At 58.6% G+C, this 110,731-nt stretch overlaps 9 protein-coding genes and 1 long non-coding RNA gene across 44 annotated transcripts; 3 read left to right on the forward strand and 7 right to left on the reverse strand.

Moving 5' to 3' along the window:
- Positions 1-2,908: 2,908 nt before the first annotated feature.
- Positions 2,909-3,904, reverse strand: LOC103567337 (mas-related G-protein coupled receptor member X4-like). The gene has a single exon (XM_008543977.2). It carries the CDS (start codon positions 3,902-3,904, stop codon positions 2,909-2,911), a length of 996 nt encoding a protein of 331 aa, XP_008542199.2.
- A 16,863-nt stretch (positions 3,905-20,767) lies between these two features.
- On the reverse strand, positions 20,768-25,422 carry HRAS (HRas proto-oncogene, GTPase). 4 transcript variants are annotated; one of them, XM_070565822.1, is made up of 6 exons: positions 25,289-25,422; positions 22,427-22,588; positions 22,058-22,236; positions 21,792-21,951; positions 21,599-21,686; positions 20,768-21,201 (listed from the first exon to the last, which is right to left on the reverse strand). In XM_070565822.1, exons 2-5 carry the CDS (start codon positions 22,535-22,537, stop codon positions 21,618-21,620), a joined length of 519 nt encoding a protein of 172 aa, XP_070421923.1. In that variant the 5' UTR covers positions 22,538-22,588; positions 25,289-25,422; the 3' UTR covers positions 20,768-21,201; positions 21,599-21,617. The 4 variants fall into 4 exon arrangements, with proteins under 4 accessions (XP_070421923.1, XP_070421922.1, XP_070421920.1 ...); XM_070565821.1 differs by lacking the exon at positions 25,289-25,422 and adding an exon at positions 23,795-23,966; XM_070565819.1 differs by lacking the exon at positions 21,599-21,686.
- Positions 25,423-25,830: 408 nt separating this feature from the next.
- On the forward strand, positions 25,831-42,914 carry LRRC56 (leucine rich repeat containing 56). Of its 3 annotated transcripts, XM_070565815.1 has the most exons (13): positions 25,831-26,077; positions 27,948-28,021; positions 28,438-28,625; positions 29,367-29,454; positions 30,177-30,237; positions 37,853-37,949; positions 38,022-38,222; positions 39,073-39,256; positions 39,692-39,868; positions 39,948-40,012; positions 40,253-40,395; positions 40,644-40,762; positions 41,981-42,914. In XM_070565815.1, the coding sequence occupies exons 3-13, from the start codon at positions 28,443-28,445 to the stop codon at positions 42,304-42,306; spliced, it is 1,644 nt and encodes a 547-aa protein (XP_070421916.1). In that variant the 5' UTR covers positions 25,831-26,077; positions 27,948-28,021; positions 28,438-28,442; the 3' UTR covers positions 42,307-42,914. The 3 variants fall into 3 exon arrangements, with proteins under 3 accessions (XP_070421916.1, XP_070421917.1, XP_070421918.1); XM_070565816.1 differs by lacking the exon at positions 39,692-39,868; XM_070565817.1 differs by lacking the exon at positions 28,438-28,625 and having other exon boundaries at positions 25,942-26,077.
- On the reverse strand, positions 42,841-48,201 carry LMNTD2 (lamin tail domain containing 2). 4 transcript variants are annotated; one of them, XM_070565812.1, is made up of 15 exons: positions 48,084-48,201; positions 47,468-47,674; positions 47,244-47,396; positions 46,732-46,819; positions 46,449-46,604; positions 46,083-46,154; positions 45,912-46,000; positions 45,231-45,567; positions 44,719-44,984; positions 44,416-44,605; positions 44,219-44,338; positions 43,939-44,135; positions 43,588-43,703; positions 43,447-43,499; positions 42,841-43,249 (listed from the first exon to the last, which is right to left on the reverse strand). In XM_070565812.1, exons 2-15 carry the CDS (start codon positions 47,653-47,655, stop codon positions 43,118-43,120), a joined length of 2,157 nt encoding a protein of 718 aa, XP_070421913.1. In that variant the 5' UTR covers positions 47,656-47,674; positions 48,084-48,201; the 3' UTR covers positions 42,841-43,117. The 4 variants fall into 4 exon arrangements, with proteins under 4 accessions (XP_070421913.1, XP_070421915.1, XP_070421914.1 ...); XM_070565814.1 differs by having other exon boundaries at positions 42,856-43,249; positions 45,279-45,567; XM_070565813.1 differs by having other exon boundaries at positions 42,856-43,249; positions 45,279-45,570.
- Positions 48,202-49,511: 1,310 nt separating this feature from the next.
- On the forward strand, positions 49,512-52,282 carry RASSF7 (Ras association domain family member 7). Its single transcript, XM_070565823.1, has 6 exons — positions 49,512-49,681; positions 50,251-50,381; positions 50,566-51,278; positions 51,416-51,544; positions 51,621-51,702; positions 51,785-52,282. Exons 2-6 carry the CDS (start codon positions 50,258-50,260, stop codon positions 51,814-51,816), a joined length of 1,080 nt encoding a protein of 359 aa, XP_070421924.1. The 5' UTR covers positions 49,512-49,681; positions 50,251-50,257; the 3' UTR covers positions 51,817-52,282.
- Positions 52,283-54,079: 1,797 nt separating this feature from the next.
- On the reverse strand, positions 54,080-55,587 carry LOC139074541 (uncharacterized). Its single transcript, XR_011524225.1, has 2 exons — positions 55,472-55,587; positions 54,080-55,004 (listed from the first exon to the last, which is right to left on the reverse strand). It is a non-coding gene; the product is annotated as an uncharacterized lncRNA (long non-coding RNA).
- A 4,196-nt stretch (positions 55,588-59,783) lies between these two features.
- On the forward strand, positions 59,784-91,848 carry PHRF1 (PHD and ring finger domains 1). 13 transcript variants are annotated; one of them, XR_011524227.1, is made up of 18 exons: positions 59,798-59,916; positions 63,928-64,043; positions 64,464-64,571; positions 68,535-68,749; positions 71,431-71,514; positions 73,603-73,721; positions 78,226-78,323; positions 78,603-78,778; positions 79,807-79,936; positions 83,514-83,644; positions 84,940-85,121; positions 85,566-85,685; positions 86,343-86,497; positions 87,176-89,830; positions 90,098-90,255; positions 90,534-90,622; positions 90,741-90,869; positions 91,430-91,848. XR_011524227.1 is itself a non-coding variant. In XM_070565824.1 (18 exons), the coding sequence occupies exons 2-18, from the start codon at positions 63,950-63,952 to the stop codon at positions 91,571-91,573; spliced, it is 4,953 nt and encodes a 1,650-aa protein (XP_070421925.1). In that variant the 5' UTR covers positions 59,798-59,916; positions 63,928-63,949; the 3' UTR covers positions 91,574-91,848. The 13 variants fall into 13 exon arrangements, 8 of the variants coding, with proteins under 8 accessions (XP_070421929.1, XP_070421925.1, XP_070421926.1 ...); XM_070565824.1 differs by having other exon boundaries at positions 90,368-90,622; XR_011524228.1 differs by having other exon boundaries at positions 59,804-60,207; positions 64,467-64,571.
- Positions 91,849-92,392: 544 nt separating this feature from the next.
- IRF7 (interferon regulatory factor 7) lies at positions 92,393-95,838 on the reverse strand. 8 transcript variants are annotated; one of them, XM_070565836.1, is made up of 10 exons: positions 95,446-95,838; positions 94,872-95,179; positions 94,624-94,786; positions 94,322-94,529; positions 93,979-94,034; positions 93,669-93,885; positions 93,477-93,533; positions 92,874-93,398; positions 92,681-92,799; positions 92,393-92,609 (listed from the first exon to the last, which is right to left on the reverse strand). In XM_070565836.1, exons 2-10 carry the CDS (start codon positions 94,889-94,891, stop codon positions 92,442-92,444), a joined length of 1,533 nt encoding a protein of 510 aa, XP_070421937.1. In that variant the 5' UTR covers positions 94,892-95,179; positions 95,446-95,838; the 3' UTR covers positions 92,393-92,441. The 8 variants fall into 8 exon arrangements, with proteins under 8 accessions (XP_070421937.1, XP_070421942.1, XP_070421941.1 ...); XM_070565841.1 differs by having other exon boundaries at positions 92,874-93,263; positions 95,446-95,810; XM_070565840.1 differs by having other exon boundaries at positions 92,874-93,263; positions 93,979-94,052; positions 95,446-95,810.
- An 870-nt stretch (positions 95,839-96,708) lies between these two features.
- On the reverse strand, positions 96,709-103,546 carry CDHR5 (cadherin related family member 5). 8 transcript variants are annotated; one of them, XM_070564528.1, is made up of 15 exons: positions 103,361-103,546; positions 103,109-103,284; positions 102,660-102,710; positions 101,305-101,397; positions 101,051-101,152; positions 100,836-100,946; positions 100,560-100,730; positions 99,842-99,932; positions 99,565-99,659; positions 99,262-99,462; positions 99,056-99,169; positions 98,894-98,978; positions 98,478-98,795; positions 97,692-97,891; positions 96,709-97,247 (listed from the first exon to the last, which is right to left on the reverse strand). In XM_070564528.1, the coding sequence occupies exons 1-15, from the start codon at positions 103,425-103,427 to the stop codon at positions 96,810-96,812; spliced, it is 2,313 nt and encodes a 770-aa protein (XP_070420629.1). In that variant the 5' UTR covers positions 103,428-103,546; the 3' UTR covers positions 96,709-96,809. The 8 variants fall into 8 exon arrangements, with proteins under 8 accessions (XP_070420629.1, XP_070420623.1, XP_070420626.1 ...); XM_070564522.1 differs by having other exon boundaries at positions 98,478-98,768; positions 103,361-103,542; XM_070564525.1 differs by having other exon boundaries at positions 98,478-98,567; positions 103,367-103,541.
- An 845-nt stretch (positions 103,547-104,391) lies between these two features.
- Positions 104,392-105,494, reverse strand: SCT (secretin). Its single transcript, XM_070564529.1, has 4 exons — positions 105,317-105,494; positions 105,093-105,194; positions 104,849-104,941; positions 104,392-104,624 (listed from the first exon to the last, which is right to left on the reverse strand). Exons 1-4 carry the CDS (start codon positions 105,382-105,384, stop codon positions 104,501-104,503), a joined length of 387 nt encoding a protein of 128 aa, XP_070420630.1. The 5' UTR covers positions 105,385-105,494; the 3' UTR covers positions 104,392-104,500.
- Positions 105,495-110,731: the final 5,237 nt, after the last annotated feature.

The raw sequence follows: 110,731 nt of genomic DNA on the forward strand, positions 1-110,731 counted from the left end.
GCCTTATTGGTTTAGGGCAAATGAGGATATAATTACTTGACAACACACAATGTCAACATATACAGTCCTGGGAGTAATGATGAGCCCATCAGTTATGAGATGGAGGACAAGATGCACAAACCAGAAGACTGAGGCTATTGGTTTGGTCATAAGAGTTGGCTCTTTGCTGGGCAGGTATGCTTGCAAGCAGAGTTTACACATTTCTTTTTCCCCATGTCTCCTCTATTGATGATTTATCAAGTATTCTCATCCCATAAATATAAACCAATTACCATCCATATGTTCCTAGAAACACGCTCTCCTCTCCTGTCATAAGTATCCCGACTCATGAACTCAGGGAGCAGAACTGGTGGGTAAATTATGTGTTATTCCTCACATCACTCCTCCTTGTTCATTCCCGGTCATGCCAGGCCATCTGCAGATAGTTTAATTGCCTCTCTGGTCTACTTAATAACACCCTGAGTTTTTGCATGATGGAGACATAAACCTATTCCTTCCAAGACTGCTGCTCTCCCCTGAAATATCCGGGACACACCAGGTTGTGGGGTGCTCTGGAAGCACAGGAGAGCCTTGACGTGGGTACCTGAAGGATGACCTCCCTCTCCATGCTTATTGTGTAAGTTGATGGTGGGCCCATTCTGGTACTTTCCAAACATCTGGAGTAGCTTCTCTTTCTATGTTCTTGTTCCTTCTGACAAATGATGCTTTTTCTTCACCTTTGGAAATATCATATATCATCAGTCTCACACCCTCCCTCCATTCTTTAGTTCAGTGCGAGTTATGAGCCCATGCGTGCTAACAGGGGCAAGACCGCTCACCTGCAGTGCCAACAGCTGATTTCCGATCACCAGTCATCGCAGAATCCACAGTCACTCCAAAGTCAGTGCCCAGGTGAGGGGGTCCAGGCCGAGGTCTGTGGGACCTCAGAGTTTCGGGACGAGGGAGTAACCAGGAAGAGTCTGTGCCGCCTTCCCTCTCCCCTCACAAACTCAGAACTCACTTCGACAACTCCGACCTCAGGGATGCACAGAGGAATCCATCTTTCCAGGGATTATGGAGCTAAAAATAGTAATAACTCTAATGTACTGCTTCATTCGTTATCTATTTAATACAACTCTCTCTGCTGTTGGGCCCAGTCTCAGGGACGCCAGCGATCATGCTGCAGCACTCACGAGGGACTCACTTCTTATCAGCTGTGACGAAGGCGACAGAACGGCAATCACCCCCAGCAGCAACATTTCACATGATTTACAGTGTTTTGTGCACGTGAAGGATGCTGATGCCCCTAATACTCAGAGCAGCACTGTGGGGCAGTGACTCTTGTTAGGAGCTCTTTGTCGAAGTGGAATTGTAAGGATTAGAGAGATTACGTGACTTTCTCAGAGTCGCCGCCTAACACGGGGTGTCTGGGGTCTGAAGGGAGTGCGGGCAGTCTGACTCCCGTCCACGCATCACCTTCACACTTAGTACCGTAAGCTGGAAAATGATACATTCCCTACACTGTATATGTACACACGCACACACACGCACACATACACACACACGCTAACACACCACATGGAGACAAAATTTACTTTCTTAGGTAAATGAAATACTTCATACTACTATGAAATAGAAAATAAAAGTACTATGAAATAGAAAATAAAAGCAGTCGTTGAAGAAGGAGCAGGAACTTCACCTTGTAAAAAACACAGCCGTACAGAAGTAGGAGGATGAAATTAGAAGAGAATTATCAATAAAAACACAGCCTGCATGCGATGCTCTGTGTAAAGGAAAAGGCTAAGGGTGGCATTCCGTTAGTGTTTGCACACTTGGAACACACGCAGGAAATCAGGACGAGGGACAGATGGGGGAGACATGGGTTTCGGGACCTTGTGTGCCAGGCCCCCTTAGCGAGCTCACGGTTCCAGCAAAGGGCGCCGACCCTGCCCTGTCCAGGTGGGCGCTGGGGGAGGGGCTCCACAGCACGTGCCCTGTGGGCGGCTCTCCAGGGGCCACACACAGGAGGGCAGGTCAGAGACCCAGGGAGGGTCGAGATCAGCCAAAGGAACAGCCAGATGCATTAGTGCTGGGGTGAGGACATCCCTTGCACATGGGCCTTGTGCCCATCTGTGACCAGGGAACCAGGCAAAGAAAGGGTTATGGAGGATCCAGCTAACAACTAAAGTGATCTGTCTGGGGTTTTTCAGACAAAAAGAAACTATGTAGTCTGTTTTGCAGAGAAATCACGTGTTTACAGAAAGACCTCTGCAAATTGTTCCAGCATCAGATATCCTAAAGTTTCCTTAACTCATTAGCATCTTAAATTTCCCTCCTCTGGGGAGGTCCAAACAGCCATTTTTAGATCATGTGATGTATGTAATAACATGTATACACGCTATACATGCGCCTTAATGAACACACTTGTTACAAATAAACCCTGACCTTCCGCCCTCCTGTGTATAACGTCTCCATGAGCACTGAGCTCGGGGAGACCCTGCTCTGGGAGTTGTCCCCGCTGTTCTCCATCGCTTGTGCAAGCAATAAACCTTTCTTCCCCTGCTTCTGCCTTGGTTATGCTTTTCGGCTCTGCAGTCACCAAGACATGAACCCATTGAGTTCGGTTCACAGCCTCTCCCTAGGAGCAGAGGGCTGTGGGAAGCCTGGATAAGCAAAACTAGCAGAGGAGACTTCCAGAAGGAAGATACAAGGAGGAAAAAAACAGACCTAACAGGCACTTGCTTGTAAATCTCAATGCAAAGCATGGAGGCCAATCAACTCGAACACGATTATTTCTCATAACGAATTTGTGTAAGAGATGGGGTGGCTGTGCCGGCCTTTAAAGTAGATGTGGGATGGGCGGCCCCTCATGCAGGGTCGGATCTTGAGGCTCCAGCAGAGCTGCCCTCTCCCTGGGCTCAGGGGGACATCAGGTGTCGTCTGGGGACGGCGGCTCTTCTGTGCTCAGCTCCACGTCCTCCGTCAGCGCGCTCTGGAGCACTTCCCTGAGAGGCTTCCGGCCCCGCTGTTGCCTCTGCCTTCCCATGAAGAAGTAAATGAGGGGGTTGACCCCGCTGTTCAGGGTGGAGAGGAGGTGGAGGATGGGCAGCAGGATGTCAAAATAGGGGAAGGAGGGGGAGAGCCTGTGGGCCAGCAAGCCTGCGCCGAGAGGCAGACCGAGCACCAGGAAGGCCAGGACCGTGAGAAGGACGATCCTGGAGAGCCTGGCGGGCTGTCTCCGCATGGAGAAGCACTGCACCCTGATGAGCAGAACCAGGCTGGACACACAGAGCACCAGAAAGGTAAGCAAGAACATCCCATAATAGACCAAGTTTACTACATCACACGAGAAGGCCACAAAGTGGACACACAAGAGCACAGAGATCCCCGGACACAATGACAGCCCCCAAATCAGAGCGCACGCGATGGCCGAGAGCTGCGCCGGGCGGCGGCATCTGTACCAGATGGGGAAGAGCACGGACAGACAGCGCTCGACGCTGACAGCCATCAGCAGACTCAGACCCCCCAGGTAAGAAGAGAAGGTGACCCCTCGTATGAGCAGATTGAGCGCAGCTACGGAGCGATTTAAAACCAAAAGTAGGAACCTGACGCTTTTGCAGAAGAGGAAGGCGAAGTCGGCACCGGCCAAGGTGAGGATGTAGACGGAAAAGGGGTTCCTCTTGATGCGGAACCCGAGCAGCCAGATGACCATGCCGTTCCCCACCAACCCACAGAGGCTCACGAGCACAATCCCAAGGAAGAGAGTGTTCTCGTAAGCGGAAAAGGCGTGGGCCCCATCCACACTCGTGCCGTGTGCTGTTGCGTTCGCCGCCGTTGGTAACTCAGACCCGTTGTTCGGGTGTGACGGCCAGGGCTGCGGTCTGGGAGAGACGCCCGTGGGGTCATTTCGGGGCTCGTGAGCCATCTGCTCGCCCTGCTGCAGGGGTCACCCCTGTGAAGATGGAGATGGGGGAGGGGCCTGGACCCTGAGTTTGGGGATGATCCCGTTCACTCCACCAGCCTCCAGCTTCAGACCCTCCCCCGAGCCCGGGAGCAAGGACAAAGCGTGTGAGCTGCGGAGGGTCCTCCCAGAACTCTGCTCCTGGCAGCCACGATGCTGGCACGTGCAGGTGACCACCTTGCCTGGTCCCAGGGCCAGTCCCTCTCCCTGGAAGCTCCTGAAGAAATCCTAGACTTGCATGTCCCCCAGAGCCCAGGCCGGAGCCTGAGAGCCCGTCCCTCTAACCTGCTGGAGGGACCTCGCTGGGGCGACTGCTCCCGCCTCGCATTGCAAATCTGCAACTCGTCTCTCTTTTCACCATCGGCTTCTTTTCTTGACTACATTCTGTAAGTTTGCAAATCAATAGAATCATCAGAAAAGAGAAGTATGTTTACATAAGAATGAATATTAATAAAATTGTATAAATTGAACACCAGTAATATACAAAAATGTATTTGTCCATTTGCTTTCAGCTATTATCGTGCACAAAATACACAACAGTAGTGTTGGCTCCGACTCAGTGGCATTTCCATCATGACTCATTCACACACACGTGCACACACACACACACGATGACTTCTGAATGCACGAAAAACTGCTTTGAGCGTGTCACAGGAAAGATGTGCAGTGTCACTGTCTTACTGAACGCTTTAGAATTGGTTTGAAGGCAGAACCACTTCTTTATGACCCTATTTATTAGCATTTATTTGTGCATCCTCTTCCTTCCGTTGAACGGCTGTGCTTGTATTGAAGAATTCCATTAATAACTGACGTGCAATTCGATTCCATGTTCTACCACATAAAACCCCTCGCAGAAGGCCGTGTGCTCAGAGACGGTTCTGCATTGAATGGTGTCCCCGGGACGGCTGCTTGTGAGCATCTGGCCTTTCGGGTGCTCTTTGTGGTTGACAGGTGGCATCCCCACGTTCCAGGCTGTGTTCTAGGCACTCAGCTCGCGGCTGGGCTTGTGTGAGGCCGGCACGGCTGCACTGGCATCAGGAAGACGGCATCATCCTGTGCCAGCTCCCATTTGTGCTCCTGGTGTCCCCTATCGGAGGTGACAGCTCAGGGGGAAGTCCTTCACCCTGTGTCCTACACAACGCCTGGTGCCCCTCCCAGCAAATTGTATTTATGGGCTTTTCTCTCTGCTCTGCTCTAATCTCTTCAGTGGCAGCACTGAATGGAACCAAGGAGACATTTATTAACAAATCTTTACCAAGTAGTTATTTTCTTAAGTCAATTCTGTCCCTTTAATTGGAATTTTAATTATGATTTCACTTTGTGAATGTTGATAATGCACGTAACAAAGAATTAGAATTTCTAGTAAATTCTCAAATCTTAGAGCCTCAAATCTTAGGCTACTATTTGGTACAAGATCTGATAAGTAATCTATTTGATTTATAATACATTTAATACTCATTAATTCAAATTTACAAATTAACTTACAAAGTTATGTCCAAAGGGAGACTACTTAAGCATTGAAATTCACACCCACATTTGTTTCCCTCATGACTTAACAATATCCCAAACTAGAAGAATACACAAATCTCGTTCACCAGTGGCACAAAGAGACTCATGTGAGAAACTGGAAGAAATAGCTGCTTAGAGTTCGCGTGAAGGGCTCCCTCAACACCAAACCAGACCGAGCCAACTGCCAGGCTCACGGAGCGCTCCAAACACGCTCCCTGGAGAAAACATCTCATCAAGCGCCAGGGGACATAGTTCGTCTTCCTGCCAATATCCCCACTGAGACCACTTTCAACTTTAAGGTAAAAAACTTAGCTATCTTTTTCACAAGACAACAAGACAGTGACCGGCCTATCGATGATGCGGGAATGTTTGTTGACCGGATGAAAAAGTTAACGTCACAGTTAGGTTCTAAGAGAGACATCCGTTTTTCCGCGCCCGAGCAGCTGGCTGGGACGGGCCCTGTTCCCCGTTTCTTCCCACTCCTTTCTCCTGCTGCATCTCGTCACCTGGCTGTTTTTCTTTAACTGCACAGATGGCAGACACCCAGGGAACACTTCGTCACCGGATAACCCCGGCGGCTCCTTATCCATGGCTCTTTGGACGCTTGCTATTCAATTTCATTTCTGTTTGCAAACGAGAGAGTGATTTCAACGAGCTCCTCTCTGCTCTGTAACGTCTTCAGAGGAGAAAAGAAAATCCTCACACCTCCTACCCCGCTTCCCCCCTCCCCTCGCTCCCCAACAGGCTCAGGCTTCGACGGAACTGCGTCCGCCTTCTAAGTCCTGGGAGGCAACTGCTTCATCAAATGCGTTACAACCGCATAGCATCAGTCCCACGTTCACCGCCTGCCGTAGGAGTGTCTTCACCGCTTGGCACTTGAGCTTTAAGTAAAGGCTGACGATTAATTTTTCTGTTATGAGAAATCCGCCCCACAGCTATAAAAGATAAAAGGGCTGTAAGAAGCAAAAGGGCTTAAGTGCGATAGAAGTTTGTTTCTCACTCACCTACGCGCCAAACTGCTGCTCCTGATGAGCGGGTGGCAAGTGTGTGTCCCCTCCTCTATGCGGAGCGGCAGGAACACGGGCTCTGCCCATTCACTGGCTCCAGCATCTTCAGCACGAGTCTCCAGGTGTCTCTGGGACGCGCTCACCCACCAGGAAGGAGGATGGACAGCACATGTGAGCACGTGACATGGGAAGTCCTCGCAGGCTCGCGTAGAGGCGGCTCACAACTCTCCTCCTTCGTTCAAGCAGCCAGAACTCCGCCACACGGGTCCTGCTGACCAGAAGGGGGTCTGGCAAACGAGGTCCAAACTGGGAGCAAAAGGACGGTATGAAACACAGCCAGTCAGCTCTAGAGGGTTCAGAGAAAAAGAGAAGGAACATATATAATATGTATTTATGTAGTGTTATATTATTATTTATTATATATATTATATGATATATAACTTTCTTGAAAATAAATGACTATTTACTTTACCAGATTAAAATACAGCAAATTAAAAGAAATGGACACAAATCAATGTAACTCATCATAGTAACAGACTGAATAAGAAAAAGCACATGATTATGTCACCAGACGCAGAAAAGCATTTCACGAAATTCAACACCCATTCGTGATAAAGTCTCTCAAAATATGAACAATCGAAGGGAACTTCCTGACCCCGTAAAGGGTTCACATGAAAGACCCACAGCCAACATCACACTCGTCGGTGAGAGGCTGACACCTTGCGCTCTGAGAGTGGGAACGGGGCAAGGACATCCTCTGTCACCACTCGCCTTCTGTCCTACGGAGTGCAATTAGATCAGAAGAAGAAATAAGTGGCACGTGATTGGAAAGGACGAGATAAAACTGTCTTTGTTCACAGACGACACCCAGCAGCGGAGGTGTGTCTAGAGAGAGAGGTGACTTCAAGGGTTGACTTACGCAGTTGTGGGGGCTGGTCCCGGCCACACCTGCAGGGTGGGCGGGCAAACTGGAGACCCAGGGGAGCGCCGACGGTGCAGCCTGGAGCCCCAGGGCCGCCCGGAGGAGAATCCCTCCGCTGGGGATGGTCAGTCCTTTCCATCAAGGTCTTCACCTGACTGGATGAAGTCCACGCATCAGTAATCTGATTACAGAGGCTGATGGGCTCTACTCAAAGGCTGCTGACTCAAACGTTAATCTGCCTAAAGAATATCTTCACAGAAAAGGGAACGCTTGTGCGCTGCTGGTGGGAATATAAATTGGTACAGTCATTATGGGAAGTAGTTTAGAGGTTACTCAAAAAATTAAAAATAGAACTACGATAGGATCGAGCATTCCCACTTCTGGGTATATATTCAAGGGAATGGAAACCCTCTCACAGAGAGACCTGTGTGCCAGGTTCACTGAGCCTTATTCACAGCAGCAAAGACAGGGAAACAGCCGGAATGTCCATCACAGATGAATGCACATACGTATACGTATCTCATTTTCTTAATTTTTCAACAAAAAAAAGAAGGAAATCCTGCCATTCACAACAACATGGATGGGCCTGGAGGACACTACGCTGAGTGAAATAAGTCAGACACAGAAAGACAAACAGTGCATCATCTCACTTATATGTGGGTCTGAAAAGATGGAACCAGGAGTAGAATGGGGTTTGTCAGGGGCTGCAGGTGGAGAGACGGGAGAAGCTGGTCAAGGGTACAAGCTTCCAGTCACAAGGTAAGTTCTGGGACTCTAACGGACAGCAGTATGACGATATTTAACAATATGGTATCGTATACTTGAAATTTGCTAAGAGGGTAGACCTTAAATGTTCTCACCACATACAAAAAAAAAAAGAGAGAAAAGAAAAGAAAAAGCAATGGTAACTATGTGAGATGATGGATATGTTAATTAGCCTGACTGCGGTGACTACTTCAGGGTATAAGTACATCAAAACATCAGGTGGTGTGCCTTAAATAAACACAATTTTTAATTATCAATAATACCTCGATAAAGCTGGAAGAAGAAAGAAATGGAACAAAAACACCTTCACGGAAACATCTAGAACAGTGTTTGATCACATATCTGGGTACCATGGCCTGGCCAAGCTGACACATACAGCTGACCGTCACACGGACTTCTGGCATCATAAACGCAGTGCACACATTAGGGGAAAGGGGTGGAATCCAGCTTCTTTTCTCTCTCTGTACCCCTAGAGCTAAAGCCAGGGACATCTGTGAAGGAACAGACAGGACGAGGGGCAGCCACAGTGCAGCCTCGTGGCTTTGCTGCATCCTGGGACCCAGAGATGCGGCTCCGCAGCTCGCAGGCCCGTGACTGCTCGTGCTCGGTGAGAACAATGGACTCCTGAGGCCGGAAGGGGATGCGTGTTTGAAGAGACAACGCGCGTGAGTTCAGGCTGAGGCCTGCAGGGAAGCCGTGCAGAGTCCACAGCGAGAGAGAGGCCCACGTCCACCAACACGGCGGGTCTGCAACCCAGACACCGGGTCCTGGTGCCGCCTCGCTCCTCAGCACCAGGGACGGGAGGCAGAGCCACCCTCCTCATGAGATCTTGGGATTTCTCAGGATCTCAGCCCTGTCCTGCCTTTGTGATCGTCAACAGGTGAGATGAATCAGACCAGTGGATCTGGTGGTGTGATGGCTGCTTCCAAACGTCAGACTGATGCTCTCGAGACGCACGTGCACAGCAGGCTGCGCTCCCCCCCGGCCCCCCCCCCCGGGGCAGACCCTCCCGCCTTCGGACCAGGGAGCGTCTTGTCGGAAAGGCGAAAGCTGAGAGGCGCCACGCTGACTCTGAGCCCCTCTCTCAGAGACGTCCCTTCGGGATGACGTGGTTTGAGCAGGTGTGGTGCGCACGGAGCCAGGTTACCACGGTCCCGGCAGGTGCGGGCCCCACTCCCTGTCCCAGCTCGCTCTTCTCTCCCGTTAGGATCTAACGTGTGCTGGTTTTAGGGTGTCACTTTCGGAGATCGGTGTCATTTTCTTTAGTCCCAAGACTTGTGCTTTCAATTTTCCTTTGGGGAAGCTGCCCGCAGGAAGCCCACGTTTCAAGCCTCTCCTACTTACTGGCTATTCCAGCACCGCTTGCTCTCAGGAGGTTTAAGAAGCAAATGAAGGAAACAGCTGGAGCCAAGTGCTCAGGGGTTGGCCCCTCCGAGGCTCTTGGCGTCCCTGCCTCTGTCTCCTGAACCCTCCTTTGCGTTCTCCAGGGGGACAAGCAGACCCAGCCCAGCCTGCCCCCCAGACCCTGGAGGTAGCCACAGCAGGGGCGAGCCGGTGGGAAGCATGTCCCATGTCCCAGACAGCCCCGCAGAGCAAGGAACAGAGACGCCGAGAGCGCTCGAGGAGGACAGAGCGGGTCAAGGTCAGAGGACGGAGGACAGACATTTGTTCTCACCTGCATCTTCTCGCAGAGGCTGGGGCGTCCTGATGCTCGGGGGCCACTGGAGGGTCTCGGTGGCTGGCGGAGGCCTGAGGTTCTCCCCACAGCACAGGCTCAGAGCGAGCTCCCTCAAGCGCACTGTGCTCAGACGCTGCCTGCAGGCTGAGGACCAGGGTCTGCGGCTGGTCCCAGTGACTCCCTCCTGCACTTTACACTCCTGCCGTCACGTGGGTCTCACTCGGATGACACCCTCGGAGCCTATGGGCGCTGTGAGGCATCATCACTGATTTTCTAGAAGCAATCTCAATGGAGAGTGCTCATTCCATGCACTGTAATTGCAAATACTCAGAACACAGCTCACGTACTCTAGGAAGATGAGGCTCCATTTATTTCTAAACAACCATTTCAATATATTATTAAGAGAAAATATTGACTCAGCCACAGACTTGCTGAAATATCTGGTCATCTCCACTCTTCTTCATCGATGGAAGTTAACAGTTAATTCTGATTATCAAAGTAGAAGCCAGTGACCTCAGGATGAGCAAGGTCCCATCGAAGCAGCCCCAGACTGCTCACTGCTCTCCTGTTCGCTCTGCTTGGGCCACAGTGGCCCCCAGAGCTCCCGCCTCTACCTGCCTCAGGGCCTTTGCACTTGCTGAGGATTTTTATGTGAGCTGTCCCACCACTGTCAGCACAGAAAATGGGCGCTGATGTCCGCTGAGTGAATTAATAAGCACGTTTCTTTCTGGAATCAGTGACCACTCTGCAGTGCTTACCTTACATATGGTATCTTTGTCAGAAAACATCCTCATCCATGCTGTTTAGATTAATTTGGTGGTTGGGGAAAAGAACCTAACATACAGCAGTCTTCACAAAAGCCACGTCCTTACAGCGGCAGAGAGAGACCCACTTAAACGTTCTATTGTCTCTATTTTGGCTGCCGTGGAACAAGAGGCAGGCGTGTGAGATACAGACCTCTCCATGGGTTCGGTGGTATGACCACTGTCCTTGAACCCAGACCAGAGGGGGCTGCCACAGAGTAATTGACGGGCCTTGTTTTCCCTCCCTAGACACTGTCCCTGGGTCACAGGTCACACAAAGACCAGCTGTGTGGCTCCACTGGTCACTGGTCCTTCCCACGGGGCAGCTGAAGCCTTGAGGACAATTTCCACTGGAAAGGGAATGTGGGATGAGGAGCTGCCCGAGGACCCAGACCGGGGAGGGGATGCAGAGGGAAAGGACTGCCGGCGTCCTCTCGTTTCAGGTCCAGGTTCCCGAAGTCTGGTCCGTGGAGGGAAACGTGTGTGGAATGAACCCTCTGCGGGTCTCCAATCTGGCTGCTTTCCAGGGCCTTGTGGGGACAAGCCTGGCACCAGTGCAAAGGCAGAGCCCCGACAGCCCCCTTTTGGGACCTGGTTCCTCCGAGGTCCTGCATCTGCGCCAGTGGCGAGGTAGCATTTTGACGGGAAACAGAGCGCTCGTTCCCTGTGCCTTGAAACGCTGCAGGAGAGCGGGGAAAGCCCTGCCTCCACCTCACCCCCGATGCTCAGCGCTGCCAGAAAGACCCTCGCCTCTCGCCCCTCTGTCCTCTGCCCCCCGAGTCACCCCCAGGCCTCTCCTGTTCCCTCGCTCTCTGAGTGCTCCCTTTAAGGAGGACTCTGCAAGGCGAACTCGGCCACGTGCCCACCTTGACCTGCTCTGAGCTGGGATGCGTTGGGAAACTAAGAAAGAAAAGGGAAAACCCAGGGCAGAGGGGGCCTGGTGCCTCCTCACTCTCGCAGTGGGGCCACTGTCATTGAAAAATTGCCCGGATGCTGGTTCACTGAACTCAGCTGTTTCACCAAATGCTACGTCATAAACACGGTTCCATGTCCCTCCAGCAGCAGCGTCACCGTCAGCCTTAAATGCCGCAGATAGTCCTGCATCAACTCATGTGCGCTATACGAAACTTAAAATAGCACAGCGTTTCAGAACCACCGCCTCATGAAGACTCTTACGCTGAGAACATGTTTACAAACACACTTCCCAACGTCTCTGCAGGAGTCTGCGCAGGACGCGCACAGTTCTAAAGCTGGGGACGTTGTCACCACCCGCCCTTCCGAGTAGAGGCAGCAGTCTGCAGGATCCACAGGTCACATGAGGGCACCCAGGCCCTGACCCCCTGCTGCAGCGAGGCCATGCCAGTCGCTGATTTCACTCTGATTCTACTTCTTAGAGTCTTGCGATATAATTATATTTTCTCTCCATTTGAGTTTTACTTCCCTAAATAAACATTTGATTTTGAGACAACTGTACGATCACATGTAATTGTCAGAAATAACCCAGAGCGATTCCAGGTACCTCGTACCCTCCTCCCCCCATGGCAGCATCTTACAAAACTCTAGCTCCAACATCGCCCCAGGATGTGCGGTCGACACAGTCAAGACTCAGAACACTTTCATGCCCACGGGGTCCCATGATAGCCACACCCATTTTGAATCAGCCCTCAACCCCGGCAACCACCAGTCTAGTCTCCACTTCTACCTTTTGTCACTTCAAAGTATTAAATCAATGAACTCATGCCGTCGAGCAGGTGGCATCCGTGGCCGGTCACCAGTAGAGATCTGAGTGCTTCTGCCCCCTGCCTCTCAGCACCTGAGACACCAGGAAACCGGTACCTCAGTATCTCGCCGAGGAAAACACAAGGCAGCCAAGAGTAGGTGGAACAAGCCTTCCTCACAGACAAGAGACAGAGCAAGCTCAGACTCAGGAGGGGGCGCTGGTCCCCAAGGCCAGCAGGTCCCTCCTGGCAGCTGACGCAGGGCCATTGGCCTGCACACACCCCTCTTGTGCCACAAGAGGACCCATATTTTCCTCCATCTGCCCTGCAGGGGACACAGACAGGAGTGGGGTGGGCCAGGCGCCATATGACGCACCTGCTTTATCAGAACAAAGGAGCATTCGTGGAGTCTGAAACAGGAAAGACATTCCCACGCAAGGTGACAGGTCCAGCACAGCTGGGAGGCCCCTCGTGTCTCAGGGAGGAAGTGCTCCAGGCTCAGGGCCCATCCCCGCGTGGCCGAGGAGGGGTCTAAAGGCAGCGTGCAGGAGACCGCTCTCCCCAACACTCGCTCTACGTGACCTTCAGAAATTGACTTTTCTTCACTCCGCGTAATTTCTTGTAGATTCATCCAGGTTGTTCTATGAATCAACAGTTCCTTCCTTTTTAGTGCTGCGCAGTCTTCCACGGAACAGATGTCACCCGGCTTTTTACCGTTTGATCCACTGAAGGACATCTGGGTTGTTTCCAGTTTTTGACCATCGTGAATAAAGCTGCTGTAAACATTCACGCACATGGTTTTGTGGGAACAAAAGTCTTCAATTCTCTGAGACAAAATTTAGGGGTGCAATTGCTGGGTCGAGTGGTAGTTGCAGATTTGGGTTTTAAAGAAACCGCCAACATCTTTTCCAGGGAGGCTGGTCCGTTTTCCATCCAACCAGCCATGTGGGAGGGATCCAGTTTGTCTGCATCCTGGCCAGCGTTTGGTGTGTTTGCTATTTTCATGTCGCCATTCTGACAGGTGAGAGGAGAAATCTCATGTGGTTGCAACTTGCACCCCCTGGTGGCCACAGACACTGACCATATTTTCATTGGCTCATTGCCACCTGTGCGTCCTTCTCGGTGGGGACATCTCTCCACGTCTTTCCCAGGACTCGTCGGATTGTCGGCTCTTCTTGCGTTGAGTTCTGAGAGCTCTTTCTGTCTTCCAGACACGAGTCCTGGTTGGACACACGATGTGCAAACATTTTCTCCGTCTGTGTAACTTGCCTCGTCATCCTCTCAACAGGATCTTTCTCAGGGAAAAACCTTTTCATTTTAATGAGCTGCAACTTAATTTTTCCTTTTATAAATTCTGCTTTTGATGTCGAGTCTAAGAAATCTTCGCCTAACCCTAGATCCTGAAGATTTTCTCCTCTGCTTTTTTCTAGAAGTTTGACAAGTTTACATCTTACATTTAAGTCTGATCCTCTGAGCGAGTTCCTACACATGGTCTGAGGTCTGGGACAAGGGCAATTTCTTCACCTGTGTTCGTCCGATTCTTCCAGCGACCTTTTTTTACGAAAGCTCTGTTTCCTCCACCGAATTGCTTTTGCGCGTTTGTAGCAAATCAGCTGAGCAGATTTGGGGGTGGTTATTTCTGGGTTCTCCATTCTGGTCATTGAATTATGTGCTATCCCTCCACCAAGACAGTGCAGTCTTGATTATGGGGCTATAAAATCTGTCTTGAGGGACCCGCCCCGTGGCCAAGTGGTTAGGTTCGCTTGCTCTGTTTCGGCGGCCTGGGGTTTCGCCGGTTTGAGTCTTGCGTGCAGACCCAGCACTGCTCATCAGGCCGTGCTGAGGCGGTGTCCCACACAGCAGAGCCACAAGGACCTACAACTAGAATATACAACTACTTACTGGGCGGCCTTGGGGGAGAAGAATAAAAAAAAAAAAAAGAAGAAGATTGGCAACAGGTGTTAGCTCAGGTGCCAATCTTTTTAAAGAAAGAAGAAAAATCCACCTTGAAATCAGACAGACTGATCTCCCACTTTATTCTGTCTTTTTCAAGGTTATTTTAGCTTTTCTAGTTCTTTTGCCTTTCCACATACATTTTAGAATAATTTTATCTCTATCTACAAAAGAGGGTGCAGGACTTTTGATAGGATCTGCATAACATCTGTACGTCGGCTGGGGGTGAATCAACACCATGACTATGCTGAGTCTTCTGACCTGTGAACACGGGGTGTCTGTCCATGTATGTAGGTCTGGGATTCCCTGAACAGCATGGTATATTTTCAGTACACAAGCTCTGTATGTGATTTCTTATATTTACACTCAACTTTTTCATTTTTTTTGAACGATTATAAATGGTACGGTATTTTAGATTTTAGGGTCGACATGCTCATTCCTGGTATATAGAAATACATCTGATTCTTGGGCATGTTTCGCAATTGCAAGATCAGAAACAACCCTTGTGCCCACGTAGGGGGTTCTGGTAGAAATCACGTGGATACGTAAAGAGGCATATTATGCAGCCATTAAAAAGACCAGGCACCTCTGCAGATACTGGTAAAGATTTCTAAAACACTGTGAAGTGAAAAACCACACTGTGAACCCAGAGAAGAAGAAACAAAATGACCTTCGCTTGCAGGTGATCTGATCACAGACAGAAACTCAAGACATTCTGCAGACGCCTACGAGTCAGAATGAGTGATGTAGAAAGTCTGCGGGTCCAGGGGGAGATGCAGAGGCCAAGTGTTCCCTCCACTTGAGCACAAGGAGCTTTAAAGTGGGAAACACGCGGCTCAGGGAGGCCTGCATGGAACCCCAAGGATGCTTCTCTGCCTCCATAGCCTGGGGGCCGAAAGTGGGGGTGTCAGGGCCATGGGGCTCCACGCGCCCCCTGGGCGGTTCTAAGATCAGGGCAATGGGCGTAGGTGCCACAGACAGTCGCCCAGCGCCCTGGGGGGGCGGCCAGGTGGGCTGGTGCTAGACCCCTGCATGGTGAACAAAATGAGCGAGCAGGTGAAGGTGGAGGGTGTGCTCGCCTCGTCTCACTGTCCGGCTGCAGGACTCAGGCGGGCGTCAGGGAGCCCAGGTCGAGCTGCCCTCCCGCCTCCCAAGGGCCCTGAGCGGCCAGCGCCCTGGGGCAGGTTCCAGGGAGCTGCCTCCCAGAGGCGAGCTCAGAGCCCAGGGGGATGCTGCCACCCTGGACGGGCCCCCGTGCAGGGCAGGGAGGAGCAGTCAGGGGCCTGGACCTGCCTATTTGACGGATGGGGGTCTGGGCTTGGAGGAGCCCACAGGCTGACCACCAAGGTTCTGTCCCCAGGGCTGCTGGGCATGACGTGGGCATCGCGGGCGTGGTGGGCAGTTGGGACCCTCCCTGGCTTCAGAGATGAGCAAAAGAATGAGGTTCCTGTGGAAAACTCAGGTTCCAGCCAGGAGCGCTCACTCTGCTCAGGGTGCAGTTGGCAGCAGGTAGTGTTTCGTGTCTCTGATGCCGGCTCCTCCTGGTTCCCCCACAGAGAATGAAGGAGCAGGCCAGGCTGTTTTCTCAGGACATCAAACAGATCGACCAGGATGTGAACCAAACATTCTGAAACCATATTATGTTCTGGGACCATGATGGCATCAAGTGAGGCCACTGGGCAGGCAGGGTCCCCAGGGTGACATGGGGAATCCCAGGCGAGATGGGGATCCCAGAAGAGATGCAGGGGTCCTGTGGGGGATGCAGGTCCTGGGGGGATGCAGGGGTTCTGGAAGAACGCGAGGGTCCCGAGGAGAGGGGAGGTGAAAAGAGCAAACAAAATAATGTTGCATGGTGAAAGACGGAACTTTGACATACACAAACTAAAAAATCAAGAATGAAGATAAAAACTCATCAGACTGTCCCCCTGAGGTATCTGCATTTCATCGCGTGTAGACTTCACCCCAAAATGTTGTTAAACACTGAGGCACCCTGAAGACGTCAGCTTCTTGGCTGACTTCTTAACCACACCTGTTCTGTTGTCGGTGTTTGTCACAGAAAGAACCCGATGGCATCAGCACCGCCCCCTGTCGTCCTTGCCTAGGCAGCAAGCCCTGTTCTATGTACTCACGGCCTATTCTGTTTACAACACCGTGAGTATCCCGCCCCCAGGCCCAGGGTCCCACACTGTCCTTGCCTCTTAAAATCGAGTGTCCGTGACCAGACAGGAGGCACGCGTCAGGCCTCCACTCACAGGGTCACAGAGACGCAGCAAGGGGCTCTCTCCCCTGACGCTGAGGCGGAGGGGGTGGATGCAGACTCCACTTCCAGGACCAGAAGGGGGCCCTCACCCCCGGCGCTGCCCGGCCCACGAGCTCAGTGGGGCTGCTGGACGCCCGTCTCGGCGGGGCTGTGTCACCAGTCAGTGCGGGGCCTCAGGGAGATCGCTGTTGTCGTCACACTTGACTTTTGATCCTGAAGCCACCACATTATTCACCAGAAACCAGCAGGGAGGAAGGTCCCCATCAACCCGACTCCCTAAGAGTGAGGCAGATAGGGAGGCGGCTCCCGGGGCGGCTGCTCCCCTTTCCAGAACTTTCCCTCAAGCACCACCAGCTCAGCCGATTCCACGGGTGGCCCACAGCGGGGTCTGGCCCAGCCGCCATCCTGCGCCCGGTCAGGCTCCAGCCGGCAGTCATGGCGGGGTCTCCAGATCTTGCGGGTCCCTGTCACCCTGGTGGGCCTCACGGAGGCGCCTCTCCCTCGTCTGAGAAAGGGGACCCCAGGGGGACACCCCAGAGCTCGGGCACGGGGCTGCCGTGGTGCTGGCGCCGGAGCTGCTGCAGCGGCTCTCCCCGCCAACATCTCGGGGGCTCCACGCGAGCCTCCCCTCCCCTCTGGGCCCTGAGAGCCTGGGCCGGGCAGGGGTCTGTCCAGGGGCTCCTAGACGCTGAGATGGGAGCACAGGGCAGGGAGGCGGGCTCGGGTCATCCTGCCGTGCGGTCTGGCTCTTGTAGGAGGTGGGCTACTGCCAGGGCATGAGCGAGGTCGCGGCCGTCCTGCTAATGTTCCTGGGCGAGGAGGACGCCTTCTGGGCGCTGGCCCAGCTCATGGTCAGCGAGAGGCACGCCATGCATGGTAGGTGGGCGCTGCGGACCGCTGGACGTGACTTAGCGCCCAGGAGGGTCTGCCTGCACAGCCCCCCAGCAGCAAGGCTGCCTGGGGACCCCCACCCCATCCACGTCCCCTCAGGGAGGGCACTGCAGCCCCATGCTGCCCTCTCGGTCCTGTAGCCACGGCCCCCGGCTCTGTCCTCGTCAGACGATTCTTACATCTCTGCTGGTCCTTCCTCACATCTGCCCCCTGGCCCAGCTGCCCTCCCGGCCCATGGCCAGACGAAGCCCAGATGGTAGCGTCTCCCCCCCCTGCAGACCCCCAGCCTGACTCCCAAGCCCAGGAGATGTCCGTGCACGCCCCATCACCCACCACATGGGACCCCCATGCCCCCGCTGTGGCCACTGTAGGGAGTGGGGAGCTGAGGGGGTGTCAGGGTAGGGATATCTGCCTGACCCCCAGCACAGGACACCAGCCAAGGAGAGCCTCCATGAGGGGGTCCTGTCCCTGGCCACCCCGGGCCTCAGGGCATCCTGCTATCTGGTAGAGGGTGTCCAGCCAAGGCTGGGGAGGCCATGGGCGCACGTGGGGTCACTGCGGGCGAGAGGAGGCCTTGGGCTCAGTGGGGGCAGCTGCCAGCGCCCAACCCCGCTGGGATCCGGCTCTGATTGGCGGGGCCGGGGGCTTCTCAGGCTGCTTCGTTCCGGGGTTCCCGAAACTGCTCAGGTTCCAGGCCCACCATGAGCAGGTCCTCACCAAAGGGCTCCCGAAGCTAAAGCAGCACCTGGTGAGTAGGAGCGTCCCGCCTCGTCCCGGGCGCTGGCCCAGAGTAGGGACAGGGGAGGGGCCGGGCCCCTGCTGCCTAGAGAGTTTGGACTCATCCTGCTCGTCCGGTGGCCAGGGGCAGCCGGGGCTGAGCGGGGCTTCGGGAGGAGCATCCACTCAGCCCCCGGGAGCAGCTGCAAAGGCCCCGCATAGGGAGGTTTGCGCGCCAGGAGGGCCCTGAGCCCTCTGCCCTCCCTTAGGACGAGGAGCACATGTGCACCGGCATCTACACCGCCAAGTGCTTCCTGCAATGCTTCATAGACCGGGTGAGGCTGCCAGGGGCCCGTCCCGGGATGCTCCCTGCCCCCGGCGTCGGGGAGGGCTGAGCTCAGCCCAGACAGGCCAGGCCCTGCCGAGTGGCAGAATGGGGCCAGGACCCCTCCTGGGGAGCCCAGAGCCTGCTCCAGGATGGACACCTCCGGGCCCCGGGGCCGGGCTGTTTCCACCTGGGCTCTGGAGGGAAGGCCGGGTCAGCCCAGGGTGTGGACGAGCCTCTGGGCCCACATTGCAGACGGAGTGTTGTTCCTTCGTGGTGTGTTCCCTTGGGTGGGGGGCCATCCCTGTTGCCCCCCAGGTCAGCAGTCGTGCAGGCCAGCCCCTTAGGTCCCTGAAAGGCCTGGCGGGGAGCACCTTCGTCCAGCAGCCATGTCCCCACCGGGATGAGTCCGCCCAGATGAGGAGCTGCGGGACCTAGTCAGACATGGGGACCAGAGGCACAAGGGGTTCTCACCCCATGCTGGGACCCCAGTGGCTCTGCTAAAGCTGTGCCCTCATGCCTGCTGTCCCCACAGACCCCCTTCTCCCTCACCCTGAAGCTCTGGGATGCCCACATCTTGGAGGGTGAGCGCGTGCTCACGGCCATGGCCTACACCGTGCTCAAGGTGCACAGGACTAAGTGAGCCCGTGAAGCCTGAGTGTGCCCGGGGGTGGTGGCCCCTGCTCTGGCCCGGCCAGGGCAGGGCACCCTCTGAGAAGTGGCGGGAATGGGGCGGGGCCTTTGCTGGCCTCTCTTCGCCTCTCCCACCTTTGAGAACCTCCGCATGAGGCCGTGCTGGCCCTCTCCCACCTACCTGTCCAGCACAAGCGGCCAAGACCCTCACCCACCCAGGCTGTCCCCAAGGCGAAGGAGCCAGAGCACGAGGGGGCCTCCGCAGGGCCCACGGCTGCTCACACATTTCTGGGGGCCTCGGAGGTTCCGGGTCTGCCCTGCCTGTCCCCGGCCCAGGACAGCTCTCAGAATCAGCTGCAGCCACAGCATTTCAGCTCCCTGCCAAACCTCGCAGGGAATCATGAAGCTGCAGACAGGTGGCCCCCAGCCGTGGGCTCTGAGCTGGAATGCTGGGTCTCTCCCTTTACCACCCGCCTGGGCCACCCCCAGGGCCACAGGACAGGCCCAGCCCTGCATCCCCACTGGGGCCCCAGCAAAAGGTCCCGTCCAGCCTGACGAGGACCAAGCCACAGGGCCCAGAACACCCCTCCTGCCCTGTGGCACCTGCAGCCAATGCCCCTCTCAGGGTGGTGACAGGCACAACGGATATGAAGCCCTGGCAGGGCCCGGCGAGCTGCCCTGAGGCCCCGACTGTTCCCTCCAGCCCCTGACCTCCGTGTCTGCAGGGAAGCTGGAGGCTTGGGGTCCTCTGGAGGAGAGCATGATGGAGAGGGCAGTGGCTCCGAAGCCCTGGGCAGTCAGCAGCAGCGTGCCCCGGGTCCTCATGCTGGCCTTCCTGCAGAACGGTGCCCCCTCCCACAGCACAAGTCCCTGATCCAGAGGGGCCTGGCCTGAACCTGGGCCCTGGGAGGACAGGAGCACCATGAGCGCTCCCCCAGCCAGGATGAAGATAGCGGCGACTGAGCCACCCGTGTCCCTGGCCAGTCCTGGACTCTGGCCCTAAGCAGGGCCATGTCTCTCTGAGCAGTGTGTGGCCAGTCCCACCCTCCCGCCCCAGAGGTGGCAGGAACGGCCATACCCCGGGCCCTGAGTGGCCACCTGGCAGTGATGGGGCAGAGCCCCAAGGCCGAGCTGACGGCGCTGGGCCTGTTCCAAGAACCCGAGCGCTGCTGCTCCAGGCGGGCTGGAGGACGCTGTGGGAGGCCGGGTCACTCACTCTGCTGTCATCAGCAACAGCCTTTCAGGGTCCCCAAAGTCGGGAAACACAACCCCACGTGGAGTTACAACGAGGCTCCAAGGTGCGGATACCAGCCCCCGAGTCTGGTTTCAGCGTTCCCTAAGAAAGCCTCCCTCCCAGGGGGAAGGGACGTGCCTGTGGCCTCCATATCTCCCCTACTGATTAAAGGTCAATACAGTGTTTTCAGAGTTAAAATGCTAACCTGGCCTGTCCTTGCATCCCGCAGGGTTCTCTGCAGGAAGTGCTGGGCACCCACAAGGAGGCAGAAGGCAGCACGGCCCAAGCCCCCTGACCAGCCTTCACCAGCTGTCCCCACAGAGGCCGTGGGCCAGATGGAGCTGAGGTTCCCACCGTGCCTGGTGCGAGGCCACACACACCGCAGCCTCCCAGCCTCGGACAGATGCCAGGGTCAAGACCATCAAATAATTTACTGCAACGACCTGTGCCCACCGGGCCAGGAGGGGGCGGGAGGAGAGCACAGCAGGGGTGCAGGGGAGTCAGTTCAAGACAGTCTGTGCAAAACGTCCTGGGAGGTCTGCGGTCACTCTGTCCACCGACCCTGGGCTGGCCGGGCTCCAGCAGCACTTCCTTCCTTCCTTCCTTCCCCCCTCCTTCCTCCATCTGCACCTCCTCCCCACATCCGGCACCTCTGGGCCCTGCATCTGTGCCGGGTGGGCACAAAGGACCAGCAGGGACGTCCAAGTGGACGCAGCGGCATCGCCGTCAGGAGAGCAGGCACTTGCAGCTCATGCAGCCCGGGCCGCCCTCGTCGGGGGGGCTCAGCTTGCGCACCTTGTGCTGCCGGATCTCTCGCACCAGGGTGTAAAAGGCATCCTCCACGCCCTGGGAAGAAGGGGCCAGGTCAGAGGGGGACCCGACCTCAGGGCCCAGCCGGGGAGGAGACCCAGGGACCCCTGCGGCGGGCTCAAGCAGAATCCCAGTCCTTTCCCTTAGCAGCTCCCCAACAGGGCAGGGCAGCCCCCAGGTCTGGCTCTGAGCTTGACCACCTTGTGTCCAGGTCCTGTCTGAACTACTGCCTTTGTCCCCAACAGCCCACTAAGGGGTCAGGGCCAACAAGGGCCCACAGGGCGCTCTGGGGAAAGGGGACGGGGCCCCAGGGTCACCGCTCCGGCCTGGCTCAGGGCAGCTCTCTCCAGGGACCTCCACTCCCCCTGGAGCTGCATCAGCCCACACCCTGGCCCTGGCCTCCCTCACTGCCCTGCCATCCGGGGAGACTTACAGCGGGAGGGGCTGGTGGGTCACGGGGGTCCCGGAGGGTCCCAGAGGGTCCCGGAGCTGAAGCCGGAGCCAGAGCCAGAGCGGCTGCCCTGTGTTGAGGGAGAGGGGGCAGTGAGCGCTGCTCCCTGGCGGGGGCGGGGTATGGCTGGGTGGGGCGGGTCCCCGGCTAACTGTGGGGTGGAGAACCGGCTCACCTGGCGCGTCTTGGCCGACGTCTCGATGTATGGGATGCCATAGCTGCGGGCAAGGTCCTGCGCCTGCCGAGACTCCACAGTGCGTGCCGCCAGGTCACACTTGTTCCCTACCAGCACCATGGGCACGTCATCTGAGTCCTTCACCCGCTTGATCTGCTCCCTGCAAGGAGAAAGGTGTGAATCAGCCAGCAGGCTGCAGGTTCGGCTGCATCCAGGAGATGCAGATGGAGGACAGGGAGGCCCCTGAGGGCCCACGGGCAGCTCACCTGTACTGGTGGATGTCCTCGAAGGACTTGGTGTTGTTGATGGCAAATACACAAAGGAAGCCCTCCCCAGTGCGCATGTACTGGTCCCGCATAGCACTGTACTCCTCCTGGCCTGCTGTGTCCAGTATGTCCAGCAGGCACGTCTCCCCATCAATGACCACTTGCTTCCGGTATGAGTCCTACGAGAGGACACTGCTCAGGGACCCCCATCCCTGCTTGGATGGGGCGTTCACACTACCAGCCTCTCCTCTGCACCTCTCGTGCCCCTCCACCCCAGGTACTATGACAGGGGGACCCCCTCCTATGGAGCAGACAGAAGACATGCCCACATCAGGATTCAGGGCTGGGAACAGGGCCATCCCAGCTCACCTCAATGGTGGGGTCATACTCATCCACAAAGTGGTTCTGGATGAGCTGGATGGTCAAGGCACTCTTCCCCACGCCTCCAGCACCCACCACCACGAGCTTATATTCCGTCATCGCTCCTCAAGGGGCTGCGGCAGGAGGCACTTCAGTGGTCTCCTGTCCCACCTGCTGAGAAAGTCACATCAGCCATGGCCAGGCCCTGCAGGGCAGGCCCACTGATCTCCCTGGGCCAGCATGCTCAGGCCTGGCCTGATCTCTGGGGCTGCACATCCAGGGAACAGGGGTGGCAGCCAGAAGGGTGGCCCAGCCACTCACCTGTGGCACCTCCAGCCCAGGGATGGGAGAGGGTCCCGCCTCCAGCTGCCCTTCCTGACTATGTGGGAGAGGCAGGGAGCTGGCCCCCAAAGGCAGAGTGACAGCCGAGAGCGTCTCCCAACCACGCACCCAAATTAGAAGTTGCTGGGTAGGCAGGAAGCCTGAGTGGAGGCGCCCGCGGCTGAGGTTACCAATCCCCCCCCCCACAGGAACAGGTCTTGCCATGGTGGAGCACATAGCGTGCCCAGGCAAGCCAGTGCCAGTCGACAACCGGCTCCAGGCCCCATCGGACATGTTGGTGCATTCAACAAGTCTTTACTGGGCACCTACTGCATGCCAGGTGCTGTTCCAGGCACAGGGTGACAGGCAGAGAAGGAACCCCTGCCCTCATGGGCTCAGTCTATGCTCCAGGGAGGAGGAGATCTGCACACCTTAAAATGAAGGGAACCCCAGGGTGCCCTGTGGCAATAAGAACTTTGGAGAAAATAAGGCAGCTGAGGAGGCCAGGCGGGGGCCAGGGTTCCCATAAGCAGAAGCTGACCAACAGGAAAAGACCGACAGCAGGTGTGGGAGCAGGGGAACCGGGCGGAAGGAAAAAAGACCTGGGACTTAGGCCCCCAGCTGCAGTGTCCTCAATTTGTGATGCTTAATAAGAGGGTGCCCTTGAGGGAACAGTAGGCAGTGATTTCCTAAACCCCAGACTTTCCTTGTGTGTGTGATGGCTGCAGGGTACTCGAGGTCTTCTGAGGGGTCCCGAGGACTCTGGCAAGCGGGAGACCCCGCCTAGCGCCATGGCCCCAAGTCGGCCTAGGCTCAGACCCCCCCCCCCCCCATCCCGAGGGGCCTCAAAGAGGACAGGGCCGGGGACACGGTGCCCAGGAGCTGGTCTGGGCGAGGCAGGGGGACTCGCCGCCCGCACGCCCAGCGCCCCCGCCGCCGCGGCCCACCTGCGCCCCCGCGCGCCCAGCGAGGACAGCGGGCTCCCCGCCCCGCCCGGCTCCCCGCCGCAACTCCAGCGGCCAGCACCGCAGCCCCGCCGCCCCCCGCCGCACTCACCGCTCACGGGCGCGACTGCCCCTGAGGCCAGGGCAGGGGCGGGGGCGCGGGCCGGGGCCGGGGGGTGCCGCTCGCCCGGCGCATGGGCTCCGTCCGCGGCGGGTGCGGCTCGGGCTGCGGGCGGCGGACGCTCGGCCGGGCCAGCGCACGCCCCGCCCCGCGCCCGTCCGTCAGCCCAGCGCCGCCTGCCATTGGACGCATGCGGCTGTCCGCGCCCCAGACTCGCCCCGCCCCGCCGCGCTCCGCTCCGGTTGGCCGAGCGGCCCGCCCGTCAAGGGCCGCAGATGGGGGGCTTCCGGGAGCGGCGGTGAGGGCGGTGCCCGGCTGGGTGGCCCTCGTGGGCCGGGGCCTTGGGGGCTGGCTCGCTTGGCGCCGGATGAGAGTGAGAGGGTCGGGGTCGCGGGGCCGGGGGCGACGTCTTCTTCGGGGAAGGCCTGGACTCTCTTGAGAGCAGGCTGGACTCACGGAGAGATAGAGACCCCGCGAGGATGCGGGTCCGCGGCCGGGTGTGGACTCGCTGGGGTCGCCGGGGTCGGGCTCGAGCCCCTGCGCTGCTAGGGGAGCCCCGCGCCGGGCTCCTCGGCATCTCCCTGACGCGCAGGCGCGCCCGCGCCCCCCGAGGCCTTCCCAGCTCAGAGCCCCGCAGCCCACCCACGGGGCCCCGGGACGGGAGGGACAGCCTGGGGCCGAGCCCCAGGGCGGGCGGAGCCCCCAGGACCAGCACCACGGACGCCCCCCGGGCTTGGAGTAGAGAGAGGCAGGGGGCCGCAGGGCCGAGGGTCTGGCGCCAGGAGCAGGCCGGGGCCGCGCCGGAAGCCTGGGACCCCTATTGGCCCGGGACCTGGCTGCCCTGCGCCCTCTTCCCCGCAGGTGGCTCCGAGATGGGCGCCCCCCACAAGACGCCTGGCAGCCTCGGGAAGGGGGGGGGTCCTTCAGCGCGGCCCAGCCGGGGCGCCGCGGCTGGGCGGGTGCGTCTGACCCGCGGAGCAGCAAGTCCGGCTCCATCTTCTTACTCCGTTCCGGGGTCTTGCTTCCCACTTACCCAGCGCGCAGCCCCACCCGGGGCTCCGAGGAAGGCCACTCTCCAGCACCCCCTCACCGCCAGCCTCCCCCAACTTGGACAGGCCCTGCAGACAACCGGCCCACCCAGCTCCCCCAAACCCGGAGGTTCCAACCCTGCAGAAGCTCACCATGTGGCCCAATTAACTAGCGGTACCCAGCAAATCCAACGCAAAAGTCGCCGGAGGGAGGATAACCTGAAGTCTCCCCCGACCCCAAGCACAAATATGCACATTCTGTCTCCTTTCAAGACTCTCAAAAAGATATGTTTTTAACATTTTTAAAAATTTCAAAGTAACGCATAAACACACCCTCGTTATTTACAAGAAAGAATGGTGCAGTACACATGAGGCTGAACCTCCCTGTGCTCAGCCGGCACCCCCTCCCATCCTTATCCCCTCCCCCGCCGGCTCGGTGCTATCCCCTGGAGCTCACCCCACTGCAGGCCGTGACCTTGGCGGGCCCCCTGTGGGGCCGCCCCCGTTCCCACGACGGCGCCGACCCCACAGGCCGTGGCTGTGTCCGCTGGCCGTCCCGCGCAGTGCACCGCGGCTACAACAGAGCCCGGCTCGCGGCCGACGTGCGTAGACACGAAGTAAAGGCGGATGAATGAAAGCGGGTAGTGGCGTCCCTTGTGGGCGCGGACACTCAAGACTCCTCTCCAGGTGTCCAGCTCCGCACTCCCCTCGTCCTCAGGGGGGTCCTCTCTAACAGCGCTTCCTCTTATCGTGGCATCGACCAACTTGCAAGTGGAGTCAAATCGCACAGGGCCTAGGCCTCCGGAACGACCCTCACACGGGTGCTTCCCACCTGGGACAGGTGGGCGCGCGTCTCCACCCCAGACCGCCTTTGCAGGGGGCTGACACCTGTCCTGTCTGCGCCCCCGGCTTGGTGGCGTGTCACCTCCGCCCCAGCTTGCCTCCCAGCCCGAGGGGCGCCCACGCGCGTCCCTGGAGGTACCAGCCGGAGCCCCCAGCTGGGTTGGCTGCTGCCCCGCCCCCGCCGCCCTGCCCTAGCAACTGTTGCTAAGGGGCGTGGCTTGGCCCGGTGGCGCCTGAGACGTTCCCGCGGCTCATGAATATTTGAGTATTCAAATGAGGCTCTGCCTCCGTTGCCACGGCGCCCAGGCCCCGCAACCCCGCGGCCGGAAGAACACCCGGAGTTGGAGAGCGCCAGCCGGCGGCGGAGGGCGCCCAGGACTGGGCACCGGGGCCCACCCCTCAGGTGAGAGCCCAGGGTACCTTGGGGTTCGGGCCGTAGGCCTCGCTATCTCCCCGGTGCCGGAGGGGAAACTGAGCGCAGGGGTCGGGCGCGGGGATGAAGCAGCAAAGCCAGTGGGGACTCGGTGATGCCCCCCAATGTCAAATCTGGTCCCCCAGGGACCCTAACTACACCACTTCACGGGGACAGGAGGAGCCCCAAGCCCTGCCTCTGGGGGAGAGAGAGGCAAGGACCCAGACTCTGCTCTGGGGTCTCCCCGATGAGGACCTAGGAGGGGAGCCAGCCTTCCTCGTGTGATGAAGGGATGGAGGGACAGAGCGGACACAGAAAGCCTATGAGCCAGACAGGGGCTGTAGGGAAACAGAGGCCCCAGGTTTCCAGCTGGGGGGCCTTGGGAGGTCCATGGAGCAGCAGGGCAGGGTGGGAGCAGGGCCATGAAGAGAGTGGACAGGTTCCACCCAGTGCATGAATGTGAAGGGACAGTGCCCAGATGGGAGCCACAGCCTCCAACCCAGGCCCTGCTCCTTGGACCCCAAGACCTTCACGCTTGCCTGGGCCGGTATTCTGGGCCCAGTCATGGGCAGGACCTCGGGTCAACTGCTCTCAGGCACAGAAGGAAGAAGACGGCAAGCTCGGTCCTTATGCTGCCACAGGTGTCCCAGGGCAGCAGCCTGGCTGGCCCACACCCTATCCATAGTCCCAGGCTGGCAGGCCTGGGGTGGGGGTGGGCAACATCTTCCCAGGGGGCACAGCAGTGGGGTCCTCCTGGGAGGCTTGGGGCCTTTCACCAATTGGAGAAAGGGAGTCAGCAGAGGGAACTTTTGGAAAGAAATCCTGCTGGAAACTCCATGAGGCTCTATGCTGGGGCCCACCTCATGGCCTTCACCTTACTGGATCCTCGGTGTATGGGTCACTCTCCAGACAAGGCCACTAAGGCACACAAAGCCTGGGCAGCTTGTCCCAGGGCCCAGCAACCCCTCCCACCACCTCTGTCAAAACCCAGCTGACCACTCCGCCAGCCGTTCGGGGGAGGGTCTCTAGACCTGATGGAGAGGATGAATCATGAATGTCCACAGGGGGTGAGAGATGAGAGTGGTGGTCAGAATTTGCACCTGCCACCTTCACGGATTCCTCTGGTGAATATTTCAGAGCCTCTCTTCTGCCCACTGTGGACACAGCAGGCAAGCGTCCTGCCTGCGAGCCCAATTGTCTTCGGGCGAGGTGCTCACTCAGCTGAATGTGTCGTAAAACACGAGGGTTGTAGAAGCGGTCAGTCTTAGCAGGAAAGTAAATCTGGGAAGGGCAGGAGAGAGTGCAGGAGTGGGGGTCAGCAAGGCCTTGACCCAAGATGGAGGGAGGTGGCCAGGATGTTCTGGGCAGACTTCTGGCTCTGCCCCCGGAGATGATTCCAGGATTGAGGGCCAGATACAGGCATCTGCATCTTTAAGGAGCAATGCCAGAGGAGCCTGGTGCAGGTGGTCTGGGGACACACTAGACAACCTTCCCTGGGGTCTAGGTTCAGGGGGCTCAGGCAGGACAGGATGCCAGGGAGGCCAGACCATGGAAGACAGTCCAGAGCAGCAGACCCAGGACCCCTTTTGGAGAGAGGGTGGAGTCAGGGATGGAGGGAAGCAGGGATTTGAATGAGGACCATTTGCACTGGACAGACCCAGAGGGACTCCAGCATCAGTCACCCACCCAGCTGTCTTCCTTGTCAGCTGGGCCCGATACCCCATCAGGATGGTGGGAAGGACCTGAGCCCTTACCACCTCCACACCCGCTCCCTTCTGGGTCCTGTGACCTCAGCTCAGCCTGTCCCAGGTCCCCTGGGCATGGTAACCTGGCCAGGAGGCCAACCCAATCTCTCTTGCAGGTGCCACCTGAGGCCACATGCCGCCCCCTTGCCCGGATGTTTGACCCACAGTGGGAAAAGGCAGCTCCCTCCAGGTGAGGGGGCTCAATGGGCACGGGGTGGGGAGGGTATGCCTGAGACCCTAGTCCTGGGCCAGCCAGGCTCAGAGACCATCACAGCACAGGGCCTGAGGCAGCAGCTTGCCGCTGGTCACAGCAAGCCTCCAAGCAAACAGAGCTGCAGCCAGCACCCCTGGCATGGACCCTGAAGGATGGGCAGCAACACAGGGAGGGTGACTCGCCCAGGCAGGGGGTGTGAGCCAAGGCTCAGGGAGGGGACTGCGAGACCCCCAGGCTGGCAGAGAATAAGTGGGTGAGGGCACCGTGAGAGCCTTCTCCAGGCCCACGGTGGGTTCCGGGGGCTTGCTGTGTGCGGGGACATGTCGAGGACTGTGTGGGGGTCAGAGGAAGAGCAAAGGCTTAGCTGCCTTGCCCTCTGCCTATCCCGGCAGGTCGGATGTGCATGGACCAGGCCTGGGACAGAGCCCACAGGCCTCGGCCGAGCACAGCCAGTGTCCAAGTGCAAGAGCTGAGCTGGCAGGGCCTGCACAACCCCTGCCCGCAGAGCAAGGACCCAGGCAGCCATCCGGGCAGCCACAGCAAGCAGCTGGTGGAAGAGTATCTGTCACCCGCCCGACTGGTGAGTGCTGGGGGCTGGGAGGCTCGGGCCGCAGGGCCTGCATGGGGTGATGTTCTGGGACCAGCACCCAGCTTGCCCTCTGTCCCCAGCCCTCCTAGCCTTGCCTGGTTGACAGATGCCCTCAGTCCCCACTGTGTCCCCCATACCTGCTCCACCTTTCAGGGCCAACCCTAGGGGCTTGGTAACACAGATGTCCCCCAGGCATTCGGGTCACAGAAGGGACTGAGCCAGGCAGGAACTCCACAAGTGTTTGCTGAGCACCCACTGTGTGCTGGGCTCCGGGGACCACTCAGTGAACCACTTCGTGAACCAGAGAGGAGGCCCCTGGTTCAAGCAGCTGAGGTTCTGGTGGGAGACAGCCCAACAGCTCCTCAACAGCCCACTGCCACCATCCTAGGGGACAAAGACAGGCTCACGGCTGTGTGCCACCTCCAGGCCCACCAGCTCTAGGGGCTTGCGTTGGGTCTGTTCTTGGGTTTCATCTGGAGATGAGCACCTTGCCCCCGCCAGGGCAGGGCCTTCTCTGGCAATGGCCACACAGCCAAGCACAGTTACAACGTCTGCTCGTGTCACATCCGCTCATACTCTACCAGCCAAATCCATCCATGGCCACAGTCAAGAAGGATGAGGCAGGGAAGCATCTGCCACCTGCTCTAGTCCCACTGCCAAAGGCAGGGATGTCACTGGGAGGGAGTGACCACTGTCCGGTTCCCAGGGCTGACTCCATATCAATTTCTGCAGAAGGCCCTGGCCCGGGTGGATGACCTCCGACTGGTGAGCGTGCTGGAGATGCGTGTGGATACTCACGAGAACAGCCTGGGGAACTTTGGTAAGAGCCCCTCCCTGTCCACATGGCTGCCACTGTCAAGACCAGGCCTCTCTTTGAGGGTCTGCTCACTTGTACCTTGCCCACCAGGCTCTGGTTTTGGAACACTGCACCCCACAGGCCTGCCCTGCGCCCCACAGACTGCCCTGCACCCCAAGAACCCACCCTGCACCTACAAGGCCGCCATGTACCCCATGGGCCTGCCCTGTACCACCTCTTTCCAGGGATTGGGGACTCTGTCTTATAGGGTCAGTGCCCTCTTCTTTGAAGGAGTCAATAACTCAGAACTCTTTCCCAGGGGCTTTGGGTTGCAAAAGGACATGGGCTGGGGGTTCCTGTGCTCTGGCACCCAGTTCTGCAATCTGAGGGAGGCTATGGTCTGGGTGCCTGTGAGTGGGCCATGGGAGATGGCTTGGGGGTGGGACCCAAGCTGCAGCAGCCCCACCCACGCCAGCCAGGCTCCTCTCCTCCAAGCCGAGTCCTGGAGTCCAGTGGCCTCAAGGCCTTCCTCATGGCCCTGTCCACTCCAGTGCACCTTCTGCACCCTGCCCTGTGAGCCTGCTTCATTTGGGCCGGCCCACAGATGGAAGCATGCAGCCCTGAGATTGCCCTGGGCCTCAGAGCAGCCAGCAGGCCGCAGGAGCCAAGGGGCGCTGATGCCCCTGGAGGGCCAGGGCAAGGGGGCAGGGCCCTGCCACCAACCTCTCCTTCCTGTGGCCCCATAGGGCTACACCTGCCCAACCTCAGCCAATTGAAGTTGAATGGCAGCCGCCTGGGCTCTGTGAGGTGAGTGCCCCTCCTGGGGACCACGGTGTGGGGAGGGGGGCTTTCCTCCCTGGGGGTGGGGTCCTGCAGGGGCTGAGGCGAGAGCTCACTTGGGGTGGGGTCTCTCCTGGGTGGATCCCCGTGAAGGATGGATGTCCTGCCATCTCTGGCTCCCAGCCCTAATGCCTGCCCCTCGAGCCTGACTCTGGCACATGTAGCTCGTGTCACCCACGCCCGGTAGGTTGGAGGCACCTGCTGAGGGTGACATGTGTCACCCAGAGCCATGGTCAGGGTCAGGCCAGTCATGCCAGGTCGGGTGGCTGTAAGGTCTGCAAGGACCCACACTTGGGTGCCCAGAAGGCACCCACTGACTTTCAGCAAAGGGTCCTCAACCAGCCAAGGGTCTCTGGTGGGCACCCCAACACCAACCAGGGCTTTGGGGCTTTGGGCACCCCTGCACTTTTCACTGCAACCCTGGGTGGTGTCCCTCAGCCAGCAGGGCCAGGAGCTTGCGGGTAGCACTGGTACCCATCACCCTCACACCCTGCGAGAAGAGCAGGTGGGCACGGCCTCTGCTGAACAGAGGCCAGACCACAGACCCCACGGAAGAGATGACAGCACTTTAATAATTAACCTAAAAGACAACATTCAAAACTGAGGACAGGTGAATGGTTTTGTTTATCTCATTGGCCTGGAAAGAACAAAGCTGAAGAAATATCAGACTTTATTTTTGATGTTTGAGCAAAATAGGTTTCATGAAAACATTGCTGGTTTTATGTAGCCAGGGCCAGCCAGCATAAGGCAGGGGGATTCCAGTGAAAATTCTAGAAAATTCTCCAGATGTTTTAAGTGGGCACTAAGTGCCCAGTCATTTCCAGGTGAGGCGATAAAGGTCTTTGTTAAGCAAATTTGCTTTAAATGTCTTCATTATTTATACTGATGTTTATCAAAAGACATCAAAGAAAGTTTTGATGAAACACTTGAAGACTTGGAAACAGAAGTTAAGAAAATTGGAAGACTCTCTAGTCCTCCGGCCCTCTGTGGGCAGCCCACAGCAGAAGCAGTGGGCGGACTCACGGCCCGAGTGGCTCCCACATGACACCACGTCCGAGTAAGGATCCAGAAAACGGGTTTTCAGAAAGGCATCTTTATTACATGATTCAGCAATATCCTGACAGAGGTACCAATAATTCCTTTAGCTTAACAAAAACAAAAAATCATATTTATTCCTTCCTTGTTAAGGTTTACAAATTAGCTCAAAGAACCACAAAAGTACATAAAAATCATATGAAATAAAGGATGAAAACTATAAACAGAAGGGGAAGGTATTATAAAGTTGAGAAATATGATATACCGTTTGTGACAAAACAAAATGCTCAATTCCAAGAAAACAAACAAAAAAAGTAATTCCAAGAAAAATGATTAGATCATAAATTTTATGAAAACGTGTTCTGTTCCTTGATAACAACAGTGAAAAATGCGATGGATCTTGAAGTTCTTTTGCCGACTGAATCCTAAAACTTGGCCAAGTGACGTTTGCAAACCTCCATGGGTTGACAGTGAACAAAAATTTGTAAAAGGAAACTATCTAATTAAATATGACAGTCCAATAACGTAGTATTGTAACTTAGCTGGAAATAAAGATGTTAAAGACACTAAAATCCGCAGCAGCATTTTAAGGGCTGGAAAAGATTTAATTTATTGGCTGTCGGTGCATCTGAAGCTGAGGGAATAGCCAGCACCTAAAGAGATGGCGGGTGTGAGGACAAGCTCCCCACACGCAGGGCTGGCTTCCTGACAGCCCTCAGTGCAGGGGAAAGGCATTGACGAGCCTGGCGTGCTTCTCCACGTCAGTCAGACACGGGCACCTGTTCCTTAGTACCGCTTGCATGGGTAAAACCACACTAGCAATCTCTAAAACTCAACAACTAGTTTGGAAATTATTAAAATAATTGAATGGACAGTTTTCACTATGACAATGGCGGGCGTTCCCTCCTGTGACTAAGGCATCACGCCTCACCTGGTGCACCTGTGCTAATTTCTCAGGTGGGTTCTGCCCTTTTCTTGTTGACTTCTGGCAGGTCTTTGTGTAGCCTGAGCGTGTTCTGGACTTTGCAAGACTCTTCGCCCTACCTCTTCCCGTTGACTCTGACGATGGCAGCCTTTGCTTACACAGAAACCCTTCATGTTGATTTGCTCCAAGCCCTAGGTTCTGCTTGGTGCTTTGGGTGTTATTTAGGAGGCTGGTTCCCACCCTCAAGGTCATAGAGACATTCTACTTTTTCCTCTGTTCACTTTATGGTCTCGCTTTTTACTTTCAGGTCTTTAATCCAACTTATCTGCGAGGTCACCTTCAATTGTGGCATAAAGTTGGGACCCAGGTTTATTTTCCCCCATACAGTGAGTGACTTCCCAACACCATCCACCCAGCAGTCCGTTACTTTCCTACTGATCATGGTACCATCTCTGCCGTTGATCAAGTCCACGTGTGTGTGGAGATATGTCTATGAGCTCTCTGTTTCATCCATTGGTCTGTTAGCATCTGATACCTTCTCTCGGTTTTCCTTTTGCCAAGTTGACCTATTCTTGAACACTTATTCTTGCATTGGAATTTTGCAATCAGTTTGTTGGGTTTCACACATACTAATCTTTCTGGGATTTTTTTAAAATTAAAAATGATTCACCTGCTAATTTGGGTTTATACATTAAGTTCTATTCCTCCATGAATATGGTATAGCTGTCTATTCATGTATTCTGTTATATTTTCAGTAGAGTCTTTAAACTTCCTCTGTAAAGTTTATTATCAGTTGGAATGCTTTCAGCTGCAAGTTACAGAAACCTGTATCCAACTGGCCTAAACAATGAGAAATTATTTATTCCTTCAGTGCGTACTATGGGCCAAAATGTTGTAAGCACTGAAGATACATCAGTGAACAGCACAGATAAGAATCTCAGTGTCCCACGGAGCAGACGAGAAGGCCAGCTTTGGCTCTTCCAGGGTGGGTTAATTCAGTACAGGACCCTCTGTCCTCATGTGTGTCCCCTCACAATGCACAGTGGCTTCTGCAGCCACAGGGATCCTTAACATTGATGGGCTGAGGGAGTGTGTTAATTCTCTAGGGCTGCTGAATGAAGCACCATGAACTGGGCAGCTAGAACAGCAGAAGTTTATTCTCTCCCAGTCCTGGAGGCCAGAAGTCAAGATCAAGGTGTTAGCAGCGTTGGTTCCTTCCTAGGACTGTGAGGGAGAACCCATCGCCTTCCTTTCTCTGGTGGTTTGCTACTATCTTTGGCATTCCTTGGCTTATAGACACATCACCCCAATCTCTGCCTTCATGGTCACATGGCATTCTCCCTGTGTCTGTGTCTGTGTTCAAATTCATCTTTTTATAAGGGCACCAGTCACATTGGATTAGGGCCCACTCTACTCCAGCATGACCTCATCTTAACTAATTCCATCTGCAATGACCCTATTTCCAAATAAGGTCACATTCTGCAGTACCTGGGGGGTTAGGACTTCAACTTGTGAATTTGAGGTGGGGGCTGGTCACAATTCATCCCATAACAGGCAATCTGCCCTCCTGTGTCCATTAGTAAGAACAAGGGAAGTTCCCCAGCATCCTTCATGTGTTTCTTTGGCTAGAACTGCATCACATATACCCTTTCCTATACCAACTACTAGCAAGGGGATGGAATTATGATTGGCACGGGCTTACAGGACCCACCTGCCCTGTCCAACTTGGGACAGGGCAGGACACCAGCCTCCTTTGGAGCCAGGGCTCCCTGAAACCAGGACTAAATTAATGCCCACATATGTATAGTATGTTTACAATCATGAATGACGTCCTGTTTCTATTGTATTTTCTGGTTGATTATTGCAAATATAGAGAAACACTATGTTGGTTTAAAATAGATTTTAAAAATCAATACAAAAGTATTGATTTTTATAAATGGATCTATTATATCTGGCAATATTGTATCTTTACTTTGTACTGGGCAATATTGCCAAACTCTCACATTAATTCAAATAATTTGTTAATTCAGTTGGGGTTTCTGTACTGATGTCATGTTATCGGCAAGTTCTGAGTGTTGTCTTTCACTCTCAATCTTCATGCTTCTTTTTCTTGTCTTACAGCCTTGGCCAGGACCTGTTAACCAGCATGGTCTTGCACAGACAGATAGACAGATAACGCGTATATAGCAGCAGTGATGGCAGCAGGCATTCTGGGTTTGTTCCTGATCTTAATGAGTCTGTGTCTAAGTTCCTCTGCGTCTGTTTACATGATCATAGAATGATATTTCTCCTTTAGTCTATTAAGGTACTGAACTCCACTGACAGACTGTGATGGTCGCTCATCCTTGAATTATTTTAAAATCTGTTTTCATGAGTGACAGCCTTTGAATTCCCTCGTATTGTACTCCTCCAGTTCCAGAATCAAGGACATCCTCATAAGGTGGCCTCTCCCTTTCGTTGTTCTTTTCGACTGCTCTATTTTTTAAACTTCCTGTATAAGAAATTGTAGAAGACAGAGATTGTCTATTCCGTGATAGTTCATTAGAACTTAATTTTAAAACTGGTCCAGACCTGGGGACTTAGGGGGGTGGGGAGGGTTTAATCACCATTTAATTTCTTAAATGGCTATTAGTCTAGTCAAGTTTTCTATTTCTTTCGGCGCCAGCTTTGACTAGGTTTTCAAAAATGTTGGTATATACTTTGTTCATAATGGTCTTTCATTGTTTTAAGTTGCTGCATGGCTGTAACTATTCCTGTTTTTAAGTTCCCTACATTTACTTGCATTGTCTCTCTCTTTACCCTCGGTCAGTCTTACCAGAGGATTGTCTGTTAATTTTTTCAAGAATCAGCTCTGGGCTCTGTTAATCTTCTCTACAATTGTTCTGGGTGTTACTAGTTTTATCCTAATTTATTACATCTTTCCTTCTTGTTATTTTTCTTATTTGCTGCTTTTCTTTTTCTAGCTCTTTGAGCTGAATGCTCAGCTTAATTATTCTAATCCTTCCGATTTTTTGATAAATATATTTAAATATCTAAGTCTCTCTTTATGTGTGGCTTTCGGCAGGGTTCCACACATTCTGTACACTTTGCTTTTTGTCGTTAGTTCTAAGTATTTGGTAATCTTCCTATTTAATCTGAGATGAGGCAAAATCTACTAGTAATTCCCCAGTCCTTATTCTTCTAGAATAACAGGATCCCCCATATCTCGCGGGGCACGTAGCCACCCCAAAGAAAATCCTGGTGTTTCCCAGTCTCCCTTGCAGCTGGGCCGGGCTGTGTATCTGGGGTCTGAACCATAGGTCACGAGCAGAAGATGTGTGCTGACTCTGAAAAGAAACAGACTACAGCAAGAATGCCATCACAGAAACAAAGACAGACTTGAAAGAAATACTGTACCACAGGAAACGCATACCAGACAGTGTATGGAAGACAGGACAGAGTCCTGGAGATGGAGGGCAGACAGAGGAGGTCTGAGATGGACATAATTGAAATCTCTGCAGAAGGAAACTGAAACAATAGAACAGAACAAATATTTAAAGATTAAAGAAAACTTGTCGGACATAAAAGAAGACTTTCATCAACAGATTGAAAGAAAAAAGTGAAACTGGCTTGCCACACTGAAACATACCCTAATAAAGATATAGATAAAATTTGGGGGCAGCCAAGAAAAGAGATCAAGTCTTCCTTTAAGAAGGAAAAAAAATGCAGTTTTCCTCAGACTTTTCCATAGAAATACTTGAAGCCAGAAGGCAGTAGAAGGATGCCAACACAGCCCAGCTGAAAGATAATGTGAACCGAGAATTTCACACCCAGCCAACATTTGGAATGAGTGAGAATCAGGGGAAGTAGTTTGATCAGCCCCCCTTGGGGAGATTACTAGACACAAGTTTCAGCCAATTAAGAGATGACTGGAAAACCCATTTAAGGCAATAGACAGGATAAATATGGAGTTTCCGTAACTGCAGGACACAGACGACAGCTCCTGTGGAGATGAGGGTGACAGAAGAAAACTCAAAGACTCAACGGACGGGCTAGACGGTGGCTGAGTCATGAGCGAAGGGGATTTGTGACCTGGAAGATGGGTCTGGAGAAATTACCCAGCCAGCAGAAACACGAGGCTGGTCAGGGAACGCCTCCGAGATAAGGCACCGTGTCCACATGGGCGAGGTGAGGAGACAGCCTTTAAGCAGAGGAGGGAGTCCTCAGGCGTGAGAACGAGGACAGGCTCCAGTGACACAGGGAACCGGCACAGCTCGAGTGGGACAGCCCCCAGGGAGACGCGGCAGCCGCCCTGAGCCATCAGGGGAGTCACGCATGGGGCCACTGCCACCTCCAGCAACTGGTCCCCACCAAAGAAGCCACCTCATCACCTCGTCACCCAACAGGGAAGCCCCCCCACATCAGTGTCCCCAGTGGTGGCTCGGCACCTCCAAGGAGCATTTCAGACCCTCACTCCCCATCTGAATGCCCAAGGAGCTATTACTACTGTAATTAGAAACATTACAATCCCTGCAGTGTGAATGGGAAAGGTCAAAACAGAGGATCCCCAAGGAAGCAGAGACGGTGCAAGGAGGGGAGTAAAACTTCCCAGACCCTCCAACTGTTATTCTGAGAGGCACAGAAGAAGATGCGGCTTCTCTGCCTCTTCGAAACAAGAAAAACACGCTGCAAGAGAAGACCAGAGGACAACGAAGAGCACTGGCAACGAAACACGTGGTGGCCAGCACAAAATGTTAATAGCAGCATGGGAAGACGAGGAAACCTCCCAGAAAGCAGAAGGAAAGGCACAGAGATGGAAACGGGAGAGAGGAGGAGAGAGAACAAGACTCAGGCTCAGAGGACGGACGAGGGGCAGAGCTCCCCGACGGAAGACCAGAGAACATGGAGGAGAGAAAATAACAAGAAATCACATCGAGAACATCCCAGAAGCCAATGGAAAGGAGATGCAGCAGTGGGCCCTGCCCTGGCAGGAGACGTGGGACACCCCGGCCGAGAGGACCCCGCAGGCAGAGGTGGGGCCCAGAGAGGCCGGGGGCAGAAGGTCTGCCTCCCGCAGTTGTTCTAAGAGGGGAGAGCCCTGGCCTGCCCATCTGCAGGGGAGGGTGGCAGGGGCGAGTCCAGGGCATGGGCAGGGGACTGGCCCCAGGGAAGGGGTGTGCGAGCTCTTGCAGGCACATCTGGGCTGAGGAGGGCTGCAAGCTGAGGAAGTCATCCACAAGAGAGGCCGAGGGAGAGAGGACAGGAGAGCCCCCCAGGCCGATCCCCCCGGGGAAGGGGCTGTCTCGCCTACCCCATTAGAGCAGGCAGCAGGTGCGGCTGGGCTGAGCTGTCCAGCACCAGGGCAGCTCCCCGCGGCCAAGCCCAGGCCCTCCAGGGGTCACATTCTGCCCGTGCCCGAGACTAGAAGGCTGCAGCAAGGAGGCAAGGCAGGGAGCTAGGGGGCTCTGGATCCCCTTCCTCAGCCTAGAGGCTGCCAAGAGCCACAGTCACAACGGCCCCTGCACCTGGAAATAGCCAGCCGTGAGTGGTGGCTGGCACGAGGCATGGCACAGAGGCTTCGTGGCCACAGACAGGGCCCTCGACCCCAGGACAGCACTGACCAGCCAACCCTGCCCTCTACAGAGACCTGGGCACCTCCCTAGGCTGCCTGCAGGTGCTGTGGCTGGCTCGCTGTGGCTTGACCGACCTGGATGGCATCGGCTCCTTCCCGGCCCTCAAGGTGGGTGTGGTCACCCTGGGCTGGGGAGAGGGCACCAGGCCAGGCCCTGGCTGAGACCCCCTGCTGCCCCAGGAACTCTATATCTCCTACAACAACATCTCGGACCTGAGCCCACTGTGCCTGCTCGAGCAGCTGGAGGTGCTAGACCTGGAGGGCAACAGCGTGGAGGACCTGGGGCAGGTGCGGTACCTGCAGCTGTGTCCGCAGCTGGCCACACTCACCCTGGAGGGCAACCTGGTGTGCCTGCGGCCAAGCTCTGGCCCCTCCAACAAGGTGCGTGTTGTGGCCGCCCAGTCAGCTGAGTGCACGGGAGGGGGAGGCGCTCTGTGGCTCTGGCCCCCTGGCCCTCCCACAGCCCGGGGACTCCTCGCCCACCTGAATGCTGGCCATGCCCAGGCCAGGCAGCAGGAGCATCCAGGGCACATCCACCAGGCACAGGCCACCTGTACCCTGTGGCTTGTTCACCGTGAGCTCATTCTCCTGTGTCGCTGGAGGCCTGGCAGCCACCAACGCATCCTCATGGGCCAGGACGAGACCCCACGGGGCCATATGCATACATGCCATGCCCCTTGGCCCACGCATGCACCCTGTGAGGTTGTCTGTGCACATGCCACGTGGAACCACGCACGTTCTGTACAGCCTCCATGTAGAATCACGTACACGCAAACGTGCACACACACACACACCCTGCCCAGAGCACCCCCATCCCCTGCAGGCTTGTGCACTCCCTACATGGAATGCACTCAAATATCACAGGCCTGTGCACACCTCACACAGCTGCACACGCCCCTGCACTGCCCGTGCACACCCAGAGCTCACGCTGCCTGCCCTGCTACCTGCTGCTCAGTGGTGCCAGTACACAGTGGCCGAAACTAGGCCAGGGCTCTGAGCTCAGGGCAGCTCCATAGGCCAGAGGGCACCACTGGACCCTGGCTGTGAACCTGGAGCGTGAGAGCACATACAGGTGAGAGCCCAGGGCCCCCGCAGTCCCGGGTGTCCAAGAGTGACCAAGGCCAGCCCTGGCTCCCCCCGCAGGTCTGGGGGAAGCAGCCACACAATAAAGCTGGGCTGAAGGGCGCACTGGACCCAGGCCTGCCACTGCCCCCACCCCCCAACCCTGCAGGTGCCCCCAGGCTACAACTACCGGGTGGAGGTGAGGAAGCTCATCCCCCAGCTGCAGGTCCTGGATGAGGCTCCAGCCACGCACACAGGCCTGCCGGCCTCATGGAAGCTGGACCGGGACTGGCACATGGTGAAGGAGGCCATCAAGGAGGGCGGTGTCCTGGACGGCCTGCTCCCCAGGCTGGGTATGGCAGCCATCTACCCAGCCTCTGCCAAGGGCTGCCCCACCCGGCCCGGAGACCTCGCCCCCTGAGCCCCGGGAGAGGTCTCCACCCCCATCCACCCCCAGGAGGAGAGGTCTCCACTTCCATCTCCCCTCTGCAGGCCTCTCAGAGATGGAAAGTCGCATCTTGTATCCCTCCTCAGCCCTAATCTCTCGTCCCCAGAGCCCTGCACACCTGCCCCCAGGCCAGGACACCCTCCCTGTGAGCAGCACCCGGTGGGACCTCCCCACCAATCCACAGAGGGAGCAAAGGGCCAAAACCTGCCACCCCATGGCACTGGCCCTCAGGACACACAGATGGCGGGTGGCGGGGGTTTGTGGACAGAATCTGGGGGGAGCTCTTGGGCTGGCCAGCTGGCATGGGCCTTGGTAACCACTGATTTGGAATCTCGGACAGATCATCCCCATGGAGCCCCCATTCGGAGACTCAGCCCCGAGCTGTCCTTGTCCGAGACCCAGCCCCAGGCCCCTAGGTTCTGGCCCCTGTCCCCGCTGGTCCCTGGGGGACCGCTGTCTGAAGGCCTGCTTCCCAAGGACCCAGCCCCAGAAGGCGATGCCAGCAACCTCACCCACGGTAACTGACCCGCCTCAGCGTGAAGCCGCCCCGCAGCCCCTGAGCCGGGAACCAGGCGCAGACACACCCTCTTCCTCAGGCGCTGGCCGAGTCCTCTGCGGGAACCCCACCAAAGGCCTGCGGGAACGTCGGCACCAGAGCCAGGTACACCCTGCCCCCACAAGTGGGCCAGGACTCCAGCACTCTGGCAGTGGACCAGCCTCTTGGCTCTCTGGAGGAGAGTGGCCCAGCGTACTGGCCTGGCAGTACCCTGCCCTAAAGCCTTTCCAGGGGCCCCCAGCTCTCCTGCACCCTCCCCAGCTGACTCAGTCCTTCTGCCCCCAGGCTACTGCCCACCTAGCCCCCTCAAAGGCCATGCCCCCAGCCAGCCCTTTCCCTCCTCAGGCCTGGGCACCCCCAGAGCAGCTGCCCCCACGCAGGCCAGAAGACCTGGCGGCCAGTGCCTCCACTCCAGAGCCTGACCCTTTGGATGACCATGACCTCCTGTCTTGGGCTGGGCTTCGGGCCTGGAGGGAGCTGAGCCTGAGGTGGGTGCCCCTCCCCCACCAAGCCCTACTGCCTTGTGTGTCCCCCATCTGGTGGGGGCTCACAGCCGGGGGCTGCCTTGGCCAAGCAGTCACTGGTTCCAGGATGGTCAGAGGAGCTGGTCATGGGAGCCTAGGGCTGGGGGTCATCCCAGAGTCATACTCATTTGGGATTGGCTCCGGGGGGGGGCGGGGAAGGGGCAGGGCTGCAGCCTCTCCCTCTCTCCCCACCCCAATCCCCTCCCATGTAGGTGCCTGGAGTCCCAGCAGGAAGGGGCCACAACCCCCCAGTGCCCACGGAGAGGCCCTGAAGAGCAAAAGGACCAGGCTGGGCCCAAGACGTCCCCCAGCCCCCTGAGCCCCACCCCAGGTACTGAGAGTGACCCCACACACCACCCCACGATGGGGTCTCACCTCGGACCAGCCCCCTCTTCAGCCAGGCTCTGAGAGAGGCTGTGACACGGAGGTCACAGCCTGGGAGTGGAGGGCTCACAACCAAGGGGTTCCCATGCCAAGTCACCCTCCCCTAAGCCCATGGGACCATGAGGCCACTGGGGCTGGACGCAAGAGAGCGAGAAGGTGCCCCAGCAAAGGGCCCAGCCTGAAAGACCGAGCAGCCCCAGGGAGGGCGGCAGGCCACCAGCTGGTCCAGGAGGCCAGGCAGAGAGGGGTGCCGCCCTCACTCTCAGACAGGGCCTGTGCTGGGCTGGAGACACAGAATTAAGGCAGGGAGGCCCCCACCCCGACGGACACTGGCTTCACAGTGACCCCGGCTGAGCGGAGAAGATGCAGGGGCTGCAAAGCAGAGAGACCCCTCACCCAGGAGCACCCAGGAAGGCTACCTGGAAGAAGGGTCAGAGCAGACTGGTGGAAGAGCTGGGTGGGCGAGCCTGAGGAAGGGGCACTGGAAGCAGGGGGCAGCAGGAGCACAGGCTCAAGGTTGTCCAAATGACACTCTGGGGGGCTGGGGTCGAGGGGACAGCAAAGGGGCCAGAATGGAGCAGGGACAGGGCAGGCCAAGCCTCTGCTCTTCCAGGTGCTGGCTGGCGCCTAGGGGGAGGTGCCCTGAGACCCGCTAGTCAGGAGGAGTCCACAGCTAGCTACCTAGTGGAAGGGTGCAGGGAGAGCAGGAGAGGAGTGGCTGGAGTGGGGACTTAGGGACAAAGGGTGGCCAAGGCCTCCCACTCCAGGCCAGGTCCAGGTGGGCACTGGGTGACCACGGACACACCCTCCCAGTCTGCCCTGCCGGGGCCTCCCTCCATAGTGGAGATTCAGGAACTGGCCCAGGGCCACCAGCTGGTGAGTGGTTCCTTGGGGATGGGACCCAGGGACCCAAAGTCAGAGCCCAGGCCTTATGGCCTCTGCCTCCCCAGAGGTGGGTCCAGCCCAAGCAACAGCCAGAGGTCACGGGGCTGAGAAGCCATAGCTTCCTTGAGGAGCACAGGAAGTGGGGCAGAGGGGTGCTGCCTTGGGGGTCAAAGGCTAAGAGAGGAGCTACCGTGTACGCTGCAGCGTGTCTGTGCTGACTCCCCAGGTGCCGATTCCTTAGAGGGCCCCTTGTCTGACACGTTGTCTCCTCGTTTTCCAGAGCCTTCCAGGCCCTCAGGCTGGAACCTGATCCCCTCTCCCCCCAAGGTCCCCATGCCACCTGATTCAGGCAGCACCTCCTGGGGGTCCGCAGACCTGCGGTTCCGGCGGCGGCGGCTCAGAGCCCTAGGCAGCGTGGGGCCTGGCCTGGGTCAGGGGCTGGCTGCAGTCACCACTCTGAGAGCCCTAGAGATGGCCTCAGGCTCGAGCCCTCAAGCCCAAGGATGTCTAGGCCCAAAGCCAGTACCAGATCCAGCAGCCAGACCTCCAGGCCTCCGGTGCATGCCACACCTGAACCCCATCACCCCAGCCCAATCCCACCTGTAATGTAAACCCCCCTCCACTGCCAAGCTGGTCTGGACTTCGGCTGAAGGACCTCACTGTGGTCGTGTGAGCACCATGTGAACTCTGGCCTCATAGAACCCAGAGCATCTGGGCGGGTATATTATGCAGTGCGAAGCGGGCCTGGCACAGGAGAGGCCCCTCTTGGTGAAGAGGAGTAGGGTTTGGGACCACCAGGGGTGAGCACAGGCCAGAGCCCAGGATAGGATGGCCAGCTTCCCACTGCTGGCCCAGCTGCCCACTCCTGCCATGGGGCCTGGCTTCCCCAGGGTTGGTCAGAGGGGCTGGCCTGGAAGATCCCTGGTTGGGCCCAACCCGGTGGCTGGAGCTGGGCCCCATCCACTCCCTGGGAGGCACTCCAGCTGCCCCAGGGCTCTGAGCCCACCCTGGGCTGCTGTGGTCCCAGGTGGAGGCACTGGCCCTAGACCAGCCACGGTGTGGCCAGGACTCCCACCCCTGGTGGACCTGTGGGGTTCTCTCTCGGGGCAGGATATCCAGACACAGAAACCAAGCAAATCATTTTCGACTCTCAGGTGTACAGAATGCGGTTTACTTTGTAGGTGAAGTTGGTTGAATAAATTATGCAGCTGGCACTGCCTGCCTCCCACGACTTCCTCCCCGCTCTTCCGTCATCCCCGGGCGTCCCCCACCCCGGGCTGTCCCCTCCGTCCCTTGGTGTCCCGCATCCCTCGCTGTCCCCTCCGTCCCAGGCGCCCCACATCCCGCGCTCTCCGCCAGCGCAGTCACGGAGACGGCCAGGCGAGCGCAGGAGCCTGTATTGCCCGTCGGCGCCGCCCTACACCCACCCGCACCCGTCCGTGGTGATGGGCGGGCAGGGGAGGAAGCGGAAGCCGAATCTGCTCTCGGCCGTGCTCTGCACAGACAGCGCCACCATCGGGCAGCTCCGGTCCACGGTCTTCCGGCACACCTGCGGGGCGCCGGGTCTGAGAGTTGCGCGGGCGGGGGCGGGGGCGGGGGCGGGGGCGGGGGCGGGACCCGGCAGGGCGAAGAGGGGCGGGGCGGGGAGAGGTGGGGAGGGACGGAGAGAGGAGAGGCGGGGCAGGGAGAGAAGGACTGGGGCCGGGCGGGGAGGGCTGCCCCGGACACCAGTACGCGCGCACTCACCCGGACCTTGGGCTCCTTCCTAGCCTGGCTGATCTCGAGACCCACCCCGGCCTCTGCGTGGGAGAATGATGGGGTGGGGTAGGGCCGGCCGCCCTCTCCCTGCTGGTCCGCCCCTGCCTCCGCGTCCCCGCGCGCGCTCACCCGGGAGGGCGGGCAGGAGCTCTGGCGTGTGGGTCTCGGTGCGCTCCGGGCGCGCAGGCACAGCCCGCGGGCGGAAGAGCTTGCCGCTGCTTAGGCGCGGCAAGGGGACCCGCGTCCTAGTGGGGCGAGGGTGTCGTGAGGGTCCGAGCCCGCCCGCGGAAGGAGTGGTCCTGACGGGGCCTGGGGAGGTGGGGACCTGGCAAGGGCGGGACCTGGGTACGTGGGTGGGGGTCCTGGCGGGGACCTGGCCTGGGGAGGTAGGGGGCGGTCCTAGCAGGGAGTGTGGGGGATAGGTTTTGCAGGAGAGGGGCCTGGGGAGGAGGCGAAGACCGAGGGACCTGCTGTCCCTACCCGGGCCTCCTGCGCCCTGCCCGGGCCTCCCGCACCCGGCCTTTGCGCGGGGGTTGAGGCCGGCGCGGCTGCTCCCCCTGGTCGGCCCCGCGCCCGGCCTCTGAGAGCGGGAAGCAGTCGATGGACAAGTCGGTGTTATCAGTGAAGACCCTCGAGTGGGGGGTCACGCAGTGCGGGGGCTGGTACTCGGTGAGGACCTGTGGGGCCAGGAGGGCGCGGCTGTCACCCTCACCCCGCGAGGTCCGCTGGCACCCCAGCCCCCGCTGGGACCCGCACTGACCTCGCCCTTGGGGTTCAGGAGGAGAGTAACGCAGCTTCGGCTGGAGTGGAAGTGGACGGGCTCCCCACCCAAGAAAGAGGACGGCTGCTTCTTAGTGGTGGGGGGCCCCTCACCCCACACCTGCGGACGGCAGGGCGGCGGGTGAGGGGCGGCGGGGCGGGGCCGGGGGCCGCACGGGCAGCGGGAGCGGGGCGCACCGTGATGTGGTGCCGCGGCGCCAGCAGCATGCCGGCCGGGAAGCGGTAGGTGGCCACGGGGAAGTCGCGCACCAGCTGCTGCAGCATGCAGCCGCCCAGGTCGGCCGTCTCCTCTAGCGACTGGTTGAGGATGCGGACGAACCTCTCGTGGCGGCTCACGGCCACGATCTTCAGGCAGCAGCCCGACGCGCTGGGGCGGGCCAGGGAGGGAACGGGCGCTGTGCAGAGACACTTGGGCCCAGCCCACCCAGCCCCTTTAGGAGACCAGCTCCTGGCCGTGCGCCCCAAGCTGTCACCCCTCACCTCCAACGGTGCCCGGGATGCCCAGAGTCGGGACCTGCAAAGGACTCCGGCACGACGACGACAGTCTTTCCCTGCCAGTCCCCGGCGGTTTTCTGGAGACCCAGGGAGAGGACGCCTGTCCCGGAGTGGGACCCCCATGTAGAGCGCCCACTGGGGATATCTCTTGTGAGGCTGGACCTGGCTTGCAGCGCCCTAAAGGTCCTCGTAGGAGACGAGCAGTGCCCGGGGTCAGAGCTGGGGTAGGAGGGATGGCTGGACCCCAGGACCTGAGAGGAGCAGAGGAGTAGTTGGCAATACTTGTTGAGGGGATGGGAATTCGAGCCAGAACAGGGTGGCACGGGCAGGAGACCCCCAAAGACAACCGTAACCCCTACGGATGAGGCTGGAGAGGCCCCAGTGGCCTTGCTCTGGGCTACTCTAAAGGCCAGACAGTTGGGGACATAGTTTAGGGCTTTGGACCGAGATCACAGTCCTGCAGGGGCAGGAAAGGGCAGTAACCAGGGGAGACTCACCCCACCACCTTCAGGCTCTGCCTGGTAGTCCCTGCTGCAGCTCCTCACCTGCGCCACAGGCTGCTCAGAAGCATGACCTAGTGCCTGGGGCAGGGGCCTTGTCACCTTCTGCTTGAGATGATGCTTGGCCTTGAGATGATGCTTGGCCTTGAGATGATGCTGGGAACTGCTGGATTCAGAGATGGAGCCCCCCGAGCTGCTGGTGCCCACCAAGGGCAAGGCGCTCCACTCCACGCTCTTGAGACGATGCTCTGCACCGTGCTTGCGCGGCTCTGAGCCCCACTCCTCAGGTGTTGAGGCTGGTGAGAGCTGGGGGGGCGGTGGGGGCCGGGCGTGCCTGCTGACCACGATCTGCTCACTGCCTGCTGGACTTTGGCTCCTCGACCCCAGCCCTGCCCCCATCCAGCCTCCTCAAAGTGGGAGGGGCACCCCAAGTGGTGGTCCTAGTCCCTAGGACCCAGCCTGGAAAAAGGGCTCATGGGAGGCCAGAGATGGTCCAGGAGCCTTTTCCCTTCATCCCTAATCCCATCCTACAGATCTGAGAACTGATTCTTGGGAGGTCTAAGTGACTTGTCCAGGATCGCTAAAGGGTGGAGCTTGGACCTTGGTCCACGTCTGCTAAGGCAAGCCCTCCCCTCCCCTGGCCCCTGGCCCCTGGGGAGTCCCGCCAAGCGCAGTTACTTTTGATCTAAGTTGGACTCCATGCTGGTGAAGAGGTTGGGGTACCGGTGGGCAATGCTGTTCCAGTCCACATCCTCCAGCCGGAAACCCTGAGCAGGAAGCAACAGGCATGTGACCCTCCCCTCCTGCAGGGCTGCAGAGGCATGAACACATGTGAGGGGTCTTGCTCACCTCCCCAGAAGCGGAGATGTTCCCGTTCTCAGAGAAGTCACTGAAGTCCATTAGGGTCTCCGCGGTCACCACCTGCAAGAGGGGACAGGAGGCCAGCGGGCAGGGGTTTGGGGCAGGGCACCCTTCCCCCGATGGCACCTGTCCCCTTTGACCTCACCAGCCCCTGAGGCACACAGGTGGTTGGGACCACAGGGTTCGTGGTTTCTCCCTCTCCCATCCATGGGCCCAGAGGCAGCCCGAGGGGGACAGGCTTCCCAGGCAGGCCAGAGCCCCAGCAGAAGCACCAGTGGAGGGGGCACGCTGGCTGTCACGGGAGGTCCAAGGAAGGCTGTCAAGTGGGGCAGGGCCCCACTAGCACAGGCTTACCTCTACACTGCCAGTGGAAGACCGCAGCACGCGGCCCACCCAGGAGGACTGGGCCAGTTGCAGGAGGCAGGACTTCTGGAAGCCCTGCAGCTCAGCCTCCATCTGCTGCAATGTGTTCATGGTCTGCAGCAGCTGCTCCTCCAGTTGAGCCTTCTCCTGCTCCAGGAGGGCCCATAGGTGGAGCAGGGCCTTCTCCAGACCCGGCCTCCAAGGCTGCCCCCACCCCCGACCTTCACCCCAGCTTGGGTCTCCCGGCCCACTCCCTGATCCCACCACCCCTCACCAGCTGGGCCTGTTCCTTCTGCTCTTTCAACTCGAGAGTCAGCTTCTGGACCTGGTTCTGCAGGAACTTCTGCTGCCTGCACAAACTCCTGGGGGAAGGGGCAACCTCAGCAGCCCCCACCTCTGGGTCAGCAGCCAAGGAGGGGAGAAGGAGGAGCTCCACTTCACTGCCACTAGGGCCCCAAGGGCACAGAGTGTGGCTGGGTCAGGCCACGGTAGGCTCTGAGAAGTCTGGGTCAGAGGTGGGGTCGAGGTTGGGTTCGGGCCCCATCAACATGTTCAAGGTTAGGGGCTGGGCAGGGTCACAGTATGTTAACTTTTCCAAGGTTAGGTTGGGGATCTGGGACAGGTAAAGGCTAGGACCAGAGGCAAAGGTCAGGGTAAGGGTCAGGACGGGGGTCATGTTGGACTCTTGGTCAGGCTCAATGGTTGGGGTTGGAGTCAGACAAAAGCCAGGACTTAGAGCCAGGAAGGGGCTGGGTTGGGCTGGGGGATGAGTGCTTTACTGCTGACCTCTCAGGTGGAAGCCCGGCCACCTCCTGCAGGATGCGGCAGTGCTGGGGGCCCCAGCTGTTCTGGATGGCCCACCTCAGGGCCTGGATCTCCAGTTCCTGCTGCCCCCACAGCAGCCGCAGGGTGCGGGGGTCCAGGGACTCGGGGGCCAACCTGCAATGTCAGTGCCCCAGCCGCTTGATCAGGCCCTGCCAAGTGGCCAGCCACCCCTTCCCCCCACTTACTTCGGGTTGGTAGAAGAGACCATCCGTGTGGAGTTTGGCTTGGTGTCCTGTGGGCACGTGGGGGCCACTGGGCCTGCTGGTGTGCTGGCTGCAGGCCCCAGGTGGCCACTGACCAGCTCTTGGTCTCCCTGGAATGGGAGAGCCTCTTCCTTGGCTTCTTCAGTCTCCTGGTGAGACTCAGGGGCCATTCTTGATGTTCTTGGGGGGCTGAAAGGGGTAATGGGGCTGTCTGCCCTGTGTCCTGTGTGTGGGCACCCCTACAGGGCTCTCCTTACATGATCACATGCACACGTGAGTGTCTGACAACCCCAGACAGCAGCACTGGTTCACAGAGTGTCAGTCTCCAAGGAGGCCCTTGTGTGTATGTGTGTGTCTCTCCCACAGGACACCAGACCACCGGTCCCGTGGGTGGCCACACCCATATGTTTCTGACCAGGCCAGGGCAGCAGGTCACCTGGTATTCACACATTCCCTGTTGTCTCCTCCCTGTCTCTCTTACCCTCCAGGACCCGAGGTCATGCCCCTCAGCCTAAAGCAGAGGGTCCCCAGAGGTGCTGGTCCTTCACCCGGGACACCCATGTTCCCCCAGACCCAGGGCCCTACCCCCAACACTCACCTGAAGCCTGAAGTCCAAGCAGGCCTAGGAGGAGAAAGGCTTTATAGCGTTGCCATGGATACCAGCACCCAGAAGGGGAGGGGCTGTTTGTTGCCAGGAGCCTCCAGGCAGACCCCTGGAGACCCCAGACCAGGGCCCTGAGTGCACCCTCCTGGTCTAGCCTGAAGGAGAAGCTGTAAGAGCCTGAGCTGCTGCCCAGCTAACCTCAGCAGGCCCAGAGACCACAGAGTGACCAGCCTGGCCTCCCATGGTCACCCACTCAGCCCTGGGGAAGGCTCCCACAGTCCCTCCCACAGGCTCTTTGCCCTCAGTGGCTGATGCCCACCTACCTAACCCCCAGCCAGAAGCCTCTCATCCTGCCCAGCTCCATCTCCACCACCTGGGCCACTGAAGGGAGCCCTGGGGACAGCCCCATAACCATGACCCTCTGCCCCAGGACAAAAGTGAGGTCCCAGACTTGCCCCACAAGACCTGTGCCCTCCAGCCTTCGGCCCACCCCACCCCACCTTCATTCATCTATCATTCATTCATTCAGACTTTCAACTTTAGCTCAAGTAGGGCCTCCCGTGTGCCCGGCAGGATGCAGGCAGGCAGGCAGGAGGACCTCCCACTGACCTCCCAGTCCGGTCAGGGCAGAGCAGGCTCTGAATGCCCTCGCTACTGGTCCACACAGACAGCACAGAGGCTGTGAGGGGTTCCTGGTGCTGAGCTGGCTTGAGTTCTCAGCTCAAGCAGGGACAGGGGGCAAGACAGCATGACTGGCCAGGCAGAGGTGTCCGCAGCTCGGGAGGGCTCTGAGCCCCACGAAGGGGTGGAGGGAAGCAACCTCAGGGCCCTTTGTCCCTGGCACCCTCAGGGCGGGCCCCCTCCCCACCGGGACTGTCAGCCCGGCTGCAGCGAGAGAGAACCCGGCCCACTGGCTGCAGCCCACACTCTGCCTCCATCCCGCGGGGCTCAAAGACCACCCCCTCGACCCCTGTGCGTTCCCACGACGGCGCCACGGGCCCTGGAGGGGCGGGGCCGGCGGGGCCCTGGCCCTGGGGGCCCATGAGCCCTGGAGGGGCGGCTCTGGCCCCGCTGCCCCTCTGAGCAAAGGCTGGACTGCAAGGAGGGCGGGAGGAGGCTCCCAGGCCGGCGCCCCTTCGCTGGGCGGGGGACTCGTCAGACCGGGCGGCCGCCGAGGCAGTCGGCCTAGGAGCGGGGCCAGACACCTGCCCCACGCGCCGCCCGCGGGCCAGACGCGCTTCCGCGTTGTTCGCGGGCCTGGGGCGTGCGTGGACCTGGGCTCGGCCCGGCCACCGCTTCGCCGGGCCCCGCCCACACCTGGGCGCCGCCAGGGGCGGGGCGGGCAGCGAGCCAATGGGGAGGGGAGGGGCGGGACACAGAGGAGGCAGCCAATGGGCGTCAGCGCGGGGCGGGCGAGGCGCGCCGTGGGGCCAATGGGACGCGCGGGGCGGGGCGCGCGGGCTGCTGGCCAATGGCCTGGCGGGCCGGGCGCGCCCGCTGCGCTGGAGGCGGCAGGTTGCGGCGGCGCCGGGCGCCGGCCGCCTGGCAGGAGCCGGTTCGAGGCCGGGTCCCGGAGGCCAGCGAACACCCAGGTGAGCCGCGCGGGGTCCCGGAGCCTCTCGAGTGCGAGTTGGGGCCTGGGAGCAACTCCGGCGGAGCGGCGCGAGCCGGGCCTCCTTGGGGGCCGCGCCGCACCTGCACCCGCCCCGCGCGGCGACGGCGGCCTCGGGGGCGGGGGCAGCTACTGGCGGGAGCGGAGAAGGGGCTGCCCGCGCCGGCGGGGCCGAGGGCCGAGTGCGGGGGGTCGTGTTTGCGTGGGGCGGCGCCCCGCGGGAGGGGCAGTGCCCTCGCGCCAGGTGACCGGGGGCAGGAAGTCCTGCATCTGGTTAATGATTCGCCTTGTTCCGGGAGCGGGGCGGGGCGAGAGGCGGCTGGAGTGGGAGCCTGGAAGAGCTCCGGGAGGGCGGACTGGGAACCCTTGGGGGGCTGGTCTTGACGACCCCCACCCCAGGAATGCGTGGCCTGCGGGTGGGGCTCGGCTAGGCTAGCAGAGCTGAATCAGCTCTGGGGGTGAGGGCCGGCCCAGAGGAGAAAAAGGGGAGGGCCAGGCCGTGGTGGGGCCAGGCAGGGCCTGACCCTGTGGCCTTTACCCTCCCTGCAGGACAGGGATGCTCTCAGGGCTGGCAGCCATGGAGCTGAAGGTGTGGGTGGACGGCATCCAGCGTGTGGTCTGTGGGGTCTCAGAACAGACCACCTGTCAGGAAGTGGTCATCGCACTAGCCCAAGCAATAGGTGAGTCCTCTTAGGCAGGGACAGGCCTAGCAGGTGCACCTGGGGTGGGGCCCGGCCCTCTGGCCCCTTCTTCCCCCAAGGAGGGTGGGACTGGTTGCTGATCTCTCTTGCCCTCCCCCAACCCCTCAAGCCAGGTGGACAGAGAGTGGGGGGATATAGGCTGACCTCTCTCCCCCTACCCTAGGCCAGACGGGCCGCTTTGTGCTCGTGCAGCGTCTTAGGGAGAAGGAACGGCAGCTGCTGCCCCAGGAGTGTCCAGTGGGTGCCCAGGCTACCTGTGGACAGTTTGCCAGCGATGTCCAATTTGTCCTGAGGCGGACAGGGCCCACCCTTGCTGGGAGGCCCTCCTCGGACAGCTGCCCACCCCCTGAGCGCTGCCCCATCCGCGCCAGCCTCCCCCCGAAGCCGCGACCAGCGCTGGGCCGTGAGCCCCACAAAACACTGACCTTCAGCCTGGGGTGCCCTGCGCTGGCCCCTGGCCCTGCACCACGGGAGCCTGTGGCCCCTGTGGCACCAATGCCAGGCTGCTGCACAGACCTGCAGGGCCTGGAGCGCAGGGTGCAGAGGAATGCCGCGGAGCTGGGCCAGGAGGCTTTCTGGGAGCAGGAGCTGCGGCGGGAGCAGGCTCGGGAGCGTGAGGGGCAGGCACGCCTGCAGGCGCTGAGTGCGGCCACTGCCGAGCATGCTGCCCGGCTGCGGGCCCTGGACGCCCAGGCCCGCACCCTGGAGGCCGAGCTACATCTGGCCGCAGAGGCCCCTGGGGCTCCCTCGCCCACAGCATCAGCCACGGAACGCCTGCGCCAGGACCTGGCTGCCCAGGAGCGGCAGAGCGCGGAGGTGCAGGGCAGCCTGGCCCTGGTGAGCAGGGCTCTGGAGGCAGCCGAGCACGCCCTGCAGGTGAGCCCGCAGGACCCTGCACTCCTGCTGGTTTCCCCGACACGGCTGGATTGGGGTTTGGTCTCAGGGTCAGACTAGGGAGAGCACGAGGTGTGGAGCCTCATGGCTGTGCCCCCTGAGGGTCCCGTGTGCCCCAGGCCCAGGCCCAGGAGCTCGAGGAGCTGAACCGGGAGCTGCGTCAGTGTAACCTGCAGCAATTCATCCAGCAGACTGGGGCTGCACTGCAGCCGCCCCCACGGCCGGAGAGGGCTGCCCCCGGCACACAGGTCAGAGCGCTTCTGGAGGGAGGCCAGGTCGGTGGGGGGCCTGGCCCAGCCCCAAGCTGACCTGCTCTCCCCATAGGATCTTCTGCCTCCAGCCAGAGAAGGGCCCCTCACAGGAGCCCCCCGGAGTCCTGCCCTAGTGTCCAGCCTGAGTCCAGAGAGTATGTCTGTCTCTCCCACTCTGGGTGGGACAAGGGCCTCCTATGGTCCCCTCAGCCCCTTCAGCCTGTGTCCTCTCCACAGTTGCCCCTATGAGGCAGAACTCCTGGAGGTAGCAGCTCTCACCCCAGAGTGGACATCCACTGCCTGCCCAGCCCTGGGCTCTGATGGCACGAGCGAGGGCAGCCAAGGCCAGCCCAGCCTGGACGACAGAAGAAGAGTCGGTGGTCACAGAGGACTCCTTCCCTCATGCAGTGGGAAGCTCTGGTGCCCTGAGCCCGAGACAGAACACCTCAGAGCCATGGGGTTTCTGCTGAGGGAGGCTGCGGGAGGCTGAGGACTCTCGCTCTAGTCCTTGCCAAATCTGCCAAGCCCCCTGGAGAAGCATGGGGCATGCCCAGCTCAGAACTCTCTAGTTCCCAAAGGCCATGGCTCCTTGTTGGGGACGGGAGATGCATGGACACTGTGTTCAACCCCTGAGTGTGTGCTTGCACGTGGGAGGTATCCTTCACTGTGTATGTGTGTGTGCTGCCTCCCCTACCCCTACCCACCACTGAAACCTCAATAAATTGCTCAAAGTGGCTTAAGTGTGTCCTGAGGTTGCACTGGGCGGGGTCTGTGGGGTCTAGACCTTGAGGCTCCACCCAGAGTCACGGGAGAATATCCAGAGCTGACCACAGCCAGGGCTTCTGAGAAGGGGGTCTCCCAGGGGCCGGCAGTCACTTGGGTCCAGGGCTGGGGCTCTCGGGGCCTCACATTTCAGGCTGCTGTGCACACCCACCCCAGGGCTCTCCTTGGCAGCCCGAGCCTGGGGTTGGAGTTGGAGGATCTGGGGCCTGAAGGTGCCTCAGCCCTGGCCTGGGTTTCTGTCCAGACCCCTCTCCTGCCTGGTCTCTTCCTCCCCAGCAGCAGGAACTGCCACCCCCTCTGGAGTGGCTCCTGGACTTGAAGACTCAAGGACGTGCCAGACCCGCCTGTCAAGTTTACTGAGTCTGAGAGTTCGCGGGGGCGGGTCCCCGGACTCCTGGGTTGGCAAGGCTGAGGGAGCTTTCCCAGAGGAGCTTTGTAGGCCCCATGAGGGTGTGGCCACCCTGCCTCCCAACACCCCCCTCTGCTCCCCAGGTGGGTGTGAGGCCTCTGCTGCGTGCCTGCAGCCTTGAAGTTGGGGCAGGGCGATGTCCAAACACTGGCCTGGTCCTGGGGTGGGCCGCAGGCTCCCAGCTCCGAGGGCTGTGGCTGAGATTGGAGAACTTTGTGATGGCCAGAAGCCGGGGGCTCCGAGGCTCGGGTACAGCCATGGGTATTAGAGAATAGGGAATGGGGACATCCTAGATCATGTGGGTCTTTGTGCTGAGTTTGGGAGCTGGAAACTTTGGGGTGGATTCAGCCTTCTCCTGGGGTGGCCCCTGAGCTAGGCCTGGCGTTCCCTACTTCCTTTGGGGCAGACCATAGGGGACATGAAGTTCTGAGCTTGAGGAGCAAGGAGGACACCAAGGGGCAAGGCCACCAAGAGCACAGCTTGTGGGGAGTAAGCAGATCTGGGTACTTGCTGCCTGAGATGGAACAGGAACAGGGACAGGGAGTGGACAGACAGGACAGGCAGGAGTAGGCGGCTTCTGAACCCAGTGTCAGAGGAACCCAGCCCAGGCTCTGTGGAGCCCCTAACCCAACCCCACTCCTGTCTACACTCCACTCCCACCCGAGTCCACTGGCCCACTCGCAGCAGCCTGTTCCTGGGGGACTGGACTGGCCTGACTATGGCCTTAGACACGGCCAAGCCCAGGGTCACATGGGGTGCAGCCTGGAGTGCAAAGGCTGATGGGGCCATGCCCTGGGTGGGAGGGCTGGAGGCTGTGGGCCATCACCGCCAGGTCCAAGGGGCCTGCTCCCCTCACCCACAGCCCACCTGTGCTCAGGAGAGTCGGATGTACCTCTGGGCACTAGCCCTGAGCCCCAGCATGCGGTCATCTGCCAAACTGAGCACACAGGCCAGCAGGGTCGAAGCCAGGTGCCACCCAGGGACCACCCTACACACACAGGGCATGGGGCAGCATTAGCCTACACCCTCCCGCTGTCATGCGCCTCCCCACCCGACAAAGGGAAGCAGGCACAGAGCTGCCAGATCTCGCACACCGCGGTCTCCTGTGTCTGTTTTCAGGGAACACCTGTTCCTTCTGAAGCCACCTGTCCCTGGTCTGCTGCTGGCTCTGAGGAAGCTCGTGAGCCCTCTTCTCCACCTCGGAGGGGTCCTCAGGCAGCCACTGCTCTCTGGGGTGAGCAAGGGGGTAAAACCTTCCTCCTCTCTGGCTGTTCCAGGTGGACAAAATCTCAAACCCCCAAAAAGTTCCCAAAAGTGCTTCAGATCACTAAGCAAACCTCTGAGTTGGTGAAAAGTTTACTTGAGTTTTAAGCTCATTGAAAACGACGACATGAGATGTGCGGAGGTGCGGAAAGGCCCAGCTCCCCGCAGACGTCCAGTCCACGGCAGGGCAGGACCGAGCCAGGCCAGGCCAGCTCCCCACATGAGCTGAGGCCGGACCCTGCCTGGTGTAAGTACGGGCGGAGGCAGCATCGTCATTGTCGCTCTGCAGGGCCAGGCTGTGATGGGGGAGGACGCTGGAGCCCCTACTGACCTCAGAGTTCCTGCTGGCCCCCAGCGCAGAATGCCCTCCATGGCTGGCTGAGGACACCAGGGTCCACTGAGGGTCGCCCACAGTAAGTTGTTGCCCCATGGCAGCAAATCAGCTCGGCTGGTTCTCAAGCCCAAGACCACCCACAGCCACCCCGTCACCTGCAGCCCCTGGCCTGGCCAAGCCTCCTGGGTGTGACACAATACGCCACCCTGACTGTTAGGACAGGGTCCCTCCAAAGGCAAATCCAAGTCCAGGCAAGGCCCTGACTAAGCTGCCTCTCTCAGCTCCAGCTGTCAACCCCCGCTGCCCAGGATGGGGACGGGGCCTGCCCCAGGCGTCCTGGCGCCCACAGGCCTTGAGGCTGTTCTAACACCCAGCAGTCAAGGCAGGCCTGGCAGATAGGCAGGTGCAGGTCACTGGACACCACAAATGGTCCTCGGCATCCTGACTCCCTTAGTGGCCTCGCTGAAGGGACAGGAATGCACAGAAAAGCCAAGTCTGTCACTCTCTTCCTTAAGAAAGTTCCCAGAGATGCCCCTCAGGAGGCTGGCCCTGGAGGCTCCAGTGAGAATGGCCGAGGGTCTGGCCACAACACCCGTGCCTGCCCAGGGCTGCCCTCAGCTTGGCGACATCCAGAAGTCTGTCCGAGGAACTCTGCACAGCCTGGCACCCTGAGACACACAAGGAAAAGAAAGTTCCCTCCAAGAGGGCATCTGGCCCAACCGAACCCCCTCGTGCCGAGGGAAGCGAAGCCCCCCGAATGTACCCCCTTTCGCCCCCGCCCCCCGCTGCTGCTGGACGCAGACAGGCAGATCCCGTCCATAGGGGCGCCCTCGCCCCTCCCACCCCCCCACCCCCGCCTTGTCGCACGCCCTCCGACCCGGTGTGGCCGCCCCCTGCCCGAAAGAGCAGGGTCACAGAGGGGCCGGGACGGTCGCGCTGCCCAGGGACAGATCAGCCGCTGTCACACGCACAGTGGGTCCGGAGCAGCGCAGTGTGCGGTGGGCAGTGGCTACCCTGCGCCTGGAGGGACCGCTGGACGGGCAGAGGGGTCCGTCCCCCACCCCCGACCCCTCCCTCCCCTCCAACTTGGGCGTCCCAGCCCCCGCCCGCCGGCCTGGGCCCCCTCGCGCGTCACCTGCGACCCCGGCACGGGGCCGTGGCCGGCTCTCGGCCCAACTTCGGCTGCGGCCGCGGCCCCCTCGCGCCCCCGCCGGCCCCGAGCCCCGCGCCCGGCCCGTATGTAAATACGCGGGCCCCGCAGCCAATGGCCGGCCGGCCCGGGCCCGCCCTGCCGCGCCGCAGCCAGTGGGCGCGAGGGGGGGGCGTGCGCCACGCCCACCGCCGCGCGGCCCCTCGCGGGCGCGGCCGGCGCGTTCCTTTCCGCACGTCGGCCTCGGGGCGGGGCCGCCACCTGCCGGGCGGGGCCTGCGGGCGCCGGGCCGCGGCGCGGGGCGGCGCCCCCGCGGCCAGGCGGTGGTACGGCCCGAGGCGCTCCCCCGCTGGCCGCCGCGGGTGGTACGGCCCCGCCCGGGATCCCGCAGGCTCCGGCGCACGTCGCCCGGGCGCGCCCTCGGGACGCACGTACCGCCCGCGCCCTCCCCGGGCTGCCGGCCTGGTTTGCCCCGCGCCCCCGCCCCCGCCCCCAGCGGGCCGGCCCTGGGGACCTGGTCCCTCCTGAGGGACGTGTCGCTCTGGAAGCTCGGAGTCCAAGTCAGCCCGGGCACAGGGCGCAGCGCCCTGAAAGGGTGGAAGTCCCGGGAAGGGGCCGTGTCAGAGCGGAGTTATCGACCCCTGGGGGCCAGCCCCAAGAAGGGAGCTTGGGCTCCGGCCCCTCCTCTTCACACTCCCCTCCCTGCCTCCCCGCCGAGGGCACCCCTGAGGCAGAATCAGGGGTGATGGGGACCCCTGGTCGGGCAGAGAGGTGCCTGCTCCCCTTTCGCTCCTGACACAGGGGTCCTCATAGCCTTTTGTGCCCCCTCTAAGGTAAGCAAGAACGCCCCTCGTCCCCCACCTCCCTCTGGCACCTGCCTCCGAGCCTGGCCCTCCCTAGAGGACCCCACTCCCCTGGCTCCAGGCAGCTCCAAAGGGCCCCTCTGCCCCCTCCTCCCCCACGCTGCCACCCTGGTCCTTGGCCCAGGGGCCGTGCCCCCTCAGCCACCCTGGCCCCCTGGCTGCTCTCCTGCAGCCCTCCTACGCTGGGACTCACCACCCGGCTCCTCGTCCTCCCTGACCCGGATGAATTCCCCACATCCCACCTGAGCCTGGGCTGGAGCCCCCCAGCTGCCACAAACCCAGCGCAGCCCCTCCTGCACCCTTCCCACCGTCATGGCCACTCCATTTCTTCCTTCAAAGCCACCCCCTGGGTGACTAAGTCCTGGGGCTCCAGGGGGCATCTGATCCTGCCTAGGACCCCAGGAACCGGAAGCCTGGGGACAGCGATTCAAGTGCACGGTGTTGTGGCATGTGTCCACCTGTGGGTGGAGAAGGGCACAGGGGGGGCAAGGAGCCAGCTCAGTTCTCTTAGGGGTCAGCGAGGCCTGGATGGTGTGGGTATGGAAGGAACCTGTGCGATCCCTCAGGCGGCCCACACCTTCAGGACAGGGCATGACTGGGGGTGGGCAGACAGGGCAGAGGTTTGCAGGGGAGAAGTCTGAGATTAGGAACAGGGAGAAGCCAGAAGGGAGGGTGACTCCGAGCTCCTGTCTTGCCCTGCTGGTATGACCCTCAGCTGTGCCCCCCTGGTCCTACTAGTCCCAAATACATCCCTTATCACCTCTGTAGTGGGTTGAATGGTGGCTCCTCAAAGCTGTATGCCCCTATCCTAATGCCTAGACCCTGTGAATGTTACCTTATTTGGGAAAAAGGGTCTTTGCAGCTATAATTAAGGATCTTGAGATGAGATCATCCTGGATTACCTGGGTGGGCCCTAAAGCCAATGACAAGTATACTTATAAGAGATGGGGGGAGATACAGACATACAGGGAGGAAGACCAGGCGAGGACGGAGACAGAGATTGGGGCAATGCTGCCACAAGCCAAGGAAGCCTGGAGCACTGAAAACGGGAAGGGGCGGGAAAGGACTCTCCTGCAGATCTCAGAAGGAGCACGGCTGCAAACCTGGATTTTGGACTTGTGGCCTCCAGGACTATGAAAGAATACATGTCTGTTGTTTTAAGCCACGTGTCTGGCGTCATTTGTTATGGCTGCCCCAGGACACTGATACACCCGCCTTCCTAAATCAGGGACCACTGTCCTGCCTGTCTCCACTCCTGCCTCTGGTTCTGTGTGTGCCTCCAGGCCTCATGGCAGGGGAAGGGGCTCGATGGAACTGAAGAGAGCTCCAGCCCAGCTCCACCCTCCTGTACACACGAGGAGAGGAGCGTGCACGCCATGCCTGTGCCTGCCTGTGCCTGCCAGGGGCAGGAGCAGGGTGTGCCAGCCCACACCAGGCACCCAGCAAGGGCTTCAGGGTGCAGGTCTGTGAGGGGCGTGTGGGCACACATGTATGTCCTTGCTTGGCACTAGCTTGTGAGAGGTGGCAGGTAGGTGTCTGGCCAGTGTGCACCAGAGGTAACAGTAGTGATGGGGGGTATATATGGAAGGTGTTCACATGTGTGTGGGAGGGTAAGTTTTTTGTGTCAGCTTGTGGGGGGGACATCAGTGGGTGGGAGATACAGACATGTGCCTATGCTCTCAAGAGTTACCACCTATGCTCAGTGTGGGCGCAGACCAGTGGCTCTGGACAGTACCCTGGGGACACATCTCACATCTGAGCATAGGTGAGCAGGGCTGGGTAGTTGGGCACTGCCCAAGGCTACCTGCTGAGGGAGTGTTCTTCACATCTCATCGTGGGTGCGGGTGTTTACTGTGACAATCTTCCAGCAGCCCCCAGGAGCAGCTGTAGATAAAGGTGGGAGGGGCTGGCCCCTCTCCAGGGGGGCTCCAAGTTGGCCATAAGCTGTTGTCCAACTCCTTCCCAGGAGCTTCAGTGAGGTGCCCCCACGCCCCCATTTGGGACCCTCGGTAGGCTAGTGGTCTTTGCCAGGGAGGCATGTGTGCGTAGAAGGGCCAGCACAAGCTAGCTCCATGCCAGGAGGGAGGGGGAGGTGCCTGGTGCAGGGTATTTACCACGCTGGACCCGGCCCCAAGCACTGACCCTGTACTCACCCATCCAGCTCTCAACATTCCTATATTATGGCCAAGGACGCTAAGGCACAGGGAGGTCAAGAAACTCTCCCAAGGTCACTCAGTTGATATGCTGGGAGCCCAAGTGCCTGGGTTCAGGTACCTCGCTGGGTGACACCCAAGAGGCACCTCCCTCCAGATCCCACTCCTCTGGCCCACGAAAAGAAATTGCTCCAGAGTCTCCCATCTCTCTAGCACCATCCATTCTTCCTTTTGGCAAAGTTCTTTCCAGAGCCTGTAAGCATGCTATTATCGTCATCCTCAATAGAACAAAACAAAAACAACCTCTCTTGGCTGGCTACTTCTCTTCCTCCCTCTGCAGCAGAACCACTGGAAAGAGTCGTCGGTGCTGCTGTCTGATTACTCTCCTCACACTCTCCTTCAACTCCCCCAGCCCCCAGTGCCACTGGCCTCAGGGTCACCAGTGACCCCCACCTCGCTCCACCCAGGTCCCCTCCTTGATGCGCCTTCTCCTGGCTTCCTGAAGCCCCTCTCCTGGTTTCCCCTCCTTTTTACCTTGCACCTCACATCCAATCCCTCAGCAAATCCCGTCAGTTCTGTCCTTAAAGTCTACCGGGAGCCGATCCCTCCCACACCTGGCCTGCCCCTCAACCCGAGCGTGGGCCCCAGCGGTCCCTGAGCAGGTCCTGAGCAGGGGTCACTAAAGGGGCCTCCTGACTGGCGCCCCAAGTCCGCCCTGGCTGCTCTAGGCTGTTCCTACCCAGCTGCCCCTGGGATCCCGTAAGCCAGCGCATGTCATCCTGCTCAACACCCGCGGGTGCCCCCAGAGTCTCTGGCCCTGCCTGGCCGGTGGCTTCTGGCCACTCCCCGCTCTGGGCCAAGCCACGGGCCTCCTTTCTGTGGTCCAGGCTGCTTCTCTGCGCTCTCGTCTTTCCCGGGTCCATCCTAATCAACGCTGACCAGTCCTCCCAGGCTCCTACCCCTCTCTATCCTCCCATCATAGCAGAGTCAGCTTCTCGCACACCACGCGGTGTAGGGATTCAGTGTCCTCTGTGTACTGTGTGTCTGCACCGACGCGACACGGGGCTGGGGTCTCGTCCTCGCTGCTCCCAGCACCCGGAGGAGACCGCACATAGGTGAGGGGAGACGGACGGCGCAGAGCTGCTCGTCCCAGAAGCCCACGCGGCCGCCCTCCGCAGTCCTCCGCGGCCGCCGGTGGGCTCCGAGCCGCTCGCGAGATGGGGGCTGGAGGGGCGGGGCGTGGCCACAGCGTGGGGCGTGGCCGTGGGTGTGGCCACAAGCGTGGGGGCGGGGCCAGGGCTGTGGGCGGGGCCCAGGTGAGCCGGGAGGCCGCGGACCGAGGGTGGACTGTACCAGCTCCCCGGCGGGGGAGGACGGCCGGAGCAGCCTACTGGCGGGGGCTTAGGTACTACAGGTGCGTCCAGGGAAGTGGTCTTCCTGGGCGGCGGTCCAGCATTAAACAGTGTTCCCGACGCGGAGAGCGGCGCCGTCCTCCACTTCAGGCCTTTCTTCCCCGTCCTGGTCCCGTGGTTCTCGCCAATGGGCGGGGCGGGAGGGCCCCGGAAACCGGCTCGTGCACTTCCGGGTCGGCGAGCGCGCGGCGGCGGCGGCGGCGGCAGCGACGGCTGGGCCTAGTCGTGGCTCTCGTTCGTGCGGCGGCGGTGGCCAGCGCCCGGGAGCGGTCGGCTGGGCGCCAAGTTCCCGGGTACGTGCTGGGGCCGCGCCCGCCCCGCGGTGCCCGCCGCACTCCGGCCTGGGGCCGCCCCGGGCGCCGCGCGCTTTGTCTGCGGCCTGCCCCGCGGTGCGAGGCCTGCCCGCACCCGCCCCGGGCAGGAGCGGCGGGGACGCCGGGCGGCGGGCGGGCGCGGAGAGCGGCCCAGGCGGCGGGCGGGGAGCGGCGGGGACCCGGGGCCGGCGCGGGGAGTCCTCGCACGAGGCTGGGAGGCCTGCAGGCAGGTTTCCGGGGTGGCTGCCTTCCTGTCCCCGGCGCCTCGTCCCGTGACACCGCGCCCCCTGTGCTGTCCCCGTCCCCTCTCTGCGAGCGAGGTGGGACCTTTTGCTAACTGTCCAGCTCCTGGCCGTCGTCGCTTTCATCTGTTTGCCTGTGTCTTGGCAGCCCCGTGAGGTTGACCGGCTGGTATCCTCTTCCTTAACTGATGTAGTCTTCGCAGCGAGCTCTGGGGAGGAGGTACCGTCCTTCCTGTTTTACAGATGAACCGCTTGGAGCCCAGAGAGCTTAAGTAGCTTGCCAATGTCACACAGCAGCTGAGTGTAGAGCCAGGGCACTGTGTTAACCAGGCCCTGATTCCTGGTCTACACTCTTTTTTGACAAGGCTCGTGTCACAGCATTGTGAGCTTTGGAGTTTATCTACCCTTCTTGTCTCTGCAACATTAGAGCGGTAATCTGCCTGGTGAGCCAAATTCTGGAGAGAACCTGAGGCTGAGGTGAGGTTAGACTTGGGTCCTGGCACACCTTCCCTCTCTCTGGACCACTTGGGTTTTTTTCTTATGGAAAGAACGTTGAGTCAGAATAACAGTAGCTGCACCTTCCAGTGCGATCTTTGCACCAGACCCATGGCAAGGTCCTGGCAGGGCGAGCCTGGCTTTCGTCCTCTCAGCAGCCCCCCGGCATGGACTCTTGGTGGCCTCTCAAAGGCCACTTTACAAAGACCTTTATCAGCTCTAGCTTTTTGGCTTCCCTTGCAGTTTACAGTTTCAAGGTCTCGTCACCTCTGTGGCAGATGATGAATAAAGAGTGACAGCACTGGCCCGGTGTGAGACGGTGGACCCGGCACCTTGCCCAGGGCCTGGCGATGAGCGCGCAGGTTCTGGTCCTGGCACAGTGGCCAGTTACCACACAAAAGACTCTTTTGGTTTAAGTTCCCCCCTAATCCCTCCAAATCTGGGGCTGAGCAGGAGAGCCGCAGACCACCGTCAGCACTGCCAAAGGCAGCCGGCAGCCTGGGGTGGGGACACACGTGTGGGCTTTCCTGCAGAAATGGCTTCCTGGCCTGTGATCTGGAACATTTGGGTGGAGAGGGAGATAGTGAATCCGGGCAGGCATGTCTGAGCTGGGGCTGCAGGTGGGGCCAGGAGGTCCCAAACTAGAGTCCCCATTAACACCGTGTTCTGACCACCTTGTTCATGAAAGGGAACGGTAGTGCTGGGGGTCCCTAGTGTGGTCTTGGTGTTTGCATAGCTGCCTGCTCTGGAAGACACCTTTGGTAGGGTTCTTTTCCTCGGGTGCTGCCAGCAGTGACTGTTGAGGGATGAGGCAGGGAGGGATGTGGCTCAGCCTCACATAATTGGGACTCTCCCGCCACCCTGGTGGAGGGGTGTAAGGAGGCTTTGGTACTCCCCAGCAAGGACCAGGCCCTCGGGACCTAACCCCACAGGTCTAGGCACTCACGGATTTCAGCTTCATTCCTGAGCTGGTATTTCTGGCAAGCCCCCAGGTGCCGTACCCCATCATGGCCTCACTGACCTCTTTGGGCAACTGTGAGGCAGGCCCTGCCACTGCCCCTTGCGTGCGGACCAAGGGAGAAACCAGGAGCTCTTTGTTCATGCTTTTGACCGTGCACATGTGACACTTGTCCTCAGGGTGAGGATGTGTGCCCAAGAACTGCCCCAGCTGTGCTCTCTTAGCTCCTAGGCGGCCTCGGAGGTTTACATCTTCTGGTGTCTGCAGTGTTCCCTGGCAGGTTCACATGTGTATTTGCTGCCGTGATGGGCCGTGTTTCCCCGGGACAGGAACTGTGCTGCATCCAGTAGGGGCAGGGGAGGTGTTGGAGCAGGCGTCCCAGGATCACCTGTGGAGTCCAGGGGACCGTCACAGGTCCTCTTACCTGAGTGCTGCAGCCACGGGAGAGGCGTCATCCTCCTGGACAGCTGTGGCACTGTCACCTCCGTCGGTCTGTGTGTCTTCAGGAGTCAAGGCCAGGACTTGGGTGCAGGAAAGGCAGGGTCCCTGCTCCATTGCTGAGTCACCAAGCAGTGGGGGTGCAGACTCTGAGTTGAGTGAGACTGTGGCTGATTTTCTTAACCTTGGGGCACTAGGTGGAAGAAAGGCAGTAGCCTTAAGGGGTTAATGATTCTACAGAGGCACCTCTCCATTTACTATGTCCAGGAAGAAGCAGCTTACGGCAGTTGACAATTTCGTCAAATTAACGTGCCCTTGCCATTTTAGAAAACATCATCCTGGAATCTGGGGTTTTGTGTGGGAAGCAAGGCACTCTGGGGTCTGAATCCTCCCCTAGCCCACTCAGGGGATTGGCTCTGAGAGCATGTGTACCACGGCCTTGGTGACAGCCCCTCCTGCGGCTGGCGTGATGTGTGTGAAGCTCGCAGTGCGAGGCACACAGCCTGTGGGAGAGGAGCCTGCGGGTGCAATCCAGAACTGAGAGCCTCGCCTGTCTCCTGGGCATGCCGCTGGCAGCCTGACCCGCCTTCCCCAGTTCTGCTTCGCCTCTCTGCCTTCTGGTCTCCCGTTGACCTCTTCCCTCCGACCATGGAGACTGGACTTGGTCACAAGCACGCTGTGCCTCTGAGCTACTCAGGGACTGACTCCCTGTGAGAGCTGTTTCCTCTAGGGGTCACCTGGGAAGGGAGAGGAGTAGCAGTGCTGAGAAAGAAACCCCTCTCTGGGGACCCAAGTGGGAGGCCCTGGTGGAGGGGGACTGTGTCTCCCTACATTCCTGAGGTCGTTTGTGTAGATCTGCCTTGTCCTTGCAGAGTAGGCAGGACAGGTGTCTTCACCTGGAGATAAGGAGCCCAAGAGTGGGTGGACATGGCAGCTGAAAGACAGAACCCCACCTCTGCTCCTCGCAGCCCCGTGCTGCTCCTGGGCAGTCAGAGCAACTCAGCCACGCCCCGTGGACACTTCCAGGGTGAGGTCAGAGAGGCTCAGGGCTCAGGTAGTGCTCACGGCCTCCCAGTGAGGGTCAGGTGAGCAGAGGCCAGGCTGGCCAGGCTTGGCTGAGAGTGACGTGTCGGGGGAGTGTAGGGAGAGGGCCCTGCTTGTCACTTAGGCCCTTCTGGCAACTACCCCATTGAAAGCCCAGCTTTCCCCGAGTGCATGATAAGCCAGTTTCATTCATGGGGGCATTGGGATTCCTTGGGAGTGTTGAGGTGTCACAGGTGCCTAATGAGCAAAAATGTCACTGGTCTGAGACTTAGGTTCATTGTAAGTTGAGATCTCACTTTGAATGTAGTTCTATAGGTGGGAATCGGTGTGTTTTCTTGTGTGTATGCACAGCTTTGTGACTGAGGTTGCTTCGAGTGTGTTATATCTCACAGCTTGGCCTCCTTGTCCTACAGATGGACGCTTAGCACCAGGGATATGATGTGTAGGGACTGACTGTCACTCTTTCAGACGGGAGCTTTGCAGCCTGGCACAGTTGGGAGTTACTTGACTGGTTTCTTTCAGAGCTGAACTCCAATGTCCAGCAATGGATGACGACAGCCTGGACGAGCTTGTGGACCGCAGCCCAGGGCCAGGTGGACACCCAGGACTCAGCTCTGCTGCCCTGGCCGGTGATACTGGTGAGCCGACCTCCTGCCCCTTCCACCCCGAGCTAGGGGGCAAGTGTTCCTTGCTTACGCCTCTCAGGAGCAGCGGGGGCCGCCTGTTGTCTGGGTTGTTGGCTCTTGGAAGCTGAGTTCTCTTTTGGGGCTTCTCTCCATGTGTTGCTTTTCAACTTTCCATCTTTTTAAAAGAATTATTCTTTGCTTTTAAATTGCAAAAGTAGTTCGTTCTTTTGTCTGATGTTTAAGACGAGCGATACCAAATGTAAGTAGAGCAAAAGGATGCTGCATTTCCCCAGCCCATCCAACCCCACCGCCGCTGGGAGCCCCTTTGGCAGGTGCCTTCTGAACACCTCTGTGCGTCCGCAGACCAACCCTCACTCTGCTGCCACGGCTCTGACGCTACCCTGGGCCTGTGTTTTCACCCTGTCGGTCTAGCAGACAGCAGTGACGGTAACAGTGAGGGCTTCGAGGATGACACGGGCAGTGAGCACAGCGATGGCACCGATGGAGAAGATGAGGAGGGGGACCTGGAAGACGGATCTGGTGAGAACATGTGCATTTGAGCGGCTTCTTTGCGTCTCCTCTCGCTGTGACAGTGACAGCTGTTTATAAAACGTCCTTGGTGAAATTTGTGGCCTGCCGAGGGGTGGGAAAAGTTGGGGAGAAAGCCTTTGCACAGTGGGCCTCGTCCAGCAGTCCCCTGCAGCAAGTCCTCATCTCCAGCCGGCACGATGGCTCACTTTTGTTGTAACTCTTCCTTTCCGAGTTCAGTTTGACAGCACGACTCGATAGTCTCTTCTCTGGTGACACAGGAGATTAAAATGTCTTAGAGCATGGAGCAGCACGGGCTGAGGTGTTTCCAGACTGGACTTCCTGGCAGAATGAGCAGAGGGTCTTGGTGAGCCCCTGCCCCAACGCCCCCCAGGTCCAGGACAGGCTTAGCATGATGCAGGGTCTGCCATGGCCAGAACCACCTGACCAGAACTCTGGGCAGGCAGGCAGCTCCATCCTGTGGCTCGTTCTCGCTCCTCTGACTGAAAGCCTTGAGAGAATTGGCAGATGCATGAAATGACTTCATTGAGAAATCCCAGCATGTTTGCTGGTCCTCGCTGGTGCCATTGAACTTCTATGCAGGGAACGGTGCTTCAAAGGGCAGGCAGTGCCGCCCGAGGGCCTTGCTGTTCCGCTCTGGGTGCACTCGCACTGCCTCCTTCCCTGTCCCTTCTGGCCACCCTGGCTGGTGTGAGGCCTGCAGGGTCCCCAGGCTGGACTGCCCTGTCCCAGCCCAGCTCTGGTCAGCTTCCTCAGAGGCCCTCTACCGATAGGGTGCAGACTTTGGAAGTTTGGCTCATCACTGCTTTCTTTCTGATGTAGTTGTCGGGCCAGCAGATGCGTGGTCCTGAAGCATCTGCCGTGGTCTATTTGTTGGTCTTTCAAGCTCTCTAGTTACCAACATTAGAATGTTCCAGAAAGGTAACCCCTCATATTTGGGACACTGCTCATGAAGGAACAAGATTGATACAACGTGAGTAGTGTGAGTTTGCAGCTTTGTGTGTGTTGGCGACATATTCTTCCAGAGTTAGATTTTGAATGCTGAACAGGGGCATGAGATTCTGTCTTGAGTTTGCAGGTCACAAATATGGCTCTTCTGCTGTTTCCCAGGATGGAGCTGGGCGGTAGGCTAACCTGCACTTGGCGTTGACAGGGCTGAAAGCAGAGGACCTTGGGTCCTGTCAATTCATCCCTTAAGCAGAGGTTGGAGGCCTGTTGGATGCCAGAGAGTCAGGGCAGGCTGGAGGGAGGGCGGGAGCTGGCTCAGCCAGGTCCTTGCTGCCCCTGAGCTCACCATCCAGCAGCAAAGATAGTGGCATAAGGAAGCAGTTATGGTTCAGGGTAATGTATGCCAAGAGTGGTTGCACAGGGGCGTCGCAGGAAGGGGAAGGGCTCTGTGGACCTGAGGTGGTAAGGAGAAGCTTCCAGAGAAAGGCACATCTAAGCTGCGATCTGAAGGACAGCAGGAGTTAGCCAGGCAGTGGTGGACATGGGTCAGGGTTAGAGTGCTGTGAAGGGACAGTTGGCACACAGCCGAGTGCCCAGGGGGGAAGGAGACATGGGCACATGGCCTGCGGATATGAGGAGGCACCTCATGAAGGAAGGCACTGCAGGGGCGCTGCTCATGGCGTCGGGTATGTAACCTTTCTAGCACGCTCCCAGCACCAGTCTTTGAGACAGGTGACAAAGTAGCTATGTCTCTTTTGTTGTAAGTGCCGGCAAATTGATTCTGACGCCTGGCGCCCCTGTGGACAGCAGAGTGGAACCTGCCCAGTGTTCTGGCCTGTCCTCTCACCTTCCGGCGCTCTATCAGACAAGGCTGCACTGCTATGCACAGGGTTTTCGTGGCCAATTTTTTCAGAACCGGGTGGCCAAATCCTTCTTCCAAGTCTGTGTAGTCTGGAAGCTCCTCTGAAAACCTGCTCACCGTGGCTGACACTGGTGGTACTTGACATACCAGTGTCTTAGCTTTTAGCATCACAGCAACACGCAGCCATCACAGTATGACAACGACAGACCAGTGGTGTGATTCACTGACCAGGAAACAAACCTGGACTGCAGCGATGTGAGCACCAAATCTTAACCACTCGTCCCTGGCGCTGGCCTGTCTCTGGCTGGTGGGCGGTGAGTTAGATGCGGAGTGAGTGTCTCTGGGGCGTTGCTGCATCCCCGCAGGCCTGGTACCTCCAGGTCCCCCTTCTTACAGCAGTCCTCTCAACTCATCCTGCTGTTTTTCTGCCCTAGTATTTATTCCTGAAAATCACTCGCTTGTATTGCTCTTCGCTGAGTCTCGGACTTTAGATACCACCTGGGCGCGCGCACATTCCGCAGGGAGCTCGCTCATGGCTGGTCTCACCAGCAGCCCTTCCCTGCTCAGCCTTGTCTTGATGGCAGGCCTTCGTTCACCTCCATCTCCTTCCAGTGTGGTCATCGTGGGAGCTGTTCCCTTCTTGGAGACCCTGCCCTCATCTGCACTGGAGTTTCGAGGTCCGCCGCCAGCTGCCACGCCAGGCTGGTGCCCTCATCTGCACCTTCCTTGGCTTGGTCCCTTGTCTAGTCTGGGCTGACTTCAGCAGCCACTGAGAGGGTAGGGAACGTAGGTGGCTCAGGGCCTTCGTCTTTATCCACCCACCTGTGCCATTGGTGCTCACTGTTCCTCAGAGACTTCAAAGGCATTGCTTTGTGGGCAGAGGCCCTGCAGAGGAGTCAGGTGGCCCTCAGATGGCCAGTTGTCTGCCTTTCCTTCTGTTCTTGAGCCTTCCATAGGAAGAATCAGATCATCTGGCCTCTACCTTCTTCTGCCTCCATGGCCCTTAGCAAAGCAGGGAAGCTGAACAAAGTCAGTTGTCATTCTGCTTTCCGCTTGCTGTCTTCAGGATTCTGTGGACACCAGTTTTATTGGTTTTCTCTTGCTGTGTGACAAATTGCCACAAATATGGCAGCTTAGAACAGCACGCTCATTATGTCAGTGTTTCCATGGTCAGCAGTCCAGGTACAGGCTGCTGGTCCTCTGCCCTGGTCTCAGCTGGCTGCTCCTCCACGGTCCTACTTATTGGCAGAATTTGAATCCTTGCGGGTGTAGGGTTGAAGTCCTGTCTTCTGGGTGGCTGTCGATGGGGACCATCCTCCGCTCCTAGAGGTTCCCCTCAGTCAGCAGTTCATACCAGCTGTTTGCTCTCTCCTGCCCTAGCAGGAGCGCATCCCTCTGAGTCCCTCTCTGTAGCCAGCCGGAGACAGCTGTGCTTCTGAGGAGCTCGCCTGGCTAGGCGGAGCCAGCGTGGATGATCTCCGTCTGCAATGTAGCAGCAGGGTCATGGACGCTAGCCCATTATCGAGACTGATCCTGCCACACCTCTAGTCTGCCTCTACCATCCATATGAACTTGTATTTTTGTTGCAGTGGAGTTTGGGCCAGAGAGAAACTCAGTGCACACGTGTTGACTCCACCATGTTGGTCTGCAAACATCTCCCGACTTTTCTGCTGGTCAGGCCCCAGCCTCCAAACTTCTCAGAAATGGATCAGAACTGTGGGGGCCAAATTGCCTAGTTGGGAATCTACGTCCTAAAATAAAGGAAAATAAGAGATCTACGAGGGAGGTCTTTCTGAAGGCAGATGGTTCATTGACACCACATCTTGAGAAGGGTGTTGCGAGTGCATGGGCCATGGTGGCCGCTGTCCTGAGCAGGCCTTCAATTCACCCAAGCGTCTGAGATGTAGGCTGGCCCCTGGGGGCTGCCCTACCTCCAAGGCGGGGGCTTGAGGACCTCCTGTTGTTGCTCAGCCAGTGTTGCGTCCCCTTAGCTTGGAAGCAGCTTCAGGTGAAGTGCCGGTGACAGCCACACCTGGTGGGGCTGTGGGAGGAGGGGATTTGGGAGTGTGCCTTCTTGAGTGCAGCTGCAGCCTTCTGTTTCCAGTGCTGCCATTCACGAAGTTACAATGTTTCTCTTTCCCAAGGTTCCGAAGATTCCGAAGACGACGACGATGACGTGGAAGCATTAGTGGCAGTAGCGGATACTCAGGGGGAGCTGGAAGCCGATGACATATTTAATTCTGATGATGATTCCGAGAGCTGCCCAATTTGTCTCAATGCTTTCAGGGACCAGGCTGTGGGGACACCAGAGAACTGTGCCCATTACTTCTGCCTGGACTGTATCATGGAATGGTCCAAGGTGAGGTGGCTTCTGTTTAGGCTTCTTCCTCCCTTGAAGATGGCCCCTTTCTGTTTGTAAGTGCCCAGCCTGAGCCCAGCCTCTTGCTGGATCTGCTTCTCTGCTCTGCCGCAGAAGTTGGAGCTGCAGGGTCGAGTTCTAGCTTGGTCTTTGCTTCGCTCCACGCAGTTGGCTCTCGGAGTTGTTGGTGGAGCTCCCTGTGGGGTGTGTGCTCCTGGAGCACTGGATGAGGAGGCAAGAGAGAAGGGAGTTATTTATGGGCCGCTGTTCCCCAGAGACCTGGCTGCTGAAATCCTGAATGACCTGGGGGTGATGTGCAGCCAGCAGAGTCACCCCGGGTGCGGCATGCGGTGGCCCTGCACAGCGGGATCATCTGAGCACGGAGAGTGTGAGTCATTCAGCACTGAGTCATGATAACCAGCAAAGAAAGGGACCGCCCTGAAAACCGACGAAGGAATTCACCAGAAACACGCGATATATTTCATGAACTTTCAAAGCAATACCCACCGTCCAAGTTTTTACACTCTTTATCATGAAAAATTTCAAAGAAGTAGAATAGTGCAAGAAGGAGGGATGCAGACCCCTGTGCTCATCACCATCTTCGAGGACCATGAACTTTGCCTTTCTTATTTTCTCTCATCCTTCCCCCCATCTGTCACTTTACCAACATGGAGACTGTGTGACAGTGACAGATCCCCACACCGTCATCTCCCCCAGCGAGATTGATAGTAACAGTCCAGCCTCTGACACCAGCCCTGCCTGCCTCTGGGTTCCCAGGTGGCTCAGAAGCATCCTGTGTGGTGAGCTTGTTGGAACCGGGACGTCCTCGGGGCCGTGTGGCTGCCGGCTGCTGGTCGCCGTGGTGTCGTTTGAGGTGTCTCTCTGCCTCTCATACTTCCTGTTCCTGTTCTCTGGTGGTAGATCTACAGCCCAGATTAGATTCAGGTTTAGACTTAGGGGGCAAGCGAAACCTTTGTTTAAACTGAGGAAAGCAACAGGTGTTTGCTCTCTACTTTCTAGTCCATGTTATATCGGATTAATAGAAGGAGAAAATAAAGGCGTAAGTATTAGGTAGAAAAAGGGATTATTTGCAAGTGATGTTTATTAACATAGATGTTTTACAAATGAACTGTTGGAATGTTAAGTTCGGCAAAATTGCTGGATACAAGGTTAACAAAGATTAAAAATCATAGTGTATTTATAAATAAGTCATAAAAAGATGTGTAAGGCATTTAAAGAGCTTTTCTAGAACATTTGAAACCAAATGAAGAAAGACCACTTCCTGAAAGGGAAATCTCATTCCAGAGGTGGCGGTGGTGATGCAAACTTACCAAACCCTAAGTGGAGTGTCCAGAGCGCTGGATTGTGAAATCCATATAGGAGCGAGAGAAGATACCAAGAATTGCCAAGCTAGTTTTGAAAAAGGCAGAAATCCCAAGAGTGGCAGAGGGCCTGAAGAGACGGGCGCACCCTGTGGATGGCAGACAGTCTCATGCTGGGAGAGGGTGCTCTTCTGTGAACGTGTGTGAGGCAGAGAAAAAGCGGGCCTGGCTCACACCACACGCACACACAGTGCCACATGGATTCAAGATGGGAGCTTGGAGAGCAATACTGCAGAGCCTCAGAAGAAAACACAGGCAGCTGTGGGAGGACAGGGAAGGACTCGTAACGAGGCGCATGGACGAAGGAGAGAAGATCTGCAAACGGGCCGGGAGTGCAGGGCCCTCAGGGAGGAGACACCGCGGCCAGAAGGCTCAGAGGGAAGGCTGAGCTCACGGTGTGTGGGGAGGCTGGGAGCCCCCGGCCTTCTCAGACTACAGGGAGCAACACGTCCAACCACAAGTTAGTGCACCATTACCCTGTGAGCAACAAAAGGAACGAAAGTCCGTCCGCCCAGGCTCGTCCCAGACGTGCACAGCAGCTCCACTTCAGCCCAACCGGAAACAGCCGGGAACAGATAGCCCCGGGGACCTGCCTGATGGTGAAGAGCACTGGGTTCAGCCAGAGCCCCAGGCTGAGGCCGAGGTGCCCGGAAGCCCAGAGCAGCAGAACAGGGGCTGGTGGGAAGGGGAGGGGACCAGGGGGCTTGGTGGTCGCTACACGGGGTATAAGCCTGTCAGAACTTATTGAATCACACGGGTAGGACGAGCGCATCTTATTGTATACAGTATATCTAACAAAGGCAGTTTAAAACTAAGAACTTACATCTGTCAAAACACTGTTGATAAAGGCACGAAGAAAATACTTGTGTCCATCTGATGAGTATCCTCACCATGTAGAGAAATCCTCAAAATTTGCTAGGAAATGTCAAACAGTCTCATGGGAAAATGGGCAAAGGATGTGAACAGAGGCCCACAGAGGAGGAGCCTGGCATGGCCAGTGACCCGGCTGGCCGTCTCCCGCCTTCATTTCTCTCAGCACTCCCCATTGACAGGCCCCATGCGTGTCTGCACGCCCTGCTTCTCTCGCCTCCTTTTCCAGGAGAGAGGATCCACGAGGCAGGGGTCCTGTCCCATCTCTTCTCTGCTGTGTCCCAAGCAGCTGATCACAGGGCCTGACACACAGGCATTCAGTAAATACTCAATTTTCATGTCAGGGATTGTTGACTTCTTTACTTTGAGTATGGTGTTAATAGTGAAAGTGATTCTATGAGATTCTGATGCAATCTTTATTTCTTGCAGAATGCCAATTCCTGTCCAGTTGATCGGACTATATTTAAATGTATTTGTATTCGAGCTCAGTTTGGTGGTAAAATTTTGAAGAAGGTAAGTGTGGATGCTGTGTGGAGACCCCCCTCACACCCCCGCTACATTCCTTGCACTGTTGCCTGTCTCATGGGAAAACATCCTTTCAGGAGTGGGTTTACTTTCCTGAAACGAGTCAGTGTTGGTTAAATGTGTGTTAGAATGTGCTAAAATGGCGTTTGCAGGCCTGAGCGTGGAGCCCAGTGCTGGAGGGGCAGCCTGCCCACCCGGCCCTGCCTGTTCTGGGTGGGTAGGCAGGCGGGGAATCGAGGGGTGGCACTGGTGTGGGCTCTCTCTCAGACTTCCTTTCTCCGCTCCACACGCCTTTTCTGCATCTCAGAGCCTGTCTCTTCTCAAGCCACAGCAGCCATGGGGCCCAGGGAAGGTCTGGGTAGAGCCCAGACCTTGGAGAGGAGGCCAGTTCTCTTGGGACCAGATTTCTTAAAGTACCTGGCAGGAGCATTTGCCATGAGGGCTAAGAAGAGGAAGGGTTTTCATCTGCTCTTCAGTGATTGCTTTTGCTTATCTGCTGTTCAGAGACTTGAAAGGCCTCCACACGTCTTCTGTGGTGGAGGAGTAGCCTTAGAAGACTCAGGGAGACAGCCTTCGCCTTCGATCTTCTGAAGATTCTTACAGCTGTAGGGCTGCTTTTTATTTACCTAGACACAGAGCCGTAGCCCCGGGACTCTGGGCCCGCTGCATGCAAATTTCTCCCGGAGACCAGCTGTGCTGGGCTGTGCTGACTCAGGCCTCCTGCCTCCTCCTCACACTCGTCTTCCCTGGAGCCCCAGGCCTGCGCCGAGGCCTCGGGGTGTGTTGGCAGTCACCACGAAGGCAGTCCTCATTCATGTGGAAGGTCTGCCCACTGAGTCTGTGGATCCTGAGCTCCACTCTAGGCGTGCAGAGAGTCCTGTGACGCATGAGCTAGTCCAGTTGGAGGAAAAGATCAGAGAGTGCCTCCAGGTCCAGCACAGAGTGGGGGTTGGCAGGAGGACCCTGTGTCCCCACCTGGTGCTAGAGTAAGAGCAGAGAGCTTGGCTGGGGCACGTCATCTGGGGGAGGGGGTTGCTGAGGAAGTGAAGAGCAGAGGTTCTGTTCCCCAGGGTGGAGGTGGGGGCGAGGAGACGCAGGTCGCAGGTGGCGGCTCATTTGGAGAGGGCGTGCCCACAGGCCTTGCACGTGTTGAGGCTGAGTAAATTGCAGCCTAATTAATTTTGTCCCTGAGACTACCTGTAAAATGGGGAGTTCTCAGTGTGTAGCCGTGACTGGTCAGGGGCAGCAGGCCTGTAAAGTGAGGGGTTCTCAGTATGTAGCCATGACCGGCCAGGGGCAGCAGGCCTGTAAAGTGGGGGGTTCTCAGTGCGTAGCCGTGACTGGTCAGGGGCAGCAGGCCTGTAAAGTGGGGGGTTCTCAGTATGTAGCCATGACCGGCCAGGGGCAGCAGGCCTGTAAAGTGAGGGGTTCTCAGTGCGTAGCCGTGACTGGTCAGGGGCAGCAGGCCTGTAAAGTGGGGGGTTCTCAGTATGTAGCCGTGACTGGTCAGGGGCAGCAGGCCTGTAAAGTGGGGGGTTCTCAGTATGTAGCCGTGACTGGTCAGGGGCAGCAGGCCTGTAAAGTGGGGGGTTCTCAGTATGTAGCCGTGACCGGCCAGGGGCAGCAGCACATTTGACTGTCATTTTTCAGAGTTATGTTTCCATGTCTTTGCTTGATTATGTGACAGTTTTGAGAGATTAACAGCCCGCGACCTGAATTTGCTTTGCTGTCTGTAACTCAGGGTGCCTGTCCCGTGAAGCCTGTTGCACAGAGTGCATGGAGCCGGCTCCCGTCTGGCCTCAGTGCCCCGCGTGGTCACGTGCTCACTCTGCTTCCATGAGTCATACACTGTTTTCTGTTGAATTATTTTTTTCTCTTGGTTAACTATCCTGAAACAGTCAGGAGAAGGAAAGTCACTGTCTGCCTGTGAATTCAGAACCTCTGGGCCTGTGGAGCCCCAGTCGATTTTAAGAAGTTGATTGGTCTGCTCTGGATCAACTGCGCATTGTGACATGTGGGGGCTCTGGGCTCGGGGTGTCATTCGCCGTGTGATCAGCAGTGCTCTTCTGCCTTCAGATTCCAGTGGAGGATGCCCGAGCTGGAGAGGACGAAGAGGAAGACCCCACCTTCTGTGAGGTGTGTGGCAGGAGTGACCGGGAGGACCGGCTGCTCCTCTGTGATGGCTGTGACGCCGGGTAAGTGTGGGGCCCCTGCTGGCCCGTCCATGGTGGCACTCCTTACTGGAGCTTGAGAGGCAGATGGAGGCATTGTCTACTGCCCTTCGTCCCTGACCTGTAGGAAGTCAGTCTGTGAACTGCTGAGCCAGCCTCTGAGACTGGATTTTAATTACCCCGTTAGAGGGAAGTCCCACAGGCCTGCTGCTGTTCCATGCTCATCCCCACAGGTGTGCACTGCTGTGCTCGGTGATGCAAGGGCCCCACACTCGGTGGTGCGCCCACCTGTCCCCAGTGCGCTGGCTTCATCACATCGTTATCAGCAGCCAGCAGGCACCACAGGCTCTTTTCACTGTTGCTGTTCAGACCCTCCACCTGTTCCCTCCCCAAAGTATTCCCAGCTCCTCACAGAGACGCACATGATACATCAAGACAAAAAGAAGAAAGGCGAGGTCACAGGAGAAATCGGGGATATGGGGCTGGCCCGCAGGCCTTCTGTGAGGCCTGGCTCCGGTGGGAGGAGGGGCCTGTGACTGTGTCCGCCAACGCTTGTCTCCCTCGGACCTGCTTCCCAGCCACACTGCCGGTGACCCCTGCGTCCAGCAGTCCTTGGGAGCCTGGTATTGTCATCCCACAGTGACTGCTTTGTCTCCTGATTTCGGTTAGGCCCTCTTCCATGAGCCCATCTCAGGAGTTTTTCTGCTGTAAAACTGTGGTGAGAGGATTGTGGAAACCGTCCCCTTGGGACATGCACCCCAACAGGTAGTGAAGGAATCCAGTGAGGCTGGTAGATCTGAAACTTTCTCTTGGCAAAAACTAGCAGTTCTGAGGGCTGGGCTGTGAGGTAGCAAGAGGCAGGAAGGCGTGAGCCCCGGTGTCTGGGCGCCGGCCATGGGGGACGGGTGCCCGTGGAAGCACAAGTCTGCTCCACTACAGACGGTCCCCGCCTTGGCTTGGCCCCCTGACCAGGGCCTGCTCGCCTGTGACCTGCACTGTGGGTCACTGGCTCACTCCCCTGGCTGTGTGTTTGCGATTGGCATTTATCTTCCTAACACCCTGTTTCATCCGTCCGCCCTCCCCAGAGCCTGTGGCAAGGAATCCTGACCTCTTGCTCTGGATTTCAGGGGCCTTAGCAGCATCTCCCACCTTCTGTTCTTGCCCCAACCCTCTGGGCTCACACATTCCTTGTCCTCCCTCTTTTCTCACAGTCTTAGTTTGCACCCACATTTTGTGAATGCTCAACCTTGGCGATCTTGGCCTCTTAGGATTCCTACAGGTTGCCATGTCTACTATTGCCCCCTTAGCACGTTGTCGCTGTGAGTCTGGAGGACAGGAGTGGTGCCTTGGGGGTCCCCAGCCCTGTGAGTCCAGTGCTCTGTTGCTTGCCGTTGCTGTGCTTCGTGACTGAGAGTAGGAGGCTAAGTATGGTCTCATGGGGACACAGGGCTGAGAGGACACGGGGCTTAGCACTCAGAACACTGCTCACACACAAAATGCATCCTTCCGTGTTGTGGCCACTCTGGACATGCGAAGGGAGAGCCTGGAACAGCTGGACGCTGCAGGAGAGGCCACACGTGGTGGGAAGGAGAGACCTGGTCCCCACCCCTGCGTGGCCCTCATTGTTGGCCCTGCCTTCGCACCCCCCGCTCCCATGAACTTGTGTGCCTTCTGGTGGCTCTGGGGCAGCCTGTGGGCCAGGGTGAGGCTGTTGGAGCTTTCGCTCAAAAAGCCTAGTTTTTTCCTTATGCTTTTAAATCAAGCCTACAATTCTTACTTCTGTTAATTCTTGACATCCAGGTCTGTTTTTAATTCTATTAACTTTTTTTTTTTTTTACAAGATTTTATTTTTCCTATTTCTCCCCAAACCCCCCTGGTACATAGCTGTATATTTTTAGTTGTGGGTCCTTCTAGTTGTGGCCTCAGTGTGGCCTGATGAGTGGTGCCATGTCCACGCCCAGGATCCAAACCGGTGAAACCCTGGGCCACCGAAGCAGAGCGCACGAACTTAACCACTCAGCCACAGGGCCGGCCCCTAATTCTATTAACTTTTAACAGTGACTCTTGAGGACTTTTACAGCTTCATTAAATATTTTTTGCTGTTGTAAAATACATTTGTAAATACATTGACTTTTTTTATGTGCCTGAATTATTTAACAGATGAAACAAGTACATAAAAATCCTGATGGATCTAAAACATTAAAACTGATAAATATAGTGATTCTTAGACTTCTGAACATCCTCACACTCTTAATATTTGCAGTCTGCTAAATTTTCTTACAGTTAAGTCTTTCAACTTAAAAATCACAAGTCTAAAATTACTTCATTGACTCATTTTAAAATGGAATCACAAGGCTATCTGAAGACCCATAAATATGCCAGATTCTTTCACTGTTACATGAATAAAATACAGATTATTTCTTTCCTTCTTTTTTTTTTTTTTTTTTGAGGAAAATTAGCCCTGAGCTAACTACTGCCAGTCCTCCTCTTTTTTGCTGAGGAGGCCTGGCCCTGAGCTAACATCTGTGCCCATCTTCCTCTACTTTATATGTGGGACGCCTACCACAGCATGGTGTTCCAAGTGGTGCCATGTCCGCATCCGGGATCCGAACTGGCGAACCCCGGGCCCCTGAGAATCGGAACGTGCAAACTTAAGCACTGTGCCACCAGGCCAGCCCAGATTATTTCTGACTTTTTAAAAGTTTAGAATCTAGTTTAAAGATGTGTATTCACTAGGGAGATAGTTCAGGACCTCACCATGCCATGCAGCTGTGGCTGTCCCCGTTGCGTAGGAGGTTGGTTCCGGGCCGGCTGGGCCCCGGCAGAGTGGGGTGCTCTGCATGAGCACTGTGAGCCCTGTCCTGGTGACCAGTCTCGCGCTCCCCCACATTTGAGTCCACAGCCAGTCTCCTCCTGGAGTGACCTACAGTCGGCACAGACTGGCCGGGCTGGGTGCCTGTCACGTGCCCTGGTGGCCTCTGCTGGAAGCCCTGAAGCTCGGTGTGGGAACGTCGGTTGAACTATGTTGGGTCCTTGGAGTGCTTTGTAAGAAGCAACTGCTCAGTTCTTGACTTTGTTCCTGAGACCACATAGGGAGGACCTTCTCAGGCTGGAATCTACTTGGGGTTCTGGCGCGCTCCCCAGTATTTGCGCTGGCCTAGGCTTCCTGGCTTGTGTTCCAGGAGGAGTCGCCTCTCCCCACATCCATTCCCCCTGGTTCTGCTGAGGTCCCAGCAAGGAGTTCATGGGGGTGGGGTCCCCTCTGTGTCTTGGGATCGTCAGGCCTTTCAGCACCGAATGTAGTCCATGGTTATTAAGCTGGATTGAACTGGGGCTCGAGTGTAGTCCGTGGTTATTAAGCTGGATTGAACTGGGGCTCAAGTGTAGTCCGTGGTTATTAAGCTGGATTGAACTGGGGCTCGAGTGTAGTCCGTGGTTATTAAGCTGGATTGAACTGGGGCTCGAGTGTAGTCCGTGCTTATTAAGCTGGATTGAGCTGGGACTGGGGTCTTCAGGGGGTTTAGCGTGGTGTCCATGTTGGGTTTTGCCTGGCTCAGGGCTCTCTGCAGTCTTGGGATGAAGTTTGGAGAATCTGGCACAGACAGCCCATGCCCGCGGTGGCTCCTCTCAGACTTTGCTGGAGGACTGGTTAGAAACCACTAGCAGATAACGCGCGTCAGGCCATTCCTACTTCCCTGCAGCAAACATCTTTCTCCCTCATTAGCTCCCTAGACTGGGTGGTGAAGTGTGGGTGCCAGTGCTTGACACTGCTGGGCGCCCTGAGTGCTGGTGGGCCAGGGAGGAGGGGAGCTTATCAGAGACCACTGCCCAGGGGATGGTGGGCGCACAGCACCTGCCCCAATCGGAAGTTACAGAGCCACCCTGGGCCGCACTCCCGCTTTCTTAGCTCAATCCCTTGGTGTGGTATGGCTCCTGTGGAGAGTCTGCAGGCCGTGAGGACCCTCTTCAGAGGGCAGAGATGCCCGAAGCTTGCAGTGGCAGACTGTCCACCTGGCCTGCCAGTGGGAAGGACTACGGGAAAGGTAGGGAGAAGGGTCTCAAGTTCGAAGTGCATAGACCTCTGAGCAGGCCGGCGGGCACCGCCATGTCCTCTGGGTGGGATGTTGGAGTCGGCTTGGGGGAAGCCTGCGGGACTGGCAGGTCGCAGTCTGGCAAAGGCTCTTCCTGGCTGCTGTCAGCGCGTTCTTGCTGTCCTCACTGGCTTTCCTCTCACTGGGATAGGGAGCCCTGTGTCCCCCCAAACTCTTCCAGGGATCCCAGTACATAGATCAGGGCCCCACCTTCATGACCTTGTTGAACCTCCTAATCGCCTTCCTCAAAGGCCCTGTCTGCACATGCAGTCACTTTGGGCTTTAGGGCTTCAGCATATGGCTTTGAGGGGACACAGTTCAGTCCACGGCAGGGCACAGTGCAGCCTTGGGCGCATTTGAAGGTCTGCTTTGTGGCTCTTGGGTTGCGACAGTGAGGCAGGGGACGCCTGTGTGACTGGCACCGTCTCTACCTGTAGGTACCACATGGAGTGTTTGGACCCCCCTCTCCAGGAGGTGCCAGTGGACGAGTGGTTCTGTCCGGAGTGTGCTGCCCCTGGAGCTGCCCCTGCCGCCGGTATGCCCTGCCTCCCTCTCAGGCTGAGCGCCCCGAGGAGGCCGGGGCGGGCCTTATTGTCTCATGGGGAGAACTTCTAGGGCTTTCCGTCAGGGGGATGGCTTTTTGTTGCGCTGCTGGGTGGGAGCTGGAGGAGCACAACTGATCCCAGCTGCGTTTTGGTTCAGCTGGTTCAGGGCTTCCGGCCCTGAAGGTCTGGAGGCCCAGGCTCCAGGGAGACCCTCTGCGTCCTGTCACTCAGAGGGCATGCACATCAGCCCCAGACTTTTTTCTTCCAAGATGCGGGTCCTGTGAGTGAGGAGGAGGTCTCCTTGCTCTTGGCCGATGTGGTGCCCACCACCAGCCGACTTCGGCCTCGAGCAGGGAGGACCCGGGCCATCGCCAGGACACGGCAGAGTGAGAGAGTCCGAGCGACCGTGAACCGGAACCGGATCTCCACCGCCAGGAGGATCCAGGTAGGTGTGCGTGACACTATGGCCGCCCACAGGTACTGCAGGCCGCTCCTGGCTTGGCTCTTCTGGTGGCTGCACCCTGTCCTGCTGCGCCTCAGCTGCCTGATTGCTGGGCAGTGGGTGCATAGGAGGGCGTTGTCAGCAGTGCCGGGTAGTCAGGCCTGACCTGTGGTGGAGGGGCCAAGGCATGGTTGGTGACTGGGTCCCTCTAGGCCCCATTTGAGCTCCCTCAGTCTCCCTCCAGGTCTGCGCACCGTACCTGGGAGTGACCTGGTGCTGCTGCTCCTATGGCTCACTGTTAGATGCACACTCCTGTGTGTTTCCTGCAGGCGGCTGTGCAGTGAGGGGCAACGGGCATTGCTTTTCTACAGTCTGGGTGTTAGTCCATGGGAAGCCTGACACAGAACTGAGAATGGGTTGAGAAGACCGTGGGGACTCAGGCCCTGGTACCCCCATCACAGACACCCTCCCACCACCTGGGTTCCCAAAGCAGACGGTTCTGCCCCGCATCCCCCTCGTCCTTGGGTTACTGTTTCCTCCCGTCCCTTGAATGGACTCCTCTCTGCTCCAGCCACCCACCCCACCCCCACCCCCTCGGCTGTGCCGTGTACGCCTCTGCTCCGCACCCGGCGGCCTGGGCCTGGCAGCTCCCTCCACTCGCGCCTGGGGCTCTGCTTGCTCCTTCTCGTGGCTTGCCGGCCCTGCTCATCCTCCATTGTCACCCTGAACTCTCTTCTCCAGAGGTCTTCCCAGACCCCCTTCCCCCTTGCCCATCTTCAGGGCCTGAGCTGCCCTTGGGAAGCACTTGGCACTTTGTCTGCTGGAAGCAAGAGTGCGGTGCCAGCCTGGCCTGCTGCTGCCAGGCCGAGGGCCGCCAGCTTCTGGGGTTGGCTTGGCGGGGAGCTGAGGGCTCCCTCAAGGGGTCTGAGGTGGTGCCGGCCTCCGCAGTAGCCCTGCCTGGGGTCCTCCCTGTGGAAAGGGCGGGGTACGAGAAGCCACCCCACTGACCAGTGCTGCCCCCTGCTGTGTAGCACGTCCCAAGGTACCTCATGTCTTCCCTGCTTGACGAGACCATCGAAACCGTCGCCGCGGGTCTGAGCACTGCCGTGTATCAGCACCCCCTGACTCCTCGAGCCCCCGCCAAACGGAGAAGGAAAAGAGGTACGTCTGGGCACAGTGGCCTGGGCTGTGTCCCTGACAGCGGCAGGCCAGGTGCTCATCCCTACCAACAGCTGCGCCAGAGTGCAGCTAGTGGTCGGCTCCAGTTCTGCAGCCTCATTTTCTCAGGGAGCCGAAAATCCCACGCAGAAGCCCCTCGCGGCCAGGCGGATCTGGTCTGGTTTATCCCTGTAAATACCCCCAGGGCAGTGTTGTCTGTGCAGCAGCACCCTCTGCCTGTGTGTCAGGGTGACACTGGCCTCCCTGAATCGTGAGGACTGTTCTGGAGGACTTGGTGGAACAATTGCCGGGTTTCTTTTCCTAACGTGACGAAGCGCCCGTGTTGCCCGGGCCGAGCTCGTCCCTGTGGGCATGGTTGAAGTGGTGACTCAGAGTCCTTGCTGGTACAGTTACTCAGGTTTCCTAGTGCTGTTCTGTGTTAGTCTCAGCGACTGCGTCCCTAGAAGTTCTGTTCTTCCCTGGGAAGGAATAGGTGTCTAGGGAGGATGCATCTTGTTCCTCATCACGCCTTCATCCCACTTTCACACTGCTGGCCACTTCTAGCTCCGGTTCCAGCTGTCTGCCTTAGTTGGCTTTCTGTTCTGAGGAGGAGCTTTCCCTCTCCCCTCGGTTGTTCACTGAAATCAGCCTGGACTCATGGATTCCTGTTTTATTCAGTGGGTTACAATCTCTGCTCTTTTAAAAACCACCTGTATTGAGTTGTGTACATGTACAGTACAATGAGTCTGTACACGTGCAGTACAATGAGTCTGTACCTACAGTACAGTGTGTGTACACATACAGTACGAGTGTGTACACGTGGAGTGCAATGAGTGTCTCCACTGCACATGGCCCGTCCTTCTAGCCTGCGCCCCTGCCACCAGGCGGCCCTGTGTCCTTTCTATCCCTGTCTGTCCATTAGTTCTGCCTGTTCTCAAACTTGAGGTAACAAGACATTAGAAGTTCCTGAGTGTGTGCTCTGGTTCGTCGCTCAGCACAAGGATTCTGGAGTCATTGTAGCTGTGTGTGTCTGTGGTTAACTTCTGTTTGTCATTGAGGAACATCCCATGGCCTGAATACACTAGTCTGTTTCCCCAGCCGCTTGTGCTGGGCATCTGGGTTGTGTTCTGTGTGGCTCTGTGAGAGTGAAGATGCTGTGCGTGTCCTGCTGCGAGTCTTTTTGCAGGCAGGTGTTCTGTTTCTCCTGGGGAGCAGAGAGGAGTAGACTGCTTGGATCGTTGGGTGAATGTGTGTTTGAGGTCATGTGCCGACTTCTGCTCCCCTGAGTAACATCAGAGCTGTAGCTGCACCACATTCTCGCCAGTGCTGGGGAGAGTCAAGCGTGTGTCTTCCCTACACCCGCAGGCACAGAGCGGTCTCGTGGTCGCCGGTCTGTTCGACAGGTCCTGCCGGTGTTTTCCCCCCGTAGGTGCTGTGACAGCTTTGTTGCTTCTGTATGTGCTGCAAGTTAGCAGGGCCCTCTTCATGTGGCTCCCGTGGGCCCCTGCGGGGAGCTCTTGCCTTCCCAGTGAGAGCTGGAACTTAGAGACCAGGTCTGAGCTCGGTGATGCTCCCCTGCCGGTGGCTGACATTGTTCTAGCCCTATTTAGTGGCTACAACTAAGAAATATGTCGTAAGGTCCTACCAATTCCTGAGTTAAAATTCAGGCTTAGAGGGGTTTTGTGTCTTGTATCTCACATCTGTGTCTTCTTTTTCTCATGTCAGAAATCCCAGCTCTCAGTCCTAACACTGTGATTACTTGTCTGCGTCATCCCATTGCACAGAGAACAGTCTCGGAACAGAAACCTCGAGTTGCTAGCAGTGCGGTTGTTAGAGGCGGGGGTGGTGTTTCCCCCTCGTCCCTAATGTGGATCCCACTGAGGGCGTAACATGCAGAGTCCAGGTCACTTGGTTAGGCCACATTGGCTTTATTTTGCTTGAGGTTTTTTTTTTTTGCTTTGCTAGTGAATTTTTTATACTTTCTTCAGACTTAGGTCAAACCTGTGGAAGTGTGGGAAGAAATGAATAGTGAGCCCACTTAACTACCCGTCACCTGGCTTCAGCCCTCCTGGCCACTTCTGCCTCGTCTCTGCCCCCACTTCCTCCTCCCGTATCATTTTGAAGTAGATGCTTCACATCCACCGTCAGTATTCACAGTGTGTCTAAAGGAGGGAATCTTTCTTCTTAACCACAGTACTGTGGTCATGCCTGAGAAAACCAACAGTAATTTGTTGACATCATGAAATAGCCAGTCAATGTTGAAAGTTCTAATTGTGTCATAAATGTGATAGAATTTTAGAAACTATTTTTTTTAAATCGAGAGCCAGACAAGATCCATGTTGCATTGGTGGTTGTTGAGCCTGTGTCTGTGTCCTCTTGGTTGTGGAGGAGGTCAGGCCTTCTGTCCTGGAGCATCCCTCACGGTCTGATTTTGCCCACTGCACCATGGGCAGCCAGCAGCTGTCCTTGGCTGTCCACAGGTTCAAGTGGGTGCTTGTTTGCTTTGGTGTCTGCCAGGGGCAGGGGACAGGGGGGATGTTGTCAGTGCTCAGGGCTCAGATTGGGACCTTACTGAGGAAGGTCAGGAGAGCCTGACCCTGCGCTAGCTGCTTCCCAGTGCTGCGGTGCTTCTGCACAAAGCCACCTGACTGATGCCTTCGCCTGTTCCTCTTATCGACTGCTTCTCAGGACCACGGGGTTGCTTAGCAGCATCCTTCAGTGGACATCAGTTAGGGTTTTTAGCATCATTATGAACTCAGGGATTTAGGTGTATTTGATGTATCTTAATAGCATACATCGCGAAGCCAACCCCTCTGTCTGCCTTGGGTCCCTCTTCCCTGCGGGGCTTCCCGTGGATTTGCAGGGGGTGTTGGAGCGTCATAGGGTGCCTGTGGCCGCCCAGGGCTGGTTCCCACTGAGCCCAGAGCAGCACCCCCTGGGATGACTGACGGGCAGGGCTGACTCTGGCCATTCTGCAGTTTCCTTTTTAGGAAATGTCCAGTGAAATCATTCGTTTTCAGGCCTCTTGGGCGAGTTCTCTGTGGTTAGATCACCAACTGGGTCCAATGCATAGTCGTCCTTTCATTTTACTCTTGATTGTCACAGTTTGTTCTAATTTAATTTTGTTTCATAATTATTTGAAATATTTACCGGTTCTAAAAGTCAGATCTACAAATCAAAGTAGATTCCAAAGTCCTCGCTCCATGCTGCCCTCCCTCTCTCTCCTCCATGGAGGTGTTATTTTTTAAATTATGGTTTACTTTTCCATTTAAAAACCCCGAGCCAGGGAAAAGGGGGGGAGGGGGGAGGGCACAAAGGGGGAAGAGGTGTACCCACAACATGACTAACAATAATGTACAACTGAAAGCTCACAAGGTTGTAACCTATCATAACATTAATAAAAAAAAAAATTGGAAACAAATTAAATATCCAAATAGGAATCAAACCAAAAAAAAAAAACCCCGAGCCAGTGTGTACGGTTGTCCGTGTGCTGGTCCTGGTGGTGTGGGGCACCTCCTGGAGGGGATGCCTGGGGCAGGGGCTGTGCACAGTGAGCACAGACTGTCTGTCCTCTTTGTAGGAAGACGGAGGAAAGCGTCAGGAAGGAAGAAGACCCCATCCAAATCATCCGTGACGGGCAAGAGGAGCTCCGGGACAAGATCTAAGAAACGCCAGGGCCGCGTGAGGAGGAGGACGGGGAAGAAGAGAAAGGTAGTCTGGTGGCGATGTCCACGTTCTGCCCTTGACCCCTTTGTGTGGTTAGGTGGGGGAGGGGGGTCACAGAAGCAGCCTCTCCTCTGTGTTTGCTTAGAGACTCACTGATGAGAACGAACACTTCTACAGCCCAGATTGGGTACAGGATGTTTCCCAGGACCCTTTGGAGGCAGACATCCTCAGGGGTTGTGTGTGACTCCCAGAACCCCCAGGGGTCCTGTGGGCACAAAGGGGCAGGCAGGCCAGAGGGTGCAGAGTGGGCGGGGCTGTGGCTGCCAGCTTGTCAGGGAGGCAAGAGGACTGGACCCGGAGTACAGGAGCCATGTGGGGGCTCAGAGAGGTGCCGCCACCGGGTCCTCTGGGGTGGAGCACCTCCCCTGGAGTCTACAGCTGGCTGTTCAGGCAGAGCCAACTTGTCCTGGCTGAGGTGACTCAAGCGGGATGTGTGTGGACACTGTCCACTTCAGGCCGTTCCCCCTCCTGAGAGTCCCCCGTCACTGGGCTCTCAGAGTGCCGCTCTGTCGTGCCTGAGCAGCCTGCGTCATGCATCCCTTTTCTGAAGGGCCTGTTCTCACTCCAGCTGCTGGACTGGACATTTGGAGCATTTTGATACGTAAAGTAGAAGAAGCTGTTCAGGTGTTTGCTGCATCTTTATGTGAATTTATACTCAGGGGCGTAGCTATTGCCTAATTAAATTCGTATGGTATGTTTATGTAAAACTCAGTTTAGTAAGTGGTGTATGTGAACACATGGTCTCGGTGTTCATTCAGACACAGGAGTAGGGGCCAGAGCTGTGAGCCATGTGGGCACTGGCAGGACGGGGCCTTGCCTTCTTGTTGCGGCCGGCTCCCACCCTGCACGCCCACCTGAGCCCTCGGGTTCCGGGACCATGCACAAGGTGCCTTGGGCTGTGGTGGGAGTGGCTCTGTCCCCTCGCCATTCACTCCGCAGGTGGTTTTTAAAACAGGCTGTCAGTCAGACATCAGTTGGATGCTTTGTTTCCCTCCTTGTGAGTTTTTGCTCAAAACAAAGGACCCCCTGTTGACAGCACTCTGGGGAGGTTCTGCCCGTGGCTTTGTGGTGTGTGGGTCATGCTTGTCTCGGTGTTTGCTCGCTCTGTGGTTCAGTTAAATCTCAACAACGTCGTGATTAATACATGCAAGGCCCTTTGGCTTTGCGTTACCATGTGCTCCACCTGGTGTTGGTGTTGCTAATTGATACTTGAAATGGTGTGTCTTAAACCCTTAGATTTCAGTCTTACTGATCACTTATTCTTTGTTACTTCGGTTCAGAATGAAATCACAGCTCGTTCTCGCATTGCACGGACGCTGGGCCTCCGGAGGCCAGTCCGCGGAGCCTGCATCCCATCCGTGTACAAGCCTGCAGACCCCTCTCTGGGGCTGATGCGTGCGGACATCGGAGCAGCCTCTCTCTCTTTGTTTGGAGACCCCTATGAGCTGGACCCCTTCGACAGGTGACTCCAGGGGGAGCAGTCCTTCAGGGGCACCATCTCAGAGTTGGGGAGCTAGGTGTCACCTCCCTCCTTTCTTAGTGTGGACATTGGGCACGGCACCCCCATGGGGAGCGTGGGTAAGCCTCTCACTCCACGTTTGTAAAATGAGGGTAATGATTCCTGCCTCAGAGTCGTCCTCAGATGGTGAGGACTCTGCGTCCCCAGCCCCTAACCTAGAGAGGCCTGTTCACACATCTGCCCGCCATCCCTGCTCAGAGACTCGGGCAGCTGCCCACGCGAAGCTGCTGCCCAGGTCCTGTGTTCACTGTTGAGTCACGAATACTGCCATGTGGGGCAGTGCTTAGCCTGTCCATGCTAGGTGCTGTTGAGGGTGAGCTGGGGATGTCTCCCTGGGCGTCAGGATGTGGGGTCACCTGTTCCCTTTGGCCTTTGTCCTCCCTGCAGCAATGAAGAGCTGTCTGCAGACCCAGCTTCCCCTCTGAGTGCCAAGAGGAGGATCCTCTCTCAGTCAGCTGTGCAGTCTCACCAGCCTGTGGCCAGGCCCATCTCCATGGGGCTCTCCAGGTCTGTCCTGGGAAGGATAGGACGGCAGGGGACAGTGGTCCTGTGGTGGGGCCACAGGCCTGCAGGGACCAGCTGGGCGCCATGTTGGCCTGGCACCCTGCCACCCATGCTCCTGCGGCCTCTCTTTGTGGCCCCTCCCTTGGCTCTGATGAGGAAGTGCTGCAGCCAGTCCTGAGTTGAGGGTGCGGGGACAAAGCGGTGGCCACTGGGGGCGAGGAGGGGGTGCGGGGAGCCGCAGCTCCTCGGGGCTTCCTCTGCGTGCCCAGCTCAGCCACAGAGCCCACCAGCAGGGAGCCAAGCTGCTGTTCAGTGCGGCTGCACCTTGCCTGCATCTTTTCTTCTCTTTGACTCCACAAAAAAAAAGAATTAGCCAAACCAACAAAATTAGAAGATGGCATTATCCGCCAATTCTTGCCTGTCAGTGACATTTGGGGCCAGAAGCCTCAGATAACGTCACCCCCAAACACTGCTGTCCTTCAGTTGGAGCTGCCAAGTGGGTCTCCCTTCTTCCCTCAGGGGGCCCAGCACACGGCCTCTTCTCGGCACAGCAGCCAGGACCTGGGGGCCCCGGGGAACAGCAGGGGCACCAGGGGTGCCTGACCAAGGGCCTGGGGCGTGGGGAGGCAGCAGTGGCCCACCCTGGGTCTGTGCCTGCAGGAGGAGTGTTCCTGCCGCGGTGCCCGAGCCAGAAGTGGACGAGGCCCCGGTCCCCGACCTGCTGGGGAGCATCCTGTCGGGCCAGAGCCTCCTCATGATGAACAGCGCCGACATTGTCATCCACCGGGACGGCTCCCTCAGCGCCAGGAGGGCAGGTGAGGCGCCGTCTGCTCCCGCCGTCCCCTGCACACCAGGAAGCAGAAACAATCGTGGGACTCAGAGGGTGGGAGAGCCACCACACTAAACAGGCATCTTCCACTCACAGGAAGTGTCAGCGAAGGGGGACAGTTTTCTCAGCTGTTTTTCTCCGTTAACTTTCCATCGCTTTGTGAGCAGAAGTACAGCTGATAGCCTAGACGGTGGTGGGGTTCCCAGCCAGCCCACAGACCCTCCTTAGCCGTAGAGGAGCTGGCATGTGTTCTCAGAGCTCCAGAACCAGCCTCCACGGAGCCCCTCCCACAGAGCTGGGCCTTGGCAGGATTTCAGGGCTGGGGTGGGTCCAGCGTGGAGGCGGGGCAGGACAGAGATGGACAAGGTGCTGTGAGCTCGGGCCACACCTTGTCACTGCCCCCCTGTGTCTGTGACTGGCGTGGGAACTTTCAGACCATCAGTGGTGTAACTGTAAAGCAGAAGAGAAAGCGTCTGCGACCCCTCAGCGAGCTGCAAGCCTGCCCGAGGGGGCGCCCCGGGCAGGAGAGGGTCCAGGTCAAGGTGCCAGTGGGAGGCATTGAGGACGCACAGCTTGAGAGGGTCATTTGGTAGAAGTTATCCGACTCTTGGAGCTCTTTAGGGAGAGTGTGGGGGCTGATGCCTTTTGCCTCTTTCCCTTTTAGCGCCCAGTCCTGTTCAGCGAAACTCAGTTGGTCTGTCCAGAGAGGGAGAAGGCCCCGGGTCTGGAGATTGCCTGCAGCCTGGGGCACCATGCTCAGGAAGGGGGCTACAGAGCCTGGGGCCACGCTGTCAGAGCAGGCCTGCCTCGGCCCCAGCCCCGGCCACCCACTCCTGTGTCCCTGCGCTCACCTTGGGGGCAGCTGTGAGACTGGACTCCTCAGGGACCTCTCGGTCGGGTCAGGCTCAGAACTTGTCGAACGTCATCCGGCCTGGCTTAAAACAAAGTGACAGCCCCCGACTGAATGGTGAAGGGAAGCACGCTTTGCCTCTCAGATTTGTGTCCTCTAAGGTCTCAGATCACAGCTCTGACTCGCCATCTCAGAGTGCTGTGCTAGGACAGGCCCCCAAACCAGCTCCCAGGAGAACTGACATCTCTGAGCTACCCAGGATCCCAAAGATAAGGAGAGACAACAGCGGCAGCAGGCAGGCAGACGCGCTCCCCACCGGGCAGTGCGTCGAGATCCCCAGCTCCTGCATAAGCCGACTCACTGGCAGGGAGGGCCCTGGGCAGCCTGGTCGTAGTGCCCGGGCAGAGGGCGAGCCCAGCAGCAGGGGCCCACAGGAGCCCAGCACGCACTCGGGGGGCGGCCCCCAGTCCCCGGCCCCGCTGGGATCCTCGAGGGGCAAGGGTGTCGGCTCAACCTTTGAGAGCTTCAGGATCAACATTCCTGGGAACACTGCCCCTTCCAGCAGACTCTCCAACCCTGGCTTCTGTAACACCTTCCGGCCTGTCGACAACAAGGTGCAGAGGAAGGAGAACCCCTCGCCCCTCTTCTCCATCAGGAAGGCGAAGCAGCTCAAGAGCGAGATCTACGACCCCTTTGACCCTACGGGCTCTGATTCCAGTTCTATTGGCAGCAGCCCTGAGCATCTCGGCACTGGCCTCTTGCCCTCTGAGATCACGCGCACCATCTCCATCGACAGCCCGAAGGACCCACCGTTGCAGACTGTGCGCTGCGTCACCTCCTACACGGTGGAAACCACCTTTGGACCGGAGCCCGAGCCTTCTCGGGGGCCTTCCTCCAGCCTGCTCAAGCTCCGGAGTGAGGGGACCACCAAGGGGGCCTCCAACACAGAGCGCGAGGGGCTGGGCAAAGAGGAGCCTGCTGAGGGCCAAGCCTCAGTCCCCCGGGTCCCAAGACCATCCCCGCCAGAGCCCTGGGAGGATGAGGACCCGCCACCCCGCAGCACCTTCTTTGACTCCGAGGAGCGGACAGTGACCTGTGTGTCAGTGGTGGAGCCAGACGCCCCACCGAGCCCAGATGCCCCGCAGACAACCACCCATAGGATCGTGGAGCTGCGGTCCCTCTCCCGCTCCCGCTCCCGCTCCACATCAAGCTCCCGTGGCCGGAAGAAAGCCAAGAGGAAGCGAGTCACTACCAGGGAGCACAGGAGGGCCCACTCAGGCACTCGCTCCGGCTCCCACTCTGGGGACAGGAGCTCACAGTCAGTGTCGCCACCAGTGGGTGAGGACCACGCCAAGAGGCACAGGCCCAAGGCCAGGAGCCGGAGGTCTTCCAGCGACTGCTCCAGCAGCCACGAGCGAGCCAAGCGGAAGAAGGCCAAGGACAAGAGTGGGGAGAGGAGAAGGGCCTCCTGGGGCCGAGGCCGGCACAGGTCCCGGTCCCGCTCGGGCAGCCCTGGCAGCTCCTCCCATGACCACCGCGAGAGCAGGAGGAAGAAAAAGAGGGAGTCAGGCTCCAGGTCTTGGGGGAGGGAGTGCTCGCCCCCCAGCAGCCTGGAGAGAGCCCGGAGGCACCGGCACCCAAGGGAGAGGAGCCGCGAGCGGCCCCGAGACAGGCGGGGCTCCCGTGAGAGGAAGAAGCGCAAGTGCAGATCACCAAGCGTGGAGCTCAGGTCCAGGGAGCGCCGGCGGCCTCGTTCCCGTGAGAAGCGGCCACGGCCCCGCTCCCGCTCCCGCTCCCCAGAGAGGAAGTTGGCCGTGAAGGAGGCTTCTCCACAGCCGCCTCCCCAAGAGGAGGCAAGGCCAGACAGGGAGCCCCCGGCCAGGCTGCCAGCTTCAGCAGAAGCAGACACCTCTCCAGAAGAGGCTGAAGCTCACAAGGCCCCCCCAAAGGCCACCCCTATGCTGGAGGTGCCATCCGAGTGTCCACCTGAGGACCTGGACTATGGCGACTCCGTCGAGGCAGGGCACGTCTTTGAGGACTTTTCTAGCGAGGCCATCTTCATGCAGCTGGATGACATGAGCTCCCCACCCTCGCCAGAGAGCACGGACTCCTCCCCAGAGCGAGACTTCCCACCCAACCCTGCTGTGCCCCCGGCCACCCAGCAGCATGACACCAGCCTGGCCATGGCCGTCATCAGAAGGGAGGTGTCACTGATCCACGGTGAGGATGCTGTGCAGCCCCTGCCCCTGGCAGAGGGCCCCCAAGAGAAGCCCTTGTTCTGGCAGGATGCAGACGAGGCCGCTGCGGTACCCAGCGCCCTGGGAATCCAGGCCTTGGGCGGGGCACCTGTAGGGAAGGAGGAAGGCCCCTCTCAGACCCCCCTGCTGCGCGCTAAAGCCCTGGTGAAGAGGGTCACCTGGAACCTGCAGGAGGCAGAACGTGGTACCCCAGCGGAAGACCGAGGCCTGCGTGAGTAGGGTGCTCCCACGGGCACTCCGGGCATGGGCCGGGGCGGCGCATGAGGACGGCATGGAGTGGCCGCCAGGGGGCCTTCTCTCTGTGCGCACATGTGCCTCCTGGGTCACGCTAGTGACACAGGCTGAGGGCAGGGAGGCGGCTGCAGCATGGCCTGTGGTCCTTGTTGCTGGGATGCTTTTCTGGAATTTTCCAGTCAGGAAGCAGCCTTCTGGCCCAGGGTGGCCACAGAGCACCCACCTCCCCTGTGTTGGCCCTCAGGGACGCCACTTCACAGGCCACAGAAGCCCCAGGAAGGGGTCTGGGAAACAGACGACGTGGGCCCCACAGCAGCCTTCCAGCAGGTGTCCTTCTCAGAGCCCCCTCCCCCAGGCTGTGTGCTCCCAGGGCCTGGCTTCCCTGACACCCACCCCTCTCAGGTGGGTGCCCCCGTCTCTGCCGGGCTCTGAATACTTCGGGGTGGGGTGGGGACACGTGCTGGACACTGCCAGCGTCAGGGCTCTGTGCTCAGTGAGCTGCCCTCCTGCCCAGGTTCACTACTCCAACCTGCCTCCCGCCCCGGCTCTGCCCTCGGGTGTCCCACCCTATGCACCAGTCAGCCAGCCTGCAGTCCAGTTCATGCTGCAGGGGAGCCTTCCCCCTGCGGGCTGCAGGGTGGCACAGAGCCCAGCTCCAGTGCCCACCATCCTGACCACAGCCTCAGAGCCAGCTGGCCACGCGGCCAACAACGCAGAGGAGAACACGGCTGCTCCCAGGCCAGCCTTGGACAAGGCCAAGAACGAAGAGGTGAGTCCACCCACCTTCCCCCAGAGAGGCCGTGCCTCTGGGTAAGGGGCCCTCCCAGCCTCTGCCCTGGCCGAGCAGCCCCTCTGGTGGATGGTCACACACATGTCCTCGCTCCTAGTACATGAAGAAGCTGCACATGCAGGAGCGGGCAGTGGAGGAGGTGAAGCTGGCCATCAAGCCCTTCTACCAGAAGAGGGAAGTGACGAAGGATGAGTACAAGGACATCCTTCGTAAGGCTGTGCAGAAGGTGAGCGTGGGTGGGTGGGCCCCACACACGTGTGCATCCGGCACCCTGGTCGGTTGTTATGAGGGGTGGGTCTATGCTGTCTCTTGCTGACCCGGATTTTTAGGGTGTTTGTGAGCACTGAGGAAGGTGCTTCGGCCCAGGGTGGTCTGGCCAGGGCCAGGGCAGCATTGGCACGTCCTGGCCGCAGCTTCAGGATAGTCCCTCGTCTCCCTGTAGCCACACTTCGGAGTCGCTCAGGAAGAGTAAGGATTGGCATTTTCCAGGGGTTAGAACAGCATCCTTCTTACTTGTTAAAATAAGCTAAATGACAGGAAATATTGAAGATACCTGCTCACAGGTAGGGAAGCAAGACCTGAGAGATGGATGGTTCTCAGGCCCAGGGTGGTAGCCTCAAATCCATGATATGTTGGCCACACATCTCTGCAAGGTGAGCAGAGCGGGCAGACATGCATCAGTTTCCCGAGTCCCCTGTCCCTCATGACGCGGGCCCCCAGAGCTTGGTCACTGAGTTTGGGCTGTGGAAGGACATCCAGGTAATTGTGCCTCTCCCCCTCCCCCAGATCTGCCACAGCAAGAGCGGGGAGATCAACCCTGTGAAGGTGGGCAACCTGGTCAGGGCCTACGTGGACAAGTACAGGCACATGCGCAGGCACCGGAGGCCCGAGGCTGGGGAGGAGCCGCCCGCCCAGGGCGCCGAGGGCTGAGGCCAGCCAAGGCCATGGGGCACACCCTGGGAGCTGGTGCCCCGTGATGGCAGTGGTGGCACTTCCCCAGATCCCCAGGCGGTTCTGTTGGAAGTGGCAGAAGTAGAAAAGTGGGGACATCTTGTGCTCCTGTTTTCAGGGTTCCTGTGATCACACGTGGTCTGTGCACCTGTCTTGCTCACAGCTTAAAACTGGACTTTTTTATATGTATATTATAGATTCACAGTTTCCATTGTGTTCTAATTTATCAAAAATGGATTCTCTTTAGAAACTTCTCCATTGACTCAGTACTTGAAAGGTGAAGCCTTTGGTGATCAGGAGGGGCTCCGGCTGCAGCCCTGTGTGTGCCTGTTTATGATCTAGAAACTCCGTCAGTGCTTTGTTCCCTCCGTTCTGTAAACAATCGCTCATTGGCCCTCCACTCCACTGCCTCCCACCAGGCAGAGCATAGCGTTGGCGCATTTAAGGCCAGGGACAAGCCCTGGGCACGGCACGGAGTCAGCTGTCCCTGACTCCGGGATCCCCGGTGCCACCCTCCCAGCATTCCTGGCAGGAGCACGCGTCTGCTGTCCCAAGGGCATTTTGTACTCGTCCAGTAGAGTTTCTTGGCTCTAAAGTGTGTGGCCTATTTCTTCATTGTGAAAGACAGAAGAAAACGGGTGCGCACAGGAGGCCTCAGTGTGTGTTTGGGGGGATGGTCGCCTCCCTTCCTGGGCCCGCAGATCCCGTGGGCTCCCGGGAAGTGGAGCAAGCCTTGCAGTCGGCAGTGCCCCCCAGAGCCCCAGCCCTGAGCCCACCCCTGGTCAGGACACCAGCACAGGTTTTCGGGTTTTCTTTATTGGATCAGGGTGGGGTCCGGGCCCCAGGCCTAGGCGGGCTGCTCCACCTCCATGAAGAAGTGGTCAAGGAAATGCTCGAGGTCGTTGTAGAGGCTGTTGGAGCTGGACAGGCAGAGGCCTAGGCTGCCGCTGTCCAGGGAGGACACGCCTTCACGCTGCACACCCTCCAGGTGCGCCCGGCACAGCCACGGCTCCAGCTGCGGGGAAGGTGGTATCAGCCAGGTGGGGGCTGTGGGCAGCCTCACCCGCACGGGGCCCCGCACCTCACCTTCACCAGGACCAGGCTCTTCTCCTTGGGTCTCCTGGCTGACAGGTCTTGCCCAAAGGCCAGGTAGATGGTGTAGTGTGGGGAGCCCTGGCGCTGGCGAGCCCGGAACTCCACAAGCTCTGCAGACCAGGGGCTCTGTGAGCGGGGGTGGGGCCAAGTTGGGCGGCAGACCCAGGGCAGGTGCATCACTCACCTCGGAAGAAGGTGCTGAAGTCGAAGATGGGAGTGTCGCAGTTCCTGGGCAGCAGGCGGGCCGGGCTAGAGGGGCTGGCAGAGCCCAGGGGGCCTCCCACCTCCCAGAAGACCTTGCACTTGCCCAGGCGCCGGGCCCACAGCCCAGGCCCCCGGAGCTCCAGCTGCAGGCCAGGGGCCACGTGCTGCAGCAGCTTCTCTGTGTAGTGAAGCTGTTTCTGGTCGGGGAGCTCAGCAGGGCTGGGGAAGGCCACGCACTGGAGTTCTGTGGCCTCAACAGGTAGGCTGGGAGGCCCGTATAGGAACACACATCTTGGGCGGCCCACCACCTCCTGCAGCACCGTTCGGCCCTTGTACATGATGGTCACGTCCAGGGTGCCCAGGCTGGGTTCTGTGTGCAGACTGAGCTGTGAGTAGCCAGGCCTGGCTGGGACCTGCTCACCTGCCACCGGGGGACAGGCACTGGGGGGCAGCGCAGTGCAGGGCTCTGCCTCTTGAGGGGGCTGCCAGGGTGCTGGGGCTAGGCCTGCGTCCAGGGAAGGGCTGTGTTGGCACCTGGTCCCCCAGCACCTCCCTCCTCCACATGTCCCCAGGTTCCTCTCACCTGTCGTCTGGGCCTGGGGCTTTGGCAGGTACAGCTGCCCCGCAGGGAGCTCTGGGCCTGAAGAGGGTGACAGTGGAGACAGCTGTACTGGTCCGGCTGTGGCTGGCTCCATCTCTGCTGGACACCTCCCCCTCCCTCCAGGGACTTTGCTGTCCTGCCTGCCCCTCCCCTTGGCAGAGGACAGCCCCTCACCAGGAGCCTCTGGGGAGATTGGATCCACCCCCCATGTAGCTTCCAGCAGGTGGTCCTCCAGGCTGCTCTGCTGCAGAGCCTGGAGCAAGAGGTCCTCCACATCGTCAGCTGGGCCGGAAAGAGGGCTTGGGGCGCAGGGCTCAGGGTTCGGCCCAGCCAGCTGGTGCCCCCGCCTCTCACCAGCATCTCCTGCCAGGGCTGGCCTGAGGAACCCGCCCTGCAGGGGAAGGCAGTGCCAGCATAAGCAGCTCCCCAGCACCAACGAGGTGGCAGCCCCCACCCAGAGACAAGGAGGACACAGCAGCCTTACCATCCTGGGGGGGACATCAAGGGCCTCATCCTTCCCCTGGTTAATGCCTGCATCTTCTGAGGGAGAGTTGGGACCTGAGACTCCAGAGTGGCACGCCAAGGTGTGAACCCCTGGGTGGACCCTCAAAGCTGGACCGCCCCGCCCCTCATTAGTCCCAATAGGCGGTATCAGCTTCCTCCCTGTGATCCCCTGCCCTCCCCCAACAACCTGGCACTAGCCTCTCCCAGGCCAGTTTCTAAAACTAAATCGGACCAGTGGCTGCCCCCGACGGAACCAAGTTCCGACGCCTTTTGCGCACTGAACGTCTGCCTCCCTGCCAGCAGCCCTCCCCCACATTACTCACCTGCCCACCCCACCTCGGGGCTGAGCGCATACACCTTATGCGGGTCCGTGAGGTCCCCAGAGTTGTCTTGCAGCATCACGAAGCGCCGCGTGCTGCGCAATGCGCAGCGGAAGTTGGTTTTCCAGCCTGCGCGGAGGGCGCTCTCGGGGGTCTGAGGGTCACTTCTGCTGCTGCTGGGCGGCCACCTGCCGCGGGCTACGGCCCAGGCCTAGGGAGGAGATGGAGGGCATGGGCCTGGGGGAGCAGGTCGGGGGCCTGGGCCCGAGCCAGCCTTCACACCAGGGGCAGGGCTGGGGTCCCACCTTGAAGATGCGTGAGTCCGCCTCGCCCAGGTCCCTCCGCCCGAAGTGCTTCCAGGGGACACGGAAGTGTGTGCGGGCTGCGTCCAGCCACTCCAGCCCCTCGTAGCGGCCGCTGCTGACCTCGCCCAAAAGCCAGTCTCCGAACAGCACGCGCGGGGCTACCCTGCGGGCGGAGCAGCCAGCGGGGTGGGCGCCGGTGGCAAGGTGCGCGGGGTCAGGCACCTGGGGAGCGTGGGCCAGGCTCTCACCTGTCGGGAGCCACAGCCATCGCTCGCTCTGCAAGGACTGGACTTGGAGAGATGGGGCGCGCCCTCCGCTGCGAGGAGGTGTGGTCGCGGGTGGCAGTCAAGTGTCACCACAGGTACTGTGGCCCAGTTGTTACAGGTGAGGGGGTCACACGTGTGGATTGAGGGCTTATGGCCACGACGTTGCCCAGGTGTGGGTTTCAGGGCAAAGGTGGCGATGAGTGTGACAACAGATGTGGCAGGCGCGCACACATGCGGTCACAGGTGTTAAGCCAGCGTCCAGGCCTGGCCGGGTGGTCTCAGGCTGGACCCTGCAGAGACACGACAGGAATGGTCGCGTGGAGGGCGGCGCGGAGCGCCGGGAAACCGAAACCATGTCGCAGGAAAACGAAACCTAAGCCGCGAGGCAGGGCGTCCCGGCGGCAGGCGCCTCCCGGTCCCCAAGCCACCCGGCCCCTCACTCCCTCGTTTCTGACCCGGCTCCTGGCCTCCCGCTGGCCATGCGCCCCTCGCTCCGCCCCCGCCCGGTCACGGACTGGCTGCCCTTCGTTCTCCGCGTGGCGAGGGTCCCGAGTACCTGGGTGCCGGAGCCGCCGGGGCGGGAAGTTTCGTCTCGCCGGAGGAGCGAGAACGGCGCGCTTTTAAGGGGAGAGCGGGGATGGGGGTGGGCCGACGGTGGGGCGGGCCCACGGCGGGGCGGGCTGGGCCCGCTGGGCTCCAGGTGCAGCCGGGGAAGTCACGCGCTCCAACAGACAGTGGGGGCTGCTCGCGGCCTGTTCCCGGAGCCCCTGTGCAGGCTCTTGGTGGAGGCGGCAGGCCCCGTCTGGGGACAGCCCCCGAGGGGGTAGCGGAGGGGCGGCTGGAGTGGCCGGTCTCGCCGCCCTGCCAGGCTCAGCCCCTGCGGCATCCAGTTGCCCTTATCCCTCCAGGAGCGCCCCCTACACCAGGCGGACTGCGGACCCGGGCCACTAATGGGGGTGGGGGAGGCAGTGGGCCAAGCCGGGGACTCGGCCAACATGAAAAACGAAACCAGGCTCCAAACAAAACCAAGCACTTATTTTCACGGAAAAGCCGGTAATGGGGGGCGAGGGACCAGCGGCAGCTGCAGCGCGTGGTTTCTTAACCGCGAGAATTGTTCGGACAAGAAGACTCAAATGCCCTCGAAAGTAAAACATTTGGAAAGGAATTTGTGATGCCTTTCATTAGGAAAAACACCAAGGACCACAAGGGACAGTGTGGTGGAGGTCAGCACGGAAGCCCTGCCTGATGCTGGCCTCTCCCTGAGGAAGCCGGCGGAGGGGGCCCTGTCCCCCACTCGGTGGCCCTGGTTCGCCACAGCCTCTGCCTGTGCACCAAATGGCCCTGCCACCCTGCAAGCACAGTCTGGGCGCCTGGGCCAGGTGCCTCTCTCTGCCCACTGGGTGTTTACCACCCCCAGCGGACCCCACTGGGTGTGACTCCCTGGAAGGTCCCCAGGACCATGCCCTCCATGAGTCTTCTTGAGGGTGACTCTCAGCCTCCTCCAGGCGAAGACCCTCCGTGTTGGGTAGGGAGGGAGAGTCTCCAGTGCGAGATGCCCCCCTCCTCGGGCCGTGGTTAGACCAGGAGAGGAACTTCCTCTCTGCCAGCTGGCACGCAGCGTGGGAAGCAAGGCGGGCGGGTGCAGCAGGTGGTTTATGGGAAGCCGTGCCAGTGCTACGACCCTGCCCGCCCCCTCCCCGACCCCACGGCCCCCACCGCCCCGTGCATCCGCGAGGACTCCATGCCGGCGGAAGCCAATGGGCCATGCCGTGAACCCCCCCGGCGGCAGCCTCTCCGAGACAGACCCCACGCACCCCTTGCCCCAGATCCAAAAGTATCACTTTATTCTGCGCAGTGCAGTGGGGGACAGCGGCTGAGCGACTCGGGGTCCAGGCCCGCGAGGGGGACGGGGGTGCCGCGCTAGTCGTTGGTGGAGTCGCTGGGCCCGTCACTGGGGGCGCCCTCGGCCGCGCCGCCGCCCTGGCTGTCCCAGTCGCCCGCGCCATCCGCGTCCGAGGTGGGCACGTTGAGGACCACCACGTCGGCCTCGGCGCCGATGTCCTCGCCGAACCACACAGCCTTGTAGCCGCCCTCAGGCCGCCGCTCCTTGGTCAGGATGGACCTCACCTCCGCGGGGCTGCCCCCATCCTGGGCCGCCATGGGGGACTCGGGGACGCAGGCGGGGGGCACAAGGCTGGGGGGCGCGGGGGGCGCGGGCTCCAGGGGCGTGGGCTCCAGGGGCTCGGGCGGGGCCTCATCTGAGGTGGGGCAGGGCTCTGGGCTGGGGGCCGGTGCCCAGTTGGCCTCACCATCGTGGGTAAGGAAGGCCTTGTTGTCAAAGCCACCGGGCTGGGGCTCCTGGGGAGGGACAGGAGCGAGGGCATCAACCAGGATCCCGCCATGGACTTCGAGCCCTTGGGGCCCTCCCAGAGACAGGGATCCGCACTGGTCCCTGCCCTTTTCTCTGCCTCTCTCTGTCCCCTCTCCATCTTTTGGACTATGATGTCTACACCCCATGTTTCCTCACCCCTGCTCTTCATCCTGTGGGCTCTCCACCTCCACCCCCCTGCATCTCCCCCTCTCCCCCAACTCCCCCCACACATCTTCTCCCCCCTGCATCTTCCCCCGCTATATCTTCCCTCTCCCTCCACCTCCTCCCTCCATCTTTCCACTGCTGTCTGTCCTCACTCTCACATCCCTGTCTCTTGATCTTTCTCCACGCCTGTCAGTCTGTTCATCTCTCCTCTTCGGTCTCTGCATCTGTCCCTCTCCTGTCCGGTCCCCCACCCCTCAGGGCCTCACCAGAGCTTTGCCAGCACAGCACTTGCATCGGTGGCCGTAGTGCTTATAGATGAGGACAGTGAGGGCAATGAGAGCTAGAAGCAGCAGGGCACCTAGCACGCCACCCACGGCCGCCATCTCCGCTGTCGAGAAGTTCCGGTCCCCAGTGTGGCCTGGCTCACCATCCCCTGTGGCGCTGCCTCCTCCAGCCCCAGGCGTGCCTGCCAGCAACACCACCACCCACTTACTTACTTACATTCACCCACTTACAGTACCCCAAGCACCTCCCAGCCCAACCTGCACCAGCTCAGGACACCCTGAGGACGAGCCAGGCTGGCTGCCTCCTGGGGCAGAGGTTCTGGAGAGTGGGCTGTACTGACCCCCCCCCCCACCCCCGACTAAGGAGCCGTGTGTTCCCAGGGCCCTCCAGGAGGGCCAGGCTGCTGAAGGGAAGGAGGCGGCTGGGAGTCAGTGCCCACCAGCTCCACGTGGGAGGCAAGGGGTCTAACACCCAAGAAAGGAGATGAGGGCAGTGCTGGTGCCAGTGGAGTGAATGGCCCTGGGAAGGGTGTGGTTCACTGGATCCCAAATCTGGCGTCAGCCCTGCCCTCCACACACCTTTCCTAGTTTACCTTCTCAGGGGGCCCTCCCAGGACGTGTCTGTCTCTGCCCAGAATGAGCAGACCCCCACTTGGGGTCTCACGGTCATTCGACGCCAACCTGGGGCAGACCCTGCCTACAGTGACTCCCAGGACCACCCGAAGTCAGGGAGCATGAGGGTGACTCTAGGGCAAATGGGGGTGCTACCTGAGGGCTGGGGGGTCCTGCTGGGCCCAGGGGTCCTCGGCTGAGAGGTTCCTGGCTTCTGGGTCTGTGCTGAGCCCCCACTGGGCGAGGCTGATGGAGGGGAGGTGCTGGTTCCCACACTGGAGGGCCCCTCAGGCGTGGGCGAGGCAGGCGGCCTCAGAGTTGTGCCTGGGGGGGACTGCAGGCCAGTGCCCCCCCCAGAGCTGGTCGTGGAGGGTTCCTGAGAGGGCCCTGGGGGTCTGGGGGCTTCCGAAGTGATGCTGCTTGAGGGCCCAGCTGTTCCTCCAGCCTCTGGGGATGTGGGGGGACCTGGGGGGTCTGGGGGCCAGGCACAGGGCTCGGCTTGCCTCTGCCCCCAGCATGCCTGTGGCAAGGAGCCCCCCCGAGCCATCACCGGGGTCCCCCTGGAGGCTCACCTGTGGGGATGGTCTCCTGTTCTGACACTCGTATCTCCACCACTGTGGTCGCTGTGCCTGCGGTCACTGTGTTCTTGGCCTCGACCTGGGGCAGGAAGGGGGCTTGTCCCTCCTAGGCCCTGCCTTAACCCCCGCCCCTCAGAGATGCCAGCCCCCCCTCACCTCTGCATAGAAGACCCCTGTGTACACCAGCGGCTTGGCGACCTGCACAGTCTCCCCAGCCATTCGGAAGTTGGAGTTGTTGGTGATTCCATATGTGATGGCCGAGTTGAGGTCCTGGACACAGCCCCAGTGAGTCCCGGCCCCGGGCCACCCCCATGTTACCCCAACCCACACACAGGCAGACCCAGGGACAAGGCGCTGCCTACTGGGAAGTCAGGGTCCTGGGCCCGAATCCTCAGAGACTGGGAGGGGGCTGCTGCATCCTTGACGGCCTCACCCACTTCTGCGCCCAGTGCCACCGTGCCACGGTACAGGCTCTCGGGGAAGCGGGGCAGGCTCCCAATGGCGTCTCGAGCCTCCACTGTGACCTGGGTCACGGAGTAGCGGGCCTGGTCCTCCTGTTCCCCCTGGGGGTGAGGGAGGCAGCAGTGACCAGCAGGTCCTTGAAGGGCAAGCCCTGCAGCCTGAGGCTCAGGAAGGGCCCATTGAGACCTGGGCAAGGGACCGACCTTGACCCACAGAAGGAAAGTCTTGGGGCTGTCAACACTCCTGGTCATAGTGAGGTTGCCCGAGTTGGTGTCAATGGTGAATGTGTCCTCGTGTCCTGGGAGGATGGGGAGGAGATGAATTGGTCTTGGTCCCCTCCAGAGGCCTGAGGTCCAGGGTCCCAGCTGGCTCTGCCCATGTGACAGGTCCCCCTGGGGCTTCCCCTGCCCAAGGTGGGGGTGGGGATGGGACCCTGAGTATTGTATGGAGCGAGAAGCCAGAGAGCCAGTCCTCACTCACCCCCTATAATGCTATAGGTGATGCGCTGGTTGATGGCCGCATCCCCGTCCACGGCGTAGATGGGCCCTGGATCCAGGATGAGGGGGGTCGGCTGCGGGCACAGCGAGGGGATGGGATGCCCTGGGGCTGATGCAGTGGCCCAGCTCGGCCCCTCCCGCTCCCCCTCAAGGAGGCCTGAAACAGCCCCCGGGCAGGCCTGCCAGGGACAGTCCAGACATCCGACAGGATCATCCGTCACACCCCTTCGATCCGTTGCTATGAGTCAGTCTGCCCCAGGACATCTGACGGATCTGAACAATGTGCATCTCGGGAGGGAGCCCACACGGGGGACGGGGGTTCAGACAGGGGCCTAGACTCAGACCTCTTGCCACAGGAGAAGGCTCCGGAGCCCCACTGCCTCAGTGCACCCCTCGTGGTATGAGTGGGGACAGCCAGCCAGGCAGAGATCAGCTGCCCCTCAGGAGCAGCACCGTGGCCTGTCCAGTCCCCCCACCCCCGCCCGGCGTCCCAGCTGCCTCACTGGGTCCCGGTCTCTGCCCCAAGGACGGTGGGCCTCTTCCCCTCACCAATTCCAGTGAGTTTGTTCACCACTCACGCCCAGGAGCCGGGCCAGATTGCTTGACGCAGGAGTGTTCACATTTGTTTGAAAATCACAACCCAATTTAGCCCCATGGTACCAGCCCCCACCCCCAGTGCCAACCCTCCCTGTCCCCAGTACCAGTTGGTAACCGGTGGGGACAGCCCCGTGGTACTGGGCCTGGATGCAGACGTAAGAGTCTCTGTAGGCACAGGGCAGGAACCAGGGGGGCCGCAGATCGACGGGCTGCACCTCCAGGACCAAGGTGGCCGTGGCCGTGTGGCTGGGATTCACGTTCTCTTCCCGAGTGTCCTGCAACAGCCGAGCCCCGTGGATCAGGTCTGGGAGCCTGGGGCTGGTGGCAGCTCAGATGGGAACCCGAGCTTCAGGGACTCGGGGTGGGAGAGGCCTGCTCACCCGCACCAGCAGCTGGAAGGTCATGTTCGGCCACCTGTCCAAGTCCAGTGTCCGGTCCAGCTGCAGGGCGGGCAGGTTTGCCCCCACCAAGGAGAAGAAGGCACTGGCACCCTGGGCAGATGGGGAGGCCTCAGCCTGAGACTCTGGGGGTATGCAGAGAGGCCGGGGCGCTCAGATTGGAGGGGTCTGAGTTGGGGTGGGGACGGGGCACTGACCGGGGTCACCTCCTGGAGGCTATAGAACAGGATGTCATCTTTGTCGAGGTCCTGGGCCTGCAGTTCCGTCGCAGGGATGACGGTGGTGTTCACTTTAGTGTCCTGGGGGACGGAGCACTTGGTCTGGCCACACTCCTGACCCCATGGCCAAGCCCCCCGGCCATTAGCCTTCTGCCCCCTGGCCCCTCCTCCGGGCTCCTGATGCCCCTGTGCCAGCCCAGAGGGCGCCAGCCTCTGGCATCCCTCACACTCACCTCGGGCACCCTCTTGACCCTGACCACAAAAGGGAACGTGGGTGGGTTGTCGTTGACGTCCAGCACAGACACCAACACCCTCAGCTGGGTCACCTGGGGGGACGGGTGGTGGTCAGCCTTCTCTGCATGGTGCCAGCCCCAGCGGCCCCTCTCGTTCTGTGTGCTGGGGCGCCCTGAGACTCCTGCTCTATCAGGGTCACAGACAGTGGACAAGAAGGAATTTGTAAGCACAGAAGGTGGCGAGTGCCCTGGAGAGAATAACGCAGCTCCTGGGGGTGCCACCAGCAAAGTCCCAGATGAGGAAAACAGCAAAACCATCGAATTTCTCCAAACATAAATCTCAAAGAAAAAAGGAGGGAGAAAGGGGCCCCACAGACTGAAAGAGACTTCAGAGAACCGTCTGGCAGCCGCGGCGGGCGGACCCTTCTGGAGGGGGGTTTCGGACACTGGAGGTCATGTGACACCAGGAGTCCCTGCTGTTTTCAGTGTGACAACAGTGTGCTGCTGATGTTTTAAAAGAAGGGTCCTTATCTTTTAGAGACTCGTCCTCAGATATTTGTGGGTAGTGTGCTGTGATGTCGGGGTGAGGGCGCCCACAGGGATCGCTGCTGAGCTGGCAGGTGCGTGAGGCGGGTTGTCGGGGTGCTCCTCTGGGGAGGTGACAGGGCATTGAGGACCGGAGGTGGTGAGACAGGGAGGCAGGTGCAGATCCAGGGAGAGGGCACAAGGCCACTGGAGCACGGCCCGTGAGCCCCGGCCTCACCCACCACGGCAACGCATTTGGCTTTGACGGTGAGTGAGAAAGCAGCCGTGGGAGTGAGTCCTGGACAGGATGTACTGCTTGCTTTACGGGATCTTCTGCCATGCAGAGAGTGGATTGGGGTGGATGGGGCCAAGAGGAGAACAAGCAGACCAGTTGGAAGTTTCCAGAAAGGAGATGCTGGTAGCCAAGGCCCCAGTGGGGCACAGAGGTGGGGAGGGTCCAGCTTGAGGCAGAGCCGACAGATGTGCTGATAGAGGGAAGTGGGGAGAGAGGGAGGGCGAGGAGCCAGCCGGCAGGTGGGGCGCCTCCGAAGTGGGGGCCTCAGGTTGGGCGCCTCTGTTGGGGGTGTGATGTTGACCGGGTTGGGTTTGTGAGTCTGTGACTCAGCGCAGAGTCTGGGCTGGAGGAAGTGTGGATGTCGCCAGCACAGGATGACACTTGGCAACATACCACCGGGTGAGGTCACCAGGGAGTGACCCTGGACTGGGCAGAGCAGAGTGCAGAGGTGCACGTGTGGAGCTCTGACATCACAGGGTAGGGAGGTGACGTGGGGGTGCCCAGGAGGTGGGGGCCCTGGGGGGGTGGGACTTACCACGGTGTCACCCCTTTTGCACTCCAGGTCTGCCTGCAGCAATGCGTTCTCCTGTGGGGGCAGATGGGTGTCAGGAATCACCTGTCCAGCCGGCCACAGCACACTGTCCCCACTTCACAGGTGAGGATTCTGAGGTCAAGGGGGCAGGTGCCTGCCCGGGGTCCCTGTTGTCTGTGCTGAGCCCAGAGGGCATCAGGGGCCCGGGCAGCTTTGTCCCTCAAGGGCCCCACCCCCCACAGGCCAGCCCTCAGCCAAGCCTTGGGGCCCTAGAGGGGTCAGTCCCTTCTGAGGGGCACAGAGCCCTCAGGACCCCTGGGCAAACTCAGGACCAAAGACCCCCAGAGAGCCCTCCTCTTGGAAGGAGGGTGGGTGTCTGCTTGGGTCCCATGGGTAATCAGCCGCCCCGACCACCCCCATGGGCACACCCCACCGGGGTCTGCCAGCTGCACCTCATAATCAGGAGTCACGTTGAGAAACAGCTGGTTCCCTTGGATCCGAAACGCGAAGGGAGTGGACGAGGCTGCGAGGGTCACCTGCTGGCCCTGGGGGACGTCTACAGTCACCAGGGGTCCGCTGAGATTCGTGTTCTCCTTGACTTCAAAGAGGTTCTTGGCCACAGAGCAGACTGGAAAGTTGGAGAGGAAGGATTGGTGGCACCCAGGCCCCTGCCCGCCACCCAGTCCCACCTGCCACAGCCCCACAGGTACCCTGGGCCTGGGCCTGGGCCATGGCCATGAGCAGCGGCAGCAGCAAGACCCAAGCCCCCATCTTGGCGGCCGTCAGCTGGCAGGAGGGTCCGAGCCTGTCAGGCGTCCAGGACCCTCTGGGCAGCCGGCCGCCCGCTGGCGCAGTCTCTGCCTGGGCGACCTTCGCTCCTGCCGGGCACCGCCCCGCTTTATGATCCTTTACAACCTGACTGCCCGGCCTCCACCAAGGGGGATCCCGCCGGCCGGAGGCCAGGCCTTGCCTCGGGCAGGAGGGGGACACCTAGTGGTTACCCAGCTGGAGCTGGGCTCAACCCACAGACACCAAGACGGGAGACAGAAAGGAGCTTGGAGAGCTGCTGGGGCCTGATTGGCCTGGGCAGGGGGCCGGGGAAGGGGTGGTCGGGGGCGGGGGAGGGGGAGGCCCTGTCTCCTGTGTTTGCTGTGCTGGCCCCGGCCCCTCAACCCGGGCTGCCCCTCTGCTGGGCTCCTCTGCAGGCGTCATCTCGGGGCAAGTCCCTGACACTGTTCCCCTCCAGCTCCTGGACAGGGATCAAAGACACACACTCGAGTCCTCTCACTCCAGAGTGGCCTCCTGGCTGGCACACACACATGCATGCACACATGCACACACCCCGCCTGCCATCTCTTCCTGCCCGCACCGAGCTTCCTTGCCCCCTCACACTTCCCCCACTACCTGCTGCACACACTGACCACTTGGACCCTGGGGCAGGAGCTGGGGGACGTTCTGAGCCCCCCACAGAGCCCCTGAATGTTGGTGACTGGATGAGAGGGGTGCAGGTTGGCCCTGGAGAGCTCAGTGGATGGGACAAGAGGTGGTGCTGATGTCAGAGACAAGGACAGGGGAAGGTGAGGCGCCCCACTGGCTTCCCAGGTTTAAAGGGCACTTCCTAGACGGTGGCCACAGTCCTAGCATCTGTGGCTGGGGCCCTCCTCGCTTCTGACAGCCCTGCTCCTCAGGGGCCACATGCCCGTCTGGAGGCAGCACACAGAGTGGGCTCACAGGGCAGGGTGCGAATTCTTCCTTTATTGGTACCAAGTGCAAACCCCTCCTCCTCCCGCCCTCCCCGTCCAGGCTCCCCTCCTCTTGTCCACGGAGAGTTGGCTCCTTCGCTGTCAGGGCCTCATCTGGGTCCTCTCAGCAGCAGGGATGGCTGGCTCTGAAACCATGGCCCCAGGCCTCCAGCCGACAGGCAGCTGGGGAGACCAGGCCTGATCCAGGGGGGCCCTGGGGGGCATCCTGCAAAGACAGCCAGGCTGGAGGCTGGGGACTTGAAGCTGGAGACTGCGCCCACTTGGTGAAGCTGAGCCTCCTCCGGTCACCAGCACTGACAGTGTCACCTCCCCAGACCCAGGGCCCACTGCTGTGTCCCGTTCCCTCCCTGGCCCAGGGTGCCCCAGGGAACCAGAGAGAGGGTCTGGGGGAGGAGGTCCCAGAGTGGGGAGAGGGCTGGTGGTGCTCACCAGGCCTGCAGGGTGGGCGAGTCCCGCTGGGGCAGGCAGAGGTGGCCCTCCGTTGTCGTCGTCCAGGTGGTGCTGTTCTCTGGGTCCTGCTCGCTGCCCCCACCCCAAATCAGAATTAGTCCTGGAGTTCGGGGGGTGGACACTGCCGAGGGGAGGGGCTGCCGGTGCCGGGCCCTCCCACCTCAGCGGCAGCCCCCCGCCCCCCGCCAACCACAGATCTCCGCGCTCAGGTGCAGCCGCTCACCTGCGCTTCCCCACGAGGCCCTGGAGCAGCCGCTGCAGCCGCGCGCTCTCCCGCAGGCGGCTGAGCTCGCTCGTGAACGTCCCGTCCGAGTGTCGCCGGGCCCTGGAGAGGGGGATGGTGGGCCGCGGGCCAGATCAGGGCCAGGCCAGAGCTGGGGCGCTGACGTGGGGCCGGACCGGGGTGGGCTGGAGGGGCGGGCGTGGGCCCCGGGGCGGCAGGCTCACCTGGGTGGCGCGGGGCGCGCGGCGGAGCCACTGAGCAGCAGCAGCAGCAGTAGGGCCTGGGGAACCATGGTGGGCGCGGGGTGCCGATTGCTGCTGCCGAGGCCCGAGCCCCGAGGCCCCTTTATAGTGGCACCCCGAGGCGGGCGGGCGGGGGGCGCTCAGCACCACCCCGGCTCTGCGCAGCCCCGGCCGCGCCCCATCGATCGCGCAGAAGGTCAGGGCCGCCCCCCCAGCTGTCGCTCCTGCTGGCCGCCCGCCCCCTCCGCCGCGGCGGCGCCCCCCGGCGGGCCGGGGGGCTCGGCTGGGCTGGCCCGCGGGGGTCGGGGGCCCAGGGAGGGAGGAGAGACACCCGGCGAGGGGAACAGAGTGTGCAAAGCCTCGAAGCCTCGACCGCGCGCGCTTTGGAGGCGCCGGCAGAGTCTGCGGGGGACACTATCAGGGGCCGGCCGGCTCTGCAAGGGGGCGGAGGCAGAGGGGCTGAGCACCCGGAGGGTGGGCTCTGGAGGGAAGGGGCGACGACCGAAGGCGCCCAGGGGCCACGAGGGTAGAGGCTGGGAAGAAGGGGGAGGCGGCCCTGAGGCACGGACGCCCCTGGAGAGGCCCTGGCGGGCGGCGCGGAGGGAGAGGCCGGGCTGCAGGGGAGTCGGCTGGCACCGAGGGGCGGGGCGCAGGTGGGCCCGGCGCGGCGGGGAGCCTATTTTAGGCTGTGGTAAGAGGTGGAGATGCGGAGAGGGAGAGGAAAAACGGGGAGGCCGCTGGGTTCTTGCTGCTTCATCCATGCGGGATTAAGTCCAGATAGGCTTTTTAAAACCTCTACTCATGAAATCCTTCAACATAAATTACAAATCCACTACATGAAGTGGTAAACTTGTAGTTCTTGTGTTAAATTTTACCTGCATTTTTAAAACACGCACAGGCCCAGCCTCCCCTATTGGTAACATCTTGCGTTATCATGGGACATTTGTTACAATTGATGAACCAATATTGACACATTGTTATAACTAAGTCCACAATGTACATCAGGGTTCACCCGTGATGTTGTAGGTTCGGTGGGTTGGGACAAATTTGTCAGGACAGTATCCACTGTCCAGAGTCCTTTCACTGCCCTGAAGACCCCTGTGCTCCTCCTGTTCCTCTCTCCCTCCCCCTCCCCCTGATCTTTTCACTGTCACCACAGTTTTGCCTTTTCCAGAATGTCATAGACTTGGAACCACACAGTATGTAGTCTTTTCAGATGGGCTTTTTTCACTTAGTAACGTGCGTCCAAGTTTCCTCCGTGTCTTTTCGTGAGAGCCTGAGAGCTCGTTTCTCTTTATCACTGAATACAATAATTTTCCATCATCCCGATGGGCCACCGTTTATTCATCGACTGAAGGGCATCTTGGTTGCTTCCAAGTTTTGGCAATTATGAATAAGTCTGCTATAAACATCTGTGTGCAGGTTTTCATGCGAACATAAGTTTTCAGCTCCTTTGGGTGAATACCAAGGAGTGTGGCTGTTGGGTGGTGTGGTGAGAGAGTGTTCAGTTTTGTAAGAAACCGCCAGACTGTCTTCCGAAGTGGCTGCACCCTTTGACAATCCCACCAGCCACCAACGGGAGTTCCTGGTCCTCCACATCCTTGCCAGCATTTGGTGGCGTCAGTGTTTTGGATTTAGGCCATTCTGATAGGTTCGTAGGGGCACCCCATTGTTGTTTTCTTTACATATATTTTTAAACAGCTGCTGTGGCCTGTTCTTGCACAAACTCAGCAGATTGAAATCGCTTAAACTGCAACCCCATCAAGTGATGAATGATATTCATGGGCACCTTCCACACTCCAGCTACTCGTTTAACCCGTGGGATTTCTTAGCACGTCAGACACTTACGTAACCAGGCCGATCTCCATAAGAAAAATCTTCCTATTTAAAAAAAAAATTAACATACGGTCAAATTGATTTTTTAAAAATCAACATACAGTGAAATTAATGAACAGTCAAAAATGAATTTTGACACATGAGTAGATTCGTGGAATCACCACCTCAATTGGGATACAGAACAACTCCATCATCCCAGAGAATGCGCTCCTGCTGCCCCTTTGTGGTCACATACACGGCCCTGAGCGATTTCAGCCACACCTACATGAGGTCACAAACGGTCACAAGCACAGAGGGACAGACCTAGAAGGGGCCAGTTCTGAGTGAAAAAAGCCAGTGGGGCTGACTGAGGCCAAGGAGGGGCGGGCTGGCTGCCGCAGGTTCCTCTCCCAGAGGATGTTGTAACTGCCTTCATCTCGTCTGAAACGGCTGTCAGGCATTGTCTCTGCTGCTCGGAATTTCTCCAGAGACAGCTCCTGGCCTGTGTGCTCACACGCCCGCTCTGCGGCTGCCTCATTCACGTGGTGGTCATGCTGCCATGCGGACAGGCTGCAATGGTATGTCCCCATTTTTCCAGTGTGGATGGAGACACGCCGCGACTGAGAATGTCCACCCGCATGGCACCCTGATGGGCAGCGGGACCCATGAGAGGGATGAGCTGAGGAAGGTGGTGCCACGCACACCCTGGCCCCCCGGTTGGGGCTCTACTTTGAAGCAACGTGATACAAGCTACAGCGACAAAATGCCACTTTCAACCCGTAGGTTTCAGTGAGAGCCCCACGGGTTCCCAGGCCATCGAGTTGAGCCGGGTCCTCGTTACAAATGCACCAAAAAGTCGACTTATATGAGTAACTATCCAAGGCCTCAAATCGGACCTGACTCTGTGTGGGGGGCTCCTAATAATGGCCAATTTCAGGGTCCAGGATTCTGAGAAAGGATAAGAAGCTTTCCTTTTCCGGAGCTGAATGCAGGAGGGAGCGCATCCTAAGACAGGTGAGAGTTAATCAGCCCAACAGCTTCGTTCTCTGAAGAACCGGAGCGTGGAAAATAGTCTCTACGCCTCTTTTTTGTTTACCAAGATTTAAGCGTCAAATTTAAGGTCATTGTATCTCCTCTTGGTTCTACATTTGAGATGCTGGAGGAGGGCATTGAAAAGAATAATTTTCTCAAATGTACACTCCTGCTTTCCATCCACCAGGGAGCTGAAAATCTGGCATGGCTTAGGTCCCTAAAGGCTAGATGCTTTCAGGATACGAGCTCGGGACTCCCAGTGACGCAGTGCGGCCTTCCTGTGACTGTAACGAGCATCCCCTCCTAAGAACTAGAAGAAGGAGAAAATTGTATTATTATTATTTAAATTTCTATCATTGTAGAAAATTAAAAACATACAAAAGCAGCCAGGACCGTATAATGGACTCAGATGTACCATTACCCAGCTTCACCGATTTATCGCCAATCTTATCTACCCCATGGACTTGCTCTCTTTTTTCAAATTAGTTTTGGAGCAGATCTCAGAAATTGTATCATTTCATCTATGAGGATTTCAGCACATAGCTCAAAAGGATAAGGACGGTCGCTTGTCCACTCGCCAACCAAGATCAGCCAGGGGACCTGCTGATCAAACACGGTTGAGTCATCAAAACCGTAGCGAGGAAGCCTGTCAGCGGACAGTCTCGCTAATGATTCCGAGGGGAGTGTGGGAGTGAGGGATTTGTACGGACTTTGGGGTAAGGGCTCAATGCCTTTAAGACCGGTCTGTCACAGCACCAAACTGGTAGGGCCTGAGAAAAGGTTGTGAATAGTTTAGGGCTGATGATCACCAGGATGCTTAAGATGACACTATATATGTGGGAGCTGTCTCCACTTATTACCTCCCAAAGCTCCACCATTTTACGTTCCAGATGCAGATCTGGAATTTATGTTGTACATGATGTTAGGCAGTGACTGAGTTTCATTTTTTTCTATATGGCTGTCCAGTCGCCCAGCGTTAGGAAGTGAGAAGACCGTCCTCTCTCCACTGCTCTTCAGTGCCATTTTTATTGTAAATCACCTGACTGTGTGTACTCAGGTCTGTTTCTGGGCTTGCTATTGCTCCAATGTCATTGGCCTAATTGTCATTCCTTGTTCTACCTTAGCCACAATGCCTTAGTTACTTCACCATCTTAACTACGATAGTTTTGTGTCTTAATATCTAATACAGCAAATCTTTTCACCTTGTTTTTCTTAAAGAGTGTCTTAGCTATTTTTGACCCTTCGCATTTCCATATAAATTTTAGGATAAACGTGTCAAGTTCCACAAAAAGATACTGTTAGGAGATTGATGGAAGCCACATCCCATTGTTAGATCAGTTTCAGAACTGTATCCCGTTGAGGTTTCAAATTGCATTTCTCCAGTTACTAATGAGGAGCATGTTCTCATGTGCTTCCTGGCCAATTATATATCTTCCTTGGAGAAACATCTGTTCAAGTCCTTGGCCCATCTTTCAATTGAATTGTTTGACTTTCTTGTTGTTGAGTTGGAAGAGTTCTTTACATATTCTGGATACTACACACTTTCCGATACGTGATTTGTAAATATTTTCTCCCATTCTGTGGGATTTTCTTTTCACTCTCTTGGTAGTGTCCTTTGATGGACAAAAGATTTTAATTCTTATGAAATCCAATGATCTGTTTGTTGTTTTTGTTTGTGCTTTGGGTGTTATATTTAAGAAACCGCTGCCAAATCCAAGGTCGTGATTTGCCCCTATATTTTCTTCTAAGAGTTTTTAGTTTTAGAGTGTATATTTAGGTCTTTGATCCATTTTGAGTTAATTTTTGAATGTGGTGTGAGGTAAGGGTCCAATTTCATTGTTTCCATTTGAATACCAATTGTCCCAAAACCTTGTGTTGAAGAAACTCTTCTTTCCCCGCTAAATAGTCTTGACACCTTTGTTGAAAATCAAGTGATCATAAAAGTATGGGTTTCTAGCTCAACTCTCAGTTCCCTTCCATGGACCTATACGTCTGTCCTTAGGCCGGTACCATACTGTTCTCATTCCTGTAGCCTTGTAGTAAGTTTTGAAATTAAGAGGGGTGAGGCCTATAATTTTCTTTTTCTTTTTCAAGATTGTTTTGGTTCTTTGGAGTTCCTTACAATTCCCTATAATATGTTTATTAGCTCTAACAGGTTTTGTTTTTATTTATTTTAGGATTTTCTATGCATAAGATCACGTCATCTGCCAATAGAAATAGTTTAACTTTTTCCTTTCTGGTTTTGGATGCCTTTTTATTTCTTTTTCTTGCCTAATTGCTCTGGCTAGGCCTTCCAGAACATGCTGACTAGAAGTGCAAAAGTGGATAACCTTGTCTTTTTCTTGATCTTAGGGGAAAAGCTTTCAGTCTCTCATCATTGAGTATGATGTTAGTTGTGTGTTTTTCACCTACGGCCTTCATCACGTTAAGGAAGTTTCTTTCTATTCCTAGTTTATTGAGTCTTTTTATCATGAAAGGGTGTTGGGTTTTTTCAAATGCTTTTTCTGCATCAATTGAGATGATTAAATGGGTTTTTTTTCCTCCATTCTA

This window comes from Equus przewalskii, chromosome 11 (genome assembly GCF_037783145.1).
Source record: "Equus przewalskii isolate Varuska chromosome 11, EquPr2, whole genome shotgun sequence".
Taxonomy (NCBI): domain Eukaryota; kingdom Metazoa; phylum Chordata; class Mammalia; order Perissodactyla; family Equidae; genus Equus; species Equus przewalskii.

What these genes read in the sequence shown, in the direction of transcription:
- LOC103567337 (XM_008543977.2), bottom strand. Translation starts at nt 3,904, where the DNA reads ATGGCTCACGAGCCCCGAAATGACCCCACGGGCGTCTCTCCCAGACCG.
- HRAS (XM_070565819.1), bottom strand. Translation starts at nt 22,537, where the DNA reads ATGACGGAATATAAGCTCGTGGTGGTGGGTGCTGGAGGCGTGGGGAAG. An exon ending in GAGGACATCCACCAGTACAG is followed by an intron (nt 21,952 to 22,057) that starts GTGAGCTGCCCG and finishes TTCTCCTTGCAG; the next exon opens with GGAGCAGATCAAGCGGGTGA. An exon ending in CGTCGGCCAAGACGCGCCAG is followed by an intron (nt 21,202 to 21,791) that starts GTGAGCCGGTTC and finishes CCTTCTTCCCAG; the next exon opens with GGCGTGGAGGATGCCTTTTA.
- LRRC56 (XM_070565815.1), top strand. Translation starts at nt 28,443, where the DNA reads ATGTGCATGGACCAGGCCTGGGACAGAGCCCACAGGCCTCGGCCGAGC. An exon ending in AGCCGCCTGGGCTCTGTGAG is followed by an intron (nt 30,238 to 37,852) that starts GTGAGTGCCCCT and finishes TGCCCTCTACAG; the next exon opens with AGACCTGGGCACCTCCCTAG. An exon ending in CCCCCTGAGCCCCACCCCAG is followed by an intron (nt 40,763 to 41,980) that starts GTACTGAGAGTG and finishes CTCGTTTTCCAG; the next exon opens with AGCCTTCCAGGCCCTCAGGC.
- LMNTD2 (XM_070565811.1), bottom strand. Translation starts at nt 47,655, where the DNA reads ATGGCCCCTGAGTCTCACCAGGAGACTGAAGAAGCCAAGGAAGAGGCT. An exon ending in TCCTGAACCCCAAGGGCGAG is followed by an intron (nt 44,136 to 44,218) that starts GTCAGTGCGGGT and finishes CTGGCCCCACAG; the next exon opens with GTCCTCACCGAGTACCAGCC. An exon ending in GCTCCTGCCCGCCCTCCCGG is followed by an intron (nt 43,500 to 43,587) that starts GTGAGCGCGCGC and finishes TCTCCCACGCAG; the next exon opens with AGGCCGGGGTGGGTCTCGAG.
- RASSF7 (XM_070565823.1), top strand. Translation starts at nt 50,258, where the DNA reads ATGCTCTCAGGGCTGGCAGCCATGGAGCTGAAGGTGTGGGTGGACGGC. An exon ending in GGGCTGCCCCCGGCACACAG is followed by an intron (nt 51,545 to 51,620) that starts GTCAGAGCGCTT and finishes CTCTCCCCATAG; the next exon opens with GATCTTCTGCCTCCAGCCAG. An exon ending in GTCCAGCCTGAGTCCAGAGA is followed by an intron (nt 51,703 to 51,784) that starts GTATGTCTGTCT and finishes TCCTCTCCACAG; the next exon opens with TTGCCCCTATGAGGCAGAAC.
- PHRF1 (XM_070565824.1), top strand. Translation starts at nt 63,950, where the DNA reads ATGGATGACGACAGCCTGGACGAGCTTGTGGACCGCAGCCCAGGGCCA. An exon ending in TGCCCTGGCCGGTGATACTG is followed by an intron (nt 64,044 to 64,463) that starts GTGAGCCGACCT and finishes CTGTCGGTCTAG; the next exon opens with CAGACAGCAGTGACGGTAAC. An exon ending in CTGACACCCACCCCTCTCAG is followed by an intron (nt 90,256 to 90,367) that starts GTGGGTGCCCCC and finishes CCTCCTGCCCAG; the next exon opens with GTTCACTACTCCAACCTGCC.
- IRF7 (XM_070565833.1), bottom strand. Translation starts at nt 94,891, where the DNA reads ATGGCTGTGGCTCCCGACAG. An exon ending in ATGGCTGTGGCTCCCGACAG is followed by an intron (nt 94,787 to 94,871) that starts GTGAGAGCCTGG and finishes CTCCGCCCGCAG; the next exon opens with GGTAGCCCCGCGCGTGCTGT. An exon ending in GCCCCAGGCCCAGACGACAG is followed by an intron (nt 93,399 to 93,476) that starts GTGAGAGGAACC and finishes CCCTGGACGCAG; the next exon opens with GCCTAGCCCCAGCACCCTGG.
- CDHR5 (XM_070564528.1), bottom strand. Translation starts at nt 103,427, where the DNA reads ATGGGGGCTTGGGTCTTGCTGCTGCCGCTGCTCATGGCCATGGCCCAG. An exon ending in ACAGGAGACCATCCCCACAG is followed by an intron (nt 98,796 to 98,893) that starts GTGAGCCTCCAG and finishes CCTGGCCCCCAG; the next exon opens with ACCCCCCAGGTCCCCCCACA. An exon ending in GCTGTGCTGGCAAAGCTCTG is followed by an intron (nt 97,248 to 97,691) that starts GTGAGGCCCTGA and finishes GTCCCTCCCCAG; the next exon opens with GAGCCCCAGCCCGGTGGCTT.
- SCT (XM_070564529.1), bottom strand. Translation starts at nt 105,384, where the DNA reads ATGGTTCCCCAGGCCCTACTGCTGCTGCTGCTGCTCAGTGGCTCCGCC. An exon ending in GCGCGCCCCGCGCCACCCAG is followed by an intron (nt 105,195 to 105,316) that starts GTGAGCCTGCCG and finishes CCCCCTCTCCAG; the next exon opens with GGCCCGGCGACACTCGGACG. An exon ending in TCGCCCACCCTGCAGGCCTG is followed by an intron (nt 104,625 to 104,848) that starts GTGAGCACCACC and finishes CTGTCTTTGCAG; the next exon opens with GATGCCCCCCAGGGCCCCCC.